The 130,581-nt window shown below is 36.3% G+C and overlaps 8 protein-coding genes and 1 long non-coding RNA gene across 18 annotated transcripts; 6 read left to right on the top strand and 3 right to left on the bottom strand.

Annotated features, from left to right (window-relative positions):
• Positions 1 to 4,538: 4,538 nt before the first annotated feature.
• LOC147544571 (putative glycerol-3-phosphate transporter 4) lies at positions 4,539 to 9,325 on the bottom strand. Its single transcript, XM_086633980.1, has 4 exons — positions 8,240 to 9,325; positions 7,109 to 8,195; positions 5,406 to 5,936; positions 4,539 to 4,796 (listed from the first exon to the last, which is right to left on the bottom strand). The coding sequence occupies exons 2-4, from the start codon at positions 8,130 to 8,132 to the stop codon at positions 4,759 to 4,761; spliced, it is 1,593 nt and encodes a 530-aa protein (XP_086490106.1). The 5' UTR covers positions 8,133 to 8,195; positions 8,240 to 9,325; the 3' UTR covers positions 4,539 to 4,758.
• A 10,331-nt stretch (positions 9,326 to 19,656) lies between these two features.
• LOC147544570 (large ribosomal subunit protein bL19cy-like) lies at positions 19,657 to 23,078 on the top strand. Its single transcript, XM_086633895.1, has 5 exons — positions 19,657 to 19,911; positions 19,989 to 20,363; positions 20,459 to 20,545; positions 20,638 to 20,771; positions 22,798 to 23,078. The coding sequence occupies exons 1-5, from the start codon at positions 19,888 to 19,890 to the stop codon at positions 22,904 to 22,906; spliced, it is 729 nt and encodes a 242-aa protein (XP_086490021.1). The 5' UTR covers positions 19,657 to 19,887; the 3' UTR covers positions 22,907 to 23,078.
• A 4,579-nt stretch (positions 23,079 to 27,657) lies between these two features.
• On the top strand, positions 27,658 to 33,962 carry LOC147544569 (Protein kinase superfamily protein). 2 transcript variants are annotated; one of them, XM_086673178.1, is made up of 15 exons: positions 27,658 to 28,615; positions 28,704 to 28,765; positions 28,954 to 29,958; positions 30,105 to 30,171; positions 30,252 to 30,314; positions 31,080 to 31,143; positions 31,246 to 31,339; positions 31,437 to 31,520; positions 31,617 to 31,706; positions 31,809 to 31,836; positions 31,919 to 32,452; positions 32,535 to 32,596; positions 32,699 to 32,808; positions 32,894 to 32,981; positions 33,410 to 33,962. In XM_086673178.1, the coding sequence occupies exons 1-15, from the start codon at positions 28,198 to 28,200 to the stop codon at positions 33,680 to 33,682; spliced, it is 3,042 nt and encodes a 1,013-aa protein (XP_086529304.1). In that variant the 5' UTR covers positions 27,658 to 28,197; the 3' UTR covers positions 33,683 to 33,962. The 2 variants fall into 2 exon arrangements, with proteins under 2 accessions (XP_086529304.1, XP_086529305.1); XM_086673179.1 differs by having other exon boundaries at positions 27,855 to 28,615; positions 30,111 to 30,171.
• A 35,035-nt stretch (positions 33,963 to 68,997) lies between these two features.
• LOC147544568 (uncharacterized) lies at positions 68,998 to 71,071 on the bottom strand. The gene is made up of 3 exons (XR_015223684.1): positions 70,955 to 71,071; positions 70,248 to 70,313; positions 68,998 to 69,197 (listed from the first exon to the last, which is right to left on the bottom strand). It is a non-coding gene; the product is annotated as an uncharacterized LOC147544568 (long non-coding RNA).
• Positions 71,072 to 74,662: 3,591 nt separating this feature from the next.
• LOC147544567 (bax inhibitor 1-like) lies at positions 74,663 to 78,690 on the top strand. 4 transcript variants are annotated; one of them, XR_015223230.1, is made up of 9 exons: positions 74,663 to 74,991; positions 75,145 to 75,288; positions 75,388 to 75,479; positions 76,287 to 76,476; positions 76,598 to 76,756; positions 76,829 to 76,968; positions 77,687 to 77,858; positions 77,964 to 78,120; positions 78,490 to 78,690. XR_015223230.1 is itself a non-coding variant. In XM_086633435.1 (7 exons), exons 1-6 carry the CDS (start codon positions 74,881 to 74,883, stop codon positions 76,925 to 76,927), a joined length of 795 nt encoding a protein of 264 aa, XP_086489561.1. In that variant the 5' UTR covers positions 74,663 to 74,880; the 3' UTR covers positions 76,928 to 76,968; positions 78,490 to 78,682. The 4 variants fall into 4 exon arrangements, 2 of the variants coding, with proteins under 2 accessions (XP_086489561.1, XP_086489560.1); XR_015223229.1 differs by lacking the exon at positions 77,687 to 77,858 and having other exon boundaries at positions 78,490 to 78,686; XM_086633435.1 differs by lacking the exons at positions 77,687 to 77,858; positions 77,964 to 78,120 and having other exon boundaries at positions 78,490 to 78,682.
• Positions 78,691 to 81,327: 2,637 nt separating this feature from the next.
• Positions 81,328 to 87,403, top strand: LOC147544566 (bax inhibitor 1-like). Of its 6 annotated transcripts, XR_015223234.1 has the most exons (8): positions 81,328 to 81,674; positions 81,980 to 82,123; positions 82,224 to 82,315; positions 84,348 to 84,534; positions 84,636 to 84,791; positions 84,875 to 85,000; positions 86,781 to 86,854; positions 86,971 to 87,403. XR_015223234.1 is itself a non-coding variant. In XM_086633436.1 (6 exons), the coding sequence occupies exons 1-6, from the start codon at positions 81,564 to 81,566 to the stop codon at positions 84,926 to 84,928; spliced, it is 744 nt and encodes a 247-aa protein (XP_086489562.1). In that variant the 5' UTR covers positions 81,328 to 81,563; the 3' UTR covers positions 84,929 to 85,234. The 6 variants fall into 6 exon arrangements, 1 of the variants encoding a protein (XP_086489562.1); XR_015223235.1 differs by lacking the exon at positions 86,781 to 86,854 and having other exon boundaries at positions 87,010 to 87,403; XR_015223231.1 differs by lacking the exon at positions 86,781 to 86,854.
• Positions 87,404 to 93,096: 5,693 nt separating this feature from the next.
• LOC147544565 (NADH dehydrogenase [ubiquinone] 1 alpha subcomplex subunit 13-A-like) lies at positions 93,097 to 96,722 on the top strand. Its single transcript, XM_086636965.1, has 3 exons — positions 93,097 to 93,549; positions 96,174 to 96,245; positions 96,333 to 96,722. The coding sequence occupies exons 1-3, from the start codon at positions 93,335 to 93,337 to the stop codon at positions 96,475 to 96,477; spliced, it is 432 nt and encodes a 143-aa protein (XP_086493091.1). The 5' UTR covers positions 93,097 to 93,334; the 3' UTR covers positions 96,478 to 96,722.
• Positions 96,723 to 105,973: 9,251 nt separating this feature from the next.
• Positions 105,974 to 112,028, top strand: LOC147544564 (GATA transcription factor 26-like). Its single transcript, XM_086636402.1, has 8 exons — positions 105,974 to 106,796; positions 108,434 to 108,799; positions 109,271 to 109,706; positions 109,990 to 110,062; positions 110,242 to 110,345; positions 110,432 to 110,618; positions 110,732 to 110,852; positions 111,582 to 112,028. Exons 1-8 carry the CDS (start codon positions 106,757 to 106,759, stop codon positions 111,722 to 111,724), a joined length of 1,470 nt encoding a protein of 489 aa, XP_086492528.1. The 5' UTR covers positions 105,974 to 106,756; the 3' UTR covers positions 111,725 to 112,028.
• A 6,306-nt stretch (positions 112,029 to 118,334) lies between these two features.
• On the bottom strand, positions 118,335 to 118,706 carry LOC147544563 (uncharacterized). Its single transcript, XM_086635732.1, has one exon. It carries the CDS (start codon positions 118,704 to 118,706, stop codon positions 118,335 to 118,337), a length of 372 nt encoding a protein of 123 aa, XP_086491858.1.
• Positions 118,707 to 130,581: the final 11,875 nt, after the last annotated feature.

Genomic DNA, 130,581 nt, shown 5'->3' with positions numbered 1-130,581 from the left:
GTCCTTCAAACGAATATCCGCGAGAATCTTCCCCAAGTACAATCTGTGGTGGGATCCACCTAGACTCTGAGCTGGTTGAAAATTCAATAATTTAATGCCCTATCCACTATTTTTGAAACGGTCCACTATTTGGAGAAATCTGTTTTTCACCTCAGATGGGAGGTGAAATTTTTTGGATAACCCCACTATTTTTTTTTTTTTTTTTTCGTGTCGTCAAAGCTAATTAATAAACCGAAATTTTTTGGACCACTATCATCTTTGACTATCACCACCGGTCTCTCTCTTTCCCCCTCCCTCTCCTCCTCTCTTCCCCTCTCCCCAATCCCCATCCTCTTCTCTCCTACCAGAACAAAGGGATCTCGTTTGAAAATCCAAAAGAATAAAAACCCTTCGCTTGCGAGATAGAGAGAGATAGAGAAAAAGAGGTGGTGCATGGTGGGGGTCGGAGGGGGTAGTGGAAGTAGTCGACCCATGTGACAAGTGAGAAGAGTGCACGAAAAAGGAGAACAACTCAAAAATTTTAGGGGTCACTGACGGTTAGATTTTCGTGGACCTCTTTTGATGTGAAAAAAAAGGTAGGATGGAGGTTGGAGGCACCCAACATTTTCTCGGTGCCAAATATTTCTCCAACAAGTCAACCTTTTTCAACACTATTTTGAACCAAATATCTAGTAGTGTAAAACCAAAGACAAATCTTGTGAAATTTTGGTAACAAATGGTCATGTGATCTTGAGTCGAGCACAACATCAAAACAACTATGTAAAATTTAAGCGTATCAACTCGAAAATTGTTGATTAAATCTTGGCTGCATGTATAGAGTTAGTCATGAGAAGATGTCCTTAAACAATAACATGTTGTGAAATAAGAACATGTCTAGTCTGTATTAATTTTAAAGAATAAATTTGAAATGTATTCGGCATCCGATACAGAATTATGCCAATGATGATGTACTCCAAATTCTTTTTTTCTTTTGCTGAAAATGTACTCCTAAGTTAGGAATACAACTAATAGCTCATCATTAATTTTAAATACTTGATTTGAGCATGTCCTTTAGCATATTCTATTTAGACAATGTATAGATGATTCTAATATTTAGTTTTCAATTCCGAAAGAGCATATAAATTAATATTTTGTAAGTAAAGATATTGGACGGGTGACCTATCTTTTTCTTAGGAAAATGGAGAAACAAAGAAAAAGATGGAAGTGAATAAAATGAAAAGAGGTACCTAGGTGATCTTTGGAAGAAAACTTTTGTCAATTATGGGCTATTGATATTACAGAGAACAAAAAAAAACTTTTTAGGTGAAAAATCTATTATTTTTTCCAAGTCTTTCTCTATTAGAATTTATTTTGATTGGAGATTTGAAACGTGTATTAAGTACACTTATCTTAAAATAATACTTATTATCTCTTCAACTCAGGTTACTTGTAGGTTTCGAAAAAACTGCATCTAAGATATGACAAGTCTTGTGTAAATTTGCACAAAGTAATAGGTGAAGATTTGTTTGGGACACACAAACACAATTAGAGTTTTTTTTTTTTTGTTAAGAGAAAACACAATTAGAGTTTGGCAAAGTGTTTCTTTTGTTGCAAAAAAACAAAAGGAGAATTTACTTTTTTGTGTTTTGATTCGACTAAAAATAAACCTATTTATAGGGCAAGATAATACCTTTTCAAGACAACTCCAAGTTTTTTTTCTTTTGCTTCCAGAGCTGCTGTCCCGATTTTAGAATACTTCTAAAAACCCAAATCTTGATTATCAAACAATTTCTACAATCAATGAAAATCAATACTTTTGAAAACACTTTTCAATACTGAAATCAATCAAAATCGAATCTTTTGAAACTCTTTTCAATCATCAACTTTGAAAATCAATTTGAATAATTTTAAATCACATTCAAACTAAACAAATTGAAGTCTTAAACACTTTTAGACATAACTATGTATCTAATCAATCACGGATTAGTCCGAAACTTAGCAAAAATTAGCTACATGCAAGAGGCTCTGACGTCACTGTTGGGTTATGGTGTCTCCTAGTGTTGTTTAGCAGAATCTCAGACATCTAATGTCTAACACTAGTATTTCCAGGAATCTCATGCATAAACTAATAGTTAACTAAGAGTTAGAGATTACCCTCATCGCTAATTTTTTCCTCGAACATTTCCAATCGAATGTGAAGACCAAGAGCTCCAAGTGTTGTTCCTCTACTCAAGACACCAGAATGATCAACTTGATCTCCCCCCTTTGTTGCTAGCTAGAACATCAATGGTGATTTGATGAAGAGCTTTTTCTTCTTTATGACTAGATAGATAGTTGGGAGTTTTCTCTCTTTCTTTCTCTACTTGATGTTGTAGAGTAAGGAAGATCCTTGAGTAATTTCCACACCTTATTCAAGTCCCAAGAGACATTATACAGAACCCTAGGTTAGAATAAAACCCTAACCAAATTTCCATAAAAGCCCTCTTGAATAAGATTAAGGAAATAGTCAAAAATAGAAAGTAGTTTCTATTTTTCTATTCCCTTGTTATTGGCCGGCTATATCATGCTCATCTTGGGCAGATCTGTCCGGCCCCTATGATGGGGCCTAAAACCTCTAGCCTCAGCCCAAAATTCCTTCCTTTGGGCCTTTTGCACTATCTTTGTCTAAACTTCTCTTAGGCCTTTGGGGCATATTTATGGGGCTCTCCCATGATTATATGTCTCATCGCTCTAGTCATATCATTCGATCAAATAGACATTCTTTTGTGTAACCCGATGTAGGATCCGGTTGAAGTTAGCCGCGAATTACTTAGTAATTTGACGATCGTAGTTGGCTTCTAGCTAAATACTACGCCCCCTAAATCGTTCGGACTTGATGATCTTCTTCATCAATTGTCTTATCCGACAAATTGCTCGCATTGCATATTTGGTCGAAGGACATCTCCTTTACAAGGGTGGTGGGAAGGTAAAAGATTAAGGTTGCAAACTTTATGAGGTGAATTTGAATATCTTCATATGATTAACTCCGAAAGTATTTCTGATTACTTTTCTAAAGTTCAATCTATTATAAATCAGTTGCGGTTTAACGGTGAACATATAGTTGATCTACGTGTTATTAAGAAAATTATGAGATCTTTAACAAGTCCTTTTTACTATCTTGTTGCTGCAATTGGGGAGGAAATAACCCCTCAACTATGTCAGTTGAAGGAGGTCTAATGAGTTCATTATGTTCCTACGAACATAGGATGAACCAGAGAGCTGTTGCAGGGTCTATAGAAGAAATTTTTCAAAGCAAACTTTGTTTGAAAATTGTGGTTCTAGTGAAGAAAGTCATGGTAAAGAATCTAAAAAAATGGAAGATGTGACAAATCTAAAGTTAGATGTTTTCGTTGCAGAAAATTTGGTCATTATAAACCAGAATGCAAAATTTTCATGAAACATTTTAAGAATGCTAACTTTGTTTGAGTTAATGCAGAAAAGGGGAAAACTCTTTTATTAGCTTGTAGAATTGATGAACACCGTGATTATTCGATGGAGGCGGAAGATGATGAAGATGGAGTTTGAGATTGTTCAATTAGAGGAAAACATCAAATGAGAATCAATATTGATGATGAGACAGTAGCTTCAGATTCTCAATTAATTGAGAGTACACCTTTTTCTCCTAATACTCATGATACTTCAAATCTAAAATTATGTCTCACTTCAACCCTATCACGAGTTATGCCATCATGATTTAGTAGCTATATCATAACCAATGATAATGACGATTCAGACAAATAGTACTGGGATACAGGGTTTAGTAACCATATGTGTGGTAAGAAAGAACTATTTTACCATTAGATGAATCGGAAAGTGGAGATGTGAAATTTGGAAATTCAAAGTGTCAATTACGGGTAAAAGTAATATTTTTTATGTTTAAAAGACGATTCATATGATTATATATTTAATGTCTATTATGTTCCTAGTTTGAATTGGAGTTTACTTAGTTGGACAACTTTTCAAGGAAGGAATCATATGTGGGGTGGATTTCAGTCATGGATTCACATATTGTGATCCTATCATTTTGAAGAAGTAGTAAAAAAATGTGGGGTGAATTTCAGTCATGGTTGATGAAATTCATTCAATTGAAAAAATTGATATTCGACAATAAATTTTTCTTCCCGCTGAAAGACAATAAATTTTTCTTCCCGCTGAAAAGAAGTCTATTAGGGTGAAATGTTTTTTCAAAACCAAGTACAAACAAGATGATGGTCAAGTAAATAGACTAGTTGTGAGAGGGTATGAACAAAAACTAGCTTAATATGAAGTTTCAAGTCGAATGACAAATGACTGATACTTTTATTAAGCAAGCCATTAGAGGTCAATTAATTTTTTTAAGTTGAAGATCGTGACAGGAATGACATTGATACATCAATAAGATGTGATAAACACGATAACCGTCAAATTTAAACCTGAGACCTCAAAGGTTTTGGAGTACATACATACCAACTGAGTTATCTGTCGTCGGCACTACACAGTTACTCTCGACGCTACTTGCACATATTTATTGGATACCGGTGGAAAGAATTAAAGCAATATATTTGTTCTTTCACACCCCAAAATAATCCTTAATTCAACAACAATGTATATATGTATTGTACACACACAAACAATCAAAAAAAAAAATCGATAATAGCCGATAACTGTGACGAACGACAAAGACTTCTTTCTGACTCTATATCCTTCAATCTTTGTACCTCAGTTTTCCCAAAAAGAATATCGCAGGTGTTGTTAAAAATATCACCTTTGATCCCTTAGAAGTGGTTCAGAAGCAGACCCTGCATATATCGCCAAAAAGTTATTAGGCGAAGGTGGTTCCTGTGTTGTAGTAAATCAATACTTTTGTCTAATTGACACGTTTGCTAAATGAGGAGTATTATTCGGTCTAATCATGAATGCATCAGGAAAGTGGGAAGGTTGAGTTCGGCTTAGTATCTGTATTCAACTAAAATGGGAGAAATGTTCACTTCGACAGTTAAAGATTCCAAAGTTTGGCACCCTAATGAATAACAATAGTATTATAATTAAGTTCAATGCAGCAATGAGCTGCTATGTCCAATGAATCCTAGACCTTGAACCCAAAACCCTAGACCAAGGGACACAAAATGTAACATTCAATGAGCACCCCCCCCCCCCCCCCCTTCCAAGAAAATTGTTGTGGCGCATAGAGATGCTGATGCACATTGATACTTCTGTGATACTCGTTCACACTTCAATGAGTATAATGTAAGATTGTGTATGCATATTCTGCGCTTAGTTGCACAAGATGATGTTAAAACACAAAATTTTCACTCTGAAGGGTGTTTGTATAACTCAATATGATTGATCCACTTATAAAAAAAAAATATGATTGATCCATGCGTCAGTAATGCTGGTTGCAATGATACCTGGGGTGTTTTTTTGCTGCCGTTTAGAAGTTCTTTCTTGAATTTCGGCTAAAACAAGACGAGATAGAAGAAGACCAGCAATCAAAGCCCCAATAATAAGCATCACAAAAACTTCATTCCACCCCTTCATGGAAATAAACCCTGTTAAAAGAGGCCCAAGAGCAGCGCCAACTGATCCAGTACCATTAATAATTGCAGTTACTGTTGCCAGTGCACGCGAATTTCCCTTCAGAGATTTATGGGTGCCAAGATCGGCAGAGACTGCAGTTGTAATAAGTGCATAGGGACCATTTACAAACAGCCCTGCAATCATCATCAGAATGATATTCCAGGTCTTTGAAATACTACCATATAGACGGTAGAGGACTAAAGCAGGAATTGCAGCATACATGAAGCTGGCTGCTGTAATTGCCCGTGCATTAAGTTTATCAGATATATAGCCAGCGAGTATTCCACCAACAATTCCCCCGACATCAAATAGAGTGGAGAGGTTTCCAGCAGACTTATCGGAGACGTATTCTCCACCGATTTCTACATAACAACATAAAAGAATTAGAAATTTGTGCAAATTCATTTACCATTTCATTCGATATTAAATGCTTTTTCAATATGGTGCAAAGTTTGCATGACGATTAAGTAATCTGTCTCGAAACATGGATAAGCAGCTAGAGTATAATACCAGGGACAAGGATATCTATAGATGGCTAGTCTGCAACTAGTGAACTTGAATTTATCAATTAGAGAAGCTTTTCCAAACCAAGGAAAACATAAACTCATGTTTTTTCGCATACTGTAATTCTAAGCCATCAAAGCTAATCAATGTAGACACCTTCAATTGTAAACCTCGAGATAGAGAATAACTGAGACATAAGAGATAAAAACAAGATACAACACGATTAGTGAAGAAAGTTGACACGGAACCCTTCTCAATTTCACTAAGGCCAAGGGCGGACCCGCGTAGGGGCACGTGCCGCCACAATTGCAAAGCTAAATTATTATTTCACATAGAGGTAACGAGTTCTTATAAAACAAAACAGCACTTTCTGTCAAGAAACAAGTTTGGCTCTATATTTTTCTCTTTTGACCCCCTGTTTTCAAATCAGATCCTCTTTGAGCATTTTTCTCTTATATATATATTGTGACTCTTTTCTCTAAACTTCTTTAAGAACGTAAAATCTGGTGATCATTTTTCTAGACATAAAGGGGGCTCATTCTTTTAAAATAAAATTTATACATATTATTTTTTTATATAATTTAAATGTACATAAGACTAATTATTTGTATTTACGTTATAGTCAATGCAACTCACAAGTTAGAGGTAGTCGAGTTGGTTGGGGGCGTAGCTATAAGATAGAGAAAGCACTCGACTGAAAGTCAGATCGAGATTTTTGCATAATTTAAAACTTCTTATGATAACTGAAAGTGCCCCGCACAAAAAAAAAAAATTCTGAGTCTGCCACTGACTAAGGCACAGAGTTTTTACCACAAATCAGAAATTTTTGCATAATTTAAAACTTCTTATGATAACTGAAAGTGCCCCGCACAAAAAAAAAAAAAGATTCTGAGTCTGCCACTGACTAAGGCACAGAGTTTTTACCACAAATCAGAACGTATTTGAGAAATTATCATATTTACCCATACTCAGTTAAAGAATTCTCATCAAGACACAAAGATAACAGAAAAGTTAGAAGCAATGACCATACCTGTCTGGCTAAGATAAAAAGGCAACCAATACAGGAAAGTGTATGCGACGAGCTTTGCGAAGAAAAGACACATGGCAAATGGTATAACACCGGGTATCCGAATAGCTTCTACAAGCCCAACAGCACCGCCTCTGTTTGACGAACCAATTTGACGGTTGGAACTTCTTTCAGCTTCTTGTCTTCGTATCTGGGCTTCTACATCTTTAGATCCTTCCTCTACTTCATTGGAGATCATTCCATTTGAACATTCAAGGCCAACATCCTCGGGATAAACAGGCAAGAACAAGTAAACCATTATTCCTCCTAAAAAAATTGAAGTACCAGGGAGAATAAAAGACCAGCCCCATCCATTTTGTAGAACAGATGCAGCAAGAAGGGAGCCAGCAATACTCCCAACACAAGTATGTGCATTCCATATACCCATTATCAAACCTCTCTTTCTCTTTCCAAACCAATTTCCAACAACAGCAACAACAGAAGGCCACCCAGTGGCTTGAAACAATCCAGCAATCATTTGCATAGCAAGATAAAACCAGAAGGCATGGATATTCCAAAAGTAACCCATTCCAAAAAGCCCAATAAAGATTCCACTACCAATCATGCCTGTAGTCAAAAACAACCGGAGGTCCAGCGAATCTCCAAGATGCCCCACTACATACATTCCTAGAGCATAACAAGCAAGAAACGCAACGTCGATCTCCCCCAATTTCGCAGTACCTTCTTTTCCATTAAATGGGGCCCATCCCTTGCCAGGGGACAACGTGGTAAAGTTACCGACCATCCCTCTACCGTTCACAAAAACCTCCCCTAATGGCCAAGGATGAGTAGAACCTAGATGTACAGGCTCTGGATGCAAAACACTCTTAACTATGCTGGTGGGTTTTCTAGAAGCATGGTAGCAAGCATAAGCTATGAAAGTAAGCAAAAGAACGACATATCTATATGTACTTAGACTCCAATTCAAGTTTCTAATAAGGTGAATTCCATATGGAGTTCCCCGAATTGCATCGATTGTCATTTGCATGCTTAGAACCCTACGAATCAGATAAGTTTCAAATATCCAAATTCAAAAGTGTACAATTTCAATCTTAGAAACTAGATTCAGAACTAAATGGAGAATCATATAATAACTACAGAACTCAAAATATACAAATTCAAAATGTAATAACTAAAGAACTAAATGAAGAATCATATAATAACTAGAGAACTAAATGAAAACCCATACAAATTCAAAATGTATTAGCAAACATCAAAAGATATAATTAGAAAATGTATTAGCTAAAGGGAATCAACCATAACCCACTCAATGATAAAGAATGAGAAGTAAGACATAGCAACAGAAACTGCAGCAACACGTTGTGTATTTTAATACAAAATCATGTTGCATGTTAAACATTTCACAATATCGGCCAGAAGCTTCCTCTGAGCTGGTTGAAAATTCAATAATGTTATGTGTTGACATTATTTTTTTAATGGTACATTATTTGGGGAAATCCGTTTTAGTTTCAGGGTATCTAAGATTGTGGGTGAAAAATCTCATTTCCACCCTACTATTTTGTTTCATTTTTTCGAACAAAAATATCAATAAATTAAATTTCATCATTTAAAAAAAACACCCAAAAGAAAAACCTTATAAATAAAGAGGAAAATCAAGATTTTTCTGCAATTATAATTTGAATCTTGAATCTAATTAAATCAAGAATCGGTTAAGAACAACTTATCTGATTAATGTTGAAAAGACCCTGATCAATGAAATCAATATACTAGAACAAATAAGATGGCAGTCCCGATCTGTCTCAAACCCAATTTATCCAAAAAAAAACTCTCAGCATCTCTAAATTCATTCTCGGTGGCCCCAGATTCGCACTTGATGGGCTAACTGCTATCAGATAGGGGCTTTGGTCCTTCCTGATCATCATTGATTATCTCAGTACTTCTGATTCGTTTCTAGTTGAGATTATTAGAATGTTACCGGAGTTGGGAATTTCATGGACACCATCTGTGATTGTACATTAGGTGAAAATATTCACCTTGATATTAACAAGACAGGAGATAAACCTAAACAGAATGGTGCATTGAGTCGACTGAAAGAAGTTTTTGGGTGGGGGGTTTTCGCTTTACATCTGGACCGTTGCAAATATTGACGGTCCGGGTTAGGTATTAGAGGAGGAACCTAAACAGAATGGTGCTTCTGTGTCATATGACAAATGGCTATCTATCAGGCGGGTGATTTGGATTTTAGGGAAATATAAAAAAGTTTCTGGCGAATAAAATATCAAAGTATGGAAAACTAAAAATGTTCCCCAAGACACACATTTCTTTTTATGTGGCCGGTATTATCGTCGGTCGGCGAAACTCGTTGGTGTTCTCATCTTCGATCTCCCTCCCTCTCTTCTCTCTCTCTTGTCTTTCTTCTTTTTCATCTCTCTCCTCTATCTTCTTTTTCTTTTATCTCTCTTCTCTCTCTCTCTCTCTATCCCCTCTCTTTATCTCCGGTGAAGGGGAGGAGCCTCCTTCACCAGTTCTATGGTTTCCAGACGAGGTCTGGTTTGAGAAGATGAGATCTCGTCTGGTTTAATTTTGTTTGGAAACTAGAACTCCAACGAAGGGGTTCCTCCCCTTCGTCGAAACATATGTGAGAGAAGATGAGAGGGAGACGGACAAAGAGAGAAGAAGATAGAGGAAGAAGTGTTGTCGGAGCTGCTGCAGGTGTCGCCGAAATTTTGGTGGAAGTCGCCGGAATTGATGGTGGTAGTAGAAAAGGGAAGAAGAAGCTGAAAATTATAACGATTTAAGTGTATGGAGGAAACAAAAAGTTCCAAATTCCTTTTGTTTCTATTCAAAACTTTGTACTCGGATAATTTATTTATTTCTCCAAATAATTCAACCCAAAGAATACAAAGGTAGCGATTTTGTAATGGTAGGAAGAGGGAAGGGTTATTTCCCGATTGGGACCCAAAAGTTTGACTACTTTCCCGCATGGCCTTTTAAAGTAGAGAAAATGTCGACACGGTTTGCTTTTGTGTTTTTCCATGCATCGACTAAACAAAGTCAAATTCGAGCTTTCCGATATTACTCTTTTGTATTTTTCCTTATTTATTTCTGTTTTACACTTATACTTATTTCTTTTGACTGAAAGATTTTTTTGTAGCGGGATTTTTGTTTTAGATATGGACCGTTGCAAATATCAACAGTCCAGGTTAGTTATTAGAGGAGGACCTAAACAGAATGGTGCTTCTGAGTCATGTGACAAATGGCTATATATCTTTTTTTTTTTTTTTGAAACTTCCTTATATAACAAAGCAAATTACAAAGGGTTCGAATCGAAACAAAGTTACAAATTCGGAACAACATTGTAATTAATTAACTGCTGAAGGACTAAAATTAAATAAAGCTTAATTAACGGGGCCGAATTGAAGCAGCCAGATCATGAGCATCCTTATTTTGCCCACGATCACACCATCTAACTTTCATCCGACGCTCAGAAATAAACGATCTCAGACCATTAATTTTATGGGCCAACCTCCATGGGATAATCGGATCGACGGCTGTGATGTATTCGATTAGAACCCTAGCGTCACCTTCCATTATAAAACCACCACTTTGGATTTCTGCTGCTAGGGTTAAGCCGACTTCCAAGCTCCCAACTTCACTTTCTAGAGGAGAAACCGGCGGTATTTCTTGAACTATCGAAGCTACCACTTCCCCATTAGAGTCTTTAGCGATGGCAGCACATGAGGCAAACGTCTCACAATATCCACCATCGAAGTTTATCTTGATCACTCCAGGAGGTGGAGGGATCCAGTTTGATTCCTGCAAAATTAGGTTAGATGAAGAGGGTTGAGATGGAATGTTTAAGTACCTGATAGCTTCCTTTGTAGTCCACCATATTCGATCCAGATCTGGTTGTCTTTGCCTGAAGTGAACTTCGTTCCTCGATTTCCAGCATTCCCACCAAAGGTAAGTTACTTTAAACCATTCCATGTTACCTCTCTCTTTTGTGAGTAAAATTTTTTGTAGACGTTTAATCGGATCCTCTGTAATGTATGGTATGTCTTCAATCCCAGCCAGGTTTATAAGATTTTGGTAAATAGGACAAGAACCAAATAAATGGTTTGTTGTTTCATCTGCTCTTGTGTTACAAGTGGGGCAAACCTAGGCAATGTGTGGGAGTCTGATTCCTATGTTTTCCAAAGTCGGTAAGCCACTGTGTATTAATTTCCATATGAAGTTTTGTATTTTTGGTGCCATTTCCTTTTTCTTCCAGAATTCCTTCCAAGGAAATTCGTATACCTCTTGAGATAGAGCTGGTAGTTCCTATCCTTATTATTGGGTCTGCTCAGCTTAGCACTTCAAAATGTATGGTTGGTTAGACATATAAAGAGAAATTAACTATCTATTTCAAGGTTTGCAAAAGGCAACCATTGCACATTTCAGTTTTCTCCTTGGAATTACAAGATTGATGATTGGTCCCTATGATGTCTAATTTAGGCTTTAGGTTACTAATCGGGATAAAGAGACAGTTGTTTCTGATCTCGAACTGCTCTTCACGAACTGAGAGGCGACACCTGCATAGAATTCAGAAACATCTCTAAAGCTCAAATCAGTAAGGTGTTTTTGTAGTTAAATTAATTAGGTTGAGTTCCGAGTTCTCTTGACTACTTTCTTCAAAAATACAAATGGATTCACCTAGGTCTTCATTTATTTACTAATAAATTATCTTGCATTTTATTCAATTTTTATTTGTAACTTTTTTATTGTGCGAAAGAGGTATATTCAAATTTCGCACAGGATCCCCAGGTTCTCAACCACGCCCTGGTGGAGATCTCTAAATAACTATTTTTATTTGATCTACGTGTCACTCTTAAATTTAATAGGAAAAAAAGAGTTTAAAAAGAAAGTTTTCTATTGGCCAAATATTTTAAAGTGTGACTAGGTGACACTTAGAAAACTCAAGAAGATATTCTAATCTTAGAGTGTCTAATAGAGTCCTGTTTTGCTCTAAAAAGAAATAATAGACTCCCATTAGAGAAAGTTTTTTACGACGCCGATATTGGGACCTCTTCGTAAACTCCCTCTAATAAGACAGGGTTTTTTTTTGTCCTTTTTCAGTCTGTAAAAAATACTAAAATACCTTTTATTCTATTCACCACCTAAACATGGGAGTGTACGAGAAGGATCATATATCAATTTCTAAATAACAAAAACTTTAGAAATCTTTAAGCAACACTCTAAATTTTAGAGTTTAAATATCGGAGATGTTCTAACAAAGATGAGGAAAATTAAGAACATGCGAATTTTATTTGGGGCAATTTAGCGATACCCCCTCACTACTAATGTCCAATTAGCGATATCCCCTTTTTTGATTAGATATTAGTGAAACCTCCTTTTTTTGCACTTAGAAGTACGAAAGTACTCTTATCCTTATTCCTTTATCTAATTTTTTTCTTCGATCTCTTAAACTTCTGATGTTATGCTTGACGACGTATCTTCATTTCTCATAGCTCTTTTTTTTTCTCTCTTATCCATATTTTCTCTACTTTACCAACAATATTTATCGAAAATTTAAAATTAATACATCTCAACAACTCGAAATAAAAATCGTAAATTCTAAGAAACTCTTTTAACTTCTCATCTATTATCTGTTTTACGTTAAAATTGATGTTTCCAAGTGTAACCGATTTGAAGAAGCCCTCTTGATATCTGTTGTTCATTCTATTAATTATAGCTCGTGTACATTAAAAAATACAAATGCAAATTAAAATTATGAATTGAACGAAAAATTAAAAACTTAGAAGATAAATTATTGATTGAACTTGTAAATTAGATAGAAAAATTCACGGAATTGCCAAAATTAGACTGTTATGTTGGTCGTATTGATATGAGAGAGAAAAAAAATATATAATAAGTGCAGAGCTATTTTCGTATTTTTAAGTACAAACAAGAGAATTGACTCTGATATACCAGGAAGGCAAGTCGAGGGTTTTTTAGGAGAGAGAGACTCCGAGCTGACGTCAGCCACATCGAAGTCTCCCCCCTCCTTTCTCCCTCACTGAAAACCCTAACTAGCAAGAAAAGGAAAACCAGCTGCACACGGTGAATCGAGCAGCCATAATCACTTAGGTCGTGGGGTAATCTAGATAAAGTTCCCTGTTACCAAAGTAATCTTAAAGATCAACGGACCAGTAGAGGCAACCGAGAGTCGCTGTTCGTCTTGGGAAGCAGCAAGGAGGAATATCCAGGTATCTTTAGGTACAATCTCTTACCCTCTATTTAATCTACATCTGGCTTAATCTCCTAGGTTTACTAACATGAATAATTAAGGGATATCAACCGAGTAAACTCTTCGACTTCCCCTCGCATGCGCCGCACCTGGGTGACTGTCTAGGTCATCAACAGGTTGAGTGTATTAACTCCTCTTTTACAAGTGGTGAAGATCTCTAGAAGATCTTCCTTTACTCAAGACGAGTGTAACTCTAGAGATTACACGTGGTTTGAGACGAAAGAGAGATGTCAAAGAGGAGAAGACAGAAGAGACCCATCATATCCTTTAAAGTTCTCTTCTGTCTTCTACCCTTCTGCATGTCTTTTCTGGTTAGAAGAAAGACATTCTCCATCCTCCCCTTCCTCACCTTAGTAACCACGTTCATGTCGATCCACTCTTCTGATTCGAACATAGAAGACATAACTAGAAAGATGGCGGTTCAGCTTAGTCTTTCAGAGGGTGGTAACCTAACTATTTGCTATCCCAAACCCTCTGAAAACAAAGACCTAATGGAGATATCCTCGGGTTTCTTAGCTCGGTTGTGTTGTAGATACGACTATGGTATAGGGTTCATTAGGAAACACCTTTCTGGCCAATCAAGATTTTTTAGGGAATGTAAGATCACTCCATCAACCACTGGTCCGAACCATTTCCTCATCAAACCTCGTAATCTCACTGTGTTGAACGAGATTCACCAAGGAAGACCTTGGATCATAAGGGGTTACTTGGTCGTGATGCAGGAGGTGGAATTCCCACTTAAAGAGATCATCCCAGCCCTCATGCTAGAGCCCATGTGGTGTAGCTTTTCGGGTCTACCATCCTCAATACAGAACAGGCAAGATCTAGACCTTATCTTCTCATGCATGGGCTACATCATCCAGATTTTACCTAGAAACTACAGCTCAGGGTCCACTTCCACTATCCGAATCCAATTCATGTATGATGTGAGGACGCCACTATTATCCACTCTCAACTCTATCTTCACAGACAGAGGTAAGCCAGTGAACTTTAGCTACTATAAATTTCCTAAAGCTATATGCCATAAATGTAGGATAGTAGAGCACTCGATAACCCCCTGTGTCTTACCTCAACCTCAAGCTTTTGGTAATTTTAGTAAGACTCAACCTTCTGTTCCCCTCTCCAATGAATCTTGGGCCCTCTCAGTGGTCACGTCTAATGTAGCTAATGATATGATGAACACTCCCATCCCTCCTCATGATATCTTTCAAGGGAGGGGAAAGAGGAAAGACTTAGACATGATAATGGAGGTAAAAATCGAAGAGGATGTCAGGAGGAAGTCCAATCTTAGACAAGCTTTTGAGTTTGAGAAGATGAATGATGTATACTTGAGAGAGAATCAGGTGGGATGGTATTCTGGTCAGTCATCGTCATCCTCCCTTCAATCTTCTTCCATTCCTCCTAGCTGGTTCTCTCCTCCCATGGAGTCCATTGACAGTCCAGAGGAAAGACGCCGTCATCTCTTTGCTGATACACTCATGGCACCTACTGGTTCAGCTTATGAGACCAGAGAAGAGGGGGAGAAAGACTAGTTTACTCGGTTGAAGTTTTCATCTAGCTGTTTTGTGTTGATTTTGTTGGAAGTTTAGTTAAGTAAGTTTTTGTATTTTGTTGGTTTGTTTAGTTAACTTGATCTTAGTTTTGAATTCTGGTTTAGCATCTAATATAAGATAGATGCTCTTGGATTGATAATTTCAGTTCTATTATCATATGTTTATGAGGTTGTTAGTTTCAGCTTCTTCTTGTAATACTTGGAACCTTCCTGACACATTCAGGACTAAGTGTAGTAGATCGATTTAGTGGTTTTAATTTACTTTCCTGCCTGTTTAGATTAACTTGCAATATAGTTCTAATTTTAGTCAGCTAATACTTTGGTAGTGTAGTATTATATTCTTATTAGGAGTCGAGTGTTGGATTGACCTAATAGGTCTAGTTGGGTTTGCTGGCTTGCTTTATTGCCCGATTTTTTTCCAGCCATTCTGTCCTCTAGGGTCTGTTACAGATATCCTTCTCTTCTTGCTGCTGGTCAGAGGCAGAGGAGGATTTAGAGGGGGGGCCGTTAGCCATTTAGCTAGCTTGTCTTTGGGCCTAATGCAGAACCCAACTAATCAATGCCCCACCATTCTAAGCTGGAATGTTAGGGGCCTGGCCCAATTTCTTACCAAGAAGCACCTCTTGAACCTCATCAATAAATTCAACCCTGATATAATATTTCTAGCGGAAACTAAGAATAGATCACACATTATTAATAAACACTTAAAGCTTCAAAAATGTTATAGCGGTCATTACGTAGAGCCTAGCAGAAAAGCGGGTGGCCTAGCATTGTTCTGGAAGCACAATTTAAATACTACCATTCTTTACTCGGATCAGAACATGATACATGCCAAGATCAACAATACTAACAACAACTTCAACTTCTTTGTCACGGGATTCTACGGTAGTCCTTACCATAATAATAAATTGAAACCATGGAAAACTCTGAGCAATCTTCATATTGACCAAAATACGCCTTGGACGGTTATAGGAGACTTTAATAGTGTCTTAGACAAAGATGAGAAAATTGGTGGATCCACAGCCACAAACTCTCATCTAAATAGAATTCTCTCCATTATTAGTCAACTCGAACTTATGGACATGGGTTTTAATGGAAACCCATACACGTGGAGTAACAAACAATTTGGCGACAAATTGATTCAAGAAAGGCTGGACCGAGCACTCTCCAATTTTAATTGGCTCCAGACCTTTTCCTTAGCTAGCATTAATCATTTGGAGGCAGTGGGCTCGGACCACCTCCCTATCCTTTTGGCAGACAATAGGAACCATTATAGTAAAACGAAACCTTTTAAATTCATTCGAACCTGGATGGATCACCCGGAATGTCATGATTTCATTGCGGAGAAATGGAATGTCAATCAGGATATTCAGGTGAAGCTAAAAAAACTTAGTAAGCACTTAACTTTTTGGAATAAAACAGTGTTTGGTAACATAGATAGAAATATTAAGAACCTCATCGAGAGAATTAGTAACTGTAACAATAGAGAGGAGCTTAATAGGTTAAATGAACAACTTGAACAGCTGTTTCTCCACCAAGAAAACATCTGGAAAGAAAAATCTAGAAATAACTTCATCATGGTAGGAGATAAAAACACCAAATTCTTTCACTCCCAGGCTATCCAGCGTAACCGACAGAATAGAATTAGAGCCATTAAAGATAAAAATGGTAACTGGCAGGAAAATACTGAGCATATACAAGACATTTTTACAGATCATCTATTAGAGATTAATACGACAGAACATACTGAAACCGCCTCTAACATGCTTGACCTCTTCCACCCGAGTATAACTAGTCTTCAGAACAACAGGCTTACAGCCGTTCCAGATGAATATGAGATCAATAACGCGATCAAGGGTCTGAAAAAAGAAGCGGCTCCTGGTCCTGACGACTACCCACCTTTCTTCTTTCAATCCAATTGGGACACCGTCAGCGCTGATATTCATCAGCTAATTCAGAATTTCTTTCTCTCAGCCGCTCTCCCGATTGAAGCCAATCATACACATATTTGTCTGATCCCAAAAACAACAACACCTCAGACACCGGCGGACTTCAGACCTATTAGTCTCTTGAACACTACTTACAAGATCATCACAAGAATTTTAGCAGATAGGTTCAAAGAAACTCTTATTGATATTGTAACTCCGGTCCAAGCAGCTTACCTTCCGGGTAGGCAAATTACTGATAATATTATCATAGGTCAGGAAATTATACATTCCATGAAGAAGTTGAAAGGAAAGGCAGGATACTTTGGCTTGAAGCTAGATATGTCCAAAGCGTTTGATCGAATAGAATGGAATTTCTTATATGATATTATGAGGAAACTAGGATACTCTGAACAATGGATTAAAATGATCACTACTTGCATCTCAACCTCCTCAATGGCTGTTCTTATTAATGGACACCCCGGACGCACTTTTTACCCGACCAGAGGGATTCGGCAAGGCGGTCGCCTTTCCTTTTTATTTTGGCAATGGAAGGTCTGAGTAGATTACTAGTGGCTAATCAGGATATAGGCACTTTTCAAGGTTTCCCAACCAATAATACGGACTTGACCATCTCCCACCTTCTGTTTGCTGATGATTGCATTATCTTTGGTCAGAACTCCTTAGATAATATTCATATTCTTAAAAGCATTCTGAAAACCTTTTGCGAGTCTTCCGGTCAAATGATTAACTATAAGAAGTCTAACATTTTCTACTCTAAGAACTCCCACCCGAAGTTTAAGCGTATGATTATGCGCTCTCTGAAAGTCAAATATGCGTCTCCGTCGGATAAATACTTGGGGGCACACCTATTCATAGGAGCCAACAAGCGAGTAGCCTTCCAGGATCTCCTCCAAAAGATCAAGAATAAATTAGAGAAATGGAACTTTTCATTCCTTTCTCAAGCTGGGCGCACTATTGTTATTTCAACAATAGCTGCCGCTGTACCCCGATACCAAATGCAATGCTTTGCCTTACCGAAAGGCATCAGCAAAAGCATTACGACGATTCAAAAGTCGTTTTGGTGGGGTAAGTCTAGAGGCATATGTACGAAATCGTGGTCGTCCATTTGCCTTCCCAAAGTATTGGGAGGTCTAGGAATTCATCGCACTGAGTTAGATAACACAGCTATGCTCAGTAAATTAGCCTGGAGGCTTAAAACTGAACCTAAAGCTATGTGGGTGCGATTTCTGAAAGCCAAATACTTCCCGAGAACGGAGTCTCCAGGTCCCATCAAAGCACATCATTCCTGGCTTTGGAAGACCATTAATAAATATACATTTCAAATTGATGAGTTAACTACTTGGGAAGTCCACAATGGTAATCACATCAATATTTGGTCGGACAACTGGATTCCTGATAATATCATCCCGTTCAATATTGCTAATAACACACATATTACGAAAGTGGCACAATTTATTAATAATAATAGATGGGATGACACTACCCTTACTAATATCTTTGACCAACACACACTTAATCTTATAAAATCTATTCCTATCTGTATGGAAGGTGAAGATCAAAGGATATGGAAACTAACTAAATCTGGAAAATTCACAGTGAAATCAATGTATAACTACTTATGTACGATTATGAATTCTCCCATTAATGTTAATCCTAATTGGAAATTCATATGGAATCTCCCTAATGTACCTAGAGTCCAAATATTCATATGGAAAATTTGTACTAATGCTCTCCCAGTTAGGGAGAGAATTGGTAAGTTTATTAATAACAACCTTATATGTCCTAATTGTAATGCGATCGAAACTATAGATCATGCTCTATTACATTGCCCTTTGGCTAAGAACATATGGTTCCATTTTAACATTATCTCAGAGAATATTGTGAATATTAAAGACTGGATTTTTTCATGGGAATATACCCCTACTTTTAAAGATGCAGCTTATCAGAACCTCCTATCCACAATTTTATGGATAATATGGAAAACTAGATGTGATCATTGTTTCCAATATGAAATAATCGACCTATCCCAAATCATTAAGATGATCAATAAATTCCCCAAGAATATGATACCTAATATTAAGAATTGTAAACCCGTACAAATTAAATGGAACCCTCCAGAAAGAACGTGGATGTAAATTAATGTAGACGCATCTTTTATCAATGTGAATGAAATGACAGGTGTTAGCTTAATCTTACATGATGCGGAAGCAAAATTCATTGCAGCTCAAACGTCTCTATCCAGATGCAGGAATAGTGAGGAAGGGGAAGCCATTGCTATCCTTAATGGTCTCGTATGGGCAGCAGAACATGATTATAAAAACATTATCATCGAGAGTGATAACATTAATCTCATTAGCCACATTCAGAATCCCAAGCATGAAGTTCAGTGGCAATCTCGAGTTCATCTCAAGAAAATTCACGAAAGCAAAAATCAGTTTAATAGAGTGAAATTTAATTACATCAACAGGAAATTGAATATGCCAGCTGATAAGCTTGCGAAACGTGCGAGAAAGAAAAATAAATCTGAATCTTGGCACAGAATCCCTTACTTTCTTACTTCTATGTACTGTAATAACACGTTGATTTATTAATTTAATCCGAACACCTTAACAGAAAAAAAAAAAAAAAAGTACAAACAAGAGAATTTCACTAACACCAAATTTAAAAAGGGATATTACTAATTGGACATTAGAGGCGAGAGGTATTGCTAAATTTCCTTTCTGTTTGTCCTGCCTTATGTATGCGCGACTTAGCCCGATTCCTCGAGATGTTCGAACACAATCATCAACTACTAAAATATAAGCTGCACTTTAATCGGGCTAACAGATCGGGACAAATAGAATTAGCATGTTTTTAATTTCCCTCGTCTTTTCTTTGTTTTCAGTCTGTTTCTACAGATAAGGCTCAGACTCCATGAGTAAGAAGTCTCTCCTTCTTCCCTCAACCAGATAATCTCCCAAGCTCTAATTTTTACCCTTCTCTCAGAAAGAGAATCATGGGTTCCAAAGTTCTCCTTCAGGTACTTTCTCTCTCTAACTCTCCTTCTCTCTAACTCCTTTCTCTCTCTAAAAATCGTCTGAATTCGATTTTGTACAGGCACTCATTTCCATCCCAGGAACTGCTGCTTCTCAATCTCAATCAAACAAATTTGGGTTCTCCACTACCTTCCCTTCTCTCTCCTCTTCATTCAACTCCAATAGAGTTACTCTTTCTAGGGTTTCTTCTAGAGGACTTGGTTCCTCAATTAAACCCTTCATCTCCACACATAGTAGACAATCCCTTGTGGTAAGAGCAGAATCAAATTCTGATGGAGGAGAAGCGGCTTCGTCTGATAATGCCCAAATTCCAGAATCAGAACCAGCTGGAGAAGCCCAAATTGAAGTTGAAGCTGTAACTGTAGCTGTAGCTGAAGCTGAGGGAAAACCCTCTACTCCCAGAAAACCTAGAATCAAGCTTGGAGACATAATGGGGGTATTTCTTAGTCAAACCTTGAATTTGATGAGAAATGTTTAAATTGTTTTTTTTTTTTTTGTGACTGTTTCCTTTTGATGTATTTGGGTTGTTAGATTTTGAATAAGAGAGCAATTGAAGCATCAGAGAAGGAAAGACCTGTACCAGATCTTAGAACTGGAGATATTGTTGAAATCAAATTGGTAATTAGGGTTCTTACACTCTTTGTAGTTTGTATGTAGATTGGTTTCCTTTTATCTTCATTATTTTATATTGGTTATGCTTGGGTTCACAGGAAGTGCCCGAAAATAGACGTAGGGCATCTATCTATAAAGGGATTGTAATTTCTAAACAAAATGCTGGAATTCACACAACTATTCGAATTCGAAGGATCATTGCCGGAATAGGAGTCGAGATTGTCTTCCCCGTGTAAGTAATTCTTTTCTATCACTCTTAATTTAACATTGCAATTTCTAAAGTATTATGACTTATATTGGGAAAGAAGGATTGGAACACACAATTTGGTTAATTAGTGATGAAGTTTCGTCGTATCACTCAAACAAGTGGGGATTACTAACACTTCTCTGACATAAAATAATTTCATATTATTTTGACTGAAAGTGGAAGTAGCTGTAGAGAAGATGTTGAGTCATGTTTTACTCGTGTCTCTATGAGGTCTATACTATATACTCCATTGTCGTATATTTGTGTTGAGCATGTCCATGTTTTTTCCTTTCCGATGTGTCCTATGGCAGCATAGGTGCTTCTGGCATTGTTATGTTGTAAGACACTAATGTCTTCATTTAGTATCCTACTCGGTTAGAATGTTTATGTCCATTAAATTTTTACTAGGTTTCTCTTAGTCGTGGTTCATCAAGACATAAAATTCTTAATGAGTTGTTTTCAAGCCCAGTGCAATTTTGAATCACAATGGTAATACCACGTAACCATATTGCTGTACTTATTGTTGTCAAACTTATAACATGAATGAGCTGTGAAGCCTATTCAGGTTGAGTGGTAAAATGTGTGACTCTCCACAGTGGAGAGCAAGGTTTGAACCTCGTTGTTTTAAAAAAAAAACTATTCTGAATGAACTAATAACTTAGATAATACTTCTTTTCTTTTTCTTTTTTTTTTCTTTCTTTTTTGAAATTTTGAGTGCATCTATTAAAGAAAGAAAACTGTATACAAAGGATGGGGGTTAGGACTTAGGACATGGATTTTCTCACCATATCCGCGCCTCCCAATTTACTACCACGTCTAAATATGAAACAGATCTAAAAGTAACATTTCTTTTAGCCCACAAGTATATTGTCCCTTTAATACTTTATTTTTTTAATCCTTCTAAACGAGCATTATGCCTGTCTTGACATATCAGAATGTCGGCTCCTCCTTAGTTTAGAGTGACTTTTTTAGAATCTCGAAATCTCAGACTGGAAGTATCTCCGACCATGTGGTCCTCCTCACTTGCCTTGGTCATACATGTCTCGCACTCTTCGCTTTTGGTCGGTTTTGTTAGATTGAACCCCATAGTATCGCCAGAAAACTAATCCATGCGTGTAAGAGTTAGAAAATGCAACTTTCGATGCCCACAAAGTATAAATCAATTACTGATATCTGGTTTCTAGGCTAATTCTAAAATCAACCTCATCGAAGTAGATCCAGCACCCCGTCGGTCGACATAATCAACAAATACTAGCTGGATTGATCTACTATCGGGTTGCCTTTGGTGCTGTGAAATCTCTTTGTCATAAGTGGACTGTTATAGTGCAGTGGAGAGTCTTCTTTGAAGATGTGAACTAGAAAGACATCGAAAAATGAGAACTGCGCCAGTTACCGTATTTAAGATTTCTCCATATCAACTGACTTATGTTGACTCTTCTATATAACATGGACGCTTATAGGGGGTCTTGATATACCTATACGAGATCTCACACATTGAGCAGGAAAAAGCTAGTGTAGCTACACAGCCATGCACACTGCGTAATGGGAAATATTCTTCTTTCCTCTGGAGTCTTACTCAAAGTTTTATTCAAAAGCAGATGTGCACATTTTCCTGGCCATACTCTCATTAAATGTTTTTCGGGAAATCTCAATGGTTTAAATTTAAGTTAATGTGTCATCTATGCGAAAGACTCAAAATAAAACACCTAGTGATTGTAGCACTACCCTTACCCATATTATTGTAAAAAGGTGACTTAGAGTGGCTCTGAGTTTGTTTGTCTCGTCACGAGTAAGTCCCAGTAACTGAAACAACAAATAACAAGATGTAAGTATCAAATTTCACATGACATTGAAGTGACCATCGGATATCTCTATGCCAGAGTGACGAGTATCAGAAATCTGGCACAGGGAAAAAAGTTTTTAAGTGTAGTATCCACATAATGTAACTTTTACTCTTATTCATAAGAAGCTGAGAACTGTTAACAGTATAATGAAATCCATTTTATTACAGGTACTCACCAAATATCAAAGAAATTAAGGTGGTGAAACACAGGAAGGTTAGAAGGGCTAGGCTGTACTACTTGAGGGACAAACTTCCCAGGCTCTCAACCTTCAAGTGATTTATGCATTTTTTATTTCCTCAATTGCTTCATTTCTCTCTCTACTTCTCAAGGAAATTGTATTTCTATTGAATCGGTAAGTTTCTAATGGCATTTTGTCTTCTTTTTCGCCTTTTAAGTCTCTCTGTGGATGCCTTCGTCGTATTCCTTCAATGACTTCATCATCTTCTTATTCTTTCTTGCTTGACTAAATGCAAAATAAAAAGATTATGTATGTTCTGGTACTAGAGCAATTCCGATCTTGGAGGGGCTTAGGCCCAAAAGTTAGTTTTTCTTTAATATAATTCATTCAAAGGGCTTTACCTCAAAAATCAACTCCAACTTCGAAGGGGTTTAGGTATAAAAACTGCGCAGTGCTAAACAAGTGTGGGGTTTTTTTGTGAATGTGTGAAAGACGTGTGTGATGTTGTGTACGTGCGAAACACGCCGGTGAACTATTTTCGAAATAATTTTTATTTTTCAGATTTTGAACTTCTCAATTTTTTTTAAATGAAATATAATTATGACTACTCAATTGAAAGATTAAATTTACTTAAGTACGATTAGACAACAATGATTACAACTTACTAAAGATTACTAGAAGGGGTTTCTTGGGTCTCGTGGAAGATCAGACATATAAGCATCTCTAACTGCCTTAAGCACCCGAGCGCCATCTTTATTGAGAGTCCTACAGTCAATCATCATTAAGTTCACACCATATTGATCTCTAATATATTGCATTTTGTTGTTTTTTGTGTTCTTGTAGTACTCGTCGGTTTTCTTGTTGAACTCGTTGAGATTCTTGTGCATCTTCGTCTCTCAATCCCCAATATACATCAACTTGAGGTTTTGAAGAACCACTGACTTTTTTATCTTTAGTAGTAGAGTTTCTAGAAGTTTCTCCGACTCTTGCATTTGTTTAGGTTTGTTTACGACCAATTGGTCTCCCCTCCGATGGATCCCAAGAGGGTATTCCTATGTTCGGGTTGAAACTAGAATCTCTTCTGTCCGATGTTGTCTCACCTGGCATATCTGACATCCACTTGTGTGTCATCAAAATTTTGTAGACATGTTCGTATCTAAAGGCTTTTCCTTTGTTTTGTTTTTAAAACCCCTCAAGTTATATTTTGAACAGAAAGAAACAAAACTTACAAGTTTATATTACGAAGTAAAAAAAATAGAAATAAAGAGAGTAAAAAATTGAATAATTACCCGATCATTGTCGTTTTCTCTGCTTTTCTGTACTTTATTTACTAGCCTCAAATTAGAAATAAGGTTTTGACATTTAGAGTTTATCTCGCTGAAACGAGATTTACAACTCCTTAACGTGCGTTATTGGGCCGTTTTGCATTATATTAAAAAAATTTATTTTTTCTAGGGTCACCGCATCATATGTGAGTTTCAAATAACAATTAACAAGTAAAATATCTTCATCTTGAGTATACGGAATTCGTGGACCTTTTTTGTTGTAGTTGGGTAACAAGCATCATCAAATGTTGGGGGAACATGTGGTGATGTTTCCTTGGTATAATCATTTCCTATTTCAACAGACGAGAAATTAGGAGAAATCAATTCATAAGTTCTTTTCGTCAGGCATTTGTTGAACATCTTAAAGATCTAGTATATGTAAAATAGATAAAATAAGAGAATTGAAAGAGAAATAGCAACAAATAGAACGAGAGAAATTATAAAGAGAAAACTTTGGTGGGAGTTAAGTATGATAGGGAACCAATCCAATTTGGGTGTTGGAGCTAACCCAGCGGCCAGGAGACTTCCCCACATGACTGTTGGAACCCTAGTGGTCATGTGGGGAAGGCCCCCCTAGTCAACTCTACACTCTACAAGTAGAGTGGACTGATGGCTTCCTTGGGGTTGAGTCTTAATTCATGAATTGAATGAGCATTATAACTGCTTGATTTGAGTCCTAAAGGTCATATATATTTGCCATTAGAGGTCATCTTAAGGGGCCTAAAGTCTAACTAATCTATCTATACTTCATTTAAACTCAAGTACAATAAATCTTGGATTTACACTTCCATGGGAACACATGAGACCTCGGTGTTGCAGAGCGAGCGTCCAACCATGCACGACACCAAGAGGGGGTATACAGACTCGTATACTATTCTATTATCTAAAACATGTAACTTATGATAGTAGTGGAAAATAAATTTAATATCGATTAATCAATTGTTTACAATGTTTATGAACAAGTATAGTAAAATCTCTATAAATTAACGAGGGGTATTAATTTATCGATAATCAATGTTATATAATTTAATGGATATTCGATTTTGTCGAAGATATGGGTTGACGAGAAGAAAATTTATATAGTGCATTATTCTTAAAAACTAAGATATGTTGTGAAAACTAAGGAAATGAGATAGATTAGAGAAGAGTGAAAACTAATATAAACTAAGAACACCATATATCTACCTTAAAATTGTAATATTATACTAATTGTTGTGTACATTACATCGGGTTAGAACCTCTTTTATGGACTCTTTAAAGTGAAATACATTATGGCATTGACACAAGGGGGTACATCATCATTTTGTGCCCAAAACCTTATTGTGTGGTTTATTTACGACTCAGATCTTATCGCTAAAGGGTTGGACGACGAAAGCATCCACTTACGACCATAACTTTACTGCTTGATCTGTTTATGACCAGAACCTTGTTGCAAGACTTACTTATAGCCAGAAGGTTATCCCCACAATACCATTATCATGTTATTCCTCATCCTTATTATTCCCGAACATACGGTAAATACTGTTTTACCGTAGAGATCTGTTCCGACTACTCTACAAGCCGAATCATTTAAGTACTTCGACGACGGTTACCTCTTTATCATTTATTTAAATAGCTGGCTTGACTGTCGGAGTCCCCTTAGACCGACACCATCCCGGTGTCCATATGGTTCACGATCATTTGTCTCTTTTTGTTTGCAGGTCCTTCCGACACATAGCCGGTGCCTGCAGTCATTCGACCCGACCCATCTAGACTTTTGACTCTTGATCACCGACTGTCAGATTTTTGACCGTCTACATCTAATATTACTTAGTCTTTATCCATTAGCAACCATATTGTGTAATTATTATAGTTTCGCAATTCTCATGTGTTTAAACATGAATTGAAAAAAGAAGATTAACCTAGTTAGATATCTAATTAAACTTACGTAATTTTGTAGATCAGAAAAAAATTATGTAGAATCTTTGGAGAGAGAAACTGATTAGAACAAATTTCTCTCTGATGAAGAAATGAATGAATCATTTCAAAGATTTACGTTCTCCATTAATCAAGTAAATGAAAAAAGAAGAAAGATTTATGTTCTCCATTTAAACTCTCGAATCTGTTCTCTCTCATTTTCTCTCTCTAAAATTTCTTCCCTTGAAGGTTGTTGCTATTTCTGGATGTAGGGATTTAACGGTTTGCTTTTTGCTCTTTTTCTTGGGAATTTGGCTATTTTTCTTGGAGATTGTTGTTATTTTTCTTGGAGGGTTGTTTTTAGTTAGAGGAAGAAGATGAAAAAAAAATATCATTTAGAAGGGTAATAAAGGAAATGAAAAAATAATCTGTTAAACTTGACTGACGATTTTTAAAAAGCGGATCAGTTTTGAATTTACGAAAAACAAGAGGCCGAAATGAGAACTGGTCACAAGCAATGGGGCAAAAAAAGAAATACTCTCCCCCTAAATTTTATATCTCTTCTCACTGCTTCCACTGGGCGGGTTTCCTTCGCCTGAACGGTTGAACCCCCTCTCTTCTAAGACGAAGAAAAAAGTTCATGGAGGATTTTGCCTGAAATCCTAGAACCTTAGAATTAGATCGAGGGTTACAAAACCCTCATGCTAGGGCCTTGCTCGCTTTTTCCCCTAGTGGCCCATGACCCATCAACCTTTGCCTACCCTAGGGGTGGGATTTTGGCCTGGAAACCCGGAACCCGCCCACGACCAACCGAACCCGAAGGGTCCGTGATGGTCTGATGCCCGAATCGGTCCGTACCCGCCCGACCGAAAGATCTTAAGCAGACGGACACGGACATAGGTCCTTACCCGGTGATCCGACCGAGTTCGCCCGCTTATATAGTCGGCCCGACCGAGTCCGCCCGCTTATATAGTCCGCCCGACCGAGTCCGCCCGCTTATATAGTCCGCCCGACCGAACCCGTACACACCCGTCCATTTATCCTACCTGTTATACCCGCCCGCCTATATGATTGATTTTAAGCCTTTAAATTTGTAGTGTTAGCTACAACCATTAGATTTCGAAAGTAAAAATAAATAACCCTAGAAATCACTTTTCTTAATCTTGTCTTCGTCGTTCTACTTCTTTAGTCTCTTTCTCCTCCAAAATCTCAATATCTCATCAATAACTTGAGAATCCACAATAAACCGATCGTAATCAATGAGAAGAAGAATAGAAACCGATCATAATCCATGAGAAATCTCAATGCATATCTTGTGATTTTGAATTCATTTACTTTTTAGAATTGTAAAGTGGGAGTTTAGAAAGTTGTATCTAGCGACTAAACATTTTTAATTTCAAACAAAAGTTTCTTTATTTGTTCATTAGTGACCGGGTCCGCCTGACCGATACCCGGCTTGCCCGACTATCAAAATGGTCACGGATGGGCACTTTGTTGGAGAAAAATCCGAAATGTCCGCCCGTTTTGTCTGGATCTCCGAGCAGACACTTAGGACTCGTGTCCGTTCCGCCCGGACCGGTTGAGTTAGTGTCCGTTTCCCGCCCATCCGGACCGATTCCCACCCCTAGCCTACCCAAATGGATATCTTTGAAAATATTTGTCAAAAGTAGCCTCCGTATAGCGTCTATATTCTTCTAGTGGTCCCCAAAAGATTAACGCCGTCAAAATAGAATTAAGATCTCCGTCACAATATTTTGGAAAATGGCGGGAATTTCCTGTCCCGCCAATTCTCAATTATCCATCGAGCCAAATTCCCGCCTCTCCTGAAACCTTTTTTCAGTAAAATAATTAGCTTCAGCAAAAGCCATTACCGTCTCTCTCTCTCTCTCTCTAAAAATTCCGATCTCGTTCAAACCACTCTTTTTCCTAGAAGTCAGCTTCTTCATCAGATAAATCTCATTACACCATATCTCAGAATCCCTAATTTTCAATCTTCACCATCAAAAAACCCTAGACCTAATTAACTCCATTTACCCGTCTCCGAACGGTTTCAGAGATCTGATAAATCAGAGAATCGAGCTCCAAGAACCCTAATTTTGATGGAGAAGTCCAGATCTGAACTCCAAATTTGTTAAAGTTTCTGCCACCGTGATTGGATTCAGGAAGAAATGGCGACTAACCTACTTGACTCAGAAGGTTGTTGTAGTGTAAGCAACACTGATAGGTCACAAGCATGGAATATTTTTTCTGTGTTGTTGAATTTAGGTCGTCCTTGTCGTCCTGATGAACTAGCTGCGAAATGCCAGGTTTCGCCTGATTTCGTGAAATTCCTTTGCTCAATCCCTGATTCACCTCTATTATTGACGGATGATCTTTATGTCACTATCTCTCTGGCTACACTTTCTTCTGCTGGAGAGTTTGCACTGGATTCAATTCTTAAGTTTATGCCAGGATTCACAGTTAGGGTTTCTGGATCGAAGAGACTGCTAGATGGCGTTGAAACTTATTTTGGAAATGAAAAGCGACAGAGAATAGATCAATTCCTATTGAATTCTGAGAAACAAAGAATACTTTCGTTTCCTGAAGGTAGTAATTCTTCTGGATTTTCAGTCTCAATTTTCCAATTTGGCTTTTTTATTTGGTTGTTAATCGATTGAGATTAAACTTGAAACAGAAAACGACGATCAAACGAGGTTCATCTTAGCAGATCATAGCCTTACCCTTTCTTCTACTAAGGTATTCAGTTTTATATACTGTTGAAAGTATTTCGATAATCTTACTAGTTGTATTTGCCCCTAAAAAGTAATGACACGATGAATTACAAGTTCGATCTCTGATATGAAACGAACTTGCTTGCTTCTTTGGATTTAGTGTTTGACTTGTTATAAAGTTAGGGAAGCTTCTAAATTTCATCATTGATGCAGGCTGATGTTGATTTACGTGATAAGTATATAAGGAACATTGGTTTCCTGAGAGATGGGTTACCCGTTATGGCATTTAACTCGGGGATTTCAACTGAACAGAGCACGGTGCACCCTCTCCTTCTTGGCCAGAATACTGACATTCCCAGTTGTGGATCGATGGCAAAGGAAGATGATGAAAAAGATGATGCAGAGTCAAACATTATCGTGCATAGAGAGTTACTACAATCTGTTTATGCACCTAAGGGCCAACAAAGTTTTGTAAAAAATAATGATATTGATTTGAACTTTCCAACTGTGGCAGTAGAGGAAGCCCAGTTACATGATCCGAGTCTGGATCTCAGGTTAAGTACAACCAAAAATATAGTAGCATCCAAAGAAGTTCATTTGAATTTGATGGATTTCAGCGAAAATACAGGGCAGGCTGCAATAAATTGTCTGGAAGCTGGTGCCCAGTGTGATGACTCGCCATTGGAGTTTAGTCATGATCATGAAGCTCCAGGAAGTAGAATACTAGAACTTGTGGTGGAGAATAGTAGTGAGGAAGGACAAATTCAAATAAAGTCTGGACCAAGTAGAACTGCAGGTCGAGTAAACACATTTCCAACTGATAATACAGCTAAAACACTGGAGTTACTCAAAAACGATTCTGGCATGCTTTCAGTGAACTACCATGATATAGAAACATCTGGTCAAAGAGAGAAAACAACCGCCAAGATGGAATTCTATGACTTATGTTCTTCATCTGAGACCTCTACTACCAAGATGCAGCCACGGGGGTCTTCTGCTAAAGCGAAGAGACAACAAAGGGATACATGTACCACTCAGGGAATCAGGTCTCCTTCATTGTCGCTAAATTGTATTGTGGATCTTGATACTCCTAAACAACAAGAACCTTGCAAAACAGATCAGAAGTCCATGTCCATGAAAGAGAAGTTGAAGCAGAACCATAACCATGCCCCGCGTACTAAGGAAAAACAGGCAGAGGCCAACTCCATTACACAGAAGGTAAGCTCCAATCAAGTAATGTAAAATAAATGGTGTACCGTGTACTCAGTTACTCACTACTAGTTTGCCTCATGGAGGTGTTCTAGTTTCCAATTTCTGTCTTGGCGTTAACTAGTTTATAAGATTTCTTAATGGCCATGTTTTAGATTCAGTTGGAGTCAAAGGCACTGCCAAATTTTGAATCTTTCATACTAGAGGAAGAGGAAGGTTCAGGTATGCCACTTCATAAAGAATATCATGTTGGTTTTATACCATTTTCGGATTTCAACTCAACTTTTACAATGCATGTCCAGGTGGCTATGGAACTGTTTATAGGGCTCGAAGAAAGAATGATGGAAAGACATTTGCCATTAAATGTATGTGTGACATTTGGTTACTCTATTTTCTACCCACTTCTCTGACTCGGATGAATAAGTCAAATATGTCTTATTAAATAAATGGTTACATTGCTTATTACTTTCCTATTCAATTACTAAAATCCTGACATACACAAGTGCAAATTAAACCAAGGGGTTGTTAAGTTTGTGGCCATCCAACTCAAAACCAATTGGTAATGAGTGGAGAGGACCTATACTTTATATTCTTGATTGCTAGTTACCCATTCTCCCATGTGGGACTATTCTCACACGCCCCTCACGTGTGGCGTTCTTTGAGCCTAACACGTGTGTTTTTTTTTTCTTTACGGGTGACGTGGAGCACGTGTGCTTTTAAGCCTATCACGTGTGGGCCTAGCTCTGATACCATGTTAAGTTTGTGGCCATCCAACTCAAAACCAATTGGTAATGAGTGGAGAGGACCTATACTTTATATTCTTGATTGCTAGTTACCCATTCTCCCATGTGGGACTATTCTCACAGGGGTAACAGTAATTCAAAATAAATGGGAGAGAATTATAAGAGGGTATTATCAGCTCCAACTGCTCTTAAAAACAAGATTTTGGTTCATGCATAAATCATAAATGAGTAGAGAACAGGGTCCCCCTCAGAGCCCAAAATCGGGATAAGTCACTGGTGACGAGTTATAACATATGTTTGACTACACATACTTAAATAAAACTACTACAGAACATTCATCCTTCCAGAAGAAAACATAATTTATAATGCTTTCTTATGGCTCTGCAGGTCCTCATGAAAATGCTCATATGCACCATGTCACCAATGAGATGAAGATGCTGCAGCGATTTGGGTAATTAGTCTAACACTTTTGTTTGTGTTTTAGATAGATCGTTGAATTTTCTGAACTCAAGAACTCTAGATTTTGAGCTGGAGAATGATTTTTCTGCTGCAGTGGTCGGAACTTTGTTATCAAGTATGAAGGCTCTTTCAAGTTTAAAAACTCTGAGTGCTTTATTTTAGAGCATGTTGAGCACGACAGACCCGAGGTATTACATGATGTTTGAATAGTTTATATTTGCTACTACTATCAAGAATACTTATATTGTTCTTTAACTCTTTACGAAATTCCTTTTGAGCTTTTAGGTGTTGAAGAGAGATATAGATGTAGCCAAGCTCCAATGGTATGGTTATTGCATGTTTAGAGCCCTAGCAAGTTTGCACAGGCAGGTGAGAGATCTATAATAGCATCACATTGCCTCATTATTTTTAAAGCTTGTTCATTGTACTTTTCCTAATAAAAGAAATCCTACTTTACTTTTACAGGGAATAGTTCATAGAGATGTAAAGCCTGGGAATTTCCTCTTTTCTCGTAAGCTTAGCAAAGGGTACCTCATTGATTTTAATCTGGCAATGGTCAGTGATGCTTCACTTACTTTATTTCATTTTTTTTACTTTTACTAGATAATGTTTATCTGTAACCAGAATCTAATTTCTTCTATTGTATCTCTTGCACAGGATTTGCATCATAAGTTTGGTACCACCAGTGAGTCACTCTTCTTTTCTTATTCCTTCTATTTGCATGATAAGTATATTAAACTGATGATGATATTTATTCATCTGTTCAGGCAAATCTAAGATGGGTTCTAGTCAGAGCTTCAATCAAGTTCCTCTTCCCAGTGCTAAAACTGATTTGCTTGTCAAAGATAGGAAAGTTGTGGCTAGTAGATCTCCAGCAGCACAAAATCAAGAGATAGCAAAGGACTCCAAACCATCACTTGAAAGCAAGACCATGAAGAAGAGAGCTGATATGGGTAATTTGAAGGCCCATCTCGACAGAGGTAGTAGGAGACATAAGTTGAATACTCAAGCTGCTGAAGGCTCTGGCATAACCTCAACGAGAGACGCAACAAGCACGAGAACCCCTTCAGGTGAGAGACAAAGAGAGCCCTTGCCAAGCCGTGGAAGGAAGGAGCTACTTAGCTTAGTACAAGAAGCTAGGAGAAGTCCAAATCAAAAGGAAATAAGCTTTCCATCTTCTCAGAGAAAAAGGATTGCCGCCTCTCCTAGCACAGTAGATAAACAACTTCTTTATCTGACTCCAATGCCTCTGCATTCTACTGGAAGTGCTGTTGCAGGTGCTGGATTGCCTAGCAACAAAGGTAGTATAGGCTGTTTTAGACAAATTGCAGTTTTATATTTCTGATTCTCTTCAAGGATTAACTATATCTCTATTGTTTATAGGGGACAGGAAACAGAAAAGAGAAGGCCCTTGTGTTGGGACTAAAGGGTTTCGAGCACCAGAGGTAAGGCAAAGTTACATAAACTGTGATTCTAAGAGAAAAGCCTGGTTTGTTGTGGAGTTGTTTGTTTCCGAAGTGATTAAAGGGGTGGATTGGTTTATGCAGGTCTTGTTCAAATCTCCACATCAAGGACCTAAAGTTGATGTCTGGTCTGCTGGAGTCACTCTACTGTACCTGATGATAGGAAGATCACCTTTCATTGGCGATCCTGAACAGTACAGTTCTTCCCCTTGGCTGAAAAAAAAGGCTTACCAATTATATTTCCTCAGTTAACATTTACTAGTTACTTCTTGCTAACAGGAATATAAAAGATATCGCGAAGTTGAGAGGCAGCGAAGATCTATGGGAAGTAGCCAAGTTACACAACCGTGAATCATCATTCCCTATGGTACTTCATTACTTTAAATACACTTATTTTTAATTAGGCCGTGTCTATATGATAACGATGCAGAAGAATAAATAACGTCGTTTAACACGATAAATTTGTTATGCAGTTTCTGACCCTATTTGGTATACGCAGCTTCCAGATTGTTATACTGTTCAGTGTTATTTAAATAATGCCAGTGTTAAATCACAGACATGCATGTGTAGAGAGTACAGACCTTCCAATTTTTATGAACAGTTGAATAGTTATAGATTCTGAGATATTGATATGTAAAGTATCAACTGGGACGAGTTTCACACTTAGATTGAACTTTTCCATGTACTGTCCTTACTCTGACATAGCTATAAAAATCATTTTCCGATAATAGTTAATGATTCTGAAGCTGTGAGATATAATAGCATCAACTGATTTACGAGTTTTGTTTCTGACAGGAACTTCTCGATGTACAATCCTTGCCATCAACAGAGCTAAGGAAATGGTGCAAGGCAAACACTAAAAGACCGGAATTCATCGACATGATCCCCACATCACTCTTTGATTTAGTAGATAAGTGCTTGACAGTAAACCCAAGGTTAAGAATATCAGCAGAAGAAGCCCTTAACCATGAGTTCTTTGCATATTGCCACAAAATTCTCATGAAACAGAGACTACTTAGACGAGGGCTAAGCCAAGACTCTGAAAGTGCTAATCCTTCTCATGACTGAGTATAGTTAGGGTTGAAGCTTTCATAACGGCTAAGAACAAGACAATATGCAGAAGAAATCACAGAACAACTAAAATTGATATGATTGCAATGGTGGTCAATACTGAACAAACAAATATTTCCTCCTTAACCTTCAATTGCAAATTCTAATTAGAAGTTGTAAAGTTTACATGTAGTTAATTTCTTGTTCTTTTAATTAGAATTCTTACACCTAACTTACATAACTTATTTAAAATGTGTATTGATAGAAATAATGTAGGAGGAAGAAGAGTATTAATTGAGATTGTTATCTTAGTTATTACACTTGAGGCCTTTATATAGGCTCTATAAGAGAACACTAATATTAGCTTATTCAATGTGGGACTATTCATCTAAGATATCTCATATACTCTCTAACACTCCCTCTCAAACCAATGTACTATTGTCGACATAAAAAAAAGATATTGATAAGTACAATGGTTTGCTACACTAAATCCTTACTCATTACAATAGCATCTAAAAATAAAATAACTTAAATGCAAAACAATTTTTGTTCTTCTCTTGTACTTCATTGGTCAATGGTGATTTGCTTCTTTCATAATATTCCGCCTCAAACTAATGGTGTTTGCAGGTATGGAAGATCATCAGTTTGAGTAGATACCGCATTGATGATGCTTCAATTTATTTCATTACTAATCTTGGGTTTGTTGTGGTGTTTGAGAAAAAAATATGATGTAGAATAGTGATGGCTTTGCCCACTTGGGTTTTAAAAAGAAAGAAACATTGATAGCTAGGCCCACTTGAGAATGAGAAAGAAAGATGAAAAAGCCTTGAGTGCTTGAGAAAGTAATCTAAGCTTAATAGTTTGGCCCACTTAAGATTGAAAGAGAAATGCTTAATAGCTTGGCCCACTTGGACTTAAGAGAGAAAGAGAAGAGCTTAATAGTACCCACTTGGACTTGAGAGATAAAGGAGTTGAAAGAGAAAAACTTACGGTGTGTTTGGTTGCAGGATTCTTATCAAAAGCGGGATTTGGTAGGAATCATGAATCCTTGGTCTGTTTGGCTACCAAGAATCATAAGACTCTTGAATCTTAAGGATTCCTAATTCCAAAATTTGTATTGGACCAAAATCACACCCTACGTACCCCTTAGGATTTGCTAGGATTTTGGATTAATAAACCTAAATTTCAAACTTAAAATCAACAAAAATATATTTCCCTTCTACAAAATCATTATTTTAAAAATAATTTTTTTTTTCAAAAATCATTATTTTTTTTAAAATTATTATTTTTTTCAAAAATCATTATTTTTTGGAAAATTATTATTTTTTTCAAAAATCATTATTTTTTTCTAAAAATCATTATTTCTAAAGAATAATGATTTTTGAAAAATAATTATTTTGTAGAAGGAATAACTATTTTTTGAAAAAGTAATGTTTTTTGAAAAATAATGATTTCTGAAAAAATAATGATTTTTGAAAAAAATAATGATTTATGAAAAAATAATGATTTTGAAAAAAATAATAATTTTCGAAAAAATAATTATTTTTTAGAAAGAAATAACTATTTTTGAAATTTTCATGAAAAAATAGGTTCCATGAAATTTCAGTTACCTAGAGACAATATTTGGATGAGATTTTGTTTTTGGGATAGTATTCATGAATTCGAAGGATATTATTTTAATTAGAATATTATTTTAGAGGAATCCAAATATAATAGACATACAAACCAAAAGATTTTAAATGAAGGAATCAAGAATCCTATAATTTTTATTGGTTACCAAACAAACCAGAAGAAACCATTTGGATTCATGAATCCCAAGGACTCATGAATCCTGCAACCAAACACACCATTAATAGCTTGACACACTTGAACTTGAAAGAAAAATGAGAGCTGTGACAAAGAGAAACCATCCTTTTGTATGACCATAAACACACCACCACACAACATCATAGCAATTATAGGCACAATAGTTTCCATAAAAATTTGGAAAGCACCAAGAGGTTAAGAGATAACCAATCTTAAGAGGACACCAATGGAAAAAAATCCCAAAAACTTTGAACTTGGTTAATCGAAATATTAAGGGCAGCCACATACTAAAATGAATTTGAAAGTTAACCCTAAATTTTAAGGGCACCCACGTATTATTTTTTCACATAAGAAAAAAGATTAAAATTTCTCAATGTTTTATTAGCACATAAGCAAGACATTCACAAAGAGGGTTCTTTGATCTTCTTTGTTTGGCACAAAAAAACCCCATCTCTTGGGTTGCCTACTTGCCTGCTGCACCCTTGAGGCAATTGGCATTTTAGTTTTTTTTTTTGTTGTTGAGAAATTGGCATTTTAGGTTAAATATTGGCATTGCTACATTGATGAAACTTGTTATCAGGATTATTTTACTCAGTGACACCTTGTTGTCATAATATGTTTGTTGACCTTAGACGTAGGAATTTTTAGAATTTATTAATTAAATTTTTTATGAAATTGAAAATTGATTTTCTAACATTTGAATTTTACGTGAAACAACTATATCTGTTGATTAAAAATATTTGGAGGAATCTTTTTGTGAAATGATCTTATTTGAAAATGTTGTTTTCATGTGTATAAGTAGGAGTTGTAGAAACTTACTTTATGATGTAGCGGACACTTAGATAATTATGTGTTTGTTTTGTTGGAGAGTTATTTGGCATGATTGATATGTTATAATGCTTCTTACGCCATATCTTCATAAATTATTTGGTGTAATTTCACAAAGGCTTTCAAAATTTTGATGAACAATTTGCCTGGTAACCTTCAAGTAATCTGAACTGCGAAAAGTGACAAACAATTTTTAAAATAAAGTGTGTCTCGTAAACATTGCAAGTCTTTAATGTATCTCTCTTTATTTGGTTTTGTTGACATTTTTGTTAAGAGATCATAGATATCTATTGAACCAAATCTTACCATTTTGTTTGGGTCTTATTCCTTTAAAGGAAGTCCCAAAATGTTTGTCCACTTACTTAAAATAGGACTCATTTATTACTAATTTTATTGTCATTTTGCAATCTACCCTTACTTTTAATAAGGTTCCACACTACTTCCAATATAGTATTTATTGTAATACTCTAAAGTAACTATGGGTAAATTAGGAAAATACATTTAGTTAGCAAACAATAAATGAAAATCCTTAATAAGTTAGATTTCCTAAAAGGTCAAACAAATTGGGACGGAGGGAGTAAGAGCATCTCCAATGGGACACTCAATCTCTAACACTTAGAGTGCCACATATGACTTTTTGGAGTTTATGTTAAAAAATCATCTTCAATGGAACACTTTGTTAGACACTCTATTATGAGTTGGACACATTTATTATTGAGTGTTTAAAGAGAGAAACTCTAAAATGAGAGTGTCTACTTGAGACTCTCTAAGTGTTACTTTATAAATCCAACCAATAGAAAACTTTGCTTTTCAACTACTTTTTATCTATTGAATTGAAGAGGGACATGTGTATTAAGTAAGAGACTTTAGAGATCTCCCTTGGAGATCAAACAAATGTAGAGTGTCTCTATATTGACACTATGAAATAGAATCTTTATTTGACACTTGACAACTAGATTTTTAGAGTGTTTATTAGAGTGTCACATTGGAGATGCTCTAAGTACTTAAAGAGATTAAAATCTTGTCAAAGGGGATGAAAGGAGTGACGAACAAATACAATCAACAACTCCCTTTGTATTCCATTAACGTGTTGTTGATCTAGTGGTTGGTAAACACACGACCAAAATTTGATCAAGTGGCTCGTATGAGAAAAAGGTGATGAAGGAACCAACCGAAAACTAATGATACATGATATTCTAACAGGATTCCTCGGCTTTCTGTTATCATCAACAAATTGGAATTTTCAACAAAAAAAAAAATCAACAAATTGGAATATCTCACTCATTTAGTTTTCACTCTCATTTTTAACAAATCTCTCCTTTGCAACCCATTCTTGTATCTGTGCCTTTTTACTATATTCCAAAGATTTCAGAGGTAGTAGAATTAAACAGTCCTTGTAGCGAAAAACAATATTTTCGACCTATTGTTGTGTTGGTGCGATTAGAATTACGAGTTGAAGATTTCAAACACTAAACCCCATCTTGGATGCACATTGATTATAGAGGTTGTAAGCTTTATCAAGAGATTCAACTTCAATACATACAAATGGCCATAACTTATTTGTCACATTCGCAATAATTAATATCATTATATTCTTTTCGCTTACATCATTCTCTAATTCTACATCTTCTCCTTTATACTATAAGTGAAGTTACACTCTGCATATCTTTCATGTGAGTTATTAAATTCATTGTTTTTTCAATATGATCAGTTATACGTTGATATCCATCCATATTAATATTAAGAAACAAACCTCTTCTTCGGACCATGTTATTGAGGATGACAAATTTGTTATAAATACTAACAACATTTTGTTTGTCCTAGACGCAGGTGAGATTCTATGAAGAAGAAGAAGAAAAAGAAGCAATAAGAATAGGGAAGTTTTATAAGGCCTCCCGAATTTTGTTAAAAGACCTCCCCATGAACCATTTTACTTGGTAAATTATCATTGATGGGGGGCCTTTTAACAAAAATGAGGAGGCCCTATAAAATCTCCCATAAGAATATTGTGTCAGGGGAGGATATCACAAAATCATTTTTTTAGGGTTAATTTCATTTTGGCCCCCTAAAGATGACCAACTCGTCAAAATGGTCTCCTAAAGATGACCAACTTCCAATTTGGCCCCCTTTTGAGTTATTCCGTCAGTCAACTTTAACTGTTGACTTAACTTTTCCTTTTCTACCCCTCTCTTCAAACTCTTTCCCATCCTATCCTTTGTCATTTCCTTTACCAGCTATCATCATTTTAAAAAAAATCTTTAATGTAATTCTTCTCTCTTTTTACTTAAACACCCTAACTTCCTCCCTCTTTTCTTCTCTTCATCTCCCCTCTCCCTACTTTCTCTCTCTAGAAAATGTCTTCACCTCTCTTTTAAACAAAAGGAATAATCAGTTCTTGCATTCACGAACCGCCATTGCAAGTTTCTATTATACAAAAGCCTAGACATATGTCATATGTGCATCAACAACATCTACCACCTACTCCTCAAGGTCTGTCACTGAAGAACAAATGTGGGTTATTTTTTGTTTTTCAGGTAAGGTTTATAGCTATGGGAGGAATTTCAGCAGGGCCGTGTGGTGGGGGGTGCGAGCCGTGCGCCCGCACAGGGCCCCCCACCACAAAGGGACCACTTTTTGGTTGGTCATTAGTGCCTGCTTCCCTAAATTTATATTAAACACACAGTCCTAAATCAATTGTTGTGTGTAGCTCAGTGGAAAAGTTGGTGAATGTCACTCAATAGGTCATGTGTTCGAACCCCATGGAAAGCAATTTCATACTTTTTTTTATAAAGGCCAACTCTCTGTGCGTCCTAAGGAATGTTTTAAATGTCCGTTCCACCTAATGTTACTGGTTTAATTCAAACTTGATTTTAATAGTCAAATAATGTCTTGTAATGTACACGAAGGTCTTTTTACTCTCTCAAATTCTCATATATTTCACACAAAACTCTATCTCGCAATCTTGTTTATTTTTATTTTCTATCTCTAACTCTATATACAATCTCTCTCATTTGTCTCTCTCTCCCTCTCCCTTGCGTTCTTAATTTCGAATAAAAACCTATACTAATCGAGGACAACTTTATTAGAAAAAGATGTTAGACAAATAATATAAAGTTGTTATTCATTGAGTTTAGATTCATCATAGTTTTAATAAAACAATTTACTGGTGAAATTTGTGTCATCACTTCGCTTGTAAATTTTGTTTACCTCACATCTATACAAAGGGTGACCAATACGTGGACAACCATTTTTCTTATATGGACAACAATTTTCTGGTCCGATGCGAGTCAATTGTACTTGACTTAGTTGACTTTGATTTAATAAGGGGACATCTCCATAAAGTCTTAAATATTAATTGTTACTAACTTTTGGACCATTAAGAAAGATAATAGTTAAAATTAGAAAAATCTAAATCTCTTCTTCATCATCATCTATACTTCACTTTCTCTCACTACTAACCAAAATAATAATCATCTTTGCTTTACTTTCTCTCACTACTAACAAAAACAATAGATGAAATTTGTTAAAATAGGTGTTTGGGGTGTTGGTGGAGAAGCTCCTCCCACTCTGCCATATTAACTTCACTTTCTCTCACTACTTCTTCACTTTTGTTCTCATCTATATTTCATGACTAATTTGTGGATTTTAATAGTAAAAGTGGAAGTTTCTTTAGGAGATAACGTGTAATCATATATATCTTGATTTTGAGATCCGATTTACTTTGGTGATCATAGGGAACAGTTTAATCCTTTATAAAAACTAAAAATCTCATATTTGATCTGTATTTTGGAAATCAAATGTCTGTATTTTGTTTTGGATCTTGATTTGTTCTTTGCAATTCTCTAGGTTCAAACTGATCTTTATAAGTTTATTGTGATAAACCCTGGATATCTATTAATGAGTATTTCTCAAATTAGGGGTTAATTGAGGAAGAAGATAAGATGGAAGAGGGAGAGTTTCGATGTTGGAAAGAACTAATACCATATATTTTAGGGTTAATCTTCAGTTTTGGAGCAAAGTTGTTTCTCTCTCTAGAGATTTAGGTGTTGGTGATGAAGCAGTTGTAGAAGAAAGAACACCAAACTTAGGGTTTATGGAAAAAAGAGGGAGGAGATAAAATAAAACATCTCATTCTAACAGGACTTCAGTGAAAATAATATAGAGTTGTCCACTTAAAAACCGTTGTCCATATAAAAATTTTGATTTTTCTGGTTGTACACGTAAAATAATCGTCCATATAAGAAAAATGGTTGTCCACGTATTGGTTACCATACAAAGGGCCCCAGTTAAATTTCGCACCGGGCCCTTAAATTGTCAGACACGGCCCTGAATTTCAGTCCATTATTACGGACATGGGGATTAAATTCAAAATCAAGTAGTTTTGGGAGGATGGATGAAGAGATTATTGGAGGTAATATTGGTAATGGAGGTACTAATGGACTTAGCCATTCTTCAACTATTGAAAGACTTTATGCTTGGGAGAAAAAACTATTCCAGGAAGTCAAGGTAATCATAGTCTAGATTTGATCTATTTTTTCACTAAACAATAAACAACCCATATCTACAGAACAAGAACTAAGGCTCTGGTTATGTTCTTACTTGATTTTTATTGCTTATTTTTTGAGTCTGGGGTTTTGTTATTTTGATAGTCTGGTTCATCTTGGAGATTGTTATTTGTGTCATAGGAAGCTCAGAGTATTAAAATTGAGCATGATAGATGGTGAATCAACTCAGGAAGCTAGAAATGAAGGGAGGTGATTATATTAAAATTGAGAATAGTAAGAAAGAGATTGAGAAATTGGAATCAAGGATGATGGTGGATTTCAGGCAATGGAGACAACTCCTTCACAGATCATTAGATTGAGGGAGTTTGAGCTATACCCTCAGCTACTTGAACTAGTCAAAGGGTAAGTCATCTTACTTCAAATCCTGTCCTTTTTTTGCTCATACATTTGATTTCAACTTTGATTGATTATAAGTTCATACATATACTGATAATCTCCACTGTGGATCTTGATTTGACTAGTTCACCGAAGAACGAGTTGGAGTTTGATGTCGATTTGAAGTTGTTGTTTCATCTTTGGGGTTTGAAGAACGAGTATTTGAAACTGTTGATGAAATGGCAGCCACCATTATCATAGAGAGCTTCTGATCTCTTCTTCTTTTTTCTCTATTTTACATTCTCTCTCTAAAATATAACATTGCCCCTCCTTCACATTTCCCCTCTCTCTACTTTCTCTCTCTAGAAATGTCTCCCCCTCTCTTCATCGATTATAGCGATACACTAGCTAATAATCTGCAAATGAAATCAGATCTCAAGACATTTCTAGAGAGAGAAAGTAGAGAGAGGGGAGATGAAGAGAAGAAAAGAGGGAGGAAGTTAGGGTGTTTAAGTAAAAAGAGAAAAGAACTACATTAAAGTTTTTTTTAAAAATGATGATAGCTGGTAAAGGAAATGACAAAGGATAGGATGGGAAAGAGTTTAAAGAGAGGGGTAGAAAAGGAAAAGTTAAGTCAACAGTTAAAGTTGACTGACGGAATAACTCAAAAGGGGCCAAATTGGAAGCTGGTCATCTTGAGGGGGCCATTTTGGCGAGTTGGTCATCTTTAGGGGTTCAAAATGGAATTAACCCTTTTTTTTTTTATTGTGGTGTAAAATGTGATGGGAAACTTTATATTAGACTTGAGAGTATGACTTATTATTTGAGGTGAAGATGCCTAAAAAAGAGAAGGAAAAAAAAAGAGACAAAAAGTGAAAAAAAAAACAGGAACGGAAGAATGGTTCCGCTTCAGTATAGGCCTGTAAATGGTAGCTTATCGGGTCGGGTATAGACATATCCGTGTCCGATAAGCTATCCGACAATGATTCAACGGATTTTATATATCAAATCTAAATCCGATTCCGATAATATTAACTGATATCGGATGATCTGAAACAAAAACAAAAATTTATATTTTGAGTTTTTAACCATTAGATCTAAATAATAAATCTCAACCATCCATTTTATACACGGCCGACCCTGAGTTTTTGGTGGCCCGAAGCGAGACCAAAAAATGTGGCCCTTCAATTATAACAAAATCATAAAACTATTATAAAAATGTATTAATATCGTGAATATTTTTATTATATTTATGTAACGAAAAGGTGGTGATAATTACAATCACTCTAACAGCGTTCTTTTAACATTTTTAGATGCAAAAACGCTGATGATTGTTGAATAATCAAGTGTATCGGCTATATCTTTCTTAATAGACAAAATAGCCAACCCGTTTAACCTTCCTTGTGACATAGTAGACCGAATGTAAGACTTGAGTAACTTTAACTTTGATAAACTTCTTTCCTCAGAAGCAACGGTGAAAAGTGTGGTTAACAAAATTCTATAAGCAACTCATGCATTTGGGTAGGACCCCTTCCATGCTCTCATTGTGCTTGTCTTGGTCGTATTTAACAACTTATCAAGTGCACCGGTTTGCGACTTCACTAATTTTTTTTTTCTTTTTTCTTTTTTTTCGACCGAGATACATGTTTTCTAACTCTAGTTCGAAGCATAAGTGAATCTCCAAATCTAAAAATGGCGATAATATATTGTACAATTAATGCCCACAAAATATACGACGATTGAAGAAACAAGGAAAATATTGAGAATAGCTATTTGTCTACCTTGACATCCGTCGGTAATAGTTAGAAATTAGAAACTCCAATTCTTGATCTCTAAATTGAGCCTTCCACTTTGAAGTTTGAAGACTAAATTCTTAAAATGTTGGTTACTTTGATTAACTGTTGATTGTTGATTGAGAAAAAAGATTTTGGTTCGAGTGGTTTAAATATACAAAGACGGGTTAATTCTATTTTGGCCCCCTAAAGATGACCAACTCTCCAAAATAGACCCCCAAAGATGACCAACTTCTGAAATACCCCCCTAAATCATTTTCCGTCCATTTAACCGTCAAACATTAACGTCTCCTATTTCTTTATCAATTTTACCCTTCTGACATTACTTGTCTAATATTTATTGTCCCAAAAACATCACTTGCAAGTTTTATTAATTCATTACTAACTTTCTTATTTCTCTCAACAATTAATTTCCTTAAATTTCAAATTAATTGTTCTCCAAATCTTCAACTATCAAGTCTTCAACATCTCTTACTACATCTTCATCTTCAATATTTACCTCAACTTTATCATCATCATCATCAACATTTTCTTGTAGTTTTTTTCTCCAAATCATTTTTTCTAAATTTGTCTTATTTCTCCTAAATCACGCTATTTGAAGATGAGCCAGATTTGGGTGAAGAAGGTAAAGATTTGCTGCTCCAAAACCCTAATCTATAGAGAGAAAATATAGAGAAGCAAAAAAAATAATCTAGAGAGAGAAAGTATAGAGAAGCAAAAGGATTCATCTCTAGAGATGATGTTGATGAAGATAACAACAAATGTTAAAAATGAAGACGATGATGGTGATGAAGGTAGAGAGAGAAATTATAAAGAAGTAAAAAAAACAACTAATATAGAGAGAGTATAGAGGAGCAAATGGGTTCATCTCTAGAGATGATGATGATGAAGATAAAAATACATGTTGAAAATGAGGAAGATGATGATGGTGATGAAGGGAGAGAGATAAATTACAAAGAAGCAAAAAAAAATCTAGAGAGCAAGTACGGAGAAACAAATGGAATCATCTTTAGAGAGGATGATGATGAAAAGAAAAATAAATGTTGAAGATGATTATGGTGATGAAGGTAGAGAGAGAAAGTACAGAGAAGTAAAAAAAATCAACTAATTTAGAGAAAGTATAGAGAAGCAAATGGTTCATCTTTAGACATAATGATTATGAAGATAAAAAAGAAATGTTGAAGATGATGGTGATGAAGGTGATGAGAAGATGTTGAAGATAATGAAGGAGATAATTTATGTTTAATTAATTAGAGAGATAAAAATTGTTGAGAGAAAAAAATTGAATAATGAATGACATGATTTATGATTAATGATCTTGAAAACATAAATATTAGAAGTATGTCAGAAGGATAAAATTGGTAATAAATAAGAAAAAGATTAATTTTTAGCGGTAAACAGACGGAAAAGTGATTTAGGGGGCTATTTTAGAAGTTGGTCATCTTTGGAAGGCCATTTTAGTGAGTTGGTCATCTTTAGGGGGCTAAAATGAAATTAACCCTAAAAAGAACTCTAAGATTTGCACAAAATCAAAGATTATCTTGTTTTTCCGGATTTTTTTATTTCCTCGTAACACCGACCAGTACTAATAGCCTCTTGATTCTTGAAGTTGAAGAAAAAACTAGGATTGTGGAAGTTGGGTTTTCTAGTATACGGTAGAACATTTTTTTTGAAAGAAATATGGTTTCAGAAAAAGAACTTCGTAGCTATTTGAGGCGGATTAAATTAGGTTATATGTGATTTAGAAAGTGGGTAAAGACAATTGAAAAAGAAAGATTTAAAATTGATTTGGAGGAAAAGTCAAACCTTGCCACTTAGGAATTGGAGTCACCGTGCTCCTACTTCCAGTTCTGATATCCTCCGATAAACAGTATCCAAATAGGTGAGTTGTGCATTGGTGGCCCATTTAATTTTAAACATAAGTGCCTATAATTTTTTCCTTTAAACCGAAGGCAAGCTGGGGAGGCCTCTAAAATCGGTGACCCACAGTCAAGCTTTGCTCGCTTTGGCCAGGGTCGGCCTTGATTTTATATATTATTATGTATAAAATTCATACTTTTATTATTTTTTATGTTACTTATTGGACACAGATATTTACCGGATTGGATATTGGTGTATCCGTATCTGATATCCGATAAACAGTATCCAAATTTGTATTCGATATTCGAAAATTTGGATTTTTTTATGGATGTCGAATATTTAGATATCTATTGACAAACTTACTTGTCATGCTATAGTAATAGACTTTTCACTATCATCTTTGAGTTGTTTGGCAACACATTACTTTATATTATGGTAGTAAAATAGAAAAACTTGGTTTCATATGCTTTTACATAACTTACGTCATTGTCTTTAGCACTTTCTTTTCGAATTTTACGCAATAAGACGCGCCTTGAAGCACCACCTCGCATTTGAGACATAAAAACGTATTTTAAAACTTTGGTGTATATTGCATGAATCTGCTTTAATTGAAGAAAAGAAGATTTTGAATAGGTTTTGAATTTTACTCCATCATTAATGAAATGAATATTTCTTTCTAAAAAAAATATGGGGGCTTTAATTTATCGTGCTTATGTGTCTAATGTACCATTTCCATCAAAGTGAATGTCACAAAAGAAAAAAAAGGTCACGCTATTATCTTACGTCCTAATCAATCTTCTAGCCTAATTCTAAAAGATAGACTTTTTGTACACTGTTTTTTTTTTGTTGAACTATCCTTACATTAATTAATATAAACGTTATTACAATATTTATTAACTAAAATACAGGGAATATTACACCACTTTTTACTTCTGTTCCATTTAGCTAGTTTGTCTGCATTCGAGTTGAGCTCTCTTCTAGTGTAATTGAATTGAACTCCATCAAAATTTCTTATGATTTCTCGAATTTTCCTGATATGAATCAAGGATTGCCAGTGAACTGTATGCTTTCTATTCCGGATGTGCTTGATGAGATTCATGTTGTCGCTTTCTATTATTATTGATATGTGATTCTGTTCTTTATCCCATTCCATGCCATATAAAATGGCCATTGCTTCACATTCCTCACTGTTTCTTGCCCGCGAGGTTTTCACTTGAGCTTCGATAAATTTCGAGTCTGTATTGTGAGCTATTAAACTGATTCCCCTATTGGATGTTACATTCACAAAAGATGCATCAACGGTAATCTTAATGAAATGTTCGGTAGGAGGTTGCCACTTATCAGTGGGTTTATGATTGATTTTCTCAGGTTTTTTGTTGGTTTTGATCATTCTGACGATCGTATTAAGATCGTTTATCTCGTTCTGAAAACAGTGATCACATCTTACTTTCCATAATATCCAAAGAATACTTGCAAAGTGAATATCATCACTGGTGTAACAATACTGGGGATTACCTTCCCAGGAAAAGATCCAATCTGAGATGGATGTTATGTTCTCAGAGATAATATTAAAGTTAAACCAGACATTTTTTTCCAGTGCACAGTGTAAAAGTGCATGTTCAATTGTTTTGACGTTCATACAGTTTGGGCAAGTGGTGTTACTGTCAATGTATTTTGCGTATTCTCTCTCTTACTGGGAGAGCTTTATTACAGATTTTCCAGATAAATATTTTAATACGCGGAACAGTCGGAAGAGACCAGATGAACTTCCAGTTCCGATGGTTAGGTGATGGGCCTAAAAGGTTACCCTAAAAGGTCTCCACCCGCAAGTATACGGGCGTCAAGTAATAATCCGGTAAGACCGGTTCGTTCCTCAGAGACTAAGTTAAACTAAAATCTAACCTTAAAACTATTGAGATTTAAAAATGGTTTGATTGAGGTAAAATAAAAATAAAATATAAAACTCAAAAATAAATAAAGAAATAAGTCGGTATTCAGAAAAATGGAACCTAGGGTTTTCGAATCCGTCTTCCTAATAATTCTAACGACAATTTAAATTTTGATCTAATTAGAGAGTTCTTTATATAACTCAGGTTTTAGTCCATGAACGGTCTAAAAATCCGGAAGATTTTATCGTTAAAATGGTAAAAACTTTAATAAATTTATCGTTAAAATAATTATTATGACTTCATCTAAAACCCTAGATATAAAAGACTTAGCTACTCATGCTAGAAACGATAAATATTTGAAGTAATATAAGAAAAAGAAGAAAGAAACTTAACTTTTCTGCGATTTTCCCACCAAACAGAGCCTAAGGAATTGATTTCCTTCTGTTTTTCCCGGAAATTTGCCAAACGCACCCTCTGGGAAAACGATTTTTTCGTCTTCCCGGAAATGGTTTCCCTCTGGAAAATTTATTTTCTCATCTTCTTCAACCTTCTTTCTCTCTCTAAACTTTCTGTTTCTCTCTTTATCTCTTACTCTAATATCTCTATCTATGTTATCTACTTCTCTCTCACTAGAAACAGGAACAAAAAAGAAAGAAAAAAAACCGAGATTAATTTCAAAACCGAGTCTCTCTCTCTCTCTATAATATCTCTCTGTCTCTCTCTCTAACTTTCTCTCTTCCTCTGTAACCTCTCTCTCTCTCACTAAGAAACAAGGGTTTTCAAAGAAAAACAAAAATCAAAGTTAAAACAAATCGAATTATAAGCTCTCGGTTTCTCTCTCTCTCTCAACTTTCTTCTTTAACGTGATGATACCTTTCCCCTCCCTGTTCTCCTTCTTCTGTTTTATAGGAAACTAATAGAGATCTCAACCAAACCGACTCGGAAGATCCCTCTCTATCCTTTCCTCTTTCTGTTTTGAATTTGAAATTGCAAAATCGGAGGAGAGGATACCGGAGAAGCAGTTCACGTCGGTTTGGTTGAATAGAAACGACGTATTCAGTGCTTAGCAGCTGGATGAATCTGGTATGACACGACTCCTCGGATTAGAACATGTGGACGGAGAATGTATAGACCGTTAGATCGAGCATAGGAGTGTTGAAGTAACTTGCGCCGGGTTACACGGAGTGAGTGTCTTAGGAGTTATCCCGAATACAACCTGCGTGACCACCAAGCCTCCCGACAGTATACCACAAACTCCTGGTACCGTCAGATCGCGTCATGTCCTCCTGATAGATCTGCGCCACGTGGCTCTAGGTGTTTTGGTCAAATGATTTTGACCCCAACCTTTGACCTTGAATATTTTATTGATCCGGACTCCGATTTGACTTCCGTTTTCACCTACGGGTTCGTCTTGGACTCTACTTTCCATCCGAACACTAATATTGACCAAGAAGTCAGAATCAACAAATGACCAAAATGCCCCTAGTCTGTATTCTTTCTGACTTTATAAGTTTTGCACGCGTAACTCTGTAAAAAGGTACCCGAACATAAAAGAGAGTAATTCGTGAGAGCAACTGCTCTAGAGAGACTAACTCGTCTAAATTAAGAGACTCAGATGGGACATTTCCATGTCTCATCATTAGGGTTTTGAGTGATATTATTAGTGCTAAGATGATGATACATGGATTTTACCGTGAAGTTACCTGATTCAGTTAACTTCCATTTGAGTTGATCGTGCCATTCGCTGTTCACCGGTATAGCTTTGATAAGGTTTTGGGTCGTGGTGTCAAAGTTTGCATTGAGAATATCATTATTCTAGGGGTTATTCGTAATAAGTTGGGTCACCTTATTCAGATTAGAGTTATTCGTGTTCGGTACTGGTCCATTGATTTCGGGGATCCAATTATCTTCCCAAATGTTAATATCCTTGCCCGACTGAACTGCCCACGTGGTTAATTCATCGATAAGATTGTAATGCTTTCTGATAGTTTTCCAGCTCCAAGAGTGATGCAGTTTAGCCGGACCCGGTTTAATAGTGCGGGGGAAGTATTTAGCTTTGAGAAGTTTTGCCCAAAGAGCTTAGGTTCTGTTTTGAGTCTCCATGCCATTTTAGAGAGCATGGCAGTGTTGTCAAGTCCCGGCAAGTGGATTCCGAGTCCTTCTTGATTCTTAGGAAGACAGATATAAGACCATGCTTTAGTGAATATACCCTTCGACTTACCCCCTAGAAAGTCCGTTGAACGGACTTAATGCGTTTGTTAATACCTTTGGGGATAGCAAAACACTGCATCTGATATCGGGGTACAGCTGCAGCGATGGTCGCTATGACCACCGTGCGACCTGCTTGGGAAAGAAAAGAGTGATTCTATTTGTTGAGCTTGTTGTTGATTTGATCCAGGATATCATTGAAAATTTTCGTCTTTTGGGCTCCGATAAAGAGTTGGGCACCCAGGTATTTTTCTGAAGTAGAAGCGTATTTGACTTTGAGAGTCCGCATAATGAGGCGCTTGAAATTCGGGTGTGAATTCTTGGAATAGAAGATGTTAGATTTGGTGTAGTTAATCATTTGTCCTGAGGTCTCGCAGAATTCTTGAAGGATCTTCTTGAGATTGTGGATGTTATCGGTGGTGTTTTTATCGAAAATGATACAATCATCTACGAAAAGGAGATGGGAAATTTCCAGATCCGAGTTGTTAGTAGGAAAGCCTAAGAATCTCTCTTGACCACCCTCCATGGCTAGGGTGAAAAGGAAAGGGGAAAGCGGGTCGCCTTGTCTTATGCCTCTGGACTGATAGATCTTATTACCTGGACGACCATTTACTAGCACGGACATAGAGGAGGTAGAGATACAAGTGTAAATCATCTTAATCCAGTGCTCATCATAACCCAAGTTTCTCATAATGTCCATCAGGAATTTCCATTCAATTCTGTCAAAAGCTTTGGACATGTCTAACTTGAGCCCAAACTAATCGGCTTCTCCTTTCATTTTCTTGTAAGAGTGAATAATCTCTTTCCCTATGATGATATTGTCAGTAATCTGTCTTCCTGGGACATAGGCCGCTTGGAGGGGGGTGATGATTGGGTTTAAGGTGTTTTTAAGTTTGTCGGCCAGCAACTTTGTAATGATTTTGTAGGTGGTATTTAAAAGGCTAATAGGACGAAAAATCTGTTGGGGGTTTGAGGGATTGGAGTTTTGGGGATAAGGCAAATGTGGGTATGATTAATGTCAGGGGGGAGATTCGTTGTTTTGAAGAAATTTTGAACCAGGTCGTAGATGTCCGCGTTGATCGTATCCCAATTCGATTGGAAGAAATAAGGAGGGTATCCGTCTGGGCCTGGGGCCGCTTCCTTCTTGAGACTTTGGATCGCCAGATCTATATCTTCTTTACAAGGGATCGCTAGTAAATCATTATTTTGTTCGTGGGAGATCACAACATTAAAAAGGTTAAGCGTGGAAGGGTCCTCCAAGGGGGTAATGGTGGTGCTGATGTCAAGTAGATGAGGGGTGAAGATGTCTTGGATGTCTTTAAAGTCTTCCTGCCAATCTCCATTTTTATCTTTGATGGCTCTTATCTTGTTATTTCTGTTGCGTTTGATGGCTTGGGAGTGAAAGTATTTGGTATTTTTGTCTCTGAGAGAGATGAAATTGTTTCTGGATTTCTCCTTCCATAAGCTTTCTGTTTGTAAAGTTTTTCTAGGTTGTGATTGAGACGACTGTAATCCTCTTTTGTCTTACTATTCTGGAGTTGTTTGATAATACGGTTAATGTTATTCTCGATGTTGCCGAAAACCTTCTTATTCTAAATTGTTAGCCGTTTACTTAGCTTCTTGAGATCTTGCTGGATATTGTTGGGGTCTTGAGTGTTCGTAATCATATTCCAGTTATCTTCGATGAAATCGTGGCAATCTGGGTGGGACATCCACGTTCGGATAAACTTGAAAGGTTTTGGGCTAAGCTGGCTGAGGTCTTTGTTGTCGAGGAGGATAGGCGAATGATCAGAGCCTATAGCTTCTAGGTGAGTGACTCCTGAGGTCTGAAACTGTTGAAGCCATTGGAGGTTCCCCATTGCCTTGTCAAGTCTCTCTTGGATAAGATTCTCGCTGAATTGCTTGTTGCTCCATGTATAATTAAGGTTTGCCTTGATAATCCAAATCTAATAGACCTAGATTGATAATAATGTCTAAGATTTTAGGCATTTGGGAGTTGGAGACATCCGAACCACCACTTTTCTCTAGGGGATCCAGTGCAATTGAGGTCTCCAATTACTACCCAATGAGTGTCATTGTCTCTGTGGAGTTGGTTAAGGCATTTCCAAGGGTTCATCTTGCTATTGTGGTAGGTGATGGGTCATAAAAATGTCCCATCGGAGTCGTTTAAATTAGCCGAGTTAGTCTATTTTGAGTCTTTATTGTAATAAAATGGTTGATTTTCTTGATTAAGTGTCTTTTGCAGAGTTAGGTATGAAACACGGTTAGAAACGGATACAAAGGGTAGTTTGGTCATTTGGAGTCAAGGGCATTCTGGTATTTTGGCCAATGCGAGTACATGGGTGAAAAGTAGAGGTCGATACGAGCCCGTAGGAGAAAACAGAAGTCGAATCGGAGTCCGGACGAAGGAATAAATCAAGGTCAAAGTTGAGTCAAAGGAACTAGACTTGAGGGACACTATTGGGAAGGATTCTGGCACGCGGTACACCAAGGAACACGTGGCGCGCTCCGGAGGTCATTTCATCTAATTCCCGTATTCTCGCTAAGCAACAAAATGAGACCTATGAGTATGATCTGATGTAGCGCGTTTCAACTAGTTTCGGTAGCCCCGTACCCACGTTTTAATCGTGGCCGCTACATGCCGCGTTTTTAAGATCTAACGACTGCTGAGTGTTTACCCGAAGCTTCTTAATAAGATGCTCCAGGACATGTGGCTCAATCCGAGCTGCCCCCTTCCACGTTTTTCTTCATCCGACGGTTGCTGTGCCTCTCTCAACTTAACACTATGATTGCTCCCACACCTTAGCATCCGGATTTCAACCAACTAACCTTAGCCGCCAGCCTTATTTGAATAATTTAGGGGTTTGTGATTTTTAACCCTATGAATTCCTAAAATGACCCTTCTTTTATTCTTTTCTACCATTTAACCCATCTAAACCCTAACTCTATATAAACACTTTTAGAAGACCAATTAAGCTCTCTGATGAGACATGAAACATGTCCCATCTGAATCTCTTAATTCGGGTTAGTTAGTCCAATTCGAGCTGTTACTCTGATGATTTGTTTGATTTTCTTTCTCAGGTCTCATTTACGGAGTTCGATGCGGAAACATCGTGATAAAGACATAATTGAGGGGCATTTTGGTCATTTTAATGACAAGAGTATTCTGGTCAATATTAGTGCTCATGTGAAAGTAGAGTCCAATACGAATCCAACAGCGAAAACGGAAGTCAAATCGGGGTCCGAACGATCGAAATAGCCAAAGTCAAATATTAGTCAAAGTGGGTTGATTGGAGTGAAGCATAGGACGACCAGAAACACGTGGCGCGCAAAATTTGAGTAGATCAATGGTTCAGATGTGGTGAGGGCTATGTTTTCGTCATTAATGTGGGACACGGGGTTGAACTCGGGATGCAAATAGCTCGGACCTGGTGCAACGCGAAGCACAGTATTGCAGTAGTTCCCGTGTTATCTAACGGTCATAGAGGTAACGGTACACGTGGCGTCATCATCAGGGTGTGTTGCGGCTTTATGTACCTGGGTCGCGAAGCACCGGATTTTCTCTCGTGCCAGCTATTAAGACACGGGATTCTAAGGAGACGCTATAGTGGTCATCGATGCAAGATAATAGAATGGCTTCGCTCCTTAATCTCGGGACATGCTGGGATCCGACGGTTGGCGTGCATCCAACATGATCCAGCGACTCAAGATTTACCGTACCACCTGTTCCAGCATCCCGCGACACACCGAATCTCCCCGTCTTGCCAGTCAACACTCGGTTTTTACCCATGCTTATCTCCTTTGCTCTCATATCTTACTAAAATAAAAGGGTTTAATTCCTTTTTGGTTTCAACAGAGAGATAGACAGTAGAGGGAGAAAGGGAATATTATCAAATTTAAACTTAAAGAGAGAAAGAAATCTAGAGGATTGAGGGGGATGACTCGGGTATAAGAGAAGACAGGAAGAGAGATTAAAATCATCTCGGTTTGGGGGTCAAGAAATCACCATCTCTAAGCTCAACCTATAGAGAAAATCAGAGAGAGAGAGAGAAACACCATTATCATCCACTTCTTTTCTTCTTCTTGTTCTGTAATTCTTTTAGTGAGAGAAAGAAACAGAGAGAGAGAGGGAAATATTTGTAGTGAGAGACAGGAGTAATTTGTAGAGAGAGAGATAAATAATCAATTGCTTTTATTTCTTCTTCATTTTTGTTTCTCTGGAGGTATCTTTATTCATGGTTGTATGAGAGAGAGGTACTGGAAGAAGTTTAAAACAGTAGAGAGAGAGAGAGAGAGAGAAAACAGTGAAGAAGACGAGAAAAGAGATTGGAAAATACTTTTCCCACAGGGAAAATATTTCTTAGAAGATGAGAAAATCATTTTCCCTTAAGGCGCGTTTGGCTGCAACAGGAAACAATTTCCAGCGAGAAAAAGTTTAGTTTTCTTCCATTCTCTCTTATTCTTCATATTAATTTAATCTTATTCGCCATGATTAGCTAACCATCCATCTAGGGTTTTAGGATGAAACCCATACATGAACCTTTAGAGACATATTTTTATTTTGTTAATTCTCTTGATTGTGATTTAAAGTTGAAATTGTTTAAATTTGTAGAATTGATTTTCTTTTCATTGTTTATACTTTTAAATTTGATATATCATGCTTAGATTAGATTCTTTGATGATATATGCTTATTGATTGATAAACAATAGTTTAGAGATTTGTTTTTCGAAATAAACAACTACATTATTATAGATTATTGGTTTTAAACGAAAACATCTTCCGGGATTAAGATAGTTCATTATCTGAAATTCCGAGTTATAAAAAGAAAGAGAATTGATTATTTAACTATTTGTTCTAAAGATGATTTTATGTGGTAGATTCCGAAACCCCTAGGCTTCTCCCCCCATTTGAGTTCATTTTTTTATTTGTTTTAATATTTTATATATTTTAATTTATTACCAAAACCTCATAAAAATCAAAAACCGAGTTACTTCCAAGTCTTAGAATAGGTTTCACTTAGTCTCTGAGGAACGAACCGGTCTTACCAGAAATTACAACTTGACACCCGTGCACTTGCGGGTGTAGACCTATTTAGGGTAACCTTTTAGGCCCATCACTCTCCCCTCTTAGCCTCCCTCTCTCCTCTTTTAGCCTCCATTCTTTTCTAACCTATCCCTTTCTCTCTTCATCTTCAAAAACCCTAGCCTCCATTCTTTTCTTTTCTATCCATTCCACCATATTTTCTTTCCAATCTCTCTCTTCTTTTCTAATTTCTTCATCTCTTCTTTTCTAAAATCTTGTATCCTCTTATTTCTTTTCTAAATCTCATCTTATCTCTTCTTCTTCTAAAAAAAAGCTACCATTGGAGTTTTGAGAGAATATTATTGAGCATTTATTGGATATCAAAATGGAGGCAAGTGGAGCAATGGATCTAGATCTCATTTGGTGATTTCTTTTCATTTATCCTTTGTAATTTCATTTATTTTATAAATTCAATGAATGTTACTTTAGATTCCATGAGTAGCTAAATTTGTATCTAGGGTGTAGAGGAAGCCCATATTTGGGCTTATTTTGAGATGTGTTATTGAGTATTAAATCCTTTTATTGAGCTTAATGTGTATTAGTTGTCATTTCATATTAATTCTATGATCTTTTCATCATTCATGCATTATAATTAGATATTTCATGCTTTTATTAGATTATTAGATGAGATATGCTTTTTAGATAATGAATGATAGTTTAGGATTCTAGATTTATATGATAGTCAATCAAATATATATGGTTTTGAATTGAGTTATTAAAGAATATATTCCAAAATCTAAATAGTTTATTATGTTAGATTTTGAGTTATACATGAGAAAAGAGATTTGTTAATTAATGCATGTTTTAAGTAGTATATTTATGTGGTGAAATCGAATACCCTAGATTCTTCTTCTCACCTTGATTTCATTCTTATTAGTCTGTTAGTATTGTTTTTTTTTAAAGTAGTTTCCAAATCAAATCAAAAATTTGAAAGGGGGTTTTAATTCGAGATTTAGATAAAATAGCTTGTCCTTTGGAACGATACTCGATCTTATTATAAATACTATAACTTGACCCCTACACTTGGGGAATAGACCTTTTTTAGGCCCATCAGTAGGGAGAACCATGGAATCCTGAGATCATAATAGGGTTATCCGAATTTGCAGTGTTCATTTCCACGTGAATAATATTTTTGTCTGAGTACTTAATTTTTATGTTGAGATGATGTTTTCAGTAAAGGGCTAGACCTCCGGCTTTGTTGATCGGATCAACAAAGTGGCTAGCGTAGTTTTTGTTGATGGGAATGTTTTTGTTCATAATATTGCTTTTGTTTTTTTTATCTCCGAAAGGAAAACAATATCCGGCTGGTGTTTAGTTATAAGCTTAAGGATCTGTTTTTTGGTGAGGAAGACGGAAGCCCCCCTCACATTCCAACTTAAGATTGTAGGGCTATCCTTAGTGTTGGGGTTGTTATTCATGCTAAAAGGGAGAAAATGTCAGTCTAAGGTGCTGATAGAGAGAGCCAAACCTATTAAGGCCTGGCTAAACTTGTTCTGGTATTGTATAGCAGCACCCCTCTCAAAATCAGGAAAGACAGCACAAGAGGAAAAGTATACTAATGCCACTACTGAACTTATAACTAATAAGGACAAAAACATAAGAGAATACTATCTAATCAAAGTCTATATAAATCATCCAAAACACTAGCATCATAAAGTTACAGAGCCTAATAGAATAAACCTAAGCCAATCCAAAAGCCAATACTCTACCTGAAAAGAAATAACAAAAATATAAAAATCTATATATATATATATATAATACGAAATAATAACTCTACTATACAAGAACAATAAATGAACTCCAAAGCAAGAAGAGAAAGATAAGAACATGGATCAACACTAACATCTATGAAATTAGGTAGAAATTAATAATAAAAGTATTGAATTCACAGAAAATAGAAAGTCCAGAGAGCACAAGATACATAACATAGCAAGTAGTGATCTTAGAAGAAGAAAAATTAGAGTCTTGTGATGATCCAAGATGCATATAATAGACTAAATGAAAGATAAACGATCTAGTTCATTTAGGTATACATGAGATCTAAACCAGATCTAAAACAAAATTAAAACACTAGATAAACAGGGAAGATGAAAATTAATACAAGAAAGAGAGGGATGATGAGATATAAGGTGAAACCAAAGGGACTCACATGCAAGACTAGATAAGAGACCTGAACACACAGTCTACACCTAGAAACCTCATAAAAGCATCATAATATTCAACCAATCCACCAAGGCAATAACAGAGCTGAACACAGAGATCATGTAATAGTAGCTAAATTAGAACCAAAGTTCATGCAATAGTAGTTAAATTAGAACCAAAAGCCTAAGAATGTTGCAAGTTAATTTAAAAGGACTACCCTGGTTTTTGAGGACCCTAGTTGATGAAGGCCTCTCCTTCTCGCACATGCAATTGTTGAGTCGGATTCTTCGCCTACTGGGGATTGATTTTATCTTCTTGATTCGAAAAATCACCAATCAGAAAAAGAAGAAAAGTAGTCATCAGTGCATGATGAAAGTCTGGATCTAGGTTTTGGATATTGTAAATATGAACCAAAAATGAAATTTCGAGATGATGTTATCGTGGTGATAGCTTAATGAGATTTCTACTAGCTGTGCTGGATCGAGTTTCAGATTCAATTTGATAGCTAGGGTTTTCCTTGTGGAGTTGAAAGAAGAGAAAGGGGAAAGGGAAAAAACTCAAAGAGTCGCTGACATCAGACCACACTCTCCCTCTCCTCAAAAAACGTTTCTAATGATTCAGTTTTTTTTTTTTTTTGGAAAACAGTAATGCTAGGCAGCCTGTCTTGGACAACTTCCACTTGAACCGTCTTGGCCACATGGCACAAGACGACAAAGTGAAAGTGCCCAGCTTTACTTTTTCTTTTGTTGAAATTTCCTAGCTTTGTTGTAAATTGTCGTTCTATTTGCTTCAATGTGTATCGATATTTGCATGCAACTTAATAGAATTAAGAGAAGGGGAAGAGATATAGGTAATGAGCTATACTAAAATAAAAGAGATAAACTTGAACCAAACTTTATTAGATGAATTCTTTCCAAACCTATTCCATCTCTTACCAACTTATCTCTTACAAACTCATATCAACAAATACACAAAGTACATCTATTTGTAGGGTGGGAGAAGTAATAGGATGTTGACACATACCCTATGTGTTGTCACTTGCATGGTGTGTTGTCACCACCAAGATAACACTTTGCATATGGAGTTGTAGAATGGTGACACCTAACCTCATGTGTTGTCACTTGCATGATGTGTTGTCACAACCAAGATGACACTTTGCATATGGAGCTCCCATGTAGTGACACCACATATAGGTGGTTATATGAAAATGGTGGGCATCCATAGTATTTGTTTGGTAAGAGAAAGGTAACCTTAAAAGCACCAAAGACATATGCTAAACCAATAATCTTATGGGCATCCACATCCCTTTGCACAACCAATGATTATATGGGCAACCACATACCATATAACACTCCCCCTTGGATGACCATCACTCAAAATAATTGCCTCATTAAAACCTTGTCAGAAAAACCCAGTGGGACAAAACCTGATGAAGGAAAAGAGTACAAATAATAGATTCCGAGTGACGTTGGATACGCTAAATACTGCCTCGTTAAAACCTTGCCAGAAAAACCCATTGGGACAAAAACTGGACGAAGGAAAAAGAGTACAGAGCGTAGATAGCGATACATGAACCTGCACATGATAATAGAATCCCCCTGATGAATATCATATCTTGGAACGATGTCGTCTTACATCATCAGGTTATCCAAGCGTGTCATCCCGATGCCTTCTACTAGTTTTCTGAATGTTGTAGTTGGCAGAGACTTGGTAAACAAGTCAGCATAATTCTCACACGATTGTATCTTCTGGATATCAATCTCATTATTCTTCAGGAGATGATGTGAGTAAAACAATTTAGGGGATATGTGCTTAGTCCTATCGCCTTTGATGTATCCTTCTCTGATCTGAGCGATGCATGCTGAATTATCTTCGTGAATGACTGTGGGAGAATTTGTGATTGAATCAAGACCACTTGAGCTTCTAATGTGTTCAATAATGGATCTAAGCCATACACATTCTCTTGTTGCTTCATGGAGAGCAATAATTTCTGCATGGTTTGATGAGGTAGCGGGCATACTTTGTTTACTAGATCTCCATGAGAAAGTTGTACCTCCGCTTGTGAATACATAACCTGTCTGAGAAATCCCTTTGTGCGAATCAGAAATATAACCGGCATCTGTGTATCCTTTTACTTGAGAATCACCGGATAAGTTCTTTGAATAAAACAATCCCATATCAGTTGTTCCTCTCAGATATCTTAAAATTTGTTTTACTCCAACCCAATGCCTTTTAGTTGGTGCAGAGCTATATTTGGCCAATAGATTTACTGCAAAAGCAATGTCCTGTCTAGTGCATTGAGCTAAGTATGATAATGCACCAATAGCACTCATATATGGTACTTCTGGACCAAGGAGTGTTTCGTCTTTTTCTTTAGGTCGAAATGGATCTTTAAGAGCATCGAGAGACCTAACAACCATGGGAGTACTAAGCGGATAAGAATTCTCCATGTTAAAGCGCTTCAGGACTTTTTCAGTGTATAATGTTTGATGAACAAGTATGCCACTTGTGCTTCTTTCAATTTGTAAGCCAAGACAGAATTTTGTGTTCCCGAGATCTTTCATCTCGAATTCTTTGTTCAAATATTTTGCTGCTTTAGAGAGCTCTTCTGAAGTTCCTATAAGGTTGATATCATCAACATATACTGCAAGAATCGCGAATCCAACGTCTCCTTTCTTGATAAATAAACATGGGCAAATGAGATCATTTACATAACCTTCTTTGATCTCACTAAGACGATTGTACCACATTCTTCCAGCTTGTTACAATCCGTATAAAGCCCGATTAAGCTTTAGTGAATACATGGTACGTGGGTTGCCTCCAGGCAATTTAAATCCTTCAGGGACTTTCATATAAATATCAGTACCTAATTTTCCATATAGATACGCAGTGACCACGTCCATTAAATTCATCTCGAGTTCTTCCAGAACTGCTAAACTGATCAAATATCGAAAGGTTATTCCATCCATAACTGGAGAGTATGTTTCTTCATAATCGATCCCTGGTTTCTGCAGGAAACCTTGTGCCACAAGTCTTGCTTTATAGTGAATGACTTCATTATTCTCATTCCGTTTTCTAACGAATACCCATTTGAAACCTACAGGGTTTACATCATTGGGTGTCAGGACTACAGGTCCAAAAACGTTACGTTTTGACAGTGAATTCAGCTCTGTCTGGATTGCTTCATTCCATTTTACCCAATCAGTCCTTTTCCGACATTCCTCAATAGAATGTGGTTCATAATCATCATTTTCAGTGATAATATCAGTGGCTACCGAAAGCGCAAATATATCATCGATGATTATGTTATCTCGATTCAACACTTTACCATTACAAGCATAATTTATAGATATCTCTTCGTTTGGAGATAACTCATGCTCTTCAAGAGCTTCTGCCTCTTCTGGGGCTTTACCCACTTCTAGGGGTGTATTTGTCGTTTCTTCTGGAACATTATTTGCTTGTGGTTGGTTTTTCCTCTTCCGGGAAACTATATCTTTAGAACCGATTGGTCGTCCACGTTTCAGACGTGCTTTGGGCGATTCATTTGCTGCAATATTTTTATCATGTCCTTCAGGAACATCTATCCTTGCTGGAACATTTGCAGCAGGTATGTATGATTTTGTCACTCTCGCTGCGTCATTAAATGCATCAGGCATTTTATTAGCACTCTCTTGTAGATGTATTATCCTTTGTACTTCAACTTCAGATTGATTAGTACGAGGATCAAAATGAGACAAATTTGGTGTAACCCAAGAAAGTTCCTTTTTGGTAACATTTTCTTCGGGCAAATTTACTCCCCCTAATGGCGGGAAAACTGTCTCATCAAAGTGACAATCGACGAAGCGTGCAGTGAAAGTCTCACCCGTCAGGGGTTCGAGATATTGAATAATAGATGGTGTATTAAAACCAATATATATTCCTAGTCGGCGCTGAGGCCCAAACTTTGTGCGTTGTGGGGCTGTAATAGGAACATATACAGCACATCCAAAAATACGCAAATGAGATATGTTTGGCTGCTGGCCTTGAACATATTGCAAAGGTGAGAATTGATTATTTGAAGTAGGACGTAACCTTATCAAGGTTGCAGCATGAAGAACTGCAGGTCCCCATGCAGTAACTGGTAATTTAGTCCTCATCAACATTGGTCTCGCAATCAGTTGGATATGTTTTATGAATGATTCAGCTAGACCATTCTGAGTATGAACATGAGCTACAAGATGTTCAACATTAATTCCAACTGAGAGAGAATATGAATCAAAAGTACTCGATGTAAATTCTCCTGCTCCATCTAGACGAATTGACTTAATCGGATAATCAGGAAAGTGAGCCCGTAAACAAATTATCTGAGCTAATAACTTTGCAAACGCATGATTCCGCGTCGAGAGCAGATTTACATGAGACCATCTAGTTGATGCATCGATTAATACCATAAAATATTTAAATGGTCCACACTGCGGGTGTATAGGGCCACATATATCACCTTGAATCCTTTCCAAAAATTTGGGAGATTCGATATGTACTTTCGTCAGGGTTGGGCGAGTAATAAACTTCCCCAGTGAGCAACCAGTGCAAGTAAAATCCCTATCTATTAGAAACTTCTGGTTCTGAAGAGGGTGTCCCTGAGAGTTTTGTATTATTCTACTCATCATGGTAGATCCTGGGTGTCCTAGTCGATCATGCCAAATTTTATAAGTATTTGGATCGTGCAACTTCGGGTTGACAACGACATACGATTCAACTGTTTTAATCTCTGTAAGATATAACCCAAAAGAAAGAGCTTCAAGTCTTTCCAGAACACGCTTCTGGCATGATATACTCGAGGTGATATATAAATATTATTTATCATTCTCAGACCCAGTCTCGACGTAATACCCATTCAGACGAATGTCTTTGAAACTCAATAGATTCTTCAGGGATCTAGTCGAGTACAAAGCATCCTCAATAATTATTTTCGTACCACGGGGCAATATTATACTAGCTCTTCCGGAGCCTTCTATAATGTTTGATGAGCCAGCGATAGTAATCGCATTTGCTTCACATAATTTTAAGGTCGAGAAATATTTTGTATTTCGAATTATCGAATTTGTGGTCCCACTGTCTGCTAGACAGCTATCTTCATCACCTTTAGATATGTTTCTTCTAGAATCCATACCTTTTCATTTAATAATATAATAAAAGATTGAATCCACAACTATAGCAAAAGAAAGTAGTAAATAAATTTACAATACCAAAACTAAAATAAATAAGTCAAAGTTAGATATGTTAGCATATTAGTTAGTAAAATTAAATATATGATCACATTGATTGATTCCTTCGGGGAGATCATCTCTAATGCTCAATGGCGGATCAAGCTCATGAGATTCATCTTTAAAGCTTCAGGCTTCAAAGAGGTTGGATATAAATCCACAAATTATTTTGCCGTACAACAGGTACGGAATTAACTACTAACCATTCCACATATGTGACAAGCATCTTCTTGAACCTTGGGTGGATTATTCACCTTATCATTTAGTGGTGGCCAACGGGCCGTGCCGACACGAAAACGGACCGGCACGGCCCGGTTATTTGAGGACACGGAACGGTCCGTTCCGTGCCGTGCCGACCCGTCACGGGTCTGGCGTGCCGTGTCGGGGCTGGGATTTTAGAGTCCCAGACCCGTTAAACACGGCCCATTAGACACGCAGGAACGACACGGAACGGATTGAACACGGCACGACCCATGGGCACGGAACGACACGGAACGGAAACGGCAACAACGACACGCTAAAAACGGCCCAATTTAGTAACTAACATCCTCATTCCTCAAAACACTTTTAATTTTTTTAATTTTAAAAAGTTGTTTAGGGTGTACAACACTCTCTTTTGAGGGTGTTGTACACCACCCATAGACTCTAAAGTAAATGTGGAGAGTCTTTATACAACTATTCTCCAATAAATAAACAAAGATATGACATAGACTCTAAAGTATTTGTATATCACAATTTTTTACTTGAAAAAAAATGTAATATTTCTTTTATTACTTTTTTTTGACAAATAAAAAAATATTTATGAATGGGTCGGAGCCACGGAAGCGACTACGGAACGCTACGGAACGGCCACGGCTACGAGAACGCCACGGAACGGCCACGACTACGAGAACGCCACGGAATCGGCCAGAAACGCAACGGGAACGGCACGGGAACGGCTGGGCCGTTCCCATGGGCCGTTTCTGTGCCCAGACCTTTGTGGTATGGGCACGGCACGGAACGGCACGGCTCAAGCCGTGCCTGGCGTGGCCGTGGCGTGTCTGACACGCCACGGCTGCCTAACGGTCCGTGCCGGCACGGCACGGCCCGTTGGCCACCACTATTATCATTCTTAGGTTCAACTCTATATTTTGAGTTTATCCCTTTTCCCACTTCTAGTGGTAAGGGACTTGTCTACTATTTCTTTCTCATTTACTTGTGGGGGATACACATTGGTGGTTTCTTCTAGAACCAATTCTCCATATGTAATTTTATTCCCTTCCATGAACATTTGACAATATTGTACGTGCTTCAGGCACAAGTACGAACCCAGTGGGTCGAGATTCATGGTTATGTAACAACAACAGGTTGTTTTGTTCGTTTCAAACGAAACAAGTAAGCACATGAGAATTCTTGAAGAAATAACACATTCAGTATTAAGTCTACAGGACTATAACCAAGGCGTGGAAGGTATTTAATGTAGTCAACCACTTGTTCATTTGTAACAATATCTCTTCTTGGATAAATCTAAATCTGCAACATGCAATTAAAATATGTTAGTTATAATAAAACCAAGAATTGAAATATATACCTTTCACTAGGCAAAGTAACGACTTATTTTGTGCGATATTTCACCGATGTTGGCGTCGTCAAATAGACAGAGTAACGGCTTCTTTCACCTGGCTAGAGACTCGTGTTGATAACGTGTTGTAAATTGTCGTTCTATTTGCTTCAATGTGTATCGATATTTGCATGCAACTTAATAGAATTAAGAGAAGGGGAAGAGATATAGGTAATGAGCTATACTAAAATAAAAGAGATAAACTTGAACCAAACTTTATTAGATGAATTATTTCCAAACCTATTCCATCTCTTACCAACTGATCTCTTACAAACTCATATCAACAAATACACAAAGTACATCTATTTGTAGGGTGGGAGAAGTAATAGGATGTTGACACATACCTCATGTGTTGTCACTTGCATGGTGTGTTGTCACCACCAAGATAACACTTTGCATATGGAGTTGTAGAATGGTGACACCTAACCTCATGTGTTGTCACTTGCATGATGTGTTGTCACAACCAAGATGACACTTTGCATATGGAGCTCCCATGTAGTGACACCACATATAGGTGGTTATATGAAAATGGTGGGCATCCATAGTATTTGTTTGGTAAGAGAAAGGTAACCTTAAAAGTGTTGGGTTTTACACCCTTCTACTAGTGTTTATAGCGGAATTAAGACATCTAATATCTACACTAGTATTCCCAGGATCACATGCATAAACCTATGATAATCATTAATTAAAACTAGAAAGATAAATACCTTGTTCGCTAGTTTTCCCTCGAACCTTTCCAATTGCTTATGAGAAGACCAAGAGCTTCAAGTGTAGCTCCTCTACTTGGGACACGAGCAAAAAAATTTGATCTCCCACCTTGTTGTATAGCTAGCACACCAATGGTGGTTGGAAGAAGAAGTCCTTTCTTCTTGACTAGATAGATAGTTAATGGGAATTAGCTCACTTTCTCCTCTCTACTTGATGTGGTAGAGTAAGAAAGCTTAGAGAGAAATTCCACACCTTATTCTCTGCCCTAAGAGTGTTTATATAGAACCCTAATAATAATCCACCTCCTTTTAGGTTTCCTAAAACACCCTTTAGAATAAGATTTAGGGAAATAGTCGAAAATAGCAACTATTGGTATTTTCTCAATTCCCTAAGGAGGAGGTGCCCAAACACCACGAAAATTAGCAGATATAATGTTTATTATATCAGCAACTAACCCTCCAAAATTCAGCCCAATCCGAGTCCTAGAAGTACCCGAACCGGTCTAGGCCCAAAAACCCTGTTTTTGGCCCTTTTGTACTATCTTTGCCTAATTCCTTTTTAGGCCTATGAGATATGTTTATGGGACACTCCCATGATTATATATCACTCCCACTAGTCATATCCTAGATCAATTTGTCACTCTTATGTGTAACCCGTTGTAGGATCCGATCGAAGTTAGCCGCGAATTACTCCGTAATTCGACGATCGTAGTTGGTCTCTAGCTACAACTCTACGATCCCTAAATCAATCGGACTTGATGATCTTCCACATCAATTGTCCTATCTGACAAATTGTTCGCATTGTCACCTTGGTCGAAGGACATCTCCTTCAACTCCTTCAAAAAGCACCAAAGACATATGCTAAACCAATAATCTTATGGGCATCCACATCCCTTTGCACAACCAATGATTATATGGGCAACCACATACCATATAACAAGATTTACTGCCCAGTAAAAGTAGTTCTGGCTACTTTTTAAATTCATCCCAGGTTAATTGTTATTTTATTCATCCCTCAAGTAATTAGTACTTTTATTCCTCATCAATTAATTGTTATTTTATTTCATCTCCAAATTTAGAGAATAACAAATTCGTGTCCTAAATACTAGAGTGAAAAAGTGAATAAGTAAACTCATCTACTGTTTCAACGAAAAAAAGTGAACTCATCTATTATCTTCTCCTCCCATCTACAACTCTTACTGCCAATTAGGGGTGAGCAGTTTTAGTTTGGATTTTGCCTCGAATCGAAATTGAACCAATAAGTGGTAGTTTAATTAAATTTTCGGTTGAAACCGAGCCGATCATTTGGCCGACCGACATGATTCGTTTCGATCTGGTTCGGATCGGTTGAGTTCGATCGATCGGTTTAACCCAACACAATTTAGAGAAAATGTTAAAGTAATGTTATTCATTTAACTCCATAAGGATGAAATTCCTTCTTCTTGATTGAGATTTTTAAAAAAAATTACCTTTGCAGTCGACATTTTTAAATTTTATTAAATTATTATTAATTTAAGACAACAAGACTAAAATTCAGACTTTGAGGAGATATTAATTCATCAGTTTTGAGATTTTTTTTGAAACAATAGTTTTGGTATTGTTGTTGAATAAAATGATTGAAACATGTTAGACGAAGAAATTGAAAGATGTTCGAGTGTAAAATTGAATCTATGAATTGTTCCTGACGTTGATTAATGGTAGAAAAATAATTTTGATTTTTGATGTTTGTATTTTAATACAGTTGGTGAGGGTGGGGCACTTTTTTAGATACTTGTATTTTGATCTTGTTTGAAATTAATGTTGTTGGATTTCTCTTGATTTTGGATGCACAATTTTGGCGAGAAATCAAGTAACTTCAATTTAATGAGAGATAAAATTAAGGGAATTTAATTGAGACCATCTGTAAAACTAGGGTGAGTAAAATAATAATTAATTTGTCAATCTATTATATAAAACAGAATGAAGAGTGCTGACTGGTACAAACATAGAGTTAAAAAGTGCTAACTGGGACAAACAATTAATGAGATAAATCTAACTGTCCATTCCAGATCAGCACTAATACGCACCTTTGGATTCTTTGATTGAAATATATTAACGTTGATAACTCAATAATTACGTCATTTAAAGAACGATCGAGATTTCATCTTTCATACTCTTTTCCGTTGAAGATCATGATCGTTCATGTCGGTTCAGTTCCAATTGTAGCCTTTAGATCCCTCTAATTTATAGTCAAAATCCTAACACTAATGACGTGAATAAATGTGGTGATTTATTAGGTCTTGCATATTAGCCAACCCATTGAGATCAATAGGTTCCACGAAGCTTTTAGTTTAAACCTTAGCAGTTTCAGATGGTATTCAACCTGTTTTTTTATTCTCCTTCATAAAAAAGTTTTTTACTCATTGAAGGGTTCAACCCGCAACATTTCTTCATCATTTTGGCAATGTAATTGTTTATTTTGACCAGTTGTTTTGGCAAGGTAATCGTTTTCCTTTTGATTTCGTTAATGTAAAAAATTGCTCATGATTTTTGTTTATTCAGGTAGCTACGAGTGAACAAAATATTCTAATATGATTCCACTTTTTAAGGTTTTTTTTGCTGCTTAAGTATGTTTGATTTTCATTCATTGGCTAGGATTCTTAACATTTTTGGTACAAATATTGATCTTGAGTTAAATTATTTTTAGTAGAAGAATTAGTGGATATACTAATGAGGGTGGTGGTCAAAAGACAGAGTTGTTGTTGGTGCTTCAACTTATCTTATGGAAATGTTGTTCCATAAGATAAGTAGTATAAACCCTTTGTCAGGTTTGTTTCTTTTGTAGTTTTGGCATTTCAGATTGATTACTTTGAAGTTGCATGTTCGTTCTCAATTTAACTTTTCATTTACTATTGTACAAAAACTTTTGTGTTTACGGGATTGGTATAGTAATTGTTCGAAAAAATGCGTGAGAGGCAAAAGAGACGTACACTCCGAGTATAATGATATCATCTTAAACATGTTTGATGTTTTTTGTTATATTGGTCTCATCGTTTTTTTGTTCCACATTTAAGAAAAATCTTGCAGATATTAAAAGAATTAGAAAGAAAGAAATTCAAAGAAGGTAATGAAGAGTATATAATAATGATTTTGTTACAAATAGTATAGTTTTTGTTTTTGAAAATAGGAAATGCTAAATGTACAGTAGATAAGACTTAATTTATGACTTAATGACTCGCCCAGGTAAAAGAATGGAAATTCTATAATGACCGCAACCAATTCTAATTTTTGAGTAGATGTTAATTTGTGTGTATTATGTTATTTGTTTTTAAATTTACATTCTCAAATATTTAGTTTGGTTCGTTTTTGTTAAAAGGAAATCCAAGAATTGTGGTAACGAAAGACTTACTTTCTACAAATTGAAAATCCGTCCTTTTCATAACAATAGGTCCACCATTTTATATTGTGTAGAACATTTAACGCGAACGTCCGTGCCGAAGGCACGAGTTATACCTAGTGAATAAATAAAGCTAGGCACTTCCACTTTGTCGTCTTGTGCCATGATTTTTTTTTGAGACAAAATAACATCTATTGATTCAGATTGAAGTTCGTGATGTTACAGTGAGAAAGGGAGCAATAAGGAAAGCAAAAATAAGTACAAGACTTGTTTTTCCTTGAGTTCACAGCTAGATTATGAGCTAAGCTGTTAGACTTTCTATTTACACACAAAAAGTTAATACTAACAAAAGATGGAAGTAAGCTCCTAACTTCCTTCAACACATGCTTAGCAGTCCAATGTGTTGAGTGCTTGTGGTTGTTCAAAAAACTATTCACATTACTTGAGTCTCCTTCCAAGATGACTTGCTTTATCTCGTGCTCCACCGCCGATCTAATACCATGAAAGCAGGCTTTGCTTTCTCCCTCGTCTACTGATCTGCTTGAGTAGAGGAAGGATTCTTTTGCAAGTTGTGTTCCTGTAGAGTCAGAAATGATAATAGCAATATAAGTATCTAAAGATAACCTATCCCAAGCTGCATCATAGTTAATTTTCAGAACTCCTTGTGGGGGTGGGAGCCCTCTTGTAGCTACTGGTGAGATTTCATGTGAATAATTCTTGAGGCACATTCTTTGGATACCAAGATAACTGTTAATTGTTGAACAAAGAAGCTCAGTATTCAGTTGAACATCTTTGAATGTTATGTCACATCTATGCTTCCAAAGAAGCCAAATGGTGGTTGAGATGGTTTCCAGCCTGCTTAGAGAATTGGGTTGCACATTTCCATCATCTAAACTGTAGTATGCATGAAACCATTCTAACAAGTTGGTAGGTTCTATTTGGAAACTTGGAGTTAAGTCAAGTTTACTAAAAATTTCTTTAGAAACTCTACATTCCTGAATTAGATGTAGGAGAGTTTCATCAGATTCTTTGCACATAGGACATGTGGGTAAGATATTTGCAATGTAAGAGTGTAGTAATGAGTTAAGGGGTAGGATATTATGAGCTAACTTCCATAGGAATAAGAGGATTCTGGATGAACTCTTAGTTTCCATAGTTGTTTCCAAAAAGTTGAATCAGATCCAAGAGATGTGATAGAACTATGAACCATATGTTTGTATAGAGATGAGACTGAATAGGATCCTGACTGAGAAAGCTTCCATTTTTGTGTGTCTCTTTCTGCAGTCAGAGGTATACTTTGTATTTTACTATTGATATGAGGTGGAAATAAGATGTTAAGAAGAGTTTGATTCCAAGTATTATCAGAGGAGATAAGTTGTGATACTCTGGAATAACCCATATCATTGAAAGGTAAACCTAAGGGTTGTTATCCAAGATCCAAGAATAAGTTGACGAAAAAGCCATGATTAAGTTGTGGCTTACTTTGGACACTAGTTTATTTTTTTTAAAGTAAATACATTAACTTAACCGTCTATTACAATATCCAAATTAAAATACAAACATAACAGTAAACAAAGTAAAACGACAAAATGCCAGAATTGAGGAATTGCGACTTATAGCTTCGGCTAGTGGAGCTTCCTTCATTCTGTAGCTTATAAGCCTGACAGGACGAACCAGAACGAAACGAGTGTGACGCCCCGTGTCCCAAAATAGACACGATCACGCCTCGGCAATTCACAGACGAGACTAAAATCCGGCAGAGTCTCCTCTGTAAATCGAACCGGTCGCACCTGCAAAACCTGTCATGCAAACCATACATTCGCATACACAAAAAGATAAACTATCGAGCGGAAGCTAAACAAACCCAACTCAGTTCGGGTCGAAACCCGAACCACAAACATACAAACGCCTCGTGAAACACCGATACAACTTATAAACAACTCTAAGTTTTACGTATATACATATTAGAGTTTGGTTTCTGCAATAACTACATAACTTGGAAATAACGAAAAACCATATAAAACGACAAAACTCCACTAGCCTCGTCAGACAAGATCACCGGCTGGAATACACACTCCGCCTCGAGGCTACAACCAAGAACCTGCACACTAACAACTAGTAGGGGGTCAGAATACTCACCGACACGAGTTATTCTGGTAGAAGACCAATCCAAAACCCATCACGTTTTCAAAGGTTCATTTAATAAGTTGTAAACATCATGACAAAACGAGTTATCAAACCAGTTACTGTATATACTATATACAAAACGTTTTCCTTAATCTAACAAGCAATAGCAGTGATTAGCTGCCCACACATGGTGCGCTCCCAATAAGAGGAGAGTTCCTCAGGAGAACCTAGAGTGTGTTAGATAGTACCAGCCCATTTATGGCACTAGCTAATGCACTACGTCTCCTCGAGAAAGAAACCTACCCCTAGCCGGTAAGCCCCTCTCCCACTAAGGGACTCCGCAATCATTGAAGTGTTTACCTCATGATACATATATATCTTAAGTATCTAAATACGTTTTTGATCACCGAGTTCGAATAAGAGAGCCGTCCCCCAATACCCATGGAAGGACCTGAACCTCATTCTCTTCGGTACCCTGTCATGCATCTAATGCAATCTTTCAAAATCAGTTCCATTTACATTCGTATCTCAAAACCAATATTCATATTCATTATCTTATCAAACACGGAAGTGGAACAACCAATAGTCATATCACCACAAAGCAGAGGGATTCCCAATCAATGTCACCTCCCAGACGAGCGGTCAGGAGTACGTCCCTGAGCCTCGAACTGGAGGCACGAGCACCAATGGCCAGCAAGTGAAGCACTCTACTCCCACAGGTCTCATGACTAGTGTCGTCCACCTCACCGGTCTCACACGGATCACAACCGTGTCCACATGTCATCATACCCTCAATGGCTACGTGCCCGTAGGTTGACATAATCCGCAGTCGGGTACATACAAGAAAATCCCAGTAGTTCACAATCATCGTAAAATCAGTTCGAAAACATTTCTTATATCGCATCAAAACATTTCAAGCATATTTCAGTTCATCACATAAATCGAGTTTCATGCTACCTAAACTCTAGTTATAATGGCGCATATATAATTGTATAATCTAGCATATTCATTATCTATAAAAGGATTCAGAACCCCTACCTCAGTCCTTGCATCACCAAAGACTCCCACCTACCAGACGACCTAATTCCTCCTCATTCGCATACTCTGAGATAAGGAAGAATAACCAAAACCGAAAAGAAACATTAGGTTCTTCGATAAGAACCTTCGTAAATAAAAAGAATAATTAAAACAAAACCATGAAAACTTAAAAGCAAATTCGCTATCTTCGGAAGACTTCAAGTATCTATCGAATCGATCTCTAACTTCGTACCTATGTCTCCTGAATATCGGAAATGCCTACGAACCAATCAACCAACTTCCCATAAATTCTATTTCTCATTTTAGAGTCTCCGTAAGCTGACAAATCATATAATGAACTCCATACTATAAATCTATAACCGAAATTGTCCATTTATATGAAATACGACAAAATTCTGGTAATCATCTCTATTCCAATTCATTCCAAAAACTAGTCCAAATATGAAATTCGAGCCGTAAAATAATTCGGCAGCACCCCGTCTATATATGGTCACCCCAAAATAGTCCATAACATTCTAAACATGATCATGAACATAAACCATTAGAAGAAATCGAATAATAATCGTCTAAATAACTCCAAATTTCGATCCCAAATGAAATTAGTGCAACTATACAGTATACGAAATAGCTATCATAAAACCACCAAATTCGGACGAAATTCAAAGTTCTGAACGGATAGATATGTAGAACAAGTCGAATGGAATTACCTGGAACAAGTTTCGTTGAATTCCGACCACCCATCGCGAAGAAATCAGCCGAAGAAATTCATAACTTTTATAACCCTTAAAACTAAATCGATTTCTCAATTCTCTGCCTCACTCTCTCGGTCTCGGCTTCTTTGTTTGCAAATAACATTTGAAAAGAACCAAAGGGATTTGAATTGTAAAGTGGGGTCCACACATAAAAAATTACTTTCTCCAAAACGCGTCACCATGCATGTCAAAGATACAAATGGGGTGCCACGTGTCACATTACAAAGTGGCCATAGATTTAATTTATTTTAAGTCCTTCAATTTATATACACTCCATGAATAAGTCCCACCAATATTTGTACCAAATTAATTCAATTTCTATCATTTACTATTTAATCCCTAATTTGACTTTTTCTAAGTGCCAAATAGTCCCTCTTCTAACCGTTGCCTTTTATTTGTTTAACCGAAAACATGGGATGTCACAACGAGGGTGTTTGAGAATCCTTCCGATTGATTGAAAGATGGGACAAGTACCTGTCATCCTGTAACATGGTAGATGGATTAAACAGACACCCAAAGTTCCAGAACGAAACGAGGGTGTTTGTAAGGTGGAACCAAATGTTGATTCTGAGTTATCCCGCCAGTATTCTCCATATGCAGAGACCATATCCACTCGAGTTCCACAAAGTAGAATCTGATCAGACACCTGGTAAGTGGGATCGCCGTCATAGCCCGAGTATAAATACTCAGCTAATCCGACAAAGGATCGCAAATGAATTGCGAAAATGGGTGAAATTGAGCATGTTAAGGAACTGTGATAAGTAGTTAAATCTGTTCGAAAATCAAACACGAAAGTACTCGACAGAGATTGAGCTGATGAGTGAGAAACAAAAGGTGTACTACAAAGATGGACAAAACTATGCGAATCGTAGTGTCTCCCTGGGTCGAAAGGTAAGTTAATACTAATGTTGAATCTCTTGTGAGATAGCCGATATGAGCTCATGAGCCATAGAGTTAATCGATGGATCCAAATAAACATTGGATTGATCACATTCGTTACAACCTTTCTTGGTGATGTAATGTAAGATGGAAGAAGAAGGTTCAAGGTTACAGTAATGTTCAGTAAGATAGAAAATAAATTTGAATCTAAGGTATGGTCATCGGTTAGCCGGTGGGGGATGTAAACCACCAACAAATGTTGAGATTTAAGCTTGACCTCTAAGGATGAACGTCTGAAAACCCAGAGATGCAGAAAAATCGACATGAATGTGACGGTCCTATTACCGACAGATATAAAGATCACCAAAATCAACAAAAAAGTGCACAAAACCATCCAAGAAATTCTAATTAAGGATGAGAAATGAGGCTTAGGTTGAAGACTATATATTCCAACAGTAAAGAAGAAATCATTCGACAAATATTCAAATTAAGAGATAAACTAAAAATTTAGAGAGAGGATTGGAAAAGTAGGCTTCCCTGAAAGATGAGATTTATCATTGATCTAAGGGTTTCCTTGGCGAATCCGGCCTCTTGTTCTCAGTTGAAGAAGCTTAACTATTAGTAGCTGGGGGTTCCATCGATTTGATCCTCCCCAATCCCATTCGAGTGGTGATGTTGAGTCCGACGAGAGTAGAGAAGAGCTCAAGATCTGTCTAAATATTTGTGTTATTCCTCAAAGATTAAGATCTACTATGAAGAAGCTATATTTGGTCTCTTTTGTAGTAAAATGAAGAGAAGATGTTCTCTCTCCTCAAAACATTCCGTGGTTTGTTTATGGTGGAAGATGGCAGTTTGGTGAGGTTCAGGAGTTAAAATTGGTCGGTTATGCAGAGATTAGAGCTTGTTATTTGACAAGGAGTAATTGCATGTGAGATTGGATGGATTAAATTGGTGGATTGTGATGAGGGTTTGAGTGGTTTAGGGTTCAGATTTAGGGGAGAAAGGAGCAGATGAGATGTTCTTCCGCTGACATCAGCCGAGACAATCTCTCTCCTCAAAAACCCATCTATGGTTACGGGCGCCTTTGTTGACTTTGGACACTAGTTGAAAGGGGAAAAAAAGTTTCCAGGAGTTTCTGTTATAAGTTGTGATACCTTGGAATAGCCCATATCATTGAAAGGTAAACCTAAGGGTTGCTATCCAGGATCCAAGAATAAATTGACAAGTTGTGCGCTTACTTTGGACACTAGTTTTTTTTTTATGAAAGAAACTTTGGACACTAGTTTTTTTTTTTGAATCCAAACTTCATATAAAGCCCAAAGGCGAATACGATTACAACATGAAGAATGAGAAAACCAAGAAAATACACTTAGTAAACCAAAACTAAGCTGCCTCGGTTGGATTGTGTTGGAGTGTTTGCTGAGCCCTCGAATGGGCCTCCTCATTTGCTGCTCTGGTGCAATATTGGAGTGCCTTTAAATTTGGAGCATTCATAAGGGTTTTTGCACGGAGAATATAGGGCCTGATCCTCCAAGGGCCTTCATCCTGGCCGTCCAAAACCGCGTCTATCAAAACCCTACAATCCCCTTCGATTATAAATAGCTCATCTCTTCTTTGTAAACCTAGTTCCAACGCCTCCACCAGAGCCTTGGCTTCACTCTCAATAGCCGATTGAGCTTCGATTACTGTTGCTGAGACAAAGATAGTCGACCCTTGAGAGTCTCTGATCACCACTCCGATCATAGTCGACCCTTGAGAGTCTCTGATCACCACTCCGATCGCCGCTCCTCTTTCTGAGAATGCTCCATCAAAGTTAATTTTGTGGTATCATGTTGAAGGTGGAAGCCATTCGTTGACTTGGTTGTGTTGTTGTTCAACTGTAGGTGTATTTACAAGCCCTTTTGCTTGAAGCTTTGCCTGTTGAATGATGGATTTCATGTTGATCGGATCTCCATTAAACATCTTCCTGTTTCTACTCTTCCAGAATCCCCATAGAAGGTAAGCTATGAATACTACCCTTCTTTCTTCTGTTTTTATCTTGATTAGTTCTTTAATGAGTTCCTCCGGGTTTGTGTGTTGAGGGATCGACTCAATCAAGGTGGCTTGTCGGCATAAGTCCTTGAATATTCTGCATGATCCAAAGAGATGATCAGAAGTTTATGTGGCTTCATTACATAGAATACATGTCGGGTCTACCATCGGATTTCCTCGACGTATGCTAACCAGGTCAGGTAATCCCTTGCTCACTAGTTTCCACATAAATTGGAGAACTTTAGGTTGTATATTGTTTAATTTCCAGAACTGAGACCATGGAAAGAGTTGGTTTGTTCTTGATGATCTGATTTGAGGAGTTATTTCTCTATAGTAGGATTTTGTAGAGAAAACCCCCTTCTCATGAGGTACCCATATAATCTTGTCTTCTGTTGATTGAGTTGATAATGGAATTTTAAGAATCTCCTTTGCTGAATCCGGATAAAAAAGATCTTATATTAGAGATTCTTTCCATTTCCCTTCTTGTATAAGTTCTGACACCTTTCTGCTTTGATGCCATCTATATTTGACTTTTGGTTTGAACCCCTCCAATGTAGGAACCCCTTTGGACACTAGTTGAAAGGGGAAATAAAGTTTTTTTTTGTTTCTCTGACTGTTTTTATATCGTGGTTAACCTAAAAATATAAGGGTATTTTCGTCCAGTTAGATAAGTATGACAATCATCAGTCGATCACTATAAAGTTTAGATACCAATTTCCGGTTTCTAAAATACCCTCGTAAACGTCAAAACTTATACCAATTTCCGGTTTCTAAAATACCCTCGTAAACGTCAAAACTTTCAAAACTAGCCAGAGTTTCTTGCCCTATAAAGGCTTTTTCGTCCACATAAATTTTAGTTTCATCGTAACGATTATCGTTCCAAATTTCTCCTCGCTGCAAATTTCTTTTAATCTCTCCAAGTTTTGTTAGTTTACTGATCATTCTTTTTGTTCTTAACTAAACAAGAAGTAATGGAATCGTTTTTTTCGTTGGGTGAATCGCTATTACGACATCCATGGAATTTCTCTTCTCTCAAGAATTTCAATCGGATTTCACCTCTTGTACAGAGACATCTCAAACTGGTAATTTTTCTAACTGGTTATTGATTAAGCTTATGTTTGAGATTTCCTTTACTTCAACTACATTAATTTTAAAAACTTTACTCTATCTTGATTTAATCTGCTTGAACCGAAGAAGGAAGATTTTGAATCTGTTTTGGTTTCACATGTTTGAAGGTTTATGCCGCTCTTTCCAGTGCTTGTGTTGCATCTGCAGTTGGTGCTTACGTGCATCTCCTTTGGAATGTTGGAGGTTTATTGACAGCCCTAGCATGTGTAGGAAGCATTGCGTGGTTAATCATGACTCCTATACATGAGGAGGTAGTTTGTTCAATATTTTCTATATTTGTTTTTATGAAATTTATGATGTTATAATTGTTTCTTTTTTTAATGAGTTTGGATTTCTGTTTCTTGTAACAGAAGAAGAAAATGAGTCTATTGATGGCAGCTGGGTTATTTGAAGGTGCTTCTATTGGTCCTCTTATTGAATTGGCTATCGAAATTGATCCAAGGTTCGTTTCTTTATGGTTTAAGTGGCTTCCTCATAAGTTTATCCTTTGGTGGTTGGGGATCTTTCTGTGGCTGCAAAGCTATTTTGTGTCTACTGTTTGTATATCAGTATATAATTGGGCTCTCGGTCGTGTATCAATTGTTCTTATGTTTGTTTTTGGGTTTAAGACCAGTTCCCGACTCGCTAACGTTCAAGCGGGACCAAGCTATCCTTGATTATGTATACCAATTGTATGATGAAGAGAACCAAAATAAGAGGTGAAGACGCCAAAAGAAAGAAAAGGGAGAAAAAAAAAAAAGGAAAAAAAAATAAAAAGTATGATAGATATCAGTTGAGCATAAAATACAAGAAAAAAGGGGGAAAGATTCAAAAGAACAAAAAAAAACAATTGAGATCATTATTTTAGCTCATTTTTTCTCAGGATGGGTAACAAATTACTTATGTCCTTTACGGCCTATCCCTCTTTCTGAAATATGGCTGATCTGCCTCTCCTTCAGTCTTATATTAACTGCCCACGAATCTACTTCCATTTCGTGTCTGAACACCTAACAGCAACTACCGAATATGTTGACTTCTTATATAGGTGAGTCTATATCCGGTAAAACACGTCCCATTTTATCTCAGGCTGAGTTAATTATTGGGACGGTTATGGTAAAACCTGTTTACTAACGGGACGTAGTCGGAAAGGGGATGAACCGTCCCAAACCTGCCCCGTTGACATCCCTAGTAACTGAAGTACTATATATTTTTAAATTATTTACCTTGTAAAAAGGCTTTGGTGGAAACTAATCCTTTTTAATTCTTGTAGCATTGTTATAAGTGCATTTGTGGGGACTGCTATAGCCTTCTGTTGTTACTCGGCTGCAGCTGCTTATTCCAGGAGCCTTCTTGAAGACATATACCTTGTAGGCCTACTCTTATTAGCTGCTGCAGTCCTTCCTTACGTCTTTTCTGCCTCCTCTGCATCTGGGGGGCATGTTGCCATGTTCACATCAGAGGTAATAACCCACCCAAAGACATTATTTCAAAGATTATTTCAAGATTCAGATCTCAACTAAAGGGCACTGAATGGATTTTATGTTATGGGTTTTATTTCAATTTTCTCTTTATTGTTTCCAGTTGTTTTTTGGGCTGGTGCTCTTTAGCTGGTATATTATGAAATGCTCAAGTCAGATGATCGAGAGAATTGATTGCGGAGATGATGACTACGTCAAACACGCACTGATCCTCCTCACAATATATTTCACTGATGTGTTCGTCTCGATTTTTAAGATCCCGGTTGGTATTTAACTTACAAGTATTTTGCTGCTTGGGACTTATCTAATAACATATCTTTGTTACCTATTACAGATGGAGTTGAGGAGATCAGCTGAGAAAGATAAGAAGAAGAGCGAAGGATTTAATTTGGACTTCAATATAACTTTCCGTCTGCGTGGGGGACTTGAGTGAAAATGGAATCATAAGACAAACAAGGATTGCTGTTTTTTACGGTATTGTCATGAACTCATGATTTTCTTGTCTACATTCATGATCTGAAGTACCAGGACAGATTTGCTTTTGTCGATTTTTTCTTCGGTGGCACAATTATGTAAACAAATTTCATGTTTAATATGTAATAAAGCTAAGGTTGTGTTTTTTATATATCTCTCCCTCTCGTTGTGTGAATTGAATTGGCTGACCCAAACGGACCCAAAATCACCAAAATAGTCTTTCAGGCGAGTTAGACATAATGAGCTAAACAAAACAAACATTATTAGATCTGAATTGTATCGATTCAGACTTCGACAGGGAAGAAAAAACAAACACTACATAACCCTTATTTGTTGGGAAATTTCCTCTTAAATTAATGCTCTTAACTAAACTTCAGTTTGTTGAGAAACTTGATTGCGAATCCATGCATTATCACATTCAAATTCATCCATATGGGATCTTTTATTTCTTTATAACATAACTTTCTGTTTTCAAATTGGTTTATTCGCAACTTGTTGATGTTTTGTGCATATTATGGCAGTTTAGGGAATGTCTGATCTTCTTCATTGCATTATACAGTATATGTAATTCACTTCAGAAGTCATTAACATATTCATCCGAAAATTTTGGTAATCACACCTAATCAAGCGCTAATTTGCAAAAATGATTATTGGTTTCCAAATGTATCGAGTTCTCCATTATGTATGTATTTCCAATCTAGATATTCATGACACGCAGGTTTGTTCAAATCGCCTGTCAAGGGCTTAAAGTTGATGTCTGGTCTGCTAGAGTTCCTCTGCTTTACCTGATGATAGGAAGAGCTCTCATAACCAATAAACCAATATCTAGGTCATCTCCCCTCGTTGCCAATTGGTTTCAAATTGGATGTCCACAAACTTTACAGTACTCGGTACATCTCGTACCAGATGTTTCATATTTCATTATCCTTGTAAAAAAATCTCTGGAGCTTTCTCTTTTGTGGAAACTGTAAATTCTTCTTCTTTGATTATTGTAGCATAGTTATAAGCGCATCTGTGGGGAGTGCTATTGCCTTCGGTTGTTACACAGCAGCAGCTGCGTGTTATAGGAACCATTTTGAATACATATTACCTCGGAGGTCTACTCTGATCTACCTTTGCGATCTTACCTTGGTTGTTCTTTGCAAATCTGAGGTAATAACCCACCCAAACACATTATTTGAAAGCATTTTTATGTTATGGAAGTGTAACTTTCAATAGACTCCTGTTCTGGTTAATAAGACACCCGAAATGGGACCTACTCGTTCTCGACACTAGTTCTTTATAATTATTTATCTGTTTTTCTTTTTCATTGTGTTTTTATATTCTTTGGATTTGTATTTTGGATCAGTGATGTTTGTTTAGTATATGATGATGTGCACATATAAGATCGTGGAAAGAGTTCATATTGAATATGTATTGTTGTCAAGATGTTTAAGATCTTGGTTAGTGACATCGATGTATTGTTGTGCTGCTTCAACTCCTCGTATGATTGTTCTAACATGTTACTGTCACCTACTGCAGAAGAGAGGATTGAAGAAGCAGCAGCAGGAGGAGGAGATCCAATCTAGACTTGGAGATGACGTTCCGACTGTGGTGGGGGACTTGAAAAGAAAATGGCTTCATATCGCACGACATTGTATAACTTAAGTTTGTTTACAATTACCACTTCTTTTGTTTTCTGTTTAGATTTAAATGCTTTTTCAAGCATATAATTGCTATGGCCATGAAAATTTTGAAAATGAATTCAAAGACTCTAACCCTCTTTACTGAATCTAAAAGACTACAACTTCCATATATTTTAAAAGATGTTGAAACAAATAGACTACAAACTATCTTATTTGAATTAAAGCCTTCTAGACTATTTGCATTGTATTATATTTATAGGAGATGCCAGAGTGCCCAGCTCGGTGCTCAAAAGGGAGGCCAGCTGACCTGGAATTCACTAAAAACAAGATTTTTTCAAAATTTGACTACGGTGGGGACCGTTTTTGTTTTTAAATGAGGAAATTTAGACATTTTACGGGACACTCTATCATTTCCCTGTATTTAGTGGCCAGCGCTTTGGGGAAAGTAAAATAGTTTTCGGGGTGTGAAGACTTGGTCAAAAATTAGTCAAAAATTGGTCAATTTTGTTTGACAATTTTATTTAGGGGAAACCAAAATAGCTTCTCCACCTCAGCTCTCTCTCTCCACCTCACTTCTCTGTCTCCACCTCATATTCTCTCTCCCCACCACTCTCTCTTCTCCGACAGGTCGCCGGCCGGAAAATTTTCCGGCCGGCGACCATTAAAAAAAAAATTCACTCTCTCTCCCTCCTCTCTCTCTCTAAAAAACTTTTTTTTTGCTTCTTCTCTCTATCTAGAACAAATCTAGAGAGAGAGAGAAAAAAAAAGTTTTTTTAGAGAGATAGAGTGAAAATACTTTTTTTTTTTATGGTCGGCGGCCGGAAAATTTTCTGGCCGGCGACCTTGTCGGAGAAGAAAGAGAGATGAGGTGGAGAGAGTGAGGTGAGGTGGAGTTTTTTTTTTTATTTCCCCTTAAAATTTATTTCCCTGGAAAATTTCTAAAATTCTACATATTCCTTTTAAAATTTCACACCCCGAATACTATTTAGCTTTCCCCAAAACGCTGGCCTTTATTTTTGATGAACTAATCTCACCTGCTTTTCCTTTTTAATCATTATTTCTAGTGTAGCATGACTCTTACCTGCTACCTTATTTGAATTTATTTAGGCAGGTAAATTCAAGCCCATAAGTAGCCCTCTTAATTACTAATGAGTAATTATAAATTCATACCAAAGTATGTGTAGACATCTCTTTTGGTTGTCAATTAGTTTTTCTACATGGATTCTAAGATTCCTTTTGCCAGAACTTCCATATTATTAGACAAATGCCGAATGGAAAGGGTTTTAGGCGAAACACGCATGGAACGTTTTGCTTGAGATCTGTGAGGAGGGTTTTCGATTGACTATGAGACGTCAACAAACATTTTGCGGTCGGAAAGCAAGAGATTTTTGTGTCTGGTTTTTGAGGTCCACCTGCCGCAAAAATTCGATCGAGAGTCTGACTCGAAAACATCTTCTTTTCCCTCATCTTGTTAACATTACCATTTTTATTTCTATTTTTCCCTTATGTGTGGTCAACAACTATTAGCTGACATTTACACCTCCAGTTGTCACTTCAAGTCATTAACCTGAAAATATGGATGCATCAAAAGCAAAGATGGAAAAATAAATGGATATTATATTTTACATGTACATGTAGATATCTTTGTCATGTAACTTCTTTCTACAAAGATGGCAACAACTTAAGAAAATCCAGAGTAGGAAAGAACAATTCTGATTTTATGAATCTTGGCCGTGACTCGTAAAAAACACCCACATTCTTTGGTTTGTGATTATAATGATTATCAAATAATTCATTTCTGTGAAGATCTTCATCTTCTACAATACCTCCATGATCAAGTAAACCCTATTAATTTATTTCTTATTCGGCCCATAATGGCAAGCCACATAAGTATAACTATCTGATTGTTCTTCTTTTGCCATCACTATTTCTGTGTAATTTCGAGTTGCAGATGAATAACAATTGGAATTGGTAACGATGATTGTTTCCAATTTCAAATACGACCTACCTATAGTCAGCTTCATGGCAATTTCAACACCACAACCACGAGATTTCTTAAAGCATCAAAATACCAGATCCACCACCACCCGTATCACAATATTTCATCCCCCTTGACGGTCTCATCTTGAAATCTAATGGGCCTTTTTTCGGGCTATTAATAATTTCATCAAAATATAAATTTCGATGACCAGAATCTTTTAGTTTTATGGTTTTACCGATAATTTGTCTCCTAGTTGGTTTTCCTAACACGATTTACAAATGTAGGTTGAGAACAAAATTCAGAAACTTGAGTGTCTGAGAACTTGGGTAATTGGGGTTTTATTTTCTCTCACTATTTATGACCTTAATAAGACCATTAATAAGAATATGAATTAAGCCAGTCATGGGTGGTACTGGTGGTCAAGAGACAGGACTTCGGGTAATAGAGTGGAGACGAGGAAAGTAAAGTGAAGTGAAATAGGTGCAAGTTTGGGTAGATTTGTTCAAGATTTTGGAAATAAAAATGTCACCTAACGGATGAATACAACGCAAATGAGATGGAAACTCACTCCACATACTGGAGGTACCAAGTTCGATTCACACGGAAGTTATTGAGATTATTTATATAAAAAAAACACAAACGGACAAAAATGAGGAAAAAATGATAAAGTTAAGGGTGTGGAAGGAATTCTTCGATCATAAGTTAGGGGCCCATTTTGAAATTGAACCCTATCTTTATCCTCCAATTTGCTTCGTGGTTGAGAGGAAGTTTCCGGAGAATTTCCGGTTTCTAAAATACCCTCGTAAACGTCAAAAATTTCAAAACTAGCCAGAGTTTCTTCCCTATAAGGGCTTTTTCGTCCACATAAATTTTAGTTTCATCGTAACGATTATCGTTCCAAATTTCTCCTCGCTGCAAATTTCTCTTAATCTCTCCAAGTTTTGTTAGTTCACTGATCATTCGTTTTGTTCTTAACCAAACAAGAAGTAATGGAATCGGTTTTTTCGTTCGGTGAATCGTTATTACGACATCCATGGAATTTCTCTTCTCTCAAGAATTTCAATCGGATTTCACCTCTTGTACAGAGACATCTCAAACTGGTAATTTCTCTTCCTACTTCTTGATTTTTATTTCCTTCGTTCGTAATTGTGATAGGTTTTATTTGTTATATGAATATTCTGATCTTGATAAATCTTTATAACTAATTAGGATTAGGTTTACGCAATTTCTAAGGAAATTAGGGTTTTGAAGTCCTTGATATCTTATTATTACTTGATGTTTCCTTTACTGTAGTTAGATCCATAGATCTAGAAAATTTTATAAAAAAATTCACTTTATGTTGAACGAATCTGCTTGAATCGAAGGAGGAAGGTTTTGAATCTGTTTTGGTTTCACATATTTGCAGGTTTATGTCGCTCTTTGCTGTGCTTTGTTAGCATCTGCTGTTGGTGTTTACTTGCATATCCTGTGGAACATTGGAGGTTTATTGACAACCCTAGCATGTGTAGGAAGCATTGTTTGGTTAACCACGACTTCTATTAATGAGGAGGTAGTTTGCTCAATCTTTTGTAAATTTGTTTTTATGAAATTTTATGATGTTATAATTGTATTTTGTTTTAATGAGTTTGGATTTCTGTTTCTTGTAACAGAAGAAGAAAATGAGTCTATTGATGGCAGCTGCGTTATTTGAAGGTGCTTCTATTGGTCCTCTTATTGACTTGGCTATCGAAATTGATCCAAGGTTTGTTTTTTTATGGTTTAAGTGGCTTCGTCATAAATTTATCGTTTGGTCGTTGGGGATCTTTCTGTTGCCGCTCTGCTATTTTGTTTCTACTGTTTGTGTTTCAATATATGATTGTGTTATCTGTTGTGTATCACTTGTTCTTCCGTTATTTTTTTGGGTTCAAGACTTGTTCCTGACTCGGCTAACGTTCAAGTCCCAAGCTAGCCTTGTTTTTATATACTAATAGTACAAAGAAGAGTACCAAAATAAGAGGTGAAGATGCTTAAAAAAAAGAAAAAAAAAAAGGAAGAGAGGTAAAGTGAAAAAAGGAGAAGAAAAAGAAAAAGAAGAAGAAAGGAAGAATGGTTCTGCTTTAGTAGAAATATTACAAAAAAAGAAAAGTATGATCGGTATCAGTTGAGCATAAAATACAAGAAAAAAAAGGGGGAAAGAAAAAGATTAAAAAAAAAACGAAAAAAAAACAATTGAGCTCATTATTTTAGGTCCTTTTATCTCAAGAGGGATAATAAATTACCTCTGCCCTTTACGGCCCATCCCTCTTTCTGAAATATGGTTCATCTGCCTCCCCCTCTTTCTGAAATATGGTTCGTCTGCCTCTCCCTCACCCCTAAAGTCTTATTTGACTGCCTGCCCACATACCTACTTCCATTTCGTCTCTGAACAGTCAACATCCACTACCGAATATGTTGACTTATTATATAGGCTGAGTCAATATCTGGTTATTTGGGTGTAGATGTCATATATTTTTTTTTCTGTGGACTCGGCAACTTCTGAACTCAGACCACGTTTTGGCATGTTTACTTGGTACATGTGTATGTAATATATATATAGTTGACTTACTATATAGGCCGAGTCAATAGCCAGTATTTGGGTGTACTTGGTATATTTTTTTTTCCTGTGGACTCGGTATCTGCTTTACGCAGACCACATTTGGCATGTTACTTGGTATATTTGTATGTAATATATATACTATACTCTTCTTTCTTTACTCTGACTTTGACAGATTTGACTTAGGCAACCCTCAACAAGGTTGTGAGTAAGTCTCCATCCAACCTAAGGTTAGTTGGGCTGTTCAACTACCCCATACTGTTATCACGCCAAAGAACCAGTGACAGAGTTTTTATACTTGCCAACTCTATGTCCAAGTGACTCATGATCGCGTATCTCTGTTGTGGGAGACACTGTCTTGTCTATTACCATGTTATCCCTTACGTCTACCTGCTGCTCTCTTGGTGTCATCTAAACCGTTTTTCTTATCCACGATAGTGAAGGAAAGTTGAAGCAACAAGTCCTGTGGTTTGGGGTTCTTGTCCTACACTTGATTTTGTTGTTGTATACTTGTATACTTGAATGTGCTTGTGATGCAGTCCTGGATTTTATGAGGAGGGAGTAAGACTGTAGACAAATATAATTGATTCCTAATATGTTATGGAAGAGGTAAAATATTTCCTGGCGCAGCAGTCAGTCAGTCACTAATATGTTACTTAGACACATCAAAGAGGCCATCAAGACTGAAAATGAAAAAGAAAGATGAAACTTAGAGAGTAAGAATAGCAAGAGCAACCGAGAGACCATAACAGAAAACAAGAGTGAAAATTGAACAGAATAAAAAATAGCTTCAATGAGAAAAGAGCCATGGAGAGATCAGGTATCGGACCGGGTTTCAGATAGTCCATTTTCCTTAATGTTTTGGGCGTTTTAGATCGGATATTGGACTGTCGGGCTAAGTTCCCACCCCGACTACAATTGGGGCTTACACTTGGTGAAATACTGAGTAAAGAAATTACGCCAACTACCCTCTTGATGTGGAACTTGTTTAGATGAGATATAATTATTATTTCTGTGCTCACCAAAATTATGTTTTTAGGAAAAATGACGGGGTTACTAAATTTTGTTGACTACACTTTAGTCCAAGCTACACTGATATCCATATAGTCATACAGGTTTTCTGTAGTAAATTCAGATGTATAGGTGAGTACTTTGTCATGTTCTATCTTTTATACTAACATTATTTTTTCGATAAGCATAGCATTATTATAAGCGCCTTTGTGGGGACTGCTATCGCCTTCGGTTGTTTCTCTGGAGCAGCTATGTTGGCAAGGCGTCGTGAATACCTATACCTTGGAGGTCTACTGTCATCTGGTGTTTCAATGCTTCTTTGGTTGCAGTTCGCCTCCTCAATCTTCGGTGGTTCTGCTGCCATGTTCAAGTTTGAAGTAACAATTTGAAGAACCTCTTAATATTCAACAATATCTTCCATTTGATGTTTGATTTTTAACATCTATTATACTCATGATTTGATCTTTTCTTTTTGCAGTTGTATTTTGGATTGCTGGTTTTTGTTGGGTATATGGTAGTCGATACGCAGGAGATAATAGAGAAAGCACACAACGGAGATCTTGATTACGTTAATCATGCACTAACCCTTTTCACTGATTTTGTCGCTGTTTTTGTTCGAATACTAATCATCATGGTGAGTAGAAACAGAAAATCAATCTTCTTTTTTGTCGGCAATTTATGACTGTTTGTTGACATTTTACCTGCTTGAAAATGCAGCTGAAGAATGCATCTGACAAAGAGGAGGATAAGAAGAAGAAGAGGAGGGATTGAATCTGAACCTATGATGACTCCGCATAAAAAAATTGGTCTTGAAACTGAAAGTGTTGCGTATATGAAACAATGGTAATTTGCTATTTCCTGTCTGGTTAAGTTTGCCCATTTTCAACAAAATGATAAAAAAAAAGTTTGCGAAGACCAAGTTTGTGTGTGTCAGTTTGCCATGACCAAGTTTAATGCAGTTGATACAATATGTGCGAGATATAGTAGATTAGTAGTAAACTTCAATCTCGATGTAATATTTCCTCTAGTATTTTGGAACCTAAAATCTTCTTAAACCATAATGAGAGATTTATGAAACCCTAATGCCTACACCATTATGGTTCAGTCCAAATATTCTGCATTTCCAGGCAGCAATGAATGCCATCCTTCAGGCTAGGGTGTGTTTACTTTCTCCGCCTCTTATTATATTTAATTGATTAAAAATAGTTATATTTTTTATAAGACCTCTATGGGTTAGTTATCGTGGACTTTAGGGTTGATCAGTTGCCGTGGTGTTTAGGTCTATTATCATAGTTTTAGGTTATAGCCTTATAGAAGCCCTTGATATGAATGTCATGTTATATTTATGGCAGTAAGAAAATTCTAGAAAGAAAATAATTCAGTGAGGGAGAGGTGCGTAGTCTTTGCTGGAGATGTCTGGAAGAACACTTGCGTATGAAGCTCCATTTAACAAAATGAAAGGAATTGATTTTTAGTATAGAATAAAGTCAAAGCTGATATAGGTTCGAACAGGGTTTATATCAAGTAACATAGCTAAGGGAAGCAAGATTATGGTTTGTAATGTTATTCATGTAGTCCTAATTATATGTTTTTCATCATTGCCCGAAATGCCAAATTGGATAATATCATTCATTTTCAACAAAAAAATATAATTATATAATCTCTTTCTTTTAACCCTAATCATCATAAATGCCCAAATAAAGAATCTATGGCCGTATGTATATTCGTCAAGAGCATTGAAGTGATTATAATAAACTGGCGGTCGGTTTTTGGGCGTACTTCCGGATTACAATGGGGGCCGTGGCGGTGGGGCAGTGTCAAAATTGTGCCCATGCGGTTGTGGGAATCCCTCTATTTAATTATTAGTTGATGAAGTACCAAATTCTAAATGAATTGTGAGTTTTGACAAATTTTTTAGAGTGGAAGATTTTAAATGGAAACGAAATGTAACTTTCTTCTTCATCTCCTCCCACGTACTTCGGCTTCTATTACGAATACTTTTGGTGTTTATTACGTGGACCCCGATAAATGGTATAAGGACATGTCAAAATATCATATTTTTAGTTTTTGAAGTCTTTTTACTAATTAGAAAATAAACATTGTTTTTAGAGATTTAAATAAAATAAATTAATTAATTTTGGATAGAAACCAAAATCAAAATTTCGACCGTAATGGTTGAAATATGTCAAAATTTCGACCAATATTTTTATTTCGACCATAGTGGTCGTAATTTAGTGCATATTTCGATTATATTGGTCGAAATTTTGGCATATTTTGATTATTTTGTAGGAATTTTTTCTGTTCAATTTTATTTCATCGTTTGTTCTATAGAAAGAGATCTTGACTATTAAAATATTTTATCTTTTTGTGATTAATTCTAAATATTGAAGTATTTTCAATATTGTCATTTTAAAAGTGAATAGATGATAATTTATTTAATTTGTTGAAATGTCTACTTACTAAAAAGGACTAATGCGTCTTTACTAATTATGTTCTAATACACTAGAGACAAGTCTCTATACCAAAGACCCTATTATCTTTTTTTCTTTTTTCTCGCACCACTACCTCCATTTATCTTTGTTCTCTATCTGCTCCTCTCTCCCTAATCACTATTGCTTGATAGGTGACCGCTATTGCTTCATATTTTGCTTGAGATTTAACGATTCTTTGATCTTCAGGTTCAAAGACTTTGCCTTGGTATACTTCTTTTTGAACATTTGTTTCTTTCATGCGAATACATAGAAGTATTATGTTCCTATAGACTATTGTGGTTGCTAAATCATTTGTGGCGATTGTTTTTTGTTTTGTTGTAGTGTTGGTGTAGTGCGATTTGATTATTCATGTTATACAAGGTTACTGGAAAGCATAGGGAGTCTGCATCAAAGACGAAGGTGGAAAGGGTGCAGATAGGCTTGGGACCTGCACATACGTACTGCCTACTGGTTTGGGGATCGGCAAAACGGAACGGTTGGAGAGAGAAGAGGAGGGGAGAGAAAGAGGGAGGACATGATGGTCAAAAGTGGTGGACAAAAAATAAAAGGTTGCCGACAATAGTTGTTTACAGGCGATCATTAATGGAGTGGAGTGGAGAAAAAATGGTGGTTAAGAAAAGGGGAAAGCAAAAAAAAAAAAATTTCACTCAAAATTGTTTCTCTATAACAATTAGAAAAGTAATTGGTCAACTAAAAGTTAACTATTTTCTGACAAATTCTTTGCACTCTGAAAAAAGTTTTTAGTTCTCCTAAACACTGACTTTTATTATTTAGTCTGTTTAGAGTTACAATATGGCAACATGACTTCTTGCGTCGTGGGACTCCCTGGATTTAATTATGGCCGCGACTTTGGGGAATAAAGAAAATTTTCCGGGGGAATAAATTTTCGAGGGAATCCAGATTTTTTGAAATTTCTCTGGGGAATACATTTTTTTGAAAGTTCTCCTCCATGTCATTTGTTCTCTCTGCCACTTCATCTTCTCGCCACCTCATCATCTTCTCCGGCGAAAGTCGTCGGTCGACCAATTTTCCGACCGGTGACCTTCTAACATAATTTTTTTTTATTCTCTTTCCTCTCTTTCTAATTTTTTATTTTATTTTCTCTCTCTCTAGGACAAATCTAGAGAGAGGGTCTGTCCTCACCAACAGACGTTTGATGGTCTATTCGTGATAACATACCCTCTCTCTAGATCTGTTCTAGAGAGAGAGAGAGAAAATAAAAAAATTTAGAGAGAGAGAAAATAAAAATAAAAATTATTTTGAAGGTCGCCGGACGGAAAATTGGTCGGTCGGCGACATTCGCCGGAGAAGATGATGAGATGTCGTGAAGATAAGGTGGTAGAGAGAGGTGATGAGATGGAGGAGCCTTCTAAAATTTGTTTTATTTTGAACTCCCAAAATTAGAAGACCCTTAGCAATAAAAAGAAACATAAAAGTCAATCTTATTTGACTAATTTTAAGAAAAGTCTTTATTCCCCGGAGAATTTTCTTTATTCCCCAAAGCCGCGGCCTTAATATTTAGCCCGTTTTGACATGACTTCTCGCCCGTGGGACTCATGTATTTAATTATTTAGCCGGTTTTGAGTTAAAACATGACTTCTCCCTGACTGATTGGGAAAAGTAATAACAATTTTTAAGGAATCTAGAGGGAGTACTAATATGTGCTTCATACTTGGGCATCTCTCCTATAGTATTTTTTCTTCTTGGAAAGTTTATCGATACATTAATCTGGTCTTAGACTTGGTGAGGCAAGCTCACCCCAAACCTTTCAAATTCATTCGCACCTGGATGTCCCATCCAGATTGTCATGATTTCATCGCTAATCAATGGACCTTAAGCAACCATTCTCCCTCTGCTCATAATATTCATCATAATCTTACTAATTTAAGCAAACATTTAGTCAAATGGAATAAAGAAGTCTTCAGCAATATAAAAAATCAAATCAATAACACGATCTCTGATCTACAGAAAACCAATAAAAAAATGATAACACCCTCCTCAATGCTAGACTTGAAGATCTTTATAGACTTCAAGAAAGCCTATGGAAAGAAAAGTCTCCTAATAACTTTATCTCTTTGGGAGATAAGAATACTAAATTCTTTCAGTCGCAGGCTACTCAGCGTCAAAGGACCAATCAAATTCTAGCGGTCAAAGATAACAATGGGGATTGGCAGGAAGACTTGAAAGACATTCACAATACCTTCACCTCTTCAATATCAACACCACTTCTAACCGTATTTTCGAAGCGTCTACCATTAACCTCTTCAACCCCATCATTTCTTCCTCCCAGAATGAGGAACTGACTGCCATTCCGGACAAAGCCGAGATTGATCTCGCGATCCAGTGGCTCAAAAAAGACGCGGCTCCGAGACCGGGTGGGTACCCTCCTTTCTTCTTCCAATTCAACTGGGAAACGGTTAGCCAGAACATCTACAATTTAGTGCAGAATTTTTTCCGGACGGCTACCCTTCCCCCGGACACCAACCACACATATATCTGCCTTATTCCGTTAACGCCCATTCCTCAAACTCCTGCAGATTATCGTCCAATCAGCCTCCCACATACAACTTATAAGATGATCACAAAGATTCTTGCTAAACGCCTGAAATCCACTCTTAACCCCATCATCTCTCCCTTCCAAGCGACTAATGTCCCAGGCGCAGACAAATCTCTGATAACATCATCATGGGCCAAGAACTTATCTAGTCCTTTAAAAAATGAAAGGGAGTACTGGCTACTTCGACCTAAAACTTGAGATGTCCAAAGCTTTTAATAGAATCGAATGGAACTTTTTAATTGAAATTATGAGAAAACTCGGTTTCGCTGAGCATTGCCTTAAGATGATTTGGCAAAAACTCTATCCATAACATCCATAATCTTAAAGAGATCCTAAGTACCTTTTACTCCGCTTCGGGTCAGATGATTAATTATCCTAAATTTAATATCTTCTACTCTAAAAATTCCCACCCCAAGTTTTAGCGCCTCATCATGCGCAACCTCAAATTTAAATATGATTCCACTTCGGAAAAATACTTGGGTGCCCAACTCTTTATTGAGGCTAACAAAACTAGGGCGTTCAATGATATCCTAGAGCAGATCCAAGCCAAGTTATCTAAATGGAATCACTCTTTCCTCTCTCAAGCTGGTCGCAATGTTGTTATATCAACAATAACTGTGGTCGTTCCCCGATACCAGATGCAATGCTTCGCCTTACCCAAAGGTGTAAGTAAGCGCATAGCGACTTTGCAAAAATCCTTCTGGTAGGGAAAGTTTAAATGTATATGTACCAAAGCATGGTCATATGTTTGTCTTCCTAAAAAATCAGGAGTCCTTGGTATCCACATCCCGCATCTCGATAACACATCTCTTCTTACCAAATTGGCCTGGAGGCTTCAATCGGACCCTCAGGCTATCTGGGTTCAATTCCTTAAAGCTATATACTATCCTAACTCTATCTCTTCTGGGCGAGCCAAACCTCACCATTCGTGGAATTGGAAAATCCTCAAGAAATATTTCGATCAAATCAACAATCTGATTATGTGGGAATTTCGCATGGGTGAACAGATTAAGGTTTGGACCGATAATTGGATCCCTGGCAGATATAGCCTAACCATGAATCTTAATAACTCGAGTCTGGTCAATGTCTCTCAGCTCATCTCCAATAATAGCTGGAATGAAGATACTGTCAGTGCACATTTTGATGCCACTACAAAAAATCTGATTAAATCTATTCCTCTCAATGCTGAGGGTACGGACCAATTAAGACAGACCCTCACCGAATCCGGTAAATTTTCGGTTAAGTCTATGTATCCGCACCTCAACCTAAACCATATCTCAACTCCACCCGAATCTATCAACTGGAATTTTATCTGGTCCATCCCTACCATCCCCCGTACTCAGCTTTTTATTTGGAAAATCTGTACCAAAGCCCTCCCCGTCAGGAAACGAATAGGTAAATATATTGGTAATATTTTAGTTTATCCAAATTGTAATGAAATAGAATCTATTGAGCATGCTCTATTATACTGTCCCCTAGCGAGAAATATATGGTTTCATTTCAATATTATATCTTACAACATTACATCTTTAAAAGACTATATACTCTTTTGGCAGGATGAAACACAAATTTGCTACACGTCAAACAATATTCATTTCGTAACCATTTTATGGCATATATGGAAAATCAGATGTGATCATTGCTTTCAGTACTCAATTACCAATACTAGTACAGTGATAAAAATGATTATGGCTTTCCCGAAAAACATCAGTACCCTGTAAAAAATTGCTTCCACTTCGTTGGAAAAATGGCATCCTTCACCTTCGCCTTACTTGAAAATTAATGTAGATGCATCTTTTACTAACATTGACTCTAATATCGGTACGAGTTTAATAGTTCACAATGCAGACTCAAAATACCTAGCAACAACAGTAATATCATCTAAAGCAAGAAATAGTGAGGAAAGTGTGGCAATAGCCATTTATAGATAGTAACCACAGGATGATCATTATAGAAAGTGACAATATCAACCTCATCCGACATCTAAAAAACCGTCGTCATAATATCCAATGGCAATTGTTGATTCATGTTAGCAGGATAAGAGATATCAAATGCAAACTCGAAAGCGTCAAATTCAACCACACCAAAAGAAATCTCAATTCGCAAGCTGGCAAGTTAGCTAAATGGGCTCGAAAGAAGAATAGATCTAAGTCTTGGACAAATGTTCCTTACTTTTTAGTTCATATGTATTGTAATGGTACGCTGGTTAATTAATGATAAGTATTGTTCATCAAAATAAAAAAGACTTGGTGAGGCAACTGACTAAAAATAGAGGGTTTTTTTAGGAGAGATGCTCTCTCATGATGTCAGCCGACGATTTAGCTTCCCTCCCTTTTCCCCTATCGAGCAAACTCTAGTTTCTCTACCCTGACAAGCCAAGACAACATAATTAGTAAACCTCCCATGCGAAACCACTAATTAAGTACTCTATCCAACCTTCTCTACTCAACCCCCAAGAAAGAAATCTGATCTTCTTCCAAAGAAAAAAAACTGCTCTTAAACTTCTAGGAGGTCCCCCTTAGTAGGAAAATGAGAATCATTATGACCTCAGAATCGATTTTTGTACACAGAGGAAAATGAAGAAAATGTACCCTTTTTCTGCCAAGAAGAAGGTACCTTATCAGTGTTATACTCGTTTGTAGTTCCTACAGTTTATGACTTGGGTATTTTGAGGGTAATTGGTATTAAACTTAAAAAATCAGAGTTAATTCATGACAGAATCACAGTCCAGGCCTGGGTTCAGATCATCTAAAGAGTCTGTCAATACGAATCAACATTCAAATTTATATTTGATTAGTTGAAAGTTAGTCGAAACTTTTACTTTGATTGTTTTCTCATTCGAGGTAGTCCTTGACCAAACTCCCGTAAAAAGAACTTACTTTGACTTGTCTGTGGTTCGTCAATTCAGATCTGTTACTAAGCAAAGAATGAAACGTCGGTTTCAGTAGAAATTTCGGGCGGTCAAAAGTGGAAACGTTTCGGTCTGCGTGAAATTTTTTACAAATTTGCGGAATGATAAAACAATCCAAAAACAATTAAGTTAGGTGTTAATCTACAACAAAAATGTTAATGTAGGGGGTAAATTGAACTATTTAACTCTACTAAAACAGTTAAGTTAGCTCCTTATCTGCATTAAAATAATTAGTTTAGGGGGTAAATTGAAATATTTAACCTTAATAACCCTAAAACAGTTAGTCAGGGGGCTAATCAGAAATAAAACATAACAATTCTATTTTGTAGTAAAAAGTGTTTCTCCCTCAATATCACCTTTCAACCCTAAATTTCTAAAATTTCTCAACGCAAAAGCGACTGCTTCTCTTCCCCCTCTTTATATTTTCTTTGAAATCCCAAACTAAAACTCTAAAATAGAAATCTGGAGTAAAAGATCAGTTGAAGAAGAGAAGAATCTCTTGAAAAACAGAAAATGTGAGAAAAACCAGTCAAGAAAGGTAGAACAAATTAACAGAAAGGATAAACCACGGCAACAACAATGGAGACTTCCATCGACACCATTTCTTAAGATCAATGTAGACGCTTCTTTCACGAAACTTACGGAACCGACAGGAATAGGTTGCATTATTCATGATGACGAAGCACAATTCATCATAGCGACATCAAACACAATTACAGGACAAAATGCAGAAGAATGCGAATGTCAAGCAATATACTTTGGCATCTTATGGGCAATTAAACTTCAAATTTAGCACGTTCACATCGAAAGTGACAATCAAAATATCATCAAACACATTGAAAGCCAAGACGAAAGAATTCACTGGCGATCTAAACAACATATCTCAGAGATTCTAATACTCAAGCGGCATTTCACAGATATTCTCTATGTAAGAACTTGATTTTGATTTTAATATATCTCGTCAAAAAAAAAAAAAACATGGGTGCGGCCGAAGCAAAATGGGTTTGCCCAAAACATTATAAAGGGACTCTGGCTCTGCGACAACTACAACCGAACCCGCGGAATTGCCTCCACCAAAATCGAATCCCATCCTCCTAACCTGATCTCTCTTCTCGACAGAGAAGAAATTTGAAGAAACCCATAACACAAACAAAACTACAAAACTTCAAACCAGTTTTTTCTTAATCTAGAGAGAGAGAGAGAGAAAGTCAGAGAAGATGACAGAATCAATGATAAGGAACAAACCAGGAATGGCAAGCGTGAAGGATATGCCAATCCTTCAAGATGGACCACCGCCCGGCGGTTTTGCTCCAGTTCGATACGCTCGTCGAATTCCTACCAAGGGACCTAGTGCTATCGCCATTTTTCTTGCAACTTTTGGTGCTTTCTCATGGGGTATGTATCAGGTTGGCAAGGGTAACAAAATCAGAAGGTTAGATTTTTATTCATATATCTTTCAATCACTAATCCCTTTTACCAATAAAAAAATCTATGCTTTAATTTGCTTCTGTTACTTGGAATTTTCTTCCCCATTTGTGCTCTAGTATGGGTTTCTATCGTCTGAGATGTTTGAATTTTGACACATTTATCCTGGGGTTTCTTTTAATTTGTAAACCATGGTGTTTAATTTTTCATTAGCAGTTTATATAAGTAAATTTTAACCTAATTGGAGTTTGATCTATCAGTGTTAGAATAGTTAATTGACTAATTTGGGTTTAAATTAAACAGATTTGGAGAACTTTTAGAGAAAACTTTTGGGGTTATGTACAAAAATTAAGGACTATCCTTATATTTAAACAACCCTGATACTATGCCTGGTCACTTGCTCAGGCCGGGATTCAGCAGAGATAGTGGTCGGGCATAAGGTCATTAAACTGCTGAACTAGTCTTATACTCACGATACAGTTAATTTTACGAAAGTGTATCAATCTTTCAATAGGAATTGTAGTTTGGATACATTTAGATTTTCAGTTAGGTACTTCAAGTGATTGTATCTGGGATTCTTACTTCAGGTAGCTACACCATTATTGTTACCTCGTTGTGACTTGTGAAAGATCTTAGGATGGTATTTCGTTTCAAGGGCATAGCAGGGGAGTGAGATGCCACAAAACATTTTCCTTATATGCATGAACTAAACTGAAACGCTTCTTGATGTTTCTTGATTGTAACTTGTAAGGGAAGTGATGTCTTTTTTTTTGGAAGTCGACTACGATCTACGTTAGTCGTTACATTTGGCATTGATACATCATAGATGTGATAAGCTCGATAACCGCCCACTCAAACTCAAACCAGACCGGGCCTATAGCCCAACTAGACAATGGCCTAAAGCCCAATTACATTATTTATACCCTAATAATCCCAATTCAAATAACCAAAGATTCCACCTTCTCTGAGGTTCGAACCTGGGACCTCCAGGGCTTTCTGGAGTTTATGTCAACACCTTGGAACCACTTGGGCTACCAACTGTTGACGGGGAAGTGGATGTCAAGGATCTGATTTTTTCTTTTTTCAGATTACAACTACTTATATTTCTGCAATTGTGTTAGTTCAATATTCTTCCTAGTAATATTATGTGATTAACTTCTTTAAAGTCGGTGTCTAGTTATGGAGTTACTTAAGATTTATGAAAACTTATTATTCCTCACAACTGTTACCTTGAGAAGAGGGGACAATAAGATAACATATATAAAAAAGTATTAGCGTCCTAAACTCCTACGACACTGACCTGGATCCATTACTGAATTATTAACAAAGATTATTAAAAATTATAGTACAAGTAGTTGAAACCGTGTCATTTGATATTTTAAACACTGAGTTCTTTGTGATGGGCCGATGGGGACTTTATTAGGTGTTGCCATGTTCCTCTTCGGCCTCAGGTATTTTGTTCTTTTGACGCAAGTAGATTGTTCCTTGACAGTAGATATTAATTGTGGTTAGATTTAAGCACTCATTTTGAGCTTACCTATTTGGATTATGGCATGAGTTATAAGTTTGAGAGGTAGAAGTTAAAGGAAAGTGGTCTCACAATCAAAGATGATCTGGCATGAGTTTTTGCTTCATCGACTCTTATGACATTCAGTCGCTTTTGTATAACTTACAAGAAACGAAATAAACTCAATTATGGCACCTCAAGTCCAATGATGGAGGGAACATCTGAAATGTCTTAAATAGCTTATGAAAGTAATTAGAATGACTACTGAGGAGTACCGAGTACGCCTTGATCTTCTTCACTGGTCTCAAGGCACATAAAGTACATTATGATATGATTGTTAGATGATCTTTTAGTTGAATAACTTTTCCAAGAATTGGAGTTTTCTCTAGGATTTAGAAAACCAACCAGACATGCAAATCACAACTTGGGTCTAGGATCCACTTGAGATATGAGAGGACATGTGATTCAGCTGAATTTATGTTGACATCATTTCTTAGAGAAGATCAAGATTTACATTTTCAAGAAACCTGAATAGCTTGGGAGTTTGTTGCATTTCACATCTTCACTTAGTAGGCTAGGGGACTTTGGGGGCCCTCCACTAGCATCTTCTAAGGAAAAAACAGAGACAGATTATCTACGTTTCATGGACGGACAATCATGTTAGTTTTATCTCGTGCTCATAGTATAATTCGAAGTGGACGGAGAATTGTTATGAAAAATTGAAGATTTCCTTCTTTATAACATATGCAACATAGAAATATTGAATCAGATAAATTGATATAAAGGAATGTCGTAAAAACATATACAGCTAATATTGAATGTTTGTGTAATTGTGTAAATTAGAAACAAGATTTTTCTGTGCTCATCTTCAAGAGTGCGATAATTGTCAGTGACTTGGTGATTTACATTTAACGTATTATTTTAATTTCCATAGCCTCTTGAACTGTGTAGATTAATCTAAACTCTTGATAATTTCTATTGTACGACTGCTTTAAGAAGATTGACCAACCAATGAAAAGTTAAATTTATAGGTCAATTATCATGTATCAGAATTTTGCACATAACTGAGGTGTGAAGTATTAGTGTATCAATAATAACAAGTAGGCATTGATCTTTGTCTGTAGGGCACTAAAAGAAGAGAAATATGCTGCTCGAAGAGCAATCCTTCCCGTACTTCAAGCCGAAGAAGATGAAAGGTGAAACCTTTAGGGTTTACATTGCTATCTACTCAATTTCATTTGAAGTTCGAACATATGTGCTTAGTCTATCTGATTTTCTTATAGATTCAACAAGGAGTGGCAGAAGTATCTAGAAGACGAGGCAAGAATTATGAAGAATGTTCCAGGATGGAAGGTGGGTGAAAGTGTTTATCATTCTGGAAGATGGATGCCCCCTGCTACTGGTGAGCTACGACCTGAAGTCTGGTAACTGGCTTTTTACATGTCTTGGGTTTCCATGGAAGTCCTTTTGTTGAGCAATCAAGAAATCGGAAATCTCATTCTGTTTGAATTTTGCTGCCTTTCGTGTTCCTACACAATAATTATAGTAACTCTTAACTTACTCGAAATCTCACTAATCAGATTTATGCGTAGAAGCAAAATGTTGTATTCTTAGGACAAGCCTTATATATTTGGTGAAGAATTTTCAAAAATAAACTTCAAACAGTTAGTCTTTGATGCTTGTCGATGTTACCTTGTTATTCTAAATAGGGCAGAAACTCGAGCCAGTTTCCTATTGGTACCTTTTGAAGCACTTTTAAGTAGTAACCAAGTTCAATAGGCGTGGCTTGGTTCCTGAAAGTAACATTAGGGTTTCATTCATGGAGAGGCCCATTCCAATTATTTTTGTTAAACGGGGTGATTCCAACTATGGTTTAACTCAGGCCGTTATCCCAGTTGAAAATTTAAAAAATCCAACATCATCCAAGTAGGGTAACACGTGGATCTCGTTCATTGGTGATGTCAAAATCATCCGTTAAACCTGTGAGTTATGTACCGCTACTAAAATCTTAAAGAATTTACATCTATTGAAATTACAGAGGTGGCCACAAACTGACTCAATGTCTTAAAACACATCAGACACACAAACTAAAAATCGATCTGTTAAGACAGTGCCTCGTCTCATCATCAAATTATCGGCCTCCTGTGTGATGATCTTAGACGGATGTGAGTCGAGACCACGAGCGACATGTTGTATCACGTGATATCACAATGTGAATGACATGTCTAAATATATCTGGCTTTTTTTATTTTTTTTATTTCTTTAGACGAATACAATTTGTATCAGTCAATGCCTTCAGAATTTTCTAGAGGTCAGCGTTTTGGGAAATAAGACAATTTTTTTGAATGTAAAGTTTTAAAGGAAAAATGTGACTTTTGACAAATTCTCGGAGTGTGAAATTTTAAAGGAAAACAAAGTAGTTTTTCTTCTTCCTCATCTCCCATCATCAACTCTGGCCGCCACCACCAACTCCGACCACTACCATTATTTCCTCCTCTTTTTCTTCCATAACACCTCCATTTATCCTTCTCTCTCCTCCATCTCCTCCTTCTTTCCTCTCCATATCTAATCCCGACGAAGGGGAGAATCCCCTTTGCCAGAAACCGATCTAATTTGGGGCGTCTCCAAAACTAGGTCGTTTTTCGGCCGGAACAACCGAATAAAAAGACAAAAAAGAGGGAGGAGGAGAAGAGAGAGCGGAAGAAGAGAATAGAAGAGAGTGGAAGAAAGAAAAATATTCAAAAAATTTAAACGTCCCCGACAATGGCAGTTTACCGGCAACAGGTGCTAGTATGGAGAAGAAATGGTCAACTAAAATTTGTTTCCCTCTCACAATTGAAAAAAAATTAGTCAACTGAAATGGACCAATCTTTAACAAAGTTTTTGCACTCCAAATTTTTTTCTTACCAAAGCGCTGGCCTTTTCTAGATTGTGCTCCAAAGTCATCAACAAACATTTTTTTTGCTCCTTTTGTAGATACGCGTGCAAAACACTTCAAATTTAATGATCTAACCCAATTTATACAAAGTACCTCTTCAAGTACATTTCTTTGTAAAAGAGCATTTATAACCATTTTTTTGGGAAATCGACTACGGTTAGTCGTTACAAGGCATTATTACATCATGAAGAAGTAATAAGCACGATAACCGTCCAAGTTAAATCATTGAAAGAGGCCTAAGGTCCAACAACATGAAAGAGGCCTAAAACCTCACAAATTTACTACATTACTTACCTTTAATAACTCAAGTTCAGTAAACTATAGATTCCATCTCTTCTGGGAATCGAACTTGAGACCTCCAGAGTTTTAGAGTTTATAACAACTATTAGGCGATTTTTCACCTTTCCTTCTTTAATTTATTATATAATTTTAGTTGTATGTGTTGTAATATATTTTAAATATTCTCAATTTTACCCGTCCTACATATCTTAGTTGTTCTTTTGTTGCTAAAAAATACTCTATCTTAGCTTAATATATCATCGACCGAGTAGCAAATGAAATTTAATTCTTCATGCTAAAACAAAACTTGAGTTATCCTCGCTTATGTCATTACTATTTTCAGAATAAAAATGGTTATATCTATATAACAAATTAGTTAGGTCTTTGTCATGTCATAACTTTCCATTATAAATTTTATCCATAAAATATCCATCAATAAGTTTTCAGCACCAGACTTTCTTCTACTAATTTAACAACGGTTGAAAATAACTCCCTCCTTATATAGTTAAGCAATTTCTAAAGATAACTACTCACTATTCTCTCCTTAATTCTCCTTATATTAGGTGTTTTTGGAGTGCGACATAACTAGACAGAGAATTGAGTCTTTAACTTAGGGTTCAAATCTTCTTCTCCTCTCCATCTTTCCTTCATTTTGTCTTTGCTCTGTCTTTCCAAACATAAGTCAATTTTCTTTATTGTTCATAGCTTTTTATTGTAAGATTATAAAGTAAGATTATATAATTTGTACTGGTGATCTAAATATTGAGACAATTTTCCTATTGTGATATCTTTTAATGAATGTACACAGTGATGTGAGACAAGTTTAGGGGACTTTGATTGGGCCTTCTCTTTGTTGTATGATGGTAATGTGTATTCATCTGCTTAAGGTGATCAACAAATTACGCCTTGCTGAGGCACGAGCTATACCCTAATTGAACAAAAAACAAAAAAAATTTGTGCATTCTTCATTAGTGCTACATGTACAAAGTCCTTGACAAAATTCATAACTTAATGACTGATTTTCACTAAAAGACAAAAATTGATCAAAGATTTTCAAAGTTTGACTTTGATCGGGACCGTTCACTTAGTATTTTGTCAAGAATCTTGTCAAAGATTCTTTGTACATTTAGCATTTCCCTTTCCTTTTTATGGCTCAATATCTTTTGGGGTTTTTTTTATAGCGCCCCACTTTTTGGCTTTAGGTTTGTGGTTTGTTTTGGCGCCACACATGTTGTTGTCTATAGGCACCCCAAACACTCCTGACCATTTTTTGTGAAATTTTGAGGGTATAGACCAAAAAACGGGCCCTAATAACAGTTTTAGTCCTCTCTAATCTCATAAATGGTTTAAAAACCAAAATATTAATTTAAATTGATATATAACCCATTTGTATACATCTAGAGAGAAAACACAAATCCCTATAATACATAATAAATCTTAATGCCTAAACTAACCTTCCTTATATATAAAAACAGATTTACCTTCAAAATACCTAAATATCTTTTTCCATTTTTATCTCCCACCTTCTCTCTCCAATCACGTTTCTTACCAAAGTAACCTCTATCTTCATTATCTTCAGTAACCGAAACCTGTTTATTTTCTCTCTCTCTAAATCCGAATCATCTGATAATCCTCCATTAAACTCAGAAAGCTTGTTTCATCTTCATTAGAGCAGTTGTAAACACCTTCATCGTTTTATCAGGTTTTACACATTTCGGAAGTCTTTGTTCGTACCATTGAAACAGATTCTGAATCAGATTTAATATTGCTTTTCAGGTCATTGAATCAGATTCTCTCTCTCTAAAGTTAAACATATATGATTTTGATTATGATCTCAAAGATTTGTTTACTATTATTATTAACTACGAATGTTTGCTGTTTATTTTCTCTCTCTAAGATTTTCATCATTGTTTTTTATCTTGATGTTTAATAGATATTTACTGATTAGTTCAAAACGAGTATGTTTTGTTTTCATTCGATTATCGTATCATTTTTCATTAGATTTAGGTTTAAGCTTCTTGATTTTCTGATATTTCTTCACCTCGGATCTTTGGTTTCGTACAATTTTATGAACCAGGTGTTATTCCGTACGTTTATCATAACAGAATATACAATATAGGTAATTTACAGTAAATTTTGATACTTTCTAGTACATTACTCAAACATCTTTTGTACGATGTTTTTAATACAATATATGATAAATTCTAAAACATCGTATAAGTGCACATAAATTATGTATTATTTATTTACCATTACGCGTACTTTTCACCCAAAATAGTAGCCTTGTTAAGCTGACCAAACTACTCAAAACCTTCAAATATTGTCAAAATTTGACAAACATTATACATAATTTACGGAAATGTACATGTATTTTATATTACAATATATGATTTTTTGTTTAATGTATGTGTATTTATGTGTGTAGATTGATATAACAGATGAAATTTCAAACAGAATCATCAAATCAAAGTAAGTCAAAGAAACTAAAATCATTTGGATATGCTCGTGGTGCAAAAGTATTTACTGAAGTTGGTCAGTTGTTTCCTCGTGGTGCAAAAGCATTTGGATATGCTCTTCCACAGTATAGTGTAACTGTTGTTTGTCCTGCTCAAGACTGTAAATAGAGGGTACATGGATAGGCAACATATCTGAACTAGAGAAGATTTTGTACGTTTTTTTTGTAACAGAATGTAAACGATGTGTAATTTAATAAAAATCATGTGTAATTTATTGAACATGACGCATATACATGTGATAAATTACGTTGTATACATGACAATGATGGTTGCCTCGTCATAAATAACACATAATTTACCAACCTGTTTCATAATTTTGTATTCGATGTGTGGTTATGTATTAAGAAAAACGAAAACAAATGATGCTGTAATGTTCCCAGAAAAATATACTTTTCCTAAATCTGAAAGTTAAGTGAGAGAAAGTGATATATACGTTTTGAACATTATTTTGGTCTATATACCCATGGACCCTTTTTTGTTTTAGGCTCGTTATTCTTTAAGCGCCTCACCTTTTCACCCATTTTGTTTAGATGTGTCCTAAGCACTTCTCACTTCTTCTTTTCTTTTTATTCTCATCCTCCTCAATTTTCATTCTAACTTTTTCTTCCAAAATCATCGTTAATACCCTTTGATTTTTTCATATTTTTGAAGGGTAGTATCTGTAGTTTGCTTATTGAAGAAATAAACTAAAAAAAATCTTCAAAAGATCTCCATTTGTTATTAACATTCAACTCTAAAAATCCTAATTCTTTTTGCTGATTTTATCTTTTAATCTAGTGTTTGAAAAGTTTTCAAATGGTTAAATCCTTAAATAGTATATATCATCGATGTTGGGTCAATTTCGAGTGGTACATAGTGATTCGTAAGTATATCAATCTCATTATTCTGAATGGCCTCACACTCATAACAATCCCTGATGATAGTTCTTATACATTATATTTATCTAGACTCGTATTTAGATGATAGTTAACATACTTTTAGCAACTATATATATATTATAATAGTGACATAGATCAATTATTTATTATGTCTAATATGTATAAGTCTCATAACTATCCGTCTCTTACTAGTTAACATGATTTTTTGATTAAAATTCGGCAATAACATGAAGATAATTCGATGATATTTTGGTTACATAATACATGATCAATTGCCAATTTATGTTAAAGTAGCGAATCCATTATATGTTCAGGGGCGGAGCCAGGATTTGGTTCTATCTAGAGCTAGCTTAAAATTTGGATATTGAATTTGTATTCAAACGCATTAGTGCTTGCAAAAAATAACGACGTTTTTTTATTCAATTACAATTTTCTCTGTACACTTATTCATTTTATGATAATATTTTCTTATTTTTCTACTAATAGACATACCTAGGATTTGAGAAGCGGAGAAAATTTTTTGAAGTTAGAGACGTCGAGATAAACAAAAAAATAGGATATAAAATATTCTGTTTTACTAAGTAAATGAAATAAAATACGATAAACATACTACACTACTCGTTTACAAAGAGGAAAAAATCTGAGAAAGGAGACTCTACATTTCGGCGTAGCAACTAAGAGAAAATAGGTAAGTGAAGGAAGACAAAGAAGAAGAGATAAAGACGAAGTATACGAGAGAGAGAACATAAAGTATACGAGAGAGAAATATAAAGTATACGAGAGAGAAAAGATAAGAGAAAATAAAAATGAAAGAAGAAAAAAAATTAAATAAAAAAGAATAAGCACAAAAAGATATGGAGGCCAAAAAGGAAGTTTTTGACAAAATTGAGTGCCAAAATGACAGTTACATATGAGTTAAGGGCCAAATCAGAAGTCTGATATCAATTGGGGGCCAAAACTGAATTACTCCTTTCCAATAGCTGCAAAAAAAACATTTGAAAACCCACCCTTTAAGTGGATTCGAACCCATGATGTTGGGTGTGTAAGAAACTGTCTTCAACCAGCAGGGCTAAATCCCACTAATGTCAACCTTGTGGTCCGAAACTATTAGTAGCTAACCCAGGCTATAGCCTGGGTTAGTCTACACATAGCTCCGCCCCTGTATATGTTATTGTTGAGCATGAAAGAATATTGTAAGGTATGATGATTGATTTGTATGCATGCTGTGGTGATGTGGTGAGTTGGTAGGAAGTTGATGAGTTGGGTGGTTGGTTCGACCCTCTCTACCTAGTCATGGGGCATACGGGGTTGGCTCTAACATAAGGGTAGTTTTGTGGTCCACAATCTCATGCATTGTGGGTTATGAGAGGGTTTAGATGATGGTTTCAATTTTCTTAGATGGACACCAACTTACCATATCACTTGTGTTTGTTTGTAATTGTTACTTGCATATACTTCTATTGCCACAATTATCTGATTGATATTGACACCTCGTGGATAAATCTAATTGACTTGATAGACCTTGAAACTATTTAGAAATCTACTTGTTGGGTCCTCACCTAGCCTATTATTTTTAAGACAGGGAAATCAAGAAGGGTCACTTGCTTGATTCATATTTATCCCTTTGGAGGAGTTTTCATAACAATTTTCTTTTTCAGCAGGTAGCTGTTTGGAGTTTCATCTCCTAGAGAGTTCTTTCATTTGTCTTTATTTTTGTCAAACCTATGTATCGATGATTAAAGACATCGGTTAGTTATGGAAAACTTAATAAAGTTTCTTTTAGTTGATTCATTGTTGCTTATGAGTTTCATTTTTTGTGTTTTTTGTCTCTTCTGATGAGCACAACAACTATACATGCTTACTGTTCTGCGGAGAAATACTTTAAGTTTAGGTTTTCATGGCTGGCGACGTGAAAATCTGGACTTGGGATGCTAGAAAGTGACATCAGAGCTATAGGTTCATAAATCTTAGGGGTCGTGTCTAGGGCTTTAAACAATTAGAGATAGTAAAGACACTTTAGTTCTTTCTTAGAATTTGTATGATGGTTGATTTAATTTTCTCTTCATGTTCCTTTCTTCATTATATTCATGGACGGAGAAGGTGTTATTGGTAGGGAACATCGTAGTGCTCGTATCCGAGGTTGAGGTGCAGGCAGGGGGCATGTCGAGGAGTCTCCGTTGGGGAAAGATCAGTAGGAACTGCGAGTGCAGCGGCGCAAGTGGAGAGCAATGCGACTATAGTTCAAAATATGAATTGAGGTGCAACTGTGATCATTGACGGGACTGTATTACAAGATATGATTAATATTGCAATAGAGGCTAGAATGAGGGAACAGACTTAGATGCAGAATCCAACACAAGAAGCGGTAGCAACAACACAAGCGAAGTCTTAGACTGGAATATGTATCCCACCTATAAGCAAAGTGTCAGACTGTCCAGTCTAAGATCCTAAACCAACCCTCAAACTGGAACTCGTTCAAGAGTATGCTTGCTCTCCCGCCCTAGACAGAGCGCTAAAAGGGCGCCTACTGAGTTTGAGGGTCAAATTGAATTGCCTAGAGTTAATAACTCTAACAGGGCGTCTACAACAAAAAGTAGGCGCCTATAGATGCACCTATATCTCTTTCCTTCCTCTATTTTGTCAAGGGTAATTTACTAGGCAATGTCTTCTATTGTTAAAGACAATGTATTTTACAAATTTGGTTTGGTTAATCTATTGTGACCAAGTTTGGTTAAGAGCAATGCTGCCTTAGAGGGTTAATAATAAAGGAGAGAGGGGGAAGAAGGAGAAGAAGAAAGAACAAGAAGAAGATGAAAGAAGAAGAGAGAGAAAAAAAATTCAGTCACTTTAATTAACCCGCTTTAAATTTTCTTTGCCAGTCTCTAATACTTCCTTCAAACGACAACTTCCATGTGACTGCGGAAATAGTTGATTTTCAAATTTTGATTCTTTGGTATTTGTTGTGGTTTGATGATCTTAGTCTTGTGTCGATTGGTTTGGCGACCTTGGGTTCATTCTCCTTCTGATAAAGTACTGTTGTTTTTGTGTCGTTTGTTCTTGACTAGTAACTTGGAAATTTTGATTATTGCCTTAGGTGTTGATTCATTGAAAGCTTTTGATTTGTTGGTGGTGAGACTAATGTTGGAATTTCTATTAGACATTGGTCCTGTGTTTTTTATGTAGAAGTCTGGAAGCTTCTCTTTAACTTTTAGTCTTGAAGTGATTTGAGTTGGTTTTAGAGAGAGAGAGAGATGGGTGTGTGTGTGTTAAGTGAATAGAGGAAGTTTGGAATTCTGAGATGAAAGAACAAGATGAAGGAAGAGTCAAACTTTGGTAGATGCATTGCCTCTCTAACGCACATTGTCTTTAACCAAAATTAGGATTGCATTTAGCGAGATTGCATTTAAGTACTTTGAACATTGCCTATAAAATCTCCCTTTTCTCAAATACTCAAATAAGTTTTCTAAAATTAGCCCAACACCTAATTTATGCAAAATAGTATTATTATCTATGAAAGAAAACCTAATCTATGCAAAATAGTATTAATATCTACCCATCCTCTAGCCACTACAAAAGAAAGTAACATCTCTTGATAACCTGTTACTGCCCTCCACTTGTGATACATCTAGGTTTACATTGATAACACAAGGAAGTGTCTAAACTATCCCTACTAAACTCATAATTATAGATCTAGAACTAATAAAATTGTATTTGTATCAGCACCAAATTAGAATCGTATCTTCTACTAATAATTCCCCTCGCTTGATCCAACCATCATTTTAAGACTCACAATTTTTTATTCCACCTTATGGACCCACAATGTTGGGTTGCACTATGCTAAGGGGTGGTATTGGTTATGCAGAGGAGTGTATCAAAGTATTATTATTCTTTTTGAGAATGAGACATAATGTTTCATAAATGTAATGAAAAACTATTTTTCTACTATATTTACCGTTTTTCCATTTTCCCATGGTCGATATTATTGTTGACACAACTAACAACTATTCCGTGTCCCTTTAACAAAAAAAAAAAAAAAAAAAAACAACTATTCCGTGTGTAAATGACTATTTGTAGACTCAAATATCAAGTAACTATTATAAGGAACTAGTAATTCTTACAAATAACTTGTTGTGCTACTATTATTTTTGAAAGACATCATTTCCTTTAGTTTTCTTTGATGACATAATTCTAGTGTGAAAATTTATTCTAAACAATCATCAATATCATTTTTAAATAATATTAACTTTCACTGATAACATAATTCTAGTGTGAAAAATTTGTATTTTTTATACTTGAATTCTTAGAAAAAATATAAGTAATGTAAAGATAATTCGGTGTATTCTTGGTTTCATGCCTGAATTAATATTTTAATTTTTAGATAATCTGAACTCAAATGTCATTATTCTTTAAGAAATCAGTTTATACAACGAAACACTGTACAACAATTTGTTGATAACTATTAAAAGGCGTATCAAAAAAAGTTAAGTTAGCTCAATTTTCTCATTTCCTATTTGATTTTGTGCAATCAACATTTAAATTCATTAGATTTTTCTTATTTTAGACTTATTACTCACCAAACCTTATAGGTAAACACTTTTTACCTTTCTTATTTTTCAACAAGAAGAAATGAAATTACTAGATTTCTCAATAACATAAAAGAAAGCAATCAAAGCTCAGCATTTACACTATAAACAATAAAACACCAACAAGAAGTCATTCCTTACAAACACATCCTCTTTCTCTCTCTCTCTACCTTTTTCATCACATTTCACCTTCCTTTCTATACCTTTAATTCGATTTCTTCAAAGGTGTTTTCTCTTCCTTTAGATTGTGCAGATATATACCTATAAACCCATTTAAATTCCCTCTTTTTTTAGTTGATTCTGCTATTTACTGTAAATCTTTCTTAGACTTTAATACATAATTTTCCCTGGATTTTCTTGGGTTTTTCTTACTTTCTTCAATTCAATATGCCTTCTTGCAAAAAAGTCTTCAATATCTAGTTTGAAGAATTTTTCTCTGGGTTTTCTTTTCCCCCTTTTTTACTCTTATCTTCCTTCTGAAAAAAAATATTTGTTTGAGAGATTGAGAAGAACATGGGCAAGCAAGGACCTTGCTTTCACTGTGGAGTTGCTAGTGAGTTTTTTTTGTGGCCCTATTTTTTTTTGCTTCTCCAGTTTTTCTTCAATTCAAGGATTTGTGCTAATGAACTAATATTGAGAAAAAAAAAGAAAGTAAATGACTTGGCCTGAATTGATGAGTTCTTTGTTGGAAATGATGAAGGATTGGTAGATAGAAACAACAATAAAATGTCAACATATCCTGTTTGCTTTTTCTTGTTCATTTTTTTTTTCAATCTGGGTCTGAAGTTTCTATGTTTGTGAATATATTAGGGTACTTATTACTATCTCCATTAACTTTTAATTTAAAACAAGAATGAGGTTTTGGGTTTGTTTGAATTTAAAATTTCATGTTTTGGGATTTAGTTTAAAAGAATATATATTTATATATAGTTGCTAATTTGATTGATCTTGATAGAATTGGTATAATTATGGGTAAAGAAGATATGTTTATGCTAACATTGAGCTCTTTGAGCTAATACCCTTTTTATTCTAACAATTGCTCAATTGGACTAATCGAGCTTAGGCAATAAGTTGTTTGGTTTAAAACTATTTGAATATTTTTAGAGGATAGTGAGATATCTATAAGGTCGAAAATCAATTCTATGTGTTCTTTCTCAATACACACTCTGTTCGAAGTGATTACTAGCTTAGTTGTGTAACTAGTTATAGAATTGTAGTCGGGACTTAGCTCGGAAGCTCACTTCGTAAAGTTGTTTTATTGTCTTATGGTAAGTGAGAGTAAATTTCGTAGTTCATCAAGTTCCAATTTAGGTGTTAAAACCCAAAAATGTTTTCTGTCCAACACGATTGAAATTCAAGCTGCACCTTAGGTGCTTGATAAATGTTTGCACTCGTGTGGAGTTAGCAAGAAACCATTGTTTCAGAATGTCCCTTTTGTCTCCGGAAAAATTCAAGTTTCATTAGATTGTCTCTCATTAGTCGCGCACGTTGCCTACGGAAACCACTGCTGGAATCGTTGTTGGTGCTATCTATTTAGTTCTTCGTTATGATATTTTTTTTTCATTGTTCCTGCTAATGATGAAACAATGTGAATCACTTCACAAGCAGGAAGGGAGCAATATTCAGATTAGAATAATTAAAATCGAACACTTTTTGGCAAAGGAAAAAAGTATGGCTGGCCAATAGCTAGTATCTACTTGTCATGTCTCTCATTTTGGTGCTAAACAAGTTTTGGAGGAGTAAACTTGTTTTCTTTTGTGTGTAAACTTGAACCTAAAAGAGTTTGTAGATTTATTGTAGAGACAGTTTCAAGTAGCGTTTACTTTTTGGCTACGGCACAAGGGCTTATGGATATCTTCTTGTTTTTGTACTTTCAAAAGAAAATGATGCTTGGTGAATAGACATGGTTTTCTTTTAATTATGTAGGTTCACCAATCCTGGAAGCTAACAGGGGAAAGTGATAATGCATTCTCAACCAAACTATTCGAATCTAATAGTTCGTAATGCAAATTCATTTATAACTTCGATCTATACTACTATGTTAAAGAGTGAAAGATGGATTTTTTTTAATTAAACAACAAACATCCATAACTTCCCCGTTATGAGCATGATCTGTTCTCCATTCTTACTTCTTGTGCATAATGTGTTATTCTGTTTAAATGTTTCTGATTTCTGAAATTGATTCAAAAGGCACCCCTCTTTGGCGTAATGGACCACCGGAGAAGCCAGTTTTATGCAATGCATGTGGATCTCGATGGAGGACAAAGGGATCACTTGCAAACTACACACCAATACATGCACGTGGAGGATCTGATGATTATGAGGAATATAAAGTCCCCAAGGTCAAGAACTCCATCATTAAAACCAAAGAGGAAAAGTTGTACAAGAAGCAAAAGTTTGAAAGTTATGTAGTTAAAGGTGAAGCTTCAGATTATGACCAGAATTTGCGGAGGGGAATAGACGAGGATACAAGCAATAGATCTAGCTCTGGCTCAGGCATATCTTACTCCGAAAGCTGTCAACAGTTCGGTGGCATGGATGGAACTGAATTGACAGGTTTGACCATGTGGTTTTGTCGTTTGTAAGTTACATATCCTAGTTTATGTAGAGGAGTTAGTTGAGAATGACACGAAATTAGTTGAGGCAGCTAAGAACAACAAAAAGAAATCCGAACTATGGAAATTGAAGATTGTGTGTCATAGACTCATAGTCGCCTGAAATTCGCATTGTTGATGGAAAATGGAAAAATAATCAAGGCTTCTCATGGACTTTCCACGTTTGGGGCCATATTCTGTCGTTTTGGCCTTTTGAGTTTTCCACTTCTAAAGGCACTTGAGTTAGAGCGGAACTTAACATCGTTAAGGTGGAAATTCCTAAGAATCTTTTGAAACAAGACAATATTTATTTAGTCCTCAAGATGCGAACTATGAACTGGAACAACAAGACATCATCTCTTTCTTTTTTTCGACACTGCAATTCGGCGAATCATCTTAAATCGTAGTTTGACCCAAAAAACTGTTTTTGCAGGTTCAGACCAATCTACCGTGTGGAATACTCTTGTACCATCAAAGACAAAGACATCTCCAAATCGCCCGAAGCCATCTTCTGTTGAGAAGCTTACAAAAGACCTACACTTATTTTTACAAGAGCAACAACAGTCTTCTTACTTGTCTGGGTCATCGGAATGTGAGTTGATCTTTGAAACTGAGAATCCAATGGTCTCTGATGAGATAGGCCATGGAAGTGTCCTAATGAAACACTTAAACTCAGCAGTTCAAGATGCAGAGTCAGAAGCCAGTTCATTTTCTGTAGATAACAAGCAATACACTGTAAATGAGCCTTACTCGGGCTCCACTTCCCTACCTGTAAATATTTATAACAAGGGTATTACTAGTTCAAATGTGCAAATCGATAAAACCAGGAGTCCTTTCCGACCAGGATTTCAGCAAGACTTCACAAAGAGGTGAGTTTCCTTTTTCTTCTTGGTGGTTGTTTTATTATAACCATTAGATTTCCAGTATGGATGGTGTCCCAAAAATCCTGGAAAGCCAGTGCTAAATTCGGTCGTCCATGTCGAGTCTTGATATAGCAAAGTAGTATGGTAGGATGTAATTGAGCTTCATTTTTTTTCTTCCGATGCTTTTGGATCAGTTTTATGGATCTTGTTATGACCCATACACGTCACTGAGTAATTTCAGAAGAAATGGCATGCTAATATTTTTGTTTTTTGGATATTGACATTGCAGTGAAAATTTTGGCAAGGAAAAGTTACAAATTCTGCAAAATCACAGATCACCACTAAGATCCGTAAATCTAAAAGTAAGACTGCTAGTAAACTTATCATGTCATTGGTAAGCAGGTGATTTCCTGAGCCATATCATGGAATTTGATGATTGGGTTCACCATGACTTTGGTGGAATCAGTCAAAAGCATTTGCATTCTTTTACTTTTTCTTCGTTAAGTTGTTCTAAAATGATCTCTATCCATGTTCGGAATAGGATGTCATTACCTTTGAGGAGTTCGTCAAGCAATTCACACTCGAAGAACAACAGCTATTAATGAAGCATCTTCCTTCTATGGATACTGCTAGACTCCCTGATAGGTTGTTATGTTCTTCCTTTTCCGTATATGCGGCAATTAAAGTTAAAATAGCTTCGACGAAGTAACATCGATCTTCTTGATATGCAGCCTTAAAAGCTTGTTTCATAGTTCCCAATTTGGCGAAAACCTGTTTTCATTTCAGCAACTGCTTTCAGAGGGGGTGTTTGATCTCACTTTCTCAGGAATAAACACAGAAGAGTGTCGAACATTGAAAAGGCTTGCTTTAGCCAATCCGACAAAATCCAAATGGGTCGAACAATACAATCTACTAAAGGTCTCAACTCTTATTCCTTGAAAACAAATTGCTCCCTATTTGTTTTTGTTTTGGGGATTGGAGTGCAACCAGTTTTGATTAAATTATTTCTTTCTCTTATGTAACGGTTCTAGGATGTGAAAGGTAAAAAAGTTTCAGGAGAGAAGAGGGCTACAACAGGAAGAGTTGTTCTTGGGTCTAAGAATTTTCTACCTGCAAAGAGAGCTCGTGATCCCAATGATCAAAACTTTCCAGGTTAGTTCTTTATATATTTTGTTTTCGCAAAGGATCGACCTTCTTTCTTTATATATCTTTTCACCTAATGTCATGATATGGTTACTCCTTTTTAAAGTTTGGTTTGTGTCGGATGACACTCAATACTTGGTTTCTTGCAGTTACTTCAGTGTGTATAATGTGAGACTTCGTTCCTACATTTTGTGTATATTTCCATTGTCTGTACAATCGTGTCGCAACCATGAAATGTCACTCTATGTTAACGTTCGCTCCTGCATTTTGTGTATATTTCAGTCGCCCACTATATGCAGCACCTCGTGTCAATGTCGAATACTGACATTTGGAAAGATGCCCGCACCCCACGTTATGTAGCTTTTCACGCTTTTATAAAATTCAAATCGTCGTATTTTCCCCTTGCTTGTTATCTCTCGTGTATGTATGTGCTTCTAGCTGACTACATTAGCATTTTTATCCGTCTTCAATGAAGTTGGCATTTATGCATTGACTACATATCTAATGAACCTCCTCTTTTGTCATTCTTAGTGGCATCTACTTCAAAGGACATCAATTCTGACACCCAATTATTTAATCTAACAATAATCGTAATACATTAACTCGATGATGTAAATCATAATGGATGATGTCATGATCCTTCATATTGTATTATTCTTTTTAAGATTATCGATTTCCAACTAACCAAATATGTTTCATAAGTAGAATTGAAACCTTTCTTATAAATATTATTTGCAGATGAAAGTTCTGATCAAGATCTTCTGTTTGATCTGCCACCAAATGGATCCTTCGCACAGGCAGAGCTTCTTCACCCATCGTCAAGCTCCATCTCTCAGGCCACTAATACTAGTATAATTAGTCCTCATCACAACAATCACTAACTTCATTGTTTATCCTTGTACTTTATAAGAGCTTATGAAGAGGTAATACCGTAGTAAGTTATGTTTAGAACGTCGCCAAGTCTCTATTTATCTTTTTCTACAAACAAAATAAAAGAGAAGTCTTGTGTAGATGTGATGCCTCTCTTTTTTCTTCCAGTGTCTTGCGGTTCGCTATTTTCTGTATGCTTACCGTGTCTTGAACTTGGTATCTTGAGGGATGGTTTTGCTGTTGTGTTAGCTGACAGAAAGATTGTAATATACAGCTTGATATTCAAAATTTAGTCATATCTAGAGCTTATTGAATTACAGAAATTGCATCATGTACCTAGTTTGCCTCTGCAAAGAAATTTGATTGTGAGAATAGTTCCACGTGGAAGGAGGGGTAACTAGCGACGCTGATTATAATGTATAGGTTCCCTCCACTCACTGCCAATTAGTTTGGAGTTGGATGATCACAAACTTAACGTGGCATCATAGTTAGGCCCACACGTGATAGGCTTAAAAGCCACAGTACTCCACGTTACCAAAAAAACATGTGTTAGGCTAACCACGCTACAAGTGAGCTGAGGGGGCGTGTGAGAATAGTCTCACATGAGAGAAGGGGTAACTATACATTATAATCTTGGTTTTGAGTTGGATGACCACAAACTTACCATTGATAAACTCCTTTTTTGCTTCCTACATAAATGTTTTACATATTTAAACACTTCTGTTTTGTGTTTAAGGTGCAGCCCCTACTCATCATATTTACATTGTAGGAAACAAAACCCATTTTGGATCAGCGCGGCTCCTTCAATACAAGAGATAGACGCTCCACAATGTTTGAAGCTTTCTGTTTGTATTGGATTTTAGATCGACTTCATATGGTTCCCTATAAGGATTTTTTCTGAAATTTTGGCCGACATTTTGGGATCCCTCCCATTATTTTGTTTCAATTCCTTCTTCCTTCTTATTTATATACCTAAAGGTCTTAAACATCTAAAATTTTTCTGTTCTTTTTCCAGGTGAATGGTTTCCTATAAGCATTTTTCAAAGATTTACTCACTTCAAAAACACTAGATCAACATATAAAACTAAAAAAAAATTAAATTTATAGATTCGTTGTCTAATAAGAAGTTGAGATCTTTTGAAGCTTATCTCTAGTCTCTTTCTTGAATTGACAAACTATAGATCACCCTAGAACACAAAGAAATTTAAGGGTTTTGAAAAATATTTTAAATGAAAACGGAAGAAGAGGAAGAAAACCAAAAAAAAGAAAGGAGTTCTGAGGGAGCTAAATAAAAAAAAAGACAAAGTACGTAGTGCCTACAGAAAAATGGCCTATAGCAATTTCAAGGGGCGGGCCCGCTCCCACAGATATTTCCCGCCATTGTAGCCGTTATGTTCAAAATTTTTGAACAAGATATTTATCTATTTCAAATGAACGGTAGATATCAAGTTGATCCAACGTCCCCAAGTTTCTACCGCGCTTTCATTCTTTTCTATAAATTTCAATTTCCCTTTTGCCCGCCTACCTCTGTCTCTCTCAGTTCGTAACTCCTTTCTCTCAACCCTTCCTTAGTTACCCATTCTTTTGATTGGTTTAGGGTTTCAATGTTTCTTTTATGAGAAAGTTTGTTATCAATCTGTCCATTCTTTTGATTGATTAATTAGGGTTTCAGTATTTCTTTGGATCCATTTAGGGTTTCAGTTACGGTTAAAATCTTTACTTTCATTTGTTTGATATGCTTGGGCCAGAGATTGACAATCGTAATCACAATCATTGGTTGATTGCCCTGTAATAAGTAAAGACCATCTCAAGAAGGAGACCGACAGACATTAATCGTTATTCTGTGATACTCGAAGACGACATAATGGAAGCGATTGACCAACATCGTTAATAATTTTGATATTCGATGACTCTTTCATGAAATATATTATTCATTGCTCTGTGAAACTGAGGAAGACAATTTTGCAGGAGAGATAGACTTGGACTGTTTGTAAATGGGGTTGGGTTTATTACACTTTTTTGTTAGTATAGTTCATTTCAACCTTCAATTGAATTCATTAATTTTAGGTACCATTTCTATAGTTCTAATGTAATCCACTGTTTAAGCAATCAAATCCATATTGATTCAGATTATCAGTTTCTATCTCATTGTGTGTTTGCTGTGTTTTGCTTTTACCTCACTAAACAATCTTGTACAGATTGATTTGGTGAATGAGATATATTGACCGAACCACAATTGACAATATCCTTGAAGCAATGTTGCAGCATCAAATAGATGATTGACTGATAAGAAGTACTATGCTCACACATGATGCATTTTTCTACATTTTTGCTGCTTTGCCTAAGCACTGAACAAATGGCGGGTGGCTTTTGTGTACTTGTGGCCCAAATCGTAATCAATCAATCAACATCTGAGGAACCCGACCTCAACATTGAATCATCAACCAAATGACAAGCAAGAAAACTAGTAACTAATTTCTTGATGCACCAAAGAAGAAGATCCAAACGACGATATGATGCCTCAAGTTCATAGGCGACGAGCACCCAAATCCATCAACATCTGAAGAACCCTACCTGAACATTGAGTCATCAACCAAATGTCGAGCAAGAAAATGAATTAAGTTATATCTTGATGAACCAAAGAAGATTCAAACGACGATTAGATGTCTCTTTGTTTATCCTAGTTACATTGAATGATTAGAATGAAGTTGACTTTTGTTTCAGTCACATCTTCGACAATCTAACTACTTCTCTTCAGGGATCCTACAGATTAATGCGACGATTTTAGTTTTAAGTCAGCACGTAAACATTTTTCTGCGAACACTTCTGTTGTTCGTAAATTTTCGAAGAACATAAAACATATATTGATAAGTGTCAAATCCATAGTAAGCATGTTCAAGGTTATACAATGATAATATAGAGACACGATATATCTATGCAAAAGCAGCTAGTGTTCATGCTTCATACACCAAAAAAAGAGCAATTACTAAAATAGAGGCTGCTGTCCTTATCCACAGCCCTCGTCTTCCAAAATTGTAGCATAGGAGGTGCTTGTTGACTGCATTCGAGCTTTTTCAAACGCTCGATCCAAAACGCTTCATAAAGTCATAATCAAAATCAGCATTCAGTTCTAAAACAAAAGAAATTACTGACTGAACACATCACTGTCTATCTAAATCCAAATTTCAACAAGATCCCTTGTAATAAGGTTCGAGCGGCCAACAATCAGTCCAGAGAAGGGAATTTCATGCCTTTTCTTCTACACAATTCAACAAGACTCTCATCATTTTTTCGCTTTGACTTATCAACATCCTTTCTTGTATCGTTCGGATTGAAAGAACTAGAATATCTTGTTTCTGCACCTCCACTTAAATATTCATCGAATCCTTTCCCGGCCCGGTTCATAACTTCTTCAATTGTTTTTCCACCATATTTTGGATCCTCTTTCGGAAATCTTTTTCTCAAAAACTCTTCTATTAATCTAACCCTAGCATTTACCGAATCCTTGGATTCTCCGTCCATTTTTCTTCCACCCATATCTAATTTACATGCTTTAATTGCCTTCTTACAGTTTCCACACAGATCATCATCCAACATTGCGTTATCTAAACCTTCTTCGACAGAATTCGGCAACTCAACCAAACTCCCCTCTTTTCCTTTTCCTTTTCCCTTTCCCTTTCTACCATGATCTGAACCATCTTCTAAAAATCTAACTCCACCCTGATTCAAATTCTCTACCTCCTTCCCATTACTCTTTCCAACAGTATCTAAATTCTTTTCTCTGGTTTCAGTTGTACTATTCTCACTCTGATTTGATTCTTCGATTGCTTCATCCGCAACTCCTTTACCCCAATTTGGTAGCTTTCGAGACGTAGTATGTTTTAGAGATGCAATCTCCATGGGAATATCACTAGGTTTAGCTTTTTCAGATGCACCCGAGAGCCCTTTGTTGTTATCATCTTGTTCCATAGCATCTGGTTGAGGATTATCAACCTCTAAAACCTTATCTGTGCTTGCTCCATTATCAACTTCTTTCTCAAAAGCAATCTCAGGCAAATCCTCAGTAACTACATTCTCCCTAGGCTCTGGTACAACAGGATGATCAAGTATAGAAGTATCTCCTTTTGAATGCCCTAAACTGGATATGGATTCAATATCCCTAGGCTCTGGTATAACAGGAGGATCAAGACTACAGGGAGTCTTACTCTCTAAGTTTTTCTCCAGTGGCATTTCTAGGGTTTCATCTTCACAGAGTTCATAAACATCGGAAATCGGAACAGTTGCCGGCGTTTCAAAACCTAAAAGAGATTTTTCCTCGTATAAAACACTAGAAGCATTAATATCCTTACCTAAATCAGCAGTTCCGACTTGATCATCATCAACAGCATCAACGTCGTTACCATCATCAACATGATTAGTTGCAGAAACTTGATCATCAAGATTCATCATATCAGGTTGAGGAGTAACTTCTTCCGTTTCTTTTTCTTCATCTTCTTCTTCGCCGCTAGAGCTATCATCAGGCGGAGAGCAAATCGTGATTCCGGTAATGGCGAGAGGAATCTCATCCTGACTTGAAGATGATTCGTTAGTTGAGACAGGTGTTAAAACTTCTTGAGGTTGAGGAGCAAATATGCCATGCTGAAGAATTTGTTCTTGAGAATGTGACGTTTTGGTTGGATCAAGCTCTTCGTCCATTTCTAGGGCTCTCTCTCTCTCTCTCTCTCTCTCTCTCTCTCGTTTATACTCTCACTTGGAACTTAGAAGGTCGTAAGAGTGAACTGTGAAGGAAAGGGTTTATAACTTTAGAGTTAATTCCTATTTGGCCCCCTACTTTGTGACCAGCTTTCTTTATGGCCTCCTATTTTCTGTAAATTCAAATATGATCCCCTTTTTTTAAGTTAATACCCTAACTACCCTTCCTTTAAATCCTTTTTCAAAATTAATATTAAAATTAAAATTATAATTAAAATTACAATAAAATCTTAATTCCACCTCATGTTCCTCTCCACCACACATCTCTCTCCACCTCACCTCTCTATCTCTCCAACTCACACCTCTCTCTCTCCGACTCACCTTCATCTTTTCCGATTAAAGTCGTCGGTCGGAAAATTCTCATCTCTCTCTCTCTATAAACTCCGGCGAAGGGGGTTTCCCTTCGCCGGAGTTGATCTGTTCTTGAACAGACCTTGAAGGTCTGGTCGTGAACAGACCGACTCCGGCGAAGGGAAACCCCCTTCGCCGGAGTTATTAGAGAGAGGGAGATGAGAGAAATTTTATTATTATTAGAGAATTTAACCGGAGAAGATGAAGGTGAGTTGGAGAGAAAGAGGGGTGAGTTGGAGAGAAAGAGGGGTGAGTTGGAGAGAGAGAGAGAGGTGAGTTGGAAAAGAGGTGACGTGGAGAGAGAGAGGTGACGTGGAGAGAGATGTGTGGTTGAGAGGAAAATGAGGTGGAATTAATGTTTTATTTTTAATTTTAATTTTGAACAAGCATTTAAGGGAAGGGTAGTTAGGACAATTACATAAAAAAAGGGGGCCATATTTGAATTTACAAAAAAATAGGGGGCCATAAAGGAAGCTGGTCACAAAGTAGGGGGCTAAATAGGAATTAACTCTTAACTTTATATTGTCTTACCGGTCCGAGAAGGCGCTTATAAGTTCTGCCACGACTTCCCAATCTATTATATTAAAACAGGTCAGTCGGTTATCCAGGAGATAAGTCTGACCGTGCATTCTTTGTGTGGTTTTTGCATCCGACGGATGATATCAAATCCTTTCTCTATAATTTAAATCGAAACAAAAGGATATCAGAGTCAATAAATATCTATTATATTAAAACAACTCAGTTAAGTCTGGCCGTTTATTTTTGTTGGCCGTTCACATCCGACGGATGGTATCAAATCCTTTTCCGTAATTTAAATCAAAACAAAAAGATATTAGAGTCAATAAATAAATAAATTTGAAAACCACGAAATCATAACTTCCTTGATATTCTCCCCGTTTTCATTCTCATTGAAATTTAGTCGGTTATTTTCACAACTTCCTTAAATTTTTTCTTCTCATTGAAATTGAATCATGTAAGAGAGAGAAAATAGGAGAGGTGAATTGACCTTAGCTCAGTTAGTTATCCATGGGATAAGTTTATTTTTGTTGGTCGTTCACATCCGACGGATGATATCAAATCCTTTCTCTGTGATTTAAACCAAAACAAAAGGATATTAGAGTCAATAAACTAATAAATTTGAAAACCACGAAATCATAACTTCCTTGATATTCTCCACGTTTTCATTGAAATTCAGTCGGTTATTTTCACAACTTCCTTAAATGTCTCTCGATTTTTTCTTCTCATTGAAATTCAATCGTGTGAGAGAGAGAAGATAGGAGAGATAAATTGACCTTATTAAGTACTTCTCAAAAATCTTTCCTAAATTTTTGACTGTTACCATATATTCTTTATTTATCTTTCTCTTTCTTCGTTTATTTATTCTTCATATTCTTCCAAGGATTTTTTTTATTTGAAATTGTCAACGGGTTGAAGGGCCCGACCCTTTACAAAACTAATGAATCAGAAAATGACGAATAAAACAATAAGAACTTATAAAGAAACATATCAATCAGCAAATTAAGTATGCCTAATCATAATTTCACCCCTCTGGTCATCTCTCACTAGCTTCTTTAATTCCTCATGCATTGCTTCTGGGGTCATCTCGATCATTCCATTTGCGGGCTTCATTTTTGAGAGGTAATCTGCTGCCTGGTTTATTTTCCTATACACGTGCATAATAGAACACTCCTCGAATTGCTCCCATAATAATTTGATTTCTCGGACCAATCTCTTGATCTTCCACGGTGGTGGTTTCTCTGGGTTTGTGAGGATAGAAACAGTAAGCAAAGAATCTGTTGCTATCTTGACTCGAGTTCTACCATATTTCAAAGCCAATTGGAGCCCTAACCGGACTCCATGCATTTCATGAGTTATTACTGATTCTCTCATTGTAATGGCTGCAGCTGCGACAATCGTATCTCCATTATTATCACGCAATATAACAATTTTTATTTTTCTTCTTGGTTGTTTGAGTTTTTAAAGTTCTTATCTTTTTCTTAGGTTTGTCGATTAATTTTTAATTTCTATTTTCAGGTGATATAACAATCAAATTGCTTCCATTGCTCCACAGTAATGTTCCGACTAATTTTATATTTTATAGTTTATCCCTGTGATCTTTAGCTTCAACAGAGAGTTGAATGATAATTATTTTTCGTGGAGGATTTAATGTTGTCTCATATTTTTATCAGGGAGAAAAATAATTTAATGAATCAGATGAATTTGGCGATGAATGAATTTGGCGATTAATGTTGTCTCATATTGTAAGTCTATGTAAATTTACTACTCATTTATTGTTAAACGTTATTTTTGCTACTCAGTTTGTAATATTAGATAACCTACTTTATCAGGGAGAAAAAAGTAATATTTTGTTTCTGTATGAGTTTCAATTTGGGTCATTGGAAACAAAGTGTAAATGTTACACTTAAGAGATTCGGAATTGTAAGCCACTTTATTTGATTCGGTCATCCTAAACATGGACACATCTCCCATTTTAAGTTTATTTGATTTGGAAATTATATTGGTAAGTTTATTTGTTTCTTCTATCTTTCTCTCTTCTTCTAAAGGTTTTTCTATTGGTAAGTTAATTTGATTCGGAAATGAAAAATATAGTATCTTTTTCTCTTCTTCTAAATGTTTTTCTATGGGTAAGTTAATTTGATTCGGAAATGAAAAATATATATCCGTTTATTTCTCTCCTTCAAAATCTCCCACTTATTTACAAATATAACTACCCTCTTTCACTCTTTTGTTCGTCTCTTAACTTTTTTTGAAATTTAAATTCAACAGTTTAGATCAAATCCACATTTTCACCTTTTTTTATCCCAAAAGTCTCATTTGACATGAGAAGTTTAAGTTTTTCTCTTCAAAATTTGATTATCTTTGAAGAACTAAGTATAATTTTTTTTTCTTTTATTTGTTTGCAGGTTTTCATCAACCATATGGGTGTAAGTACATTTTCATTTTACTTATGGCAGATGTGTCCATGTTGATTTGTATTCTCCCTGTTGTTTTTTAATTTTCTTATCTTACTTATCTTTGTACGTTTGATTAGTAAAATTTAAATTGATTCCTTTAAACAAATTCCAGTGAAGAATATTAATATGATTTTTTTTGAAAAATTGGACAGGAGAAACACTGAAATTGGTAGTGAGAAAGATAAGAAGGAATAGGGGAGAAAAGATAGACGTCTTTTGTTGTAAAAGCAAATTTGTGGTTGTAAAGCTTGAGGTTCTAAAAGCACGTTTAGGTTCACTAATATATAAAATGATTTTTGTTTTTTTTTTTCAACTTCATTATTTTTCTAATGTATTTTTACGATAAAATACGTTACAAAATGTGTTTGGGGAAAAGATTGAGAAGAATAGTTACTAATTTTTTGTCATAGATGTTGATGAGTTTAATGTATTTGTTTTTTTTATGACAATAATGTATTTGTTTGTGTTATATATTGAAGAGTTTAATCATATGAAGTCCGACGGTTTATAGTTTTTTTTCATTCTCTCTTTAGTCTTTTCTGCATAAATGTTGATGAGTTTAATGTATTTGTTTTTTTATGGCAATAATTGATGAGTCATGAAAATGTCTCATCTGAATCTCTTAACTTGAGTTAGTTAGTCTATTTCGAGCAGTTACTCTAATAAATTGTGTATTTATCTTTCATGAAAATCAGATATAATATAGAGAGAAAGACACTCCTGAGGGCATTTGGTAGTCTCTCTATTTGGTCAACTTTGGTGGTCGAATGAAATGTAGGTTCCAAGACGAACCCACCGGTGAAAGCAGAGGTTAAATCGGAGTCCTGACGTGAAAGATAAAGCGGGTCAAAGTTGGAGTTGGAGTCAAGCTAGTTGACCAAAATCATCATGGAATTCCCCAATACATGTGGCGCGCAGAAGGGAGACAGATCGGGCGGCACAGGTTTGGAGTGAGCTCGTTTCGGTCAGACGTGTCTGTGTTTCAGGGATCTCTGGAGTTCATGATTTGGTGTACCGGAGCGTAAGATCTTATAGTGTTGCCGAGCGGATCTCTCTGATCTAACGACTGTCAGTTTTGTTTTGAACGTGGCCTCATTCAGGGGCATGTCCTAGCCTTTTAAAGTGCTCTATGATACATTGTATCATCCTCCTATGCCAGCAAATCATCGAGCCAGCCCAACTGATCCCAAAATTGTGGGAGTTACCTTACACTTTCTCTCTCTCGTCTATATCTAACGAAAGTATATGTTTTATTTCTAGAAAGAGAATGAATGAATACCGAGAATGAAGAAATCTGAGAGAGATTGATCTTGAAGAAATGGGAAACAAAGCATACAGAGAAGGGAAATAAGATCTCGGGTGAGGAAGATAACACATGATTTGATTGGAAAGTCAGAGAGAGAGAGAGAGATTGGAGAAGGGGTCGGCTGGATATATTGATCAAAAGAGATATTGATGGAAGGATTCGATTGTTGTTCTTAGAAGGAGATAAACTATATAGAGAAAGAAATTTTCAGAAGGAAGGAAAGAGTGAAGAAGGATTCGATTGAGACCAATTTAGGGGGAGATGGGACTGTCATTGTGCTCTTCTTCTTCTCTTATATAGGTATCACAGAGAGAGCGTGGAAGGGCATCTCGGTTTTGGGGGGGATTTTGAGGACAGAAACAGGGGTTTGGTTTTGCTTACTTGATCCTCCTCTCTGGTCTTCAAGAATATCTATAGAAAGAAAGAGAGAGAGAGAGATAGAAAAGTGCTTAAATAGAAATAAACAAAGGAAACCAGAGAGCATTGATTTCATTAAGCTTTGTTCATCATAATCTTCTTATCCTTCTTCTTCTGTTTGTTTCTTTACTGTTTGTGAGAGAGAGCGAGAAACAGAGAGTGATAAAAAGAGAGAAAAGAAAGAGATTTTGTAGAGAGGAAGAGAGATTTGTTAGAAAGAGTTGAAAACAGAGAGAGAGAGAGATTCGGTTTTTGAAAATAAATTATATTCTTCATTTTATTTTCGATTTTCCTTTTATGTTCTGTTTTCTTGGTGAGAGAGAGATAAAATACGTAAAGAGAAAGAGATTACAGAGAGTTATAGTAGAAAAATAGAGAGAAACAAAGAACTTAGAAAGAAAATACAGTGGGAAAATAATTTTCTCACAAAGAATTCAATTCCGAGAAGACGAAAAAATCGTTTTCCCTTAAGGCCGTTTCGCGGATTTTCGGGAAAATCAGAAGGAAATCGTTTCCAGCAAGAATAAAAGTTATGTTTTCTCATATCTTTGCTTCTTACTTTATTTTCTGTTTTTTATCCTAATTTCCATGAGTAACTAACTCTTCTATCTAGGGTTTTAGATGAAGTTCATCATAATCATTTTCTCGGTACAATTTATTAATAAGTTTTACTGTTTTTAATTATAAAATCTTCCGGGTTTTTAGACCGTTCACGGACTAGAATCTGAGTTATATAAAGAATTCGCTAATTAAATCCAAATAAATTGTCGTTAGAATTGTTAGGAGGACGGATTCTGAAAACCCTAGGCTCTCCCCCATTTGAGTTCCTTGTATCATTATTTGTTTTATTATTTTGTTCTTTATTATTTTATCACCAAAACCACAAAATCAATTTCAAAAGAAAGCGTCTAAGTTCTAAGTTTTAGAATAGATTTCACTTACTCCCTGAGGAACGAGAACCGGCCTTTTCGGAAATATTACAACTTGACACCCGTGCACTTGCGGATGTAGACCTATTTAAGGAAACTTTCTAGGCCCATCAAGTTTTTGGCGCCGCTACCGGGGGCTATGTTTTAAATTTGTTCTAATCTTGGAAAGTTTTTATTTTTGGTAAGTTTTGAATTTTTGAATACTTTGACTTGCTTTTCCATTTTTGGTGTATAGAACGCTAAGGAGCAAAGGAAAAGACGCAACAAGGAGGAGGAGACGAAAAGAAGAAATTTACAATTTTTATTTTTTGTATTTTTTACTTAGACTTTTTAGTACTTTCCTTTGTTTTAAAGTTTTGACCCAAAATTAGAGGGCTTTTTAAATTGTAATCGAAACCAAAGAAGCCTCGGGTTCGAACACTGGAGGGAAGAGTGGCCCGGGTCGTCTCCAAAAGGTCGTCGCCCGTCTCGAACGGGAGGTAACTTTCTCTAATCACCCACGAATCCCCTGTTAGTGGGTACTTTTCTATAAGATCTTCATAGTGCTTCCTCGGTTTTCGATTTAAAAAAAAAAATTGACCAAAAGATAGGAATCAAGTGTAGTATTTGTAACTGTCAATTCTCATCTTGTGATCGTGTCTGACCATCATGGCACATTTTTCTAATGGTTGGACGTACCCTGTTGATGATGATGACCTTGATCTAAAGGGACCCGTCATCAACCGACCTGATATAACCTTAAGAGAATACCAACAGTTGCGTAAAGACTGGCTTAACTGACCTGGTATGACTCTAAGAGATTATCAACGACTTAACGAGGGGAATAGGCAAGTTGAGCCTAACCGACCTGGTATGACCTTCGGGGAATACCAACAAGTGTGTAGAAACGAGCCTAACCGACCTGGTATCACATTTGGTGATTATCAACGAATGTCTAGAGACGAGCCTAACCGACCTGGTATGACATTTGGGGATTATCTGGGAATGTCTAGAAACAGTCCGATTAGTGAGTGGAGTAGACCAGAACCTGATCGATCTCGTATGACATTAGGAGAACACCGACAAATGTATAGAGATGGTCAGATTAGTGATGGATATGGTCCAACACCAAATATGTATGAGAGACCATATAGTCCACACTATTCTGAGACCAATGACTTTAGAGACAGGTATGATCCTAATATGTACGGTGGGAGTTATGATCAAAAGTCTTCATTACAATAGTGAGCCTTATTATGAGGAGACTCTTGAAGAGTCCACAAGTCGTCTTGGGGAGATGATGTCACAATTTGCTACTCAAACGAAGCAGAGGATTGAGTTTTTAACTCAAAAGATAGAGATGCTTGAGTCACAGTCATTCGTCGACGAGGAAGGGGTTTCACCACCCCAAACTCAAGAGGGTACTAGGTATGATGACGAGGGTAATACGTCTAACCCTAGTACTAAGTTAAATGTCGATGAATTTACTGATAGCACCCAAGAGTCTGAACAAATTGATGACCTTATGGTCTCTTTACCTCGATCCTTACCGTCTCACCATGATAGGGCTGCATTATACATTGATGTTCAGGATGTTGGCTCTATGAGCAAGTTTGGGGATGACACAATTATGAACTTTCCGACATTTGAGGTTTGTAAGGAGTCAGTCTTAGATGAAAAGCTAAGAAGGCATGATATTATGAATGACTGCGGGGCTCCAGATGTCTTTGAGGACATCAATGACGTTACAGACATGTTAGATAGTTTGTCAGACTGTTTACCTAAGGAAACCATGGACCTTAACTTGGTCCCCGAGCCTATTGCCTTATCCTTAGAGTCTAGTTTGGTCTCAAACTCGGTTGTTGATCCCTTTTGGGTAATTCAGACGTCTCCTCAAGAACGTCTTTGGAGATAGTGGATATTCTGTCCACTAAGCTTACAGATGACTTTTTGCCTTCAACTGATATATTGGCCCTTCATTATTATGTCGATCCTTTTGATAACTTTCTAGACATTGGTCCTAGTATTTATAGTTACTTAGTGGACTGTGCATCCACTAAGTTTGGGGATTGCCCCTCTTCTTTGATAGTCTCACATGCACTCTCTGCAATTCACAAAAATGTGAGACTATCGTTCTGTGGAAACTTTGTGTTTTGGGTGGACCCACAGATGTATCGATTATTGGTTTACAGTTAGTTACACTTCTGTAATCCAGTAGGTATAATACTTTCTACTTTTCGAGTCATCTGTTTCGTCTGGCTGAAGACGTTAAACTTAGCGCTTTCTGGGAGGCAACCCACGGTTAGGACGTTGGAATCAAGTAATATCTTTCCCTTCACCCTGTTATTTTTTGCATAGTCTTCACAACATTGAGGACAATGCTCCGTTTAAGTTTGGGGATAGGGGAATGAATTTTTTTTGCTATGTCCTTATTTCAAAAATTCAAAAGGTTTTAAAATTTTTCCAACATTTTTATTTTTGGATTGAAAAAGTGAGTCTAGTTGTTTTTGGTTGTTAATGGTCACAGAGTCTAGTTGGTTGTACTATGCTTTTGCTAAAGGTTTTTCCACGAATTTCGAGTCATGAGGTTGTCTATGCACTAGCCACGTGAGTGTTAGATAGGTGAAGAGTTGATATTTTTTAAGAGAACTTAATTGATCATTAGTGGAGACTTAACCTATGTGAGATTCTGAGCCTTTCTTGTTGTTTTGAGTGATCTCTTCTGAGCTAATTCCGAGTAGAGTGAAGAGCTACTCAACCTCGCGATTTCGAAAGAAAAACTCATTTGATCTCTTGAGTTCAAATTCTCCAACCACTAGGGATGTCGTCAGGAAGCGAAATTTACTCTTGTAGTCTGAGAAACTTGAAAACAGTGTCAACTAGAGGAAGATAGAAAATTTCATCCATCATTTGGAACCCTGAGAATACGACATGAAGCAAAAGGAAGAGAATATTACCAAGGAAAGAATAATGTCAAGAAAGTAGTATTTGTATTTTGAGTATAGTACCAGTATACTGAAAAAAAAAAAGATATAGAAAAAAGAAAAATGTTTGTTTGTGTTTATCCCAAAGTAGTTTTTGAAGATTTGAAGACGTCGAGTTCTCGGGAGTTTTAGTTCATCCTTAGTCTATCGACCTCTAGGAAGCATGGTTAGAAAGTAGATCAGGTGAGAAGAGTTGGATAGCTTCCCCATTCCGTATTAGTGGTTGTTTCATTTCCTATGAGATCAGTCGTTCACCAAACTTTTAGTCCAACTTTTTCATGTGTTGAGTTTCCTTCATATTCATACTCGCACATTGAGGGAACCATTTCTGAGTGACTTGAATTTTTGAGTGTATGACCGTGAGGCAGTAGTCGAGGCGAAATGTATTGAGAAAGTAATCGAGGTCTTGTCTTTTCGGAACCAAGATGATACTCATATTGGCTGGTCACATGCACTTCGAGTCTAGATTACTAGTGAAGGGATTTTAACATTTGTATGGTCTGGTTGACTTGGATTTAATTTCTATTAACTTTCGAAAATCTACCGGATAAATATTTTTAGTCCATGTTATATTTAGACACTTCTAGATTTTTGAGATTTTTAGAATTTTGTCGGTATATTCACTGCAAACCCTCACGAGACAAAACTCGACCTCTAGGGCAACCTAGAGGTTTAACGGCTTGTTGCACGTGCTAAGTGCAATCGTGATTTCCTACGAAAGTGGTGACTGGGCTTAGTTTTATTTTCTCTTTTGCTCGAGGACTAGCAAAATCTAAGTTTGGGGATGTCTGATGAGTCATGAAAATGTCTCATCTGAATCTCTTAACTTGAGTTAGTTAGTCTATTTCGAGCAGTTACTCTAATGAATTGTGTATTTATCTTTCTCAGGTGTCTTTTACGAAGTTGAGAGCAAAATCAGATAATATCAAGAGAAAGACACTCCTGAGGGCATTTGGTAGTCTCGCTATTTGGTCAACTTTGGTTTTCGAATGAAATGTAGGTTCTAAGACAAACCCACCGGTGAAAGCAGAGGTTAAATTGGAGTCCTGACGGGAAAGATAAAGCGGGTCAAAGTTGGAGTTGGAGTCAAGCCAGTTGACCAAAATCAGCATGGAATTCCCCAATACATGTGGCGCACAAAAGAGAAACAGATCGGGCGGCACAGGTTTGGAGTGGGCTCATTTCGGTCAGACGTGTTTGTATTTCAGGGATCTCTGGAGTTCATGATTTGGTGTACCGGAGCGTAAGATCTTATAGTGTTGTCGACCAGATCTCTATGATCTAACGACTGTCAGTTTTGTTTCGAGCGTGGCCTCATCCAAGGGCATTCCTAGCCTTTTAAAGTGCTCTATGATACATTGTATCATCCTCCTATGCCAGCAACTCACCGAGCCAGCCCAATTGATCCCAAAATTGTGGGAGTTACCTTACACTTTCTCTCTCTCGTCTATATCTAACGAAAGTATATGTTTTATTTCTAGAAAGAGAATGAATGAATACCGAGAATGAAGAAATCTGAGAGAGATTGATCTTGAAGAAATGGGAAACAAAGCATACAGAGAAGGGAAATAAGATCTCGGGTGAGGAAGATAACACATGATTTAATTGGAAAGTCAGAGAAAGAGAGAGAGAGATTGGAGAAGGGGTCGGATGGATATATTGATCAAAAGAGAGATTGATGGAAGGATTCGATTGTTGTTCTTAGAAGGAGATATACTATTTAGAGAAAGAAATTTTTAGAAGGAAGGAAAGAGTGAAGAAGGATTCGATTGAGACCAATTTAGGGGGAGATGGGACTGTCATTGTGCTCTTCTTCTTCTCTTATATAGGTATCACAGAGAGAGAGAGTGGAAGGGCATCTCGGTTTTGGGGGGATTTTGAGGACAGAAACAGGGGTTTGGTTTTGCTTACTTGATCCTCCTCTCTGGTCTTCAAGAATATCTATAGAAAGAGAGAGAGAGAGAGAGAGATAGAAAAGTGCTTGAATAGTGATGGGCCTAGAAAGTTTCCTAAATAGGTCACCACCCGCAAGTATACGGGCGTCAAGTAATAGTTCCGGTAAGACCAGTTCGTTCCTCAGAGACTAAGTGAAATCTATTCTAAAACTAGGAAGTAATAAGATTTTTCAAATGTTTTGATTTTGGTTTTGGTTTAAAAATAAAATATATAAAATATTAAAACAAATAAAAAGATGAACTCAAATGGGGGAGAGATCTAGGTTTTAGGAATTCACCACATAAAGTCACCTTTAGAAACAAATACATATAATGGTTAATTCTCTTTTTTTTATAACTCAGAATTTCGGATAATGAACTATCCTAATTAAGGGAGATGTTTTTGTTAAAAACCGAATAAAACATAACGATGTAATCATTTTATTTTAAATAAATAAATCTCTAAACTATTATCTATCAATCGGTAAGTATGCATCATCAAAGGATTCAACCTAAGTATGATGTATCAAACTAAAAGGATAGATAATGAATTGAAAATGTATTTATCAAACTAAAACGAATTAAACTATGAAGCATTAATCAAGAGTTAATCAATAAAAGATCTAAAATGGGTTTCATCGTAAAATCCTAGATGGAGAGTCTCAGATAATCATGATCAAGATTTAAATAAATATGAAGAATAAAAGAGAATGGAAGAAAACTTAACTTTTTCTGCTATTTTCAAACCAAACAGGGCCTTAGGGAAGTGATTTCCTTCTGTTTCTCCAGAATTCTGCCAAACGCACCCTCAGGGAAAACGATTTTCTCGTCTTCCCGGAAATGGATTCCCTGTGGGAAAATTATTTTCTCACCTTCTCCAATTCTCTTTCTGTCTCTAACTTTCTGTTTTTATCTTTCTCTTCTCACTCTTTCTATAACTCTTAATAGCAACAGTAAATAAGAACAATTAACATAACCAAGTTGATACGAATTAAAGAAGAAGAAGATTGAAACTTTGTTTCTTTTAATCTTTTCTCTCTCTCTACAACCTCTCTCTCTCTACTGTAATCTCTCTGTAAGAACTAGGGTTTGAGAGAACCAGATGAAATGAAAATAGGGCAAGACATTTTCTTTTATACAGTCAACTCTAGTCAAATGGTCAATACAGACTAGGGTTGTGGTCCAAGTCCAAGTCAAGCAGTCCAAGTCAAAATAGTCCATGAAGTCTGGTGTGATGGTCAAGCACAACAAAAAACTTCTATAGGCACCTGTAGCAAATAAAGAATTAGTTAGGAAAACTAACTAATTAGGATTTCTGTTAAGATTGTAACTAACTTTAGTTTTCTTCTAAACTCTACCTATAAATGGAGATTAGAATTGTACTTAAGATTCATTGAAATAAAACAAAATTCTTACCAAGGAAATTTAACATGGTATCAGTCTCAGATTAGGTCCAAAATTAGGGTTTCCTTCTCTTGAATTCAATAGCAATCAATTCAACACCTCGTAAAATCAAACACAAAGCAAAAAGATGATCAAAACTCAGTAAAATTCATCATCAGTTCTTAGTTCTATAGATAAATTTGAAGAAAGAAGAAGAAATCTAATCGAGTTTTCAAGGAAAACTTACTGTTTCTTCAGAGTTGTCTTCAAGCACGCTTCCACATTCAATCATGGCTTCAGCAAATCTTGGTAACCTTCCTCCTATCTCTTCTGTTACTAGTTTTATCACAGAAAAACTTGATGATTCTAACTTCCTGATGTGGAAGGATCAAGTGGAAACATTGTTAGTAACATATGATCTTCTAGGGTTTGTTAATGGTACCATTGAATCACCACCACAACTTAAAATAATACATGGGGTTGAGCAAGTTAACCCTGATTATCAAATATGGAGAAGTAAAGAGAGTTTTGTCAAATCATACCTCAAGAGTACTTTATCCAAGTCAGTCTATTATGATACATATGGACTGAATTCAGCTCAAGAAATTTGGGATTGTCTTAACCTTACTCATAATGAAGGTCTTGAGTCTAAGAAAGACCAACTTAGAAAGAAACTACAGTCCATCAAGAAGGGAAATGTTTCAATCTCTGAATATCTCAGAGAGATAAAACAATTGGCAGATTCTCTTATATCTGTCAATGATAGAATTAGTGATTCAGACTTGGTCAGGATTGCTATTCAGGGACTTAGTTCAGATTATGATCAATTTATCATTGCCTTAAGAGCTAACAATGAACTATTGTCCTTCATACAACTTAAGTCTAGACTCACCCAACATGAACAGTGGCTTATTTCCAAACAAGAAGATCAAGAAGCATATTATGTTAGGAGTACAGTGAATAAACAGTTTAAAAAGCCATCTCCTTCATATTATAGAAATCAAAATTCTGCAAAAAGGGATATGTCTTCATCCCAACAGCAGCATACTCATTCAGATAACATCAAACATAAGAATCAAAAAGCAGAAGATTTTGATTTCTCTACTGTTCCTTGTGGCATTTGCAAAAGATGGGGTCACTCTGCTGGGGTTTGTTACTTTAGGTTTATCAAAAACAAGTCCTACAGTGGATATCATACTGAGTCTAAAAGTGAGCAGGAAATTCAAGGCTCAAGAACACCCAAGGAACCTATTGAGTCTCAATCTTTTCTATATGAAGATGAATCCCTTCTAGAATGCAATAATGCTATTATATATGACTATGTGTATGAGGATGATGACTCTACTGATGTATTTCATGAATGTCATACAGCAATATGTGTTGATAGTGATGATATATTTCTAGAATGTGAGTCAGAAAACATAAATGATACAAATCAGACAGAGGATGATATTATTATAAATGAAGAGTGTCATGTTCTCACCTCATCACATAAGACAGATATTAAAGATCAAGCTTGGCTAGCTGACACTGGTGCCAACAGCCATATGACAAATTCAGCTGCAAATCTCAAGTCTATTCAACCATATAATGGAACAGAGGCTGTCATGGTGGGTAGTGGTAATCTTCTCTCCATATCTAGTATTGGAAATTCTCAATTATCCACATCAAGTCATGATTTTACTCTAAATAAAGTACTTTGTGTTCCTACCCTAAAAAGAAACTTGTTGTCCATATCCAAGTTTACAAAAGAGAATTCATGTTCTGTTGAATTCTCACCATGGGGTTACAATATTAAAGATATTTGGTCACAAAAAGTTCTAGCAGAAGGTCCTGTTAAGAACAATCTTTACCCTAT

The sequence above is a fragment of the Eschscholzia californica genome, unplaced genomic scaffold (assembly GCF_041429995.1).
Source record: "Eschscholzia californica isolate CP2 unplaced genomic scaffold, dmEscCali1.0.p SCAF_4, whole genome shotgun sequence".
Taxonomy (NCBI): Eukaryota; Viridiplantae; Streptophyta; class Magnoliopsida; order Ranunculales; family Papaveraceae; genus Eschscholzia; species Eschscholzia californica.
Note: the sequence above shows the minus strand (reverse complement) of the source record. Positions and strands in the feature narration are given on the sequence as shown.

Excerpts from the sequence above, each read along its gene's own strand:
- LOC147544569 (XM_086673178.1), top strand. The coding sequence starts at position 28,198 with ATGGCGACTAACCTACTTGACTCAGAAGGTTGTTGTAGTGTAAGCAAC. Across the intron at positions 30,172-30,251 it reads AGAGGAAGAGGAAGGTTCAG|GTGGCTATGGAACTGTTTAT; the intron begins GTATGCCACTTC and ends ATGCATGTCCAG. Across the intron at positions 31,521-31,616 it reads TAGCAAGTTTGCACAGGCAG|GGAATAGTTCATAGAGATGT; the intron begins GTGAGAGATCTA and ends TTACTTTTACAG.
- LOC147544566 (XM_086633436.1), top strand. The coding sequence starts at position 81,564 with ATGGAATCGGTTTTTTCGTTCGGTGAATCGTTATTACGACATCCATGG. Across the intron at positions 81,675-81,979 it reads TACAGAGACATCTCAAACTG|GTTTATGTCGCTCTTTGCTG; the intron begins GTAATTTCTCTT and ends ACATATTTGCAG. Across the intron at positions 82,124-82,223 it reads CGACTTCTATTAATGAGGAG|AAGAAGAAAATGAGTCTATT; the intron begins GTAGTTTGCTCA and ends TTCTTGTAACAG.
- LOC147544570 (XM_086633895.1), top strand. The coding sequence starts at position 19,888 with ATGGGTTCCAAAGTTCTCCTTCAG. Across the intron at positions 20,546-20,637 it reads ATATTGTTGAAATCAAATTG|GAAGTGCCCGAAAATAGACG; the intron begins GTAATTAGGGTT and ends TTGGGTTCACAG. Across the intron at positions 20,772-22,797 it reads GTCGAGATTGTCTTCCCCGT|GTACTCACCAAATATCAAAG; the intron begins GTAAGTAATTCT and ends ATTTTATTACAG.
- LOC147544571 (XM_086633980.1), bottom strand. The coding sequence starts at position 8,132 with ATGCAAATGACAATCGATGCAATTCGGGGAACTCCATATGGAATTCAC. Across the intron at positions 5,937-7,108 it reads TTTTTATCTTAGCCAGACAG|AAATCGGTGGAGAATACGTC; the intron begins GTATGGTCATTG and ends GTTGTTATGTAG. Across the intron at positions 4,797-5,405 it reads GCAGCAAAAAAACACCCCAG|GGTCTGCTTCTGAACCACTT; the intron begins GTATCATTGCAA and ends CGATATATGCAG.
- LOC147544564 (XM_086636402.1), top strand. The coding sequence starts at position 106,757 with ATGGGCAAGCAAGGACCTTGCTTTCACTGTGGAGTTGCTA. Across the intron at positions 108,800-109,270 it reads GGATGGAACTGAATTGACAG|GTTCAGACCAATCTACCGTG; the intron begins GTTTGACCATGT and ends CTGTTTTTGCAG. Across the intron at positions 110,063-110,241 it reads TAAGATCCGTAAATCTAAAA|GATGTCATTACCTTTGAGGA; the intron begins GTAAGACTGCTA and ends TGTTCGGAATAG.
- LOC147544563 (XM_086635732.1), bottom strand. The coding sequence starts at position 118,706 with ATGAGAGAATCAGTAATAACTCATGAAATGCATGGAGTCCGGTTAGGG.
- LOC147544567 (XM_086633435.1), top strand. The coding sequence starts at position 74,881 with ATGGAATCGTTTTTTTCGTTGGGTGAATCGCTATTACGACATCCATGG. Across the intron at positions 75,480-76,286 it reads GCTATCGAAATTGATCCAAG|CATTGTTATAAGTGCATTTG; the intron begins GTTCGTTTCTTT and ends TAATTCTTGTAG. Across the intron at positions 76,477-76,597 it reads TTGCCATGTTCACATCAGAG|TTGTTTTTTGGGCTGGTGCT; the intron begins GTAATAACCCAC and ends TATTGTTTCCAG.
- LOC147544565 (XM_086636965.1), top strand. The coding sequence starts at position 93,335 with ATGACAGAATCAATGATAAGGAACAAACCAGGAATGGCAAGCGTGAAG. Across the intron at positions 93,550-96,173 it reads AAGGGTAACAAAATCAGAAG|GGCACTAAAAGAAGAGAAAT; the intron begins GTTAGATTTTTA and ends CTTTGTCTGTAG. Across the intron at positions 96,246-96,332 it reads CAAGCCGAAGAAGATGAAAG|ATTCAACAAGGAGTGGCAGA; the intron begins GTGAAACCTTTA and ends ATTTTCTTATAG.